The sequence below is a fragment of the Hemicordylus capensis genome, chromosome 3 (assembly GCF_027244095.1).
Source record: "Hemicordylus capensis ecotype Gifberg chromosome 3, rHemCap1.1.pri, whole genome shotgun sequence".
NCBI lineage: Eukaryota > Metazoa > Chordata > Lepidosauria > Squamata > Cordylidae > Hemicordylus > Hemicordylus capensis.
This window is the reverse complement of record NC_069659.1, coordinates 4735301-4878363: the sequence shown is the minus strand read 5'-3', so window position 1 is coordinate 4878363 and position 143063 is coordinate 4735301. Positions and strand designations below refer to the sequence as shown.

The following is a 143063-nucleotide window of genomic DNA, read 5'->3' as shown; positions in this document are numbered from 1 at the left end:
CAGTACCTTCTGAGAGAGTTTAACTCAACGAATAAGTGATTTGCTGTTTGCTGTTGAATATGTCTATCATGAAGTGCACCAATTAGAGCAAGAAGGCGGATTATTGAACCATGGGGAAAATTTAACTGGTGGTGATAAGATAGAAAGGTTGCAGTCTGGAGCTGAGTTTATTTGGAAAATAATTGCAGGCCTCTACTTTCTTGGACAACAAGGAGGCTGAATCTTGCTGTAAGAGCTGTGTTGCTGGAGGAGTTATAAATAATGCAAAAGGCAAAGCAGCAGAGCCAAACACAGACCCAAACACAGACCAGGAGACTTTCTGTTCCAAACCCAGGCCTGGGTGAAGGGAAAATGTCTTCAGAGTTAAATGAGACACTAGTTGCTATGAAACAGTTACTAGAAGCTAATACTGGCACCCTCCAACAAGTAAGTCAGGATATACAAACACTTAATAAGAGAACATCAAATATTGAGGAGACAGTGAAAAAATTGGCACAAGACAACAAAGAATTTAAAACAAGGCGGAAAGCCTGGAGCAAGATGTGGGATTACTAAAAGATGATAGGGAAAAATTATTAGATCAGATGGCTTTGTTGGAACTGAGGCAAAAAGAGCGTTTCCTGAGGTTTAGAGGAATCCCAGAAAAAACTGGTCAAGATATCAAAAAAATGCTTAGGGAAGAACTCGCACTACTTTTGGGAATTTCAAGTGAAGACATGGAACAACAGATAGATGCAGTTTTCCGTGTGAATTCTGAATATGCCACAAGAAACAAATTATTTCGGGATTGCATGGTTCAATTCAACTACAAATCAATTACAGAGCAGATACTGCAAGCACATTTTGCCAAAGCCCTTACCATTGAAGCTCAACAGATACAAGTTCTGAAAGAAATACCATTCAGGATTTTAAGGAAACGTAAGGATTACAAATTTTAACAGATGCTTTAAACACCAATGGAATACGTTTTAGATGGGAAGTACCTGAGGGGGTCTCCTTTTTTTTACAAGGGGAAGAGGAATAGATTCACAGAGCTCCTCAAAGCGCAAGAATTTTGGCGGAAATACAAAAAAACTTTAACTTCTGAGCACCCAGTGCCTTCAACACATAATTCTTACTAGCCAAGATGGTTTATAAAATAGCTTCATGGAACATGAATGGATTAAATAGCAAAACCAAAAGGCTAAAAGTTTTTCATTTTCTTAAAAAACAAAGCTTGGACATTGTATGCTTACAAGAGACACATATTAGAAAACAAGATAGAAAATATTTGGTTAATAAGGCCTTGGGACAAGAATTCGTTTCCTCTGACAAGAAAAAAAAAAGAGGGGTAGTGTTTTATGTGAAACAACAATTTGAACCCAAGTTGATTTTTAAAGATGAAGAAGGTAGGGTGCTAGCTTTGGAAATCTTAGTTTCCGGAATCAAAACAATGATAATTGGAATTTATGCACCCAATGGAAAAAAAGTAGAATTTTATAAATATTTAGAACAGAAGATGGCTGAGGTATCGAATGCTCATTTAGTTTTACTGAGAGATTTTAATGGGGTTGTTTCTACATCCTTGGATAGAAAATCTGATACATCTGAAAGGAATCTGCAAGGCAGGCTACCTAAAGCTTTTTTTGATTTAGTAGAACATATGTATCTCTACGACTTGTGGAGAATCAAAAACTCAAATGCAAAGGAGTATACTTATTTCTCTGAAAGATACAAATCTCATTCAAGGATAGATATGGTCTAGACATCTAAATCTATTACACCATGTATGAAAAGAATGGATATCTTGCCCAGAACCTTTTCAGATCATAATGCAATTTGCTTTACATGGAAGAAGAAGGGAACGGTTTCCTTTCGCTGGAGACTGAATGAATACTTGCTGAAAAAAGCAGAAGTTGTGGAGAAAGCCAAAAGGAAGTTAAAGGATTATTTTGAACTGAATTTAAACCAAGGAATGGACAATAAGATAGTTTGGGATGCTGGAAAAGCAGTTATGAGAGGTTTTTTTAAACAACAAAATGCATACTTTAAAAAACAAAGGGGATTGAAAAAAGAGGGATTATTGATGGAGATTTCTAAAAAAGAAAGAGAACTTCTATGGGCTAAGGACAAAAAGAAGATTACTCGAGTCATTAAAGTGCTTCAGCAGCAGCTCTCTATGTTACTATTAAATGAAGTTGAGCGGAACTTAAAATATGCAAAGCAAAAGTCATTTGAATTTGCAAACAAACCAGGCAAGTTGCTGGCTTGGAAAATTAGAAGTGAGAAAAAGAATAGGTACATATCCAAGATATCAACAAAAAATGGGCTTTCCTATGATGAAAGGGAAATAAAAAGGGAATTTTTTTAGATATTATTCTGAATTATATAAAGGAAATAAAGTAGAAGATATAAAAATCGACAAATTTCTCAAGACACAAAATATTCCAAAACTTTCTAAGGACCATATAGAAATTATGAATGCACTGATATCAATAATGGAAATAACAGAAGTAATAAATCAAAGCAAAGCTAATAAGGCACCAGGGCCCGATGGGTTACCAGCTTCGTACTACAAATCTTTTAAAGATCAAATATTACTGCCTTTGCAATGGATGATGAATGACATTTTGCAAAGAGGAATTATGCCGGAGTCTTGGAAGTATGCCAATATTGCAGTAATTCCAAAACCAGATCAAGATCTAACGCAAGTCAAGAACTACAGGCCAATTTCACTCTTAAATAATGATTATAAACTTTTTGCTGCCATTTTGGCAAGGAGAATGAAGGTTGTATTAAGACTTTTTATTCACGAAGATCAAGCAGGTTTTTTGCCAAAATGGCAATTAAGAGATAATGTGAGAATAGTTCTGAATGTATTGGAGTATTATGAAAAACGCAATGATAAACAGATAGCTGTGATCTTTCTGGATGCAGAGAAAGCATTTGAAAATGTCTCCTGACAGTTTATGTGGAGGCTACTGGATGTAATGGGAGCTGATAATAATTTTATTAGGGCTATCAAGACAATATATTCGGAGCAATACGCTAAAATTATTATAAATGGGGAATTATCAGATAATTGTAAAATACAAAAAGGAACTAGACAAGGCTGTCCACTTTCCCCATTACTTTTTATATTAGTACTGGAAGTGCTTTGCAGAAATATTAGAGAAGATGATCAAATACAAGGCCCGAAAGCTGGGAAACAAGACTATAAACTTAGAGCCTTTGCGGATGATGTGGTGTTTTTTCTAGAAAATCCATTAGAGAAGATCGGAAGACTTTTGCAAAAAATACAACAATTATAAGACTAAAACGAAGGTGTTGACAAAAAATATGGACCAGAAATCTAATGATAGATTTTTTGAAATAAGTGAACTGAAAGTGGAGAAGAAAATTAAATACTTGGGCGTCTGGTTGACAAACAAAAATTCTTTGTTGTTTTCAAATAATTATATTAAAGTATGGAATATAGTAAAAACCGACTTGCAAAGATGGACTAGAATGAACTTATCTTTAATGGGAAGAATTTCAGTTGTGAAGATGAATGTTTTACCTAAAATGTTGTTTCTCTTTCAGACTATTCCTATAATTAACACGTTAACTTGTTTCAAGCAATGGCAAAAGGACATAACCAAATTTGTTTGGCAAGGGAAAAGACCAAGAATTAAATTTAAAAATTTAACAGATGCTAAAGAAAGAGGTGGTCTTACCCTGCCTGATTTAAGGTTGTATTTTGATGCTGTTTGTTTGAAGTGGTTAAAAGAATGGATAACATTAAGAAATCCCAGAATACTTGATCTGGAAGGATTCGATAGAAGGTTTGGATGGCATTCATATCTGTGGTACGATAAAAGTAAAGTGCATAAAGATTTTCTTAATCATTATGTAAGAAGGAGTCTAATGAGAGTGTGGGTAAAATATAAAAAATGGTTGGAATCTAAAACTCCATTATGGCTGTCCCCGATTGAAGCTTTAGCACGTAAAGAGATAAATATGCAATCTGAATGAGGTACCTATAGGGATTTGTTATGTTTCCCAAAAAAGGGCTGTAAATTAAAAAACCTAATCGAAGTACAAAATTTGGTTAGTAACTGGTTTCAGTACCATTAGTTAAATGAAATCTATAAGAAGGATCTTAAAGTTGGATTTGAGGATCAAATGTCGAGATTTGAGAAGGAGTTGTGTGAAAACGATGAAAAATTAGTTTCTAAGATGTATAAGTTTTTGCTTTTGGAGGAGACAAGAGACGAAGTGGTTAAAACGACTATGATAAAATGGGCTCAAGATGTGGGTCATCATATAGATATGGCAGCTTGGGGGAAATTATGGAAAATGGATTTAAAGTTCACTGCATGTTATACTTTAAAAGAAAATTATTATAAGATGATGTATAGGTGGTACTTGACACCCCAAAAATTAGCATTAATGTATAAAAATGTTCCAAACAAATGTTGGAAATGTGGACATTGTGAAGGAACTTTTTTTCATATGTGGTGGTCTTGCGGGAAGGCAAAGGCCTTTTGGGATATGATATATAATGAGTTGAAGAAAATTTTTTAAATGACATTTCCCAAGAGTCCAGAATCCTTCCTGCTGGGAATAACGCAAGGAGAGTTTTCCAGAAGAAACTTAACATTTTTTATGTATGCAACCATGGCGGCCAGAATAGTATATGCGCAGAAATGGAAGGATAATGAAATGCCCTCAAAAGAAGATTGGTTGATAAAAAATTTGGAATATGCTGAGATGGCAAAACTTACAGTACTGATAAGGGATGAAAACTTGGAATCTTTTAAAGAAGATTGGAAACCATTCTTACTATACTTAAAGAACTATTTTTCTAATATGGATCTTTCAGCAGGGTTTGAAATTTAGTAATAATAGCAGGTTGGGTAGAGCAAAATCGAGTTTGCAATGTGTAGGATATATGTTTTGAACTACTCTAGCAATGGTTAACTTGTATAGTTAATGAATCACGCAGATTGATGAGCGGGAAGTCTGTATTTACTTAATTAGATGTAATGGGATTGTTAAGATATTGTAAAAACTAATAAAAATTTTAAAAAGCAAAAACAAACAACAACAACAAAAACACCTCCCTCGTGAGATGCCAGGCCATGGGGACTGAAGAGAGAACCAGGTTGCTGTGTGCAGGCGAGGCAGCAGGAGGGCTACCCCAAGGAATGCTGTCCTTGTCTTGAGGACTGCGAGCAAGCTGCTGTGAAGCCGCCGTGCCTTATACCGAGTCAGACCATCTCGCTCAGTTTTGTTTATACTGACTGGCAGCAACGCTCCAAGGTTTCCGGCAGAAGTCTCTCTCCCAGCCCTTCCCGGAGAAGCCAGGGATTGAACCTGGTAGAGCATCTGCTCTGCATCTCCCACCCCTGGCACCTCCAAGTAGGGCTGGGAAAGTCTCCTGCCTGAAACCTTGGACCTGCTCTCTGAAAACCTTGCTGCCGGTCAGTACAGACAATATTGAGCTAGTCACCGGGCTGCTCAGCTCCGGCCCTTCTGCAGATGTTGGCCTACAGCTTCCATAATCCCTGGCTATTAGCCACTGTGGCTGGGAATGATGGGAGTTGTAGTCCAAAAACAGCTGGGGGGGGGGCCTAAGTTGAGCAGGCCTGAGCTAGAAGAACCAGCGGACTCAGTATAAGGCCGCTTGCTATGCTCTATATTTACACGAGGCAGAAAGCAGAAGAGAAATTTTGTATTTCACATATTTTTATAAGTTCTCTGAAATGCAGATCTAATATTTGCGTTGCAGGGAAGATACAAAGAGAGCTTGTTGGGCTAATGACTGGTTTTTGCTCCTTAGCTGTAAAATAAACCACCTAGATTATAACCAGCTTAGAGGTGCAATGTTCTTATTTTTGCTTAAGTTAGTCTAGCTGCAGTGGTGCTCTTTAAGGAGCAGTAAAGGAGCAGAGATTGGTGTTCTTAGACACAAGGATTTGTTTCTCTCCATTCATAAAGTAACCTGTATATTTCACTTCAGCCAGCCCTTCAGCCCGTTCAGGCCTCCACCCTCCGGTGCGGTGGCCATTTTGAAGGCCACTGCATCTGCGCAATTGGCCTCTGTGTGGCCTGGGTCACGCAGAGCCCAATTGCAGGCACGGCAGCCTCCAAAATGGCCACAGCGCCGGAGGGGGGAGGCCTGAACGGGCTGAAGAGCTGGCTGAACAGGCCAGTTTGGGCTGCAAGGAAGGCCAGTGGGGGGTGGGAGGGGGGAACCTCCTCGGACCCCCCCCCCGCCCCCCAACAACTCCCCTGAAAGAGGTATGGGTTTTTTTTCTTAAAGGTCCACAACCCCCCCAGACCGAATCGAACCGGGGGAGGTTTGAAGGGGTGCCGGATCGAACTGGCCCAGTCTGGTTGGAGTCCGGTTCGGACTCGAACCGAACCAGGCCAACTGGTTCTGTGCGCACCCCTAGACAAGAACTCCCTAATTGCAATTTCTGCAATCCTAAACACATTTACTTGGAAACAAGCCCCACTGAGTCCAATGGCTCGATATCCAAGCCGCTCTGCTCAGCATTGTAGCATGTGCACACTTACAGTGAGTGAGCAGGTCCCATTTTTCAATGCCATGGGACTTATTTGTGAATAAGCCGCTTCAGATCAGGTGCGAGGGACACACCCAACCCTTAGAGCGAGAGCACTGATTAGAGAGCAGGTGGAGGTGGGAAGGCCTCACCTGGGCTAATTCAGCAGGAATAACTGCTAATCGAAGTTCAGCACAGCCACGTGCACCAGAACCCTTTCCGACTGGTCACAGAAGAGGCTTGAGGAGCAGTTGAGTAGTGATACTTATATAGATAGACCATTTGTTAACAAGAGAAGTTCTCAGAGCGGTTTGCATAAAACGGGGGTGGAGGAAGGACTAAGAGATTTACTTTCCCCCTCTCTTTGCTTTTAAGAAGACCCTCAAGATGCACCTGTTTTCTCAGGCTTTTAATTGACATTAAATTCAAACGATTTAATTTGGTTTTTTATCTTATGGGATTGTTTTTATTTATCTCATGATATTTTAATCGTTTTTACTCTGTGTATTAACTCTGTACTGCGCCTAGAGATGCACCTATCAGTGCTTGCCTGAGTCGACGACAGCAGACAGAGCAGGGAGAAGGAAGGGAAACCTGAAAGGGAAGGGAGCCTTGGCTGGCTCCCTCCCCCCCCCATCTTGAGAGCACAGAGACTGAACAGAGCAGCAGGGAGAAGGGAGGGAAACCCAGCATCCCAGCCCCCTCCGTGGGTCTGTCTCAATCGACTGGCTCTTGCAGAGCCCGAGAAAGCAGCAGCTGCAGCCTGCCTGGCTGGCTGCCGAGATTCCCTGGTTGCCCTACAAGAAAGAGGCAGGCGCCGCTGGCCATGGAGGTGGGAGGGGGCTCAGGCTGTGGGGTGCTCACAATGAGCTGGCAGCAGGGCGCACAGGCAAGGGGCGCACCGGGAATTTGCCCTGCTGCCCGGTGGGCCAGTCTGAGCCTGAAGCCGTGCCCCCTGCCAGCCTACCCACCCACGTGTACATGTGCATCCCTGCCAGTGCCCCAGAATGGCCACCCCACTGTCCTGTGGTGGCCAGGGAATGGGGGCTCACCTCTCCCAGGAGCCCCCTCAGTGGGATAGCTGAATATGGCATGAGGGTGGACCAGGACCCAGGGATATTTAATGGGTTTAAAGATCCATCCCTGTGTCAACCCCTCCCTCCTCTCTGTGCATGTGCCCGGGCAAGGATGAAGGGAGCACCTGGATGGCCTTTGGGTGCACGAAATTCTGCACGGGGAAGAGAGTGGGGAGGTTTAAGGAGGATTTGTTCTATTTTTTACAAAGAAAGGATGGGGAAGTGGGGCCCAGCCACTTCCCCTGGGTTGTTGGGGGGTTTACAACCCAGAATTACTCATGAACAGGGGCAGCAGGATCAGGATTGATCCAGTTTCTAGATGGTAGGATGGTTCTTCCTATGTGATAGCCCACACAGACTACGCCCACTCATGAAAGTGTCAGGTCATGGGTGCTCTAATAGATGGGCAGGGGTATCCCAGAGACTGCTTTCCTGATCCCAGAGACAGCGGCCAAGGTGCTGCAGAAACAAGCCCCCTTCCTGGCCAGCCTCACCTGTGCACAGGCGTGCCCTCGTCTGCACCCCCTGCAGTCGACTCCGCTGCCCCAGGCCTGGGGGAGAAGAGGAAAGTACGATTCCCCATGCCCACTTATCTGCATATGGTGCACAGACGGACTGGATCTGGGATTTTTAAATTTATGTAAATATACAGTCCTGTTGGCCCACTCCATGGCCATGTATGCGGCTAGGCACGTGGGAGATTGGGATCTCCTCTGGGGTGCATGCAAGGCTTCAGAGGGATTCAGGGAGTGGAGAATCATTTCTAATTTTCAAGACAATGAGTTGGGTGGCCCTTGGATTCCCTCCATATGCCTGTTGCAGGGGAGTAGCAGTAGGAGCTCTTGCTGAGGGCTTCCCTGAAGCACCTGGTGGGCCACTGTGGGAAACAGGATGCTATGATTCCCTAGTGGTTAAGTGGGCTGACTATACCTGCAGTCCACAGGTGGGGATTTGCCCTTTTAGGGGCAAAACCCAGTCTACATCCCCAGTAGACTGGACCTGTCATGAGACTGCCAGCCCACCCAGCAACAAGCTGCCAGACAGAAGGAACTCGCTTGGGTCTCCCCGAACTTCTTTGCCAGGCTCACCACTTGCGACATCTTTCTGGCTTATGGTGGGACACCCCCGCCCCCATCCCCACCAGCTTCTTTTGCCTCCCCCCATCTGCATATCCCATTCTTGCAAGTGTGGATTTCCACCTCCTGCGATCAAAGCGGAATTCCATCACCACCGCCCCGGCCCCGGCCCCCAAACCACCAAGGAATCCCTGCTTGTGTGGTGCTTTCAGGGTGTGGGACTACTTGGGGTGGGGGGTTGTGGTGGTGCCATGGCTGGCAAAAGAAGCACTGATATCGCAGGGCATTTAAAGGGCTTTCAGTGCCCTTCCCCTGCCAAAGGTGGACGGAATGCTCTGAAAAGGATGATCACAGTTTGCACACCCATTCTTGATCATGGCCCATCACGGTTGAGCCGCTGGCATGGTAACCTTTTGCCCACAGTTGGGCCATGGAGCTGGCAAGGATTGACCTTGGAGGCCAAGCAGCAGGGAGGGGCTCCCCTCTCCCGCAACGGGAGTTTGGCTGGCCGCAGTTTGGTGAACGTCTGTGGCGTGATCTGGAGTGTCTTATTGAAACCACAGCCACCTTTAACTGCAGTTAGCCATTATGTCTGAATCTGGCCTCTGTGTGGGTAATTGAAGTAACCTGTTATTACAGCTCTCTCTCTTTGACATCTCCCTGATTTCCTTCTGCAACTGCCAGTCACTGACAGTGTTTTAATCAGGAGGGCGATCGCATGTCCCTAGTAACACATTTTCTTCAAGGCCTCAGATTGATACCCACAATGTTTCTGTGGAGGACTCCGGTCCTCCTAGGTTTTCTAGCTTGTTGGATTCTATCCCTTCTTTAACATGCAGTATGACTCCACCCCCCAATTAGCCCCTTCTTTTCTACAGAGTTTATATCCAGGAATAACCATGTCCCACTGGTTCTCACCATTCCAACAGGTCCCCATTACACCCACCATATCTATGTTTTCATTAACAGCCAAGCACTCCAGCTCCCCCATCTTTGCTCTGAGGCTTCTGGCATTTCTACATAAGCACCTATATAAAGAATCTCTTGCCTGGTGTGTGCTACCTTTCTTGTGGCCATTTGCTCTCTTTGACCAGTTAGCACAGCCTTCTGTCTGCTCTTTATCTGGTTCTACTCTGTCCCCTTCTGGTTTATCCGAAGTATCTACATCCACACACCTTAAGGGATGGCACAGCTCATTTTGGGTATTCCTCAATCGTCATTTTAAAAGCTGCTCTGCAACCTTTCTCCTTTTAAGTGCCAGAAGTCTGGCTCCAACTTGGTTGAGGTGGAGCCCATCCCTTTTGTACAGGCTTGTCTTGTCCCAAAATGTATCCCAGTGCCTAACAAATCTAAACCCCTCCTCCCAGCACCACTGTCTCATCTATGCATTGAGACCCCTCAGCTTCACCTGTCTTGCTCCCTGCATAAGAACATAAGAACAGCCCTGCTGGATCAGGCCCAAGAATGCCCATCTAGTCCAGCATCCTGTTCCACACAGTGGTCCACCAGATGCCACTGGGAGCCACATGCAGGAGTTGAGGGCATGCCCTAACTCCTACTGTTACTCCCCTGCAACTGGTACTCAGAGGCATCCTGCCTTTGAGGCTGGAGGTGGCCTATAGCCCTCCGGCTAGTAGCCACTGATAGACCTCTCCTCCATGAAGTTATCCAAACCCCTCTTAAGCCATCCAGGTTGTTGGCTGTCACCACATCTAGTGGCAGAGAATTCCACAAGTGGATTGTGTGTTGTGTGAAAAAGTACTTCTGTTTGTTGGTTATAGATTTCCTGGCAGTCAATTTCATGGGATAACTCGTGGTTCTAGTGTTATGTGTGTGAGAGAGTAATTTCTCTCTATCCACTTTCTCTACACCATACATAATTCTATAGATCTCATCTATAAAATAAGATAGACCGTATCATGTCTCCCCTCAGTCGTCTTTTTTCTAAACTAAATAGCTCCAGATGTTGTAGCCTAGCCTCATAAGAAAGGTGCTCTAGGCCCCTGATCATCTTGGTTGCCCTCTTCTGCACCTTCTCCAGTTCAACAATGTCCTTTTTTAGATGTGGTGACCAGAATTGTACTCAGTACTCCAGGTGTGGCCACACCATCGTTTTGTAGGAGGACACTATAATATTAGCAGTTTTATTTTCAATCCCCTTCCTAATGATCCCTAGCATGGAACTGGCCTTTGCCACAGCTGCCGCACACTGAGTCGACACTTTCCACAAGCTGTCCACCACAACCCCAAGATCCCTCTCCTGGTCCGTCCCCAGCAGCTCAGATGATCCCATCAACGTATACTTGAAGGTGGGTTTTTTCATCCCAATGTGCATCACTTGACACTTGCCAACATTGAACTTCAGGGAATGCTACCCTGGGGGTCCTGGACTTCAATATGCTACCTAACAGCCTAAATTTGGCTTCCAGGACCTCCCGACTGTATTTCCGAACATCGTTGGTGCCAATGTGCAACACGACAGCTGACTGCTCCCCAGCACTGCCTAACAGCCTATCTAGATGCTGCGTGACACCCGCAACAGGCAGGCCAGTCACCATGCAGTCTACACGCAGGTCACAGACCCATCTCTCTGTACCCCTAATGATCAAATTGGCCACTACTAGGAGCCCCCGCCCAGAAGAGTATCCCCTGTGCAAGAGGATATGGGTGGAAGGGGTCCCTGCTAAGGGAGTGTTTCCCTCTTCCTCAGACTGATGTCCTCCTTCCCTGAGAGCTTCATTCTCCATGACAGCAGAGGATCTGTCAGCCCTGGAGTGGGATGCCTCTATCACGTCCCTGGAGGTCTCATTCACATCCCTCTCTGACTCTCTGAACGTCTCCAGGTCAGCCACCTTGGCTTTGAGGGAATGAACTTGCCGGACGCTTGAGGGAATCAACTCTTGGTCCATCTAGCTCAGTATTGTCTACACTGACTGGCAGCAATTTGCCAAGATGTCAAGCAGGGTCTTTCCCAGCCCTACCTGGAGATGCTGCCAGGGACTGAACCTGGGACCTTCTGCATGCCAAGCAGATGCTCTGCCACTGGACTACAGGGTATGGCCCCATTAACAGGCCAGGGCTGGCGCTGCCATGAAGCAGGGTGACGCTAGTTGCTTCAGGCAACAGAGTGTGGGGAAGGGTGCTTTCCAGATTAGCTGCTCAACAGCAGCAAAATTTCTCTGTTCAGGCAAGTCGCCCTAGAAACGTAAACAGGAGGGGGAGCAGTCTTGCGGAAACTAACAATCTGAAAAAACAGCAACCTTTTTACGCCGGATACGCGACATCATAGCACGATTAAATCCGAAACAAGGCATCAGAAATGTGAACGGCACCCTGCTGTCTGCGTAGGGGCTGTGGTGTCACAACACAGGAAGTGTGGAAGCACACTTCCGAGATCCGCCACGACCCCGTCGCAGGGTCTAATCTGGAAAGCTCCCTGGGGGCAGAACAGCCCTGCAGGAAGCCCCTTTGAACAGTCTGCAGAGGAAGGAAGGCAAAATGGTTCTGCATTTCCTCTTCCCTTCCCGATAGAAAAGGGAAGGGAAGGAGAGAGGTTTGGAAGAAGGAAGGAATTGGGAGTGTGATATTCAGAGCAAAAAGAGAGAGGGGGGAAGGGAGGGCATGGCGATTATTCCTAGCTGCCATCCACACTGACAAAGGGCTTGTGCAACAAACAAAGCTGCCCTTGGGAAAGAAGATGGCACCCCTGTGTGAAGTCACGAGGATTCTTGGCATTGCACTCATGCGCTCTTGTGCAAAAGTTCCCAGCACAACATTTGAGGCATGCCGCAGTTTGTGTATCTTCCTGCCAACCTGTTTGCAGCAGCACAACACCCGTCTGGAACACAAGCTCCAGACTTTGCAGAACTCACTAGTGCAACACATTTATGCAAGCGATGGCAGCTGCTGTTTATATGTCACCTTTCAACCAAAAAATAAAAAAATAAATTCTCAAAGCAGTTTGCATAGCAGAAGGAATGAGAAAATGATTTCCTGTTCCAAGGGGCTCAGAATCTAAAAAGGAAAACAAGGAAAGCACCAGCAATAGTCACTGGGAGGGATGTTGAGCTGGGATGGAGGGGGGCTGTTGCTCTCCCCCTGTTCACTGGGCCAAGAGGCACCTTTTTAACATGGCGATTCTCTTCATTGAACAGGGGGAGAGCAACTGGCCCTATCCAGCCCCAGCATAGCATCCCTCTAGTGGCTGTTGCTGGTGTCTCTCTTAGGTTTCTTTTTAGATTGTGAGCCCTCTGGAGGACAGGGATCCATCTTATTTATTTGTTATTTCTCTGTGTAAACCACTTTGGAAACTTTTGTTGAAAGGCAGTATATAAATGTTGTTGTTGCTGCTGCTGCTGCTGCTGTTGCTAAAGACAAGGGAGCACCTAAACACAAAAGGTGCCTCTTGGCCCAGTTAGCAGAGGCTGCATGAAGGCAGAGCCTCTTAATGCCATAACAGAACCAAGGTAGTGGCGCAGAGGTGAAATGAAATTTGCACAAAGGAAGGGGGCGGGGAAGGAAAGTTGTGTCCTGGAGACCACATAGCCCTGTGGTTTTCTTGGAAGAAGATGGGAGGGGGTTACCATTGCCATCTCCCCTGCAGTGTGAGATGATGCCTTTCAGCACCTTCCTATATCACTGCTGCCCGATATAGGAGTTTCCCATAGTCTAGGAAACATACCAGCAGGGATTCGAACCCACAGCCTCCTGCTCTCTAGGCAGGTCCGCTGCGCCATTAGGTGAATTTCTGAATGTTGGACCAAAAGCATGGACAGCCCTTCTGTCTAAGTGACCTGGCACACCTTGTTTTTTCCATAGAAGGACAGATTTCCTTTTATCTTCCAGATCTTTGTGTCTACATCACCACCCCCTCCAAATTCTTCCTTCCTACCACTCCCCTGCTCCCCGCCAAATTGCATAGTCCTTGCTGATGTTCCAACTTTTCCACCACCAAGTCTTTACAGCCTGCTGATCGGAGTCTGTGATTTGCTTTCCTCTTTTCCTTTCATTGCCTGTGCTACTTTAAGATGCTGACCCAGAGAGCACCCTGTATATTTTCACTTCAGCAGTAAAACCGTTTCTCTTTGGCAAGTGTTCCACAGGCATGAAGCTGAGGAGGGACACACAGATGCAGGCATATTAATCACGAAACTGTCACCACTCTTATAAAAATGCTGTTGAACTCTATGTGTTTAGCAGGCTGATGTGTGCCAGGGATCCGGCTGCGCTTTGCAGGAAAGATTCAAACAACCATAAATATTTTCTAAAGCTCCTTGCAATATTTTCTAAAGCTCCTCAGAACTGTTGTGTGGAGTTCCTCAGGGCTCCATGTGGTCTCTGATGTTTTTTAACATCTATGTGAAACCACCAGAGAGAGATCATCAGGAGATCTGATGCACAGGGTGATGACAAAACTATTTCTCTAGGATAATTTCATCAGGTGATGCTATAGTGTCCCTAAATGACAGCCTACAGGTGGTACTGGGTTGGATGAGGGATAAATTGAAGCTGAATCCAAACAAATCAGAGGTGCTCACTGTGTGGTAGTCATCCCCTGTGTGGCGATGTGATATATCTGCCTGCTCTGGAGGGGAATACACTCCCCTAGAAGGAATAGGAAGACAGCTTGGGAGTGCTTCTGGACCTGGGTCTGTCCTTTGGTACGTCAGACTGAAGCAGCAACCAGGAGTGGTTTTTATCAGCTTCGGCTAAAACGCCAGCTGCTCCCGTTTCTAGAAAAGAATGATCTTAAAGATTGTGGTGCACATGCTGGTTGTCTCTAGACTTGACTACTGCAATGCACTCTACATAGGGCTGCCTTTGAATGGAAACTTCGGAGGCTTACATACCATGCAGAGCCCTACTAATGGAAGAGTGGGGTGATGCTCACTGGCTCTGTGTTACCCTAAGCTGCGGAAATTGTGCTAACTCAGTTCCATGATGGACGGCCATTGGAAATGATGCATTTGCTCAAGAGGGTTCTTGTGCAGCTCCTTTCACACTATGGCATGAGCATGCAACTGTTCACATGGTGCCCACAATGTCCATGAGAGGCTGTCAGTAGGTAATCTAGTGCTCTGTGCTCTTCAGGCACAAAGAGCTCTTTAGGAACAGCTGGCCCGTTGGGGTAGCCCTATGTCATTCTTACCGGCTGTAAGCTATTTATTTGCATTGGCGCAGGAAAGAAGATTGGGTGGAACAGTAAAACCAGCCAGCCATGATTGCCTCCATCTCCTGCGGGTTTGCCGGAGAGCATGGCTGGGGCTTCATCACGACTCACCACATTCTTCCCCTCCAGATCAATATATATGCTCGAGTGCTTTTATGTTCTTGCTGGGGCAGAGAACCGTCCCTGCAGGGGATATGCAAACGCCACGCCTGCCACGCCTCCTCTTGGATCTTCTGAGGAGGACTCAGCATGAGAACATCTTCTCTTGCATGGAACAGCACAGCTGGCCCTGCTCCAGCGTGGAACTCTACAGCACGGTAACCTAGAAAAGCCAGGAAGAGCCCAGTGGTGATTTATTATTGATCTCGGGCCACTGTTTGATCTTGAGCTCTCCTAGTCTTTGAGATTACAATGACTTTGATTTTACACAATCCCGTTCGGTGCCTCGAATCTGGCTGTGTATGGGCTGGCTCCCTTCTCCCCGCCACCCAAGCCTGCACCATTTTGCACCGTAATGTCGAATGCAGACTTTGGTAGCTATTGCCTTTAAGAGAACCCCCCGGCCACGGTTATGCATGCTATCAGAAGAACATGTTCAACTACTGTGATGCGCCACACACAGAGTGGCTCTAGAAGACTGTTTGGAAACTGTGGTTAGGGGAAGAGACTACTGACTGGGACCAGTCACTGGGAACCCATCTTGCTGGAATCGCTCTCCTGGCTTCTGGTCCATTTCTGAGCACAATTTAAAGCTAAAGTCATACGCAGCTTTAAGTCATATGCAGTCATATGCAAGACACAGCAGCATTGGAAGCTGCCATATACTGAGTCAGGACCTTAGTCCATCTAGCTCAGTATTGTCTTCACTGACTGGCAGCGGCTCTCCAAGGTTTCAGGCAGGAGTCTCTCCTAGCTCTACCTAGGCGCTTTCCAGACTAGCTGCTCATCAGCAGCAAAATGCCTCCATTCAGGCAAGTCACTTTCGGGATTTAAACGGCAGGGGAAGCAGTCCCGCAGCAACTAACAACCCCCCAAAACGGCAACTTTTTCACGCTGGATGTACGATGTCCTTGCTCTATATTGCAGCGATTAAAGTCTCAACAGGGCATTGGAAATGTGAACGGCTCCCTGCTGTCTACGTAGGGACTGCGGTGTCAGGACGCAGGAAGTGTGGAAGCACACTTCCAAGATTCATCCTGACCCCACTGTAGGGTCTAGTCTGGAAAGTGGCTTGAGATGCTGCCAGGGACTGAACCTGGGATCTTCTGCATGCCAGCACATGCTCTTCCACTGAGCTATGGCCGCATCCACCATGGGGAATATCTTACAGCAGACGGTGCTCATGTGTAGTCACCCATCCAAATTCAAACCAAGGTGGACCCTGCTTAGCAAAGGGGACAGTTCCTGGTCACAAGACTACCTCTCCAGCAGACCTTGCCCTGTGCAGATGTGTGCTCCGCAATCTCAGGCCCATGCCGCGGAAGTAGCAGTGGCAGGCAAGCTGCCTCAGATTACGCCACCAAGCCGGACAGTGGCAGCAGGGGCATTCCTTGCTTCTGTCGGGAGCAAGAGGGGAAAGAAGAGGCATGCCTCCGTGGGGTGGGGAAGGGGAAACTAACACCAACTGCGGTGGGGAAGGGTGGTCCCAGACAGAAAGGCATGTGGGGGGTGGCATGTATGGTAAGGGGTGGGGCTGTAGCTGGCTGCCCCTTGCACCCTGCTGGTGCTCTGCTGTTCCTGAGGCAACCGCTTCCCTCTGCCTCATGGAAGGGCCGCCCCTCAATGCAGCTCGGAGCCCCAGTACCTGAAGGAATGCCTGCGCACTCACCAACCTGCCCGTGCTACAGGATAACCTTTGGAGGCCTCTTCTAAGCAGCCTTGGCACCAGGGGTCCCTCTAATTTCCCCGCCCCCCCTCTGTGCGGAAGGAGTTTTGTTCTGGGCGGCAGTCTCGAGGCACTGTGTGTGCACCATGTGCATTCAGAGTGGGGCCTTCCTGATTCAACCGCAAACGAACTGAGCAGACGTCCAAAAACCTGTGAGCGGGCGCACATGCACATGCCTTGGAGGGAACAGTGCTTGGCCAAGGCCAGGGCCTTTTTGGGGGTGGTGCCCCAACGCTGAACTGCTCTCCCAGGGAGGCCTGAGCTTCTGTCTTCCCCATGCCAGCGAGGAGGCTTTTATTTCCAGGGATCATGGAGCCCTGGCTCAGAAATAGTACATCTGCCCTTTGCAGGCAGGAGGTCTCAGGCTCCCTCCCTGGCAGCATCCAGGCCCATGCCTGGCAGCATCTCTGGGTAGGGCTGGGAAAGACCCCTGCCTGAAACCCCCGTGAGAGTCACTGCCAGTCAGCACGGACCATACTGAGTTCGACAGGCCCATGGTTTGATTGGGTATAAGGCAGTTTTCTACATTCTTACTTTGTTTTCCCAGGCTGCGAACAAACGTTTCACTCCTGTAATTTGATGCTGCAAGGTTTTCAGTTGTTTGGACTGTGGTTTTTGTTGATTGCATTGTGTCCATTATATTTTTGTTGCTGATATGATGTTAACCACCCTGAGAATATATGTGTTGGAGGGCAGGATATACATTGTGTTATTAATTGTAAACTCTTTTCAGCCAAGAGTCAATCTTGGCTGAAAACCAGGGTATAAATACAATAATCAAACAAATAATCATTTGACAGTGAGACTTGGGAGGGGAGCTGGCCTTGTGGTAGCAAGCATGGATTGTTCCCTTTGCAAAGCAGAGTCTGCCCTGGTTTGCATTTGAATGGGAGACTATATATGTGAATTCTGAAAGATATTCCCCTTAGTGGGGCCGCTCTGGGAAGAAGAGCGCCTGCCTGCTTGCAAGCAGAAGATTCCAAGTTCCCTCCATGGCAGCATCTCCAAGACAAGGCTGAGAGAGATTCCTGCCTGCAACCTTGGAGAAGCCGCTGCCAGTCTGTGAAGACAATACTGAGGTAGGTGGACCAAGGGTCTGACTCAGCATCTGGCAGCTCCCTATATTCTTATGTTCTTCTGGTGTGAGAATCCACCATGCCAGGCATAACTCACACCCAAGAGATCTCCATATCTTTCATATGACACTCGTGTCTCTGCTGAAGGCATTCAAACCAGCAGATCTTTCCAGCCTCAAGACAACGGATTTGGTTGTGCTTACAGGAGACATATGGGCCTCTCCTCTGGAGTGGCTTCCAGTTCTGAAGTCATAATTTATTCCCTTTGTGATCATTTGCCCATGGTGAGTATCAATCAAAAACATCAGCTGTCATGCTCTCTGTGGATATCTTTGCACCTGCAAAAATATCAAAGGTACCATCTGAAGATTTTGCCAGTACATTTTGGGGTGGGGGTGAGAATTGCACCTTCACAAAGAAGCAGAGAAAGGAGCTCGTCCAGACAAGCACTGGTTCCATCTAGCCCCATAGATTCCGCTCACAAAATTGGGTCTGCTACAAAAATAACCAGAATATGTATCCCTGGAAAACTTTGCACAGTCTGCAAGATCTTCAAATCATGTCTCGACGGGACTTCAGAAGAGATGTCTTCTGTTCAACCACTGTTTATTTCTAGGGTTTTTGGCAATCATCATTATAATCAACATATTTGCAAGATCATTTGCATGTGCTATGCTTTGGATTGACCTAGTTAAGATTATTTCCAGCTCCCATAGGAACATATGTAAATAAGAAGAGCTCTGATGACTCCGACTTAGATCTATCTAGTCCAGCATCCTGTTTCCCATAATGACACAAGAGATGCTTCTGAGAAGCCCCACAAGCGAAAGATGAAGGTATGGCCCTTCTCCTGCTGCTGCTCCCCTGCAACTGGTATTCGGACGCATCCTGACTCTGAGCCTGGAGGTAGGCTATAGGCATCAAGACTTGTAGCCACTGAAAGACTTGTCCTCCATGAGTTTGTCTAAGCCCCCTTTCAAGCCATCCAAGCTATGGCCATCACCACATCCAGTGGCAGGGAATTCCATAGACTAATTACACCCTATGTGGAAAAGAACTTACGTCTGTCGGTCCTAAATTTCCTGGCAATCAGTTTCATGGGATGACCCCTGGAAGTTTTCCAAATGGTGCTTTACATGGGAACATAGGAAGCTGCCATATACTGAGTCAGACCATTGGCCTATCTAGTTAAGTATTGTCTTCACAGACTGGCAGCGGCTTCTACAAGGTTTCAGGCAGGAATCTCTCTCAGCCCTATCTAGGAGATGCCAGGGAGGGAACTTGGAACTTGATTTACTCCTGCTTCACAATACATAGAGGTGAATTCATATGAGGGAGGTACAGCACCTTCAGTTTGGTGGTTTTCATGTAGACAGTGGCATATGGGAGGACAGCTGGTCTTGTGGTAGCAAACATGACTTGTCTCCATAGCCTAGCAGGGTCTGCCCTAGTTGCATTCAAATGGGAGACTTGATGTGTGAGCACTGTAAGATATTCCCCTTAGGGGATGGGGTTACTCTGGGAAGAGCATCTAGGATCCAAGGTCCCTCCCTGGCAGCATCTCCAAGATAGGGCTGAGAGAGATTCCTGCCTGCAACCTTGGAGAAGCCGCTGCCAGTCTGTATAGACAAAACTGAGCTAGATGGACCAAAAGTCTGACTCAGTGTGTGGCAGCTTCCTTTGTTCCTATTGTTCAGCTGTTTTTCCTCATGATGTTTGGCCCTTAATGCATAAAACAAGTGTCTTTTAAAGGTTGCATTTTGCTGGAGTGATGGAACTCCAGCAGGATACTCTGGCATTTTTGCAGAGCAATATGGAAACGGCCCATGGATGAAGTTAATAAAGTGAGACTTGGAGTTGTGGCTCCCTGCCTGAGAATGGTTTGGGGGCGTGCTGGCTCTACCTGACACCCCTAACAAATCCTAACCAGCAGATTTGTTTCCTGTGAAGGGCAGTCAGCTTCTGACCTATGGCACCACATCATGTTTTTTCATTTTTCCCTGGTGCGCCCGCCCACTACAAGCCTTGCACTAGAACAATGGACAGGCACACCACACAGGCAAATCCAAAATCAATAGCAGCTTTCATGCTCTGTAGTGCAGTAAGTCTAAACTAATGACAATGGGTACAGCAACCAGCCTCAGAATTGACAATGAAGACATTGAGGTGGTGGATAGTTTCTGCCTTTTAGGATCGACCATCAACAGTAAAGGATCTAATTTAAAGGATCTTAACAGTAAAGGATCTTAACAGTAAAGGATCCAGCAGTCAAGAAATATGCTGCAGACTAGCACTTGGTAGGGTTGCAATGAAGGCCTTGGAAAGGATATTTAGATGCTGTGACGTGTCTACACCTACAAAGATTAGAATTGTCCAGACAATGGTTTTCCCTGTGACACTCTATGGATGCGAAAGCTGGACTTTGAAGAAGCAAGATAGAAAAAGCATTGGTGCTTTTGAACTTTGGTGCTAAAGAAGACTCCTGAGGATATCACGGACAGCCAGGAAAACAAACAAATGGATCATAGAACAAATCAATCCAGAATTTTCACTCCAGGCACCAATGACCAAGCTCAAACTATCCTCCTTTGGACACATTATGCAAAGTTCCAGCTCCCTTGAGAAGTCCATAATGCTGGGAAAAGTGGAAGGAAAGAGAAGGACCAGCAGCAAAGTGGATGGACTTGATGACGACAGAAATGAATGCACCACTAAGAGACCTTCAAGGCCAAGCTGAAGACAGATCATCCCGGAGAGAATCGGTCTATGTGGGCGCTAAGAGTCAACACTGACTTGACAGCACTTAATCAATCAATCAATCAATCAAGTGCAGTAAAAATATCAATTAAAATATCAGAACATTGGAATGTTTGTTTGTTTGATTTGATTTCTATACCGCCCTTCCAAAAATGGCTCAGGACGGTTTACACAGAGAAATAACAAATAAATAAAATGGAATGGAATAGAAAATGGTGGCAGGAATACATAATGGCAGCTGCTTTCCTCAGTTCTAGCCACCACCATCTCTCAATCGCAGCTGGGATAACTGTCCTCTGAGCTCCCTCCCGCCTTTCCCCCGCTCTGGTTTGGCAAAGTGGTCTTGCACACCTCTGCTATTGCAAAAGGAAGAAAACAAGTCAGAAATCCTTTTGCACTAGCGCAGTTGCTCAGGAGCAGCTTCTCAAACCATCATACAGATACAGAGCTGTCTATGGGGAAAAGAGAAAAAATCCAGAACGTGATAATGTCTGGGCAGAGAGCTCTGAAAACTGGTACACAGGTAGTGGATGATGCCAGGACTCTGTGTATTGTATTTCAAGAAAGCCAGTCAATCTGTTGTTGATTTTTTAAAGATTAGGCCAAAACCAGACTAACGTAAGAAAAATTCTGGCAAAAAATAATTTCACATCTGAAAGGCACTGATTTTTTTTAAAATCAAAAATCAATGGATGAACCAATTTACTTGAGAATCAATCGAGTCCAGCCATCCTCCACTACGTTTATGCCAATTTTCAGAGCTCTCTGCCCGGCTATCACTGCATTCTGAATCTTTCTTTCTTTCTTTCTTTCTTTCTTTCTTTCTTTCTTTCTTTCTTTCTTTCTTTCTTTCTTTCTTTCTTTTTGACAAGGTGCTCTTCTGCACCCTCCACTACTGTGAAACTGAAATTCAAGAAAATCAAAATTTTAATTATTTTTCAGAGATTATGCCCAAATCTCACTAACATCCAAGACTTGCGGCAAAAAAATAACTTCACACCCAAGAATCGCTGAATTTTTTAAAAACCTAGACCTGCCCTCAGGATTTCCTTCCTACTTGCCTGATCTGTATATTCATAGGTTTAGATACAGGCAGGTCGTCCTGAGGATCGGAAGGTACTCCTGAGGGCAGGACGAGAACCAATGGCTTGGAATTCCAAGGAAGCCGTTTCAGGTTAGATATTAGGAGGAATTTCCTAACTGTATGGGTTGTTGGCCCGTGGAACAGTCTGCCTCAAGCAGTGGTGGGCTCTTCTTTGCTGGGGGGTTTCAAACAGAGCCTGAACAGTCATCTGCCAGGGATGCTGGAGCATGTCCTGCACGGAGGAGGAGGTTGGACTAGAAGACCTTGGAGGTCCCTTCCAACACTTTGGCTGATGTGATGCTCAGTGTTACAGAGCTGTAACCTGCACCCTGAAACTGCTGCGGCAGAATCCAGAGGCAGCCCTGACACTGGCAAGCATGCCCAGGAGGGCATGCAACACTCCTGCTGTTCTCCCTGTTTGTGACCAGGTGAGGAGCCTCAGTTGTGCTGCTGTGAGGAGCCTTAGGAACTTCCAGCAGCCCCGGAAGGCTGTGAAAGGGATTGAAAATAAAACTGCTAATAGGATGATGCCCTTATACTAATCTATGGTGCAGCCACATTTGGAGGACTAGTGTGTACAGTTCTAGTCACTGTATCTTAAGAATAATGAAGAATGATTCTGTTATTCTAAGCTAGTAAGCACATGGGTAGAGACTGTGCTACTTCCAAGCAACAGCATCCCTGGAGCTTCAAGGGAGGACATCTCTCTCTTTCTCTCTCTCTCTCCCCCCCCTCCTTCCTTATCTATTTATTTATATATACTTTTAAAATACAACAAATATAAAGCAGGGTTAAACTATTACAACAATTTTACAATATAAAGCAAGCTGTTTAAAATTACCGAATTAACTAAAAGCCTGGGGAAACAGGTGTGTCTTGAGCAGGGCTGCTCAACTTTGGCCCTCCTGCAGATGTTGGCCTACAACTTCCATAATGCCTGGCTATTGGCCACTGTGGCTGGGGATTATGGGAGTTGTAGTCCAAAACTGGGGGGGGGGCTAGGTTGAGCAGGCCTGGTCTTGAGAGTCTTTTTAAAAACAACCAGAGAGGGAGAAGCTCTAAGGGTGTGCTTTCCAGAGCCCTGGGGCAGCCACAGAGAAGGCCTGGTTTTGGACAACTGCAACTGGACCTCTCCATATGATAATACTAGGTATCAGGGTTCATGAGAAGGCAGCTCTCTTAAATATCCTGGGCCCAAGCCATGAAGGGCTTTAGAGGTAATAACCAGCCCTTTGTATTTTGCTCGGAAACTCAATGGTCGACAGTGCAGTTCTTTTAAAACCGGTGTTGTGTCTGGTCTCTTTGGGTTATCCCACGGATCAGTCTCACTAAATTCACGGGGCTCTTTTCCAGCTCTCTTGGCACACACAGTTTGTATTCCGGTTGGGCCTTTGTGGGCCCTCAAGCTGCAGGGCTTGGTTCTGCTTTGAGCCACTCAGCACCTCGGTCAACACCCTTGCCACGCCAAGGCTCAGCTTGCAACCACTTAGCACTCTCTCCACCTCGGAAGCTTGCAGCCTGCCTTTCACCAAGCTCAGAGGGCCCCCAGTTGCAAGAGGCACTGCTATTGATTTATTTAGTACATTGATATACCGCCCCAGACAAAAAGCCCCTGGGTCGTTCACAATACAAAGCCATTATAACATTAACACAATTTAAACAATTTAAATGCAATGAAAACTCTAAAACCGAAGCTTTAAAACTATAAACTAAAAGCTTGACAAAACAGGTATGTTTTCAGGGCCTTCTTAAAAACATTCAGAGAAGGGGAGACTCTCATTTCGTTAGGAAGCACGTTCCAGAGTCTCTCTAGAAAAGGCCCGATCTCGAGTCGTCACCAACCAAGCCGGACCTCCCCGGATGATCTAAGCAGGCAGTGGGGTTGATGAAGAAGAAGGCGCTCTCCCTCAAGCTGTTTAGGGTCCGAAGTACTGAGTAACGGAGCGATAGGTTCCATAAGAAGCTGCCTTGCGCCAAGCCAAACTGTTGGTCCATCCAGTACTGTCTATTCCACAGATTCTCAAGTGTAAGTCTCCAGATATTTCTGGATGGTGAGTCCCATAATCTAAGCCCTCTTGGCTGGGGATGATGGGAGTTGTTGTCCAGCAACATCTGGGGCCCAACCTGGGGTTCCCCTGGCCTCTATGGACTGGCAGTGGCTCTCTAGGGCTTCAGTTGGGCCTCTCCCAGCCTGAGTTGGAGAGGTTGTACCTGGGACCCACTGCATGCATGCTACCAGAGGGGCACCGAGGTAATTTTGGAGACTGGTGCTAAAGGCCTTTGGAGGCCCCCCTCCCCCCTGAAAGTTAAGCATCATCCCCACACACAAACACACACACACTCCCTGTGACACATGCAGTATTTTTAACACATTTGTTTGTGAGGGCACAAGCAGCAACTGAACTCACAAGAATGTAGGAATATAGAACAGGTACATTTATGCAGATATGCATGAGCAGAAACATTTCCACACACAATTTACTTTCTTACTTACTTTATTTATTGATTGTTAAATTTGTATATCACCTTTCATTAAAACCATCCCAAGGTGGTCTACACAAAAATGAAAAACTATAAAAATCACACAATTAAAATATTAAGCTAAAATATAAAACAAATCTGATTAAAAATTTAAAACACAAATATAAAAGCAATACAAAGTACAAAGAAGCAGCAGTAGAGACAATCATATAAAAGCCTGGGTAAAAAGCCAAGATTTAACACGCTTTCTAAAAACTGGGATGGAGACGGAGGAGCGAATAGCATTCCAGAGTCTTCCCATCCCACATATTTCTCCCCCTCGCCTCCCTTTGCCCCCGTCTCCAAAGCAGAGGCCGTGCTTGGCTGCCCAGTGCAGTACAGGGCAGGCTGGTGGCATGGAGACCCCACCACCCTGGACAGACTAAAAAGGATTTGGGGGTGTGTGGAGGCCCTGGAGGACTCCTGCCCGGAAGTCCAGGGGTAAGAGCACCTCTGCAAGCTGCAGCCCATCCCCAGGACAAGTTGTGTTCATTTAGCAAGGCCTCTGCAGTCTGAGTCTGGGTGGGGGGTGATTTTAAAGAGGACTGTGAAGTGGGGTGGGGCCAAGGAGCCTAGGAAGCTGCCTTCTGACAGGTCAGACCATCGATCCATCTAGCTCCCGACTGTCCACCCAGACTGGCAGCGGCTCTCCCAGTCCCCCTGGAGATGCTGCTGGGTTTTGAACCGGGGACCTTCTGCATGCCGAGCAGATGCCCTTCCTCTGAGCTGCAGCCTCTTCCTACAACGAATGACAGGAAATGCCCCCCTGGAATGCACTGGCTCCTCCCCCAGGGCCAGAGGACTGCATGGAATTTCAGAAGGGCCACTGGCCAGGCAAAGGTTCAGGGCATTCTGTGGCCATTCGGCCCATCTGGCTCAATATGGTCTACTCTGACTGGAAGCAGCTCTCCGAGCTTCCAGACAGGGGTCTCTCCCAGCCCTGCTTGGAGACGCTGCCAGGGATGGAACCTGGAGCTTCTGGGAACATCGGAAGCTGCCATATCTATATGGAGTCAGTATAGTCTCCCTGCCTCCAAGAGGGCTATAGCTCAGGGGCAGAGCATCTTCCTTGCATGCAGAAGAGCAGAGCTGGTCTGGTGGTAGCAAGTACGACTTGTCCCCTTTGCTAAGCAGGGTCCACCCTGGTTCCGTATGAAAGGGAGACTAGAAGTGTGAGCCCTGAAAGAGATTCCCCTCAGGGGATGGAGCCGCTCTGGGAAGAGCAGAAGGTTTCAAGTTCCCTCCCTGGCAGCATCTCCAAGATAGGGCTGAGAGGGACTCCTGCTTGCAACCCTGGAGAAGCCGCTGCCAGTCTGTGAAGACAATACTGACCTAGATGGACCTGTGGTCTGACTCAGTATAGGGCAGCTCCCTCTGCTCCCTATGTTCACAATACAGTCCCCCTCCACGGCAGGTACTTCAAAGAAGATGACAGCAGAAGGGAATCTGCGCATGATATTTAGCTTCCCCTGAAATGAAAGACGAGATCAGGGCTTGGGAGGCCTGTGGGGTGATGCCGGGAACGGCTGGGTGGGGGAATCGCTACTTGGACTAAATGGGCTTCCAGGGAGGAGCTGGCTCAGGGCGGGGTGGGGAGGCGCAAGAGCAGGTAGCCAAGCGCCGTTGGATGCCCGCCCAGCAGCTAATTGTTGTGTGGATAACCGCCCCTACTCCCAGCAAGAGATGCCATGCCTTTGGGATGAGCTTTCTCCCTTTTCTTTTCTTCGTGTTAACAAATGTTTAAAAATCTCCATAAGCCGCAGGATATAAATCAAATGAAGACACATCGAAACATCAAAACTCTCAGGAGTAGCAGCTTGCCTAGGGTTGCCTCCTGACATGGTTCTGATGCCTGCCCCCCCACCCACCCCGCTGCCCTGCAGGAATGAGTGTCACAAGGGAATCTCTCTCTCCCCACTTGCACGGGGCCTTTGAGTGTGGTTACAAAACAGGCAGTTTCCCAAACAAGTAACAACCACAGGCCTAGAAACCCCAATAGAATTTATAGAAATCCTATTGCAGAAATATTATAGAAATATATGTTATTGAATACGACGAAGAGGCTTGACTATAATGCAAATGGGGGTGGGGGTGGGATTGCATGTGACTTGGACACGAAGCTGGAAAGGTGTACAGGCTCACTGCTTTATCTCTGCTATGCCTAGGGATATTATCTATCTATCTATCTATCTATCTATCTATCTATCTATCTATCTATCTATCTATCTATCTAATTGGATTTATATACTGCCCTTCCAAAATGGCTCAGGGTGGTTTACAGCACAATAAAAACAATTAAAACAAGTTAACAATTAAAACCAAACTATTAACATAAGAACAGCCCTGCTGGATCAGCCCAAGGAAACCCATCTAGTCCAGCATCCTGTTTCGCACAGTGGCCCACCAGATGCCGCTGAGAGGAGCCCACAGGCAAGAGGTGAAGGGGGCATGCCCTCTCTCCTGCTGTTACTTCCCTGCAACGAGTACTCAGAGGCATCCTGCCTTGGAGGCTGGAGGTGGCAAGGGTCTTCCTCTTCATTTGCCATCTTCATTTACAGGTGAAACTCGGAAAATTAGAATATCGTGCAAAAGTCCATTAATTTCAGTAATGCAAATTAAAAGGTGAAACTGATATATGAGACAGACGCATTACATGCAAAGCGAGATAAGTCAAGCCTTAATTTGTTATAATTGTGATGATCATGGCGTACAGCTCATGAAAACCCCAAATCCACAATCCCAGAAAATTAGAATATTACATGGAACCAAGAAGACAAGGATTGTAGAATAGAACAATATCGGACCTCCGAAAAGTATACAGTGTACTGTGCTTGATTGGCCAGCAAACTCGCCTGACCTGACCCCATAGAGAATCTATGAGGCATTGCCAAGAGAAGGATGAGAGACATGAGACCAAACAATGCAGAAGAGCTGAAGGCTGCTAATGAAGCATCCTGGTCTTCCATAACACCTCATCAGTGCCACAGGCTGATGGCATCCATGCCACGCCGCATTGAGGCAGTAATTACTGCAAAAGGGGCCCAAACCAAGTACTGAATACATATGCATGCTTATACTTTTCAGAGGTCCGATAATGTTCTGTTGTCTCAAGATCACCTTAATGGACATGGTTTTCCCCACAAACACTTGCTCTGCTGTAACTGGGGTCACTGAAATTCCTTCCCTACAACAAAACCCTCCTCCTGGGTGCTTGAACTCCACTTGCGATTCTCTCCCACAAATCTCACAAGATCTTCCAAGACTTTTATTTTATTTTTTGACCCTCTCTCTGGAACACAGAGGAAAGGTTTGTGCTTGCCTGTGGCATCCTCTCTCAAGAATGGCAAGTCCCAGAGTCCCTGCTGGTGTTTCCTAAACTGTAATGAAGGAATTTGGAAACCTACGCAGGGGCAGGGCAACCTTGGCACCCCAGCTGTATTGCGGAGTGACAACTCTGGGCATCCCCAGCCACACTGTGCCTAGGCTGGAGTGCCTAGGCGGCCCACCCTTGACCTAGAGCAGGACTTACACAACTTGGGCCTTCCAGCTGTGGGTGGGCCACATCTAACATTATTCACAGCAGAGTACAGGCCATTACAGTGGCCTCTACTCCGGGGTCATGGGAGTGGTAGTCCAGCATCTGCAGGAGGCCACAGGCAGGAGTTGAGGGTATGCCCTCTCTCCTACTCTTGCTCCCCTGCAACTGGTACTCAGAGGCATCCTGCCTCGGAGGCTGGAGGTGGCCTATCGCCCTCCGACTGGTAGCCCTTGATAGACCTCTCCTCCATGAAGTCATCCAAACCCCTCTTAAAACCATCCAAGTTGTTGGCTGTCACCACATCTTGTGGCAAAGAATTCCATAAGTGGATTATGCATTGTGTGAAAAAGTACCTCCATTTGCTGGTCCTAAATTTCCCGACAATCAATTTCATGGGATGACCCCTGGTTCTAGTGTGATGGGAGAGGGAGAAGAATTTCTCTCTGTCCACTTTCTCCACACCATGCATGATTTTATAGGCCTCTATCATGTCTCCCTGCAGTCGTCTTTTTTCGAAACAAAAAAGCCCCAGGTGTTGTAGCCTTGCCTCATAAGGAAGGTGCTCTTAAAACACAATCAAACCAATTAAACAGCTAAGAACCCCGGAAACCCTGGATAGATGGTTATGTCTGTGTGATAGACCAGGACAGGGAAGGGAAGCAGTGCTGGTTAGTCTGCTGAGCAGAGAAAACCAGTTGGAGAACAGGGGCATGGGTGGCGGGGGGGGAGGGGGCGGGAGACAGACAGACGGGGGTGGGGGAGAAAAGGTGATGCCAGCTCCAGTGGAAGAATTGAGGGCAGAGAAGAGAGGACCCCAAGAAAACCTGGGGAAGAAAGGAGGGAGAAGGCGGTCAAAGAAACCCAACGTAGAGACTGGTAAAAAGAACCAGCAGAAAGACCAAGGGAAAAGTTCGGGGGGTGGGGGAGAGGGAGAGAGGTCCGTCCAGAGGAATGGAGGTGGAGACAGAGGGAGGACAGGAGGACAGGAAAGCCGACTGAAGAAGGGCAAAGGCAGCGGAGAGGGGAACAGCTTCCCTGAGCGTGGAGGAGAGGAGCTGCCAGCTTTCCAGCGGAAGGCAAATGTAGGGGCTAAACTGCTGCCAGTGTTGGGAGGCTGCTGGGAACCAGGATGGGCAAGCGGAGAAGGAAGCACAGCAGCTCCTCCCTGTGCTCTTGGGGGCCATTACAGACAAGGGGTGGTCGGGCTCGGAAGTGGCTAGGAGAAGGGAAGCACAAAGCGGGCTGTGTGGAGGAGTCCCCCGGCTCAGTGGGTGTCCCTGGATGGTGGATTCCGCTAGAGGCTACCTTAGAGCCCTCCAGTCCAGATCGAATCAACCCTCTTGGCCTAGCCTGGCAAGTCACAAGCATGCACACCCACCCACCCACCCACAGGGAAGGGGAAATGCGGTGGAGGGATGGAGAAAACCCCAGCAGTAGAAGAGGAGAGCTGGTCTGTTGGTAGCCAGCATGACTTGTCCCCATAGCAAAGCAGGGTCAGCTCTGGTTGCATATGAATGGGAGCCAAGAAGTGTTAGCACTGGAAGAGATTCCCCTCAGGGGAGCCACTCTGGGAAGAGCAGAAGGTTCCAAGTTCCCTCCCTGGCAGCATCTCCAAGAGAGGGCTGAGAGAGATTCCTGCCTGCAACCTTGGAGAAGCCGCTGCCAGTCTGTGAAGACAATACTGAGCTAGATAGACCAAGGGTCTGACTCGGTATATGGCAGCTTCCGATGTTCCTATGTTCCTAAGGAGGAGGGATTCTCCCTGCACAACCCGACCGACTGGAAGGAAGAGGGATCTGGATCCTCTGCAAAGAAAGAAGGAGGAAGAAGAAGAAGGAGCAAGGGCAGCAACCTCTAGGATGAATCTCAGAGGCTGCCCAGCTTGGAGGGCTTCTGACTGACTGTTTCATAGGTTGGAAGATGCTAAAGCCACTTGCTAAAGCAATGCTCCCTGGGTTAATGGGTACCAGCAGAAACAATGGGTTTGGGGAGTTGGTTGGTTATTATTAATAAATGATGGGATTTCCTGAGGACAGAGGCAAAGTGTTGGCTTGAGGGATATTTGGCTTGTTGGTTCTGGGGATTAGGCGGAGTCTGAGAGACTGACAATGCTAGACCGGTGGCCAGGTCAGGAGTATGACTTGGTGACTAGGTTAAAAGGTGAGCCCAGGATGGACAGAGTCTTTATAGGGGAAGCTGGTTCGGGGTATTACAGTGCCTATACGAGCCTGCCCTAACGTGGGAAGCGAAGTAGGAATATCGGAAGCTTGCCTTATGCCGAGTCAGGCCCTTGGTCCATCTAGTTCAGTATTGTCTACACAAACTGGCAGCGGCTTCGTCAGGGTTGCAGGCAGGAGTCTTTCTCAGGGAGTTACCAGGGAAGGAACTTTGAACCTTCTGCATGCAAGCATGTCAGTGCTCTTCCCAGAGCAGCCTCATTATCCCCTCAGGGGAATCGCATATAGTGCTCACACATGTAGTCTCCCTTTCAAATGCAAACCAGGGTAGACCCTGCTTAGCAAAGGGGACAATTCATGCTTGCTACCACCAGGCCAGCTCCCTTCGACTGCTAGGCACTCTGCACAGGGAGATTTGCCTGACTCCAGATTTGATGTCTTTGCAGCAGCAGGCAAAGTCCTTTTGATTTGCTTGGCCCGTTTAGATTAGAACTCTGGGCTCCTTTTTTAAGCTCTTGACTTGTGGTTTTGCTTTAGTCAGCGGCCGTTTGGAATGCCACTGGCCTTTCCCAACTTTTGATATTCTTTGGTCATTGCTGCAGTTTTCATTGAGGTGCATCAACTTTGAGAGTCCTCCTCAGGCTATAAACCGGGATTGAAATCTTTGCCCTAAGTGTAAAAAAAATGAATATATAAAATGCGGCGCAGGGTGTTCCACGGCTCTGATGCTTCCGAGATGTTCCTAAGTGTAGCAGCACTTGGAGAGGGCAGACAGGAGAGACACAACCTGGCCTTCCTTCCCCCCCCCCCCCCGGAAAGGACAGCCAACATCTCGTCTCGTGACGACCTCGTGTTTTTGATTGCAGGAGCAATGTTGCGTAATGCCCCCCGCCCCGCCAGACTGTGCTGTAGGGTGTCAACATACAAAGTGTTGTTCTTGGATCTGTCTTCATTTCAAGACTTTGAACTCTATGGGGTGGGGTGGGGTGGGGTACAAGCAGAAAAGCAACACACCACGCCCGCCTGTGGTTAGGAAGCCGGCACGCCCCTGAGCGTGTCCAACGCCTGGAGCCAAGGGCGTTTGGGTGAAGGCCTCCATTGATGTTCCAGAAGGGGTTTTTCTTCAACCCACTTTGGGAGTTAACAGATCAATCCCGCCTTGCTGAACCAGTCCACCGTCCGGGTTATGACAGCGGCCAACACCCAGAGATGTCTCTGGGAAGGCCATTAACAGGCTGTGAAGCCCATAGCTTTCCCCTGGTGCTTGTCCCCAGGATGTGGCATTCAGAATCCTTTTGGGGGGATCAGAGGAAAATGGAACTATAGCTGACATACTGTGCAATGTTCCATAGGAACATAGAAAGCTGCTGAATGCTGAATCAGACCCTTGGTCCATGTAGCTCAGTATTGCCTACCCAGACTGGCAGCGGCTTCTCCAAGGTTGCAGGCAGGAGTCTCTCCCAGCCCTCTCTTGAAGATGCTGCCAGGGAGGGAACTTGGAACCTTCTGCTCTTCCCAGAGCGGCTCCATCCCCTGAGGGGAATGTCTTATAGTGCTCACACTTCTAGTCTCCCATTCATATGCAAGCAGGTCGGACCCTGCTTAGCTAAGGGGACAAGTCATGCTTGCTACCACAAGACCAGCTCTCCTCTCTTGTAATGCCTTGTAATGGAACATGCACGCACCTGTGCAAGAGCACTGTTGTGCAAAACACAAGCATGGCACAAACACAGCTGCACAATGGACGGCAGTAATGGCTGTTGTCATGCAACTGTGTTTGCACAATTATTGTGCTTTGCACCACAGTACTCTTGCACAACTGAGTGAAGGTTCTGTTACAAGGCAGATGGAGCATTGTGACAGCCTCCATGTTTAGGGATGATCATGCTTCTGATAACCATACAAATGAACAACAGGAAATGCTTTCATGCCTTCCTTGAAGGCTTGATGATGGCTTGAAGAGGGGTCTGGATCACTTCATGAAGGAGAGGTCTATCAACGGCTACCAGTCGGAGGGCTATAGGCCACCTCCAGCCTCAAAGGCAGGTTGCCTCTGACTACCAGTTGCAGGGGAGTAACAGTAGGAGTTAGGGCATGCCCTCAACTCCTGCCTGTGGGCTTCCAGTGGCATCTGGTGGGCCACTGTGCAAACAGCATGCTGGACTAGATGGGCCTTCTTGGTCCTGATCCAGCAGGGCTATTCTTATGTTCTTATGGTCACTGCTGGAAAGAAGATTCTGGATTGCATGGACCCTTCATCTGATGCAGCAGTCTACACCTTTCTTAGGTGTAGACTGCTTCTGAACCTAGAGGTTCTATTTGATCACAGCTATTCGCCACTGATAGGCCTCTCCTCCATCATTTTGCCTTCTGCACTGCATCAGAACTGGTTATTGCAAGCAGACGATGACTAAGACTCAGGAAATATGTCAAGCGTTTCTACTAGGCCTGTGTGAATAGGCAAGGATTCCATTCAGTTTCTTATTTAGTATTTAGATCATGCACTGTTCAATTCAGTGCTCTGAATGTGCTTCAGGTACCCTTCATTTCGACATGGTGATTTGCACCCAAATATTTGATGCAACTGAATATTTGTCTACAGGATATAATGGGGAGAATAATTAAAATGCCTGTAGCTAGCTTCCTTCCTTCCTTCCTTCAGAAAGAGAGAAAAACAACAAGGATAGCAGCACCTTAAGTGGGCATGAAGTCTGCAAAATATGAAATAAATGGGTGCAGGGGCTTTCTAAAATATAAACTTTACAATTTTGGAGGGAAAAGCCTGGAAATTCAAAGGAACACAGCCAGCTGCCTTATTTATTGTTAAATTTATTGTTAAATATATTGTTAAATGTATATACCGCTTTTCAGACTGTTGATCCATCTAGGCAGGAGTTCTGAAACCCTGGAGATGCTGCCAGAGATTGAACTGGGCATCTTCTGCACGCAAAGCCGTTTGAGTCAGTTCCAAAGGACTCTTTCTCCCCTGCTAATGGAGCCAAGAGGCACCTTTTAAAAGTGGTGATTCTCTTTATTTAGCAGGGGGAGAGCAACTGGCCCTATCCATCCCCAGCCCAGTATCCCTTCAGTGGCTGTTGCTGGTGTCAATCTTATGTTTCTTTTTTAGATTGTGAGCCCTTTGGGGACAGGGAGCCTATCTATCTATCTATCTATCTATCTATCTATCTATCTATCTATCTATCTATCTAAACCATTTTGGGAACTTTTGTTGAAAAGCAATATATCAATATTTGTCGTATTCGTATTTATATTCTCCCCCTTCAGCATTTCCTTATATAAAAGATCACCTTATTCCCTCCCTTTTTTTCAATTTCAACAATGCTTACCACTGAAAAACAACAGGAGAATCGATTTGAGGAGATTCAGAGGTCTAGCTATTCGATTCGGATTCAGCGATTCGATAGCCTCTTTGGCCCAGATACCAGCTGAATCAAATAGCAATCCGAAGCTTCACACAGCCCTGGCTTCTACATATTTTAAAGGATTCCACCTGGAAAGCAACTTAGGGTTGGAATTTATGTTCCGATAAATTGCTCCAGTTTGCGAAATGCGTCCCCCTTTGTTTCCTAGACCTCATTCTTGTCTGACTCCTGTCTGCTTTTTCTGTTTTATCCCTTCATCACTTCATTTGGATTCAGCCATGTACATTATAAAATGATTTAAGAAATGAAAATAATATGGGAAACCTCCTGCCCATGGCTTGTTTGCTGCTGTTGGGAAATAATCTCAATAATTGGTATAATTATGAGTGCTGAGCATATTCTGATGAAGCAGCTGAAGTGTTAATCCATGAATCGTGAGAAGAACAATGGAGGAGGCGTAGCGGGGAGCCAAGACAGCAAGAACTGCGGAACAGTCTCTCTGCTGCTGTGATGAGAGAAGCACCCATAATCACTAGTCATGAGAGCTGGTCTTGTGGTGGCAAGCATGACTTGTCCCCTTAGCTAAGCAGGGTCCGCCCTGGTTGCATATGAATGGGAGACTAGGAGTGTGAGCACTGGAAGAGATTCCCCTCAGGGGATAATGGGGCCGCTCTGGGAAGAGCAGAAGGTTCCAAGTTCCCTCCCTGGCAGCATCTCCAAGAGAGGGCTGAGAGAGAGAGACTCCTGCCTGCAACCTTGGAGAAGCCACTGCCAGTCTGTTCAATGAGCAAGCTGGACCTATGGTCTGACTCAGTATATGGCAGTTTCCTATGTTCCTATGTAAGCCCCGAGAAACACAGCTGGATTTGTTAATTCATTCCAATTGTATGCCTTCTCATCCCAATCAGGGGCAGATCCACCATTGGGCGAACGGGTTCAAAGAACCCGGGCCACCACCAGTCAGGGGCCATGAGTGCGGCCCCAGGCATGCCCCCCACATCTGACGTCAGTCGCGGTGGGCATTATTACAGCCCCATTTGGAACCAAAACTGGACCGTGCTGCGTTGGCTGTAGTGACTAAAGGCAGGGGGAGCCACTCCTGGTCTCGCTGCCAACGCAGCGGGGCCAATCGATCTCTCTCCCAAATGAGGCCACGCAGCCCCATTTAGGAGAGAGATTGGCCTGCGGTGCATGAGCAGCGCGGCTGGAACAGCTCTCCCTGCCTTCAAGGCAGGGCTAGTCGCTCCTGCCCTCACTGCCCAATGCAGCACAGGCCGATCTCCCTTCCAAATGGGGCCGCACAACCCTGTTTGGGAGGGAGACAATGCCCCTGGGTCTGATGTTGGAAGTGGGGGCATGGCTAGCAATAGCAATAGCACTTACATTTATATACCGCTCTATAGCCGGAGCTCTCTAAGCGGTTTACAATGATTTAGCATATTGCCCCCCAACATTCTGGGTACTCATTTTACCGACCTCGGAAGGATGTAAGGCTGAGTCAACCTTGAGCCCCTGGTCAGGATCGATCGAACTTGCAACCTTCTGGTTACAGGGCGGCAGTTTTTCCACTGCGCCACCAGGGGCTAGCCAGGCCCATGCGTCTGACATCAGATGTGGGGGCGGGGCCATGGGGCCATGGTGGCTGCACACGGACCACTGCCCGCCTCCCTACGCTCCTGGTCCCAATTGTCTCTTTAATAACATTTTAAGCGTAAGAGTCTTACTGGAACAACATACCATAAGAAACAACAACATAAGAGATTACATAAGCGTATTTAAGAGAGCACCACCTTTGTCATGAGCCCTCCGTGTATTAAGATCATCTGGGGAGGTTTGGTTATAGTTGCCACTGGCTCATCTGGGGCTGGGCCTTCTCGGGGCTGGGCCTTCTCTGTGGCTGCCCCAGGACTCTGGAATGCACTCCCTGTCAACATAAGAGCTTCTGCATTTTTTTAAAAAGACCCTTAAGACACACCTGCTTTCTTGGGCTTTTGGTTAATGAATTTTAAATTATTCTATTTTGTAAACCAGTTTTAATCATTGCATCCTGTTTTATATTTGTTGTCTTTTAAATTATGGACACCGCCTAGGGCTATACATATCAAGCGGTATATAAATATGATCAACAAACATAAGAGTGCAAAAACCATGGTTTTCGATGAGCTCAAACATCCATCTAGTCCAACATCTGGTTTCCAGCAATGGCAATTCAGATGCCTCCAGGAAGCCCACATGCAGGGCTAAAAGACCAAGCTAAAACCACACTGGAAATCTCATTTTTTTTTTTTTAGAAAGTTCAAATTAGAAGTTATATTAATAAAAAGCTAAACATGAAAAAACTAGAAACACCTACCAGATATAAGGAGCAAATAAAATATTTAAAAGTCTCTTTAAAAAGATGTGTTTTAAACAGTTTTTTTAAAACTCTGAGGGAGGGAGCATGGCAAAGCTTTTTCTGGGAGGGCGTTCCAAAGCCGAGGGGCCACAAGCGAAGAAGGCCCTGCCTCTCGTCCCCTCCAATCAGATCTCTGTTAGTAGTGGGGCCATGAGCAGGGCCTGAGATGCTGAATGGAGGTCCCAAGCAGATCTGTATGGCTTGACAGGAATCCCGGCCCAAGCCGTATAAGGCGTTAAAGGTCAAGACCAGCACCTTAAATCTAGCCCCAAAGCAGACTAGTAACCAGTGAAGCTGCCGCAGGATGGGTGTGACACTCCTGAAGCGTCCTGCGCCCACAAGCATCCTTGCAGCAGCGTCCTGGATCAGTTGAAGCTTCTGAACTATCTTCAAGGGTAGCCCCATGTAGAGTGTGTTGCAGTAGTCCAATCTGGATGCCACCAAAGCATGAGTGATTAAGGCCAGGCCTGATGTCTCCAAATAAGGTTGCAGCTGAAGTACCAGCGCTAGCTGGGGAAAGCACCATTTATTTTTGTGGGCCATAGCTCAGTGGAAGAACACCTGCTTGGCATGCAGAAGGTCCCAGATTCGAATCCTGGGTCTCCAGGTAGAGCTAAGAAAAACCTACATCTGAAATCCTGGAGAGTTGCTGCCAGGCAGAGTAGACAATGATATGGACCAAAGGGAGCATCCGATGTAAACTTCCTGGGTTGCCACTGAGTGCCGTGCAGCTGGATCGTGTGGCATACCTCTGAACTGCATCAGCCTGAAGTAAGTGAGTGAGTTGTGCCGTCAAGTCGGTGTTGGCTCCTGGTGACCACAGAGCCCGTGGTTGTCTTTGGTAGAATACAAGAGGGGTTGACCATTGCCATCTCCCACGCAGCCTGAGATGATGCCTTTCAGCATCTTCCTAGAGGCTGTCAGGACCTGGATGGGCCAAAACAAGCTCAGGCAAAATCCCTCCAAGACCAAGTTGCTCTTGTTCAGCTGGCCATATTGCTGTGTGTGAGTTTACAGTATCTCTTGACGGGGTTGCGCTTCCCTTGAGAGAGACGGTTCGTGATCTGGGGGTCCTTCTGGACGTGCTGCTCCTACTTGAACAGCAGGTGGAGGCTGTGGGCAGGGGTGCCTTTGCCCAGCTTCGGCTGGTTCACCAGCCATGGCCTTTTCTTGACCGGCAGGCCCTGGCAACAGTAACCCATGCCTTTGTTACCTCTCGTTTGGATTATTGTAATGCGCTCTACCTAGGGTTGCCTTTGAAAACGATCCGGAAGCTTCAGCTAGTCCAGAATGCAGCGGCCCGTCTCCTCATGGGTGGCCGTAGATTTGATAGTGTCACACCTCTTTTACGGTCACTGCACTGGTTGCCTGTTCGCTTCCGAGTCCAATTCAAAGTGCTGGTTCTCACCTACAAAACCTTTATGGGCTTAGCACCTGTATATCTCCAGGATCGCCTCTCTCGGCCAGTTGTATCCTGTCCTGTGAGGTCTTCTCAGCTGGCCCTCTTTAGTGTCCCGGGCCCTGGCGTAGTGTGTGGTGCCTGGGCCCGTAGCAGGGCCTTCTCTGTGGCCGCCCCTCTTCTTTGGAACACTCTTTCCCCACCCCAGATTCATTCAGCCCCCTCCCTGGCTGCTTTTAAGACCCTTCTTAACACCCACCTGTTTTGTCAGACGTTTGCCATTTATTTATTTATTTATTATTTTGATTAATTGTTATTGGTATTGTTGTTCATGGCCTAGAGTCTTTGGAGGAGGTGGTATAGAAGAGAATTTTAATAAATAAACAAACAAACATTGCTGCTGCTCGAGATAGGTATTTCCCATAATCTGGGAAACATACCAGCAGGGATTCGAACCAGCAACCTCCTGCTCCCCAGGCAAGTTATTTCCCTGCTGCACCATTAGGTGGCTTGCATCAGCCTTACCAGGACATAAAGCAGGGGTGGGCAGCTTGAGGCTTTCTGGCTGTTGTTAGACTACAACCCCCATAATCCTCAGCTGCAATTAATTATAGCTGGGGATGATGGGAGTTGTAGTCCAACAACATCTGGAGAGCCTTGGGTGGGCTACCCCAATATACCACCAACTGACCCTGCCAGCTGACCATTGGCTTCTTGAAGCACAGGAAGGGTAAAAAAGCAGCAGGTCTTGACTCCTGACTTCAACTATGACTCTTGATCTGATCCAGATCCTGACCAACTTTGACCTCTTGCTTTGGATCTGACTTTAGACTTGCTTCTGGTTTTTGGTTTGTTCCCCCTACCCACGCCCCGCTCCCTTTTTGGTTCTTCTAGTTCTGACTTTAGACTCTGAACTACGCTGCCCGTGACCCATCTTTGACAATCTGGTGTCCAGAGATATCCTGTCACTGAACATAGAGGTTCTGTTCTTAGATATCACTTTCCCCCTCAAATGTATATTTCACCCTTGCTTCAAAGATCTCGTGTTATATGTGATTATTCTGTGCTCAACAACCCTAAGCTTGTCTAAAGTCACCAAGAAGATGGCCACCGAGACCACAAATTGAGTAGTGATGGAAAACGTGGCATCCCCCAACGTGTCCAGGACTCTACACCCTACTTGGTACAACTTGGCACAACTTATTGTGCGGGGTCGGAACTCGGGAGATGATTTTGATCTGCCAGTTCTGGATGGGATCACACTTACTTCCCCAGAAGGCACAGGAACACAGTCTGGGGGTGCTTCTGGACACAAAACTCTCTCTGGTGTCCCAGGTTGAGGCAGTGCCCAGAGGTGCCTTTTATCAGCTTTGGCTGATACTCCAGCTGCGTTCATTTCTTGAGATAAATGACCTCAGAACAGTAGTACTCCTCCAGACTTGACTACTGCAATGCGCTCTATGTGGGGCTGCCTTTGTATGTAGTCCGGAAACTGCAGTTGGCCCAGAATGCGGCAGTCAGGTTGGTCTCTGGGTCATCTCAGAGACACCATATTACTCCTATCTTAAAAAAATCTACACTGGTTGCTGATAAGTTTCCAGGCAAAATTCAAGGTGTTGGTTATAACCTATAAAGCTCTAAACAGCTTGGGCCCTGGGTATTTAAGAGAACGTCTTCTTTGCTATGAACCACACAACGCCCGTTGAGATCACCTGGAGAGGTTCATCTGCAGTTGCCACCGGCTCATCTGGTGCCTACTCAGGGACGGGCTTTCTCCATTGCTGCCCCGAGGCTTTGGAACACACTTCCTGCTGAAATAAGAGCCTCCCCATCTCTGACAACTTTTAAAAGGGCAGTCAAGATGCATTTGTTCACCCAGGCTTTTAATTAGATACTGTTTTAATTGTGTTTTTAATAGTTTTAATGTTTTACATTTTAAATGGTTGTAATGTTTTAATCTTTTTAACTGTTGTTTTTATTGTTTTGTTGTAAACCCCCAAGAGAACTTGTGTTTGGGGCGGTATAAAAATGTGTTTAAGGTTAATAGTCATCAACCGATCGATCCTCTATGACAGACATTCCCAACCCCAGATATTGGACTATGTGTGCACCCCTGCCCCCTGCCGAGGTGCATCGGAATCCAATCTGGCCCACCACCAGATTTGGGTTTGACATTCCTGGCATAGTGCATATACAAGAGAAAGAAAAGCCAACCCAATATTTTTATATATGGGAGCGGGGATCGTTTATGAAAAAATAATTCCTGTGGCACCCCCTGTAATTTCCTGCTGGATCCGCACCTGGTTGGGGTTGATGGGAACTGTAGTCCAACAACATCTAGGGACTCAGTGCTGGGAACCCCTGGTCTAATGCAACATTTAGTTTAAAATGGTGGCTACACAAAAGACTCTGGGAAGCCCACAAGAAGGGCATGAGGGTTTGCCCCCACCCCCAGCATGTGGTATTATGAGGTATACTGTCTCTAAACATGGAGTCTCCATTTAGCCAAATCATGGCCTTAGGAGCACTTTGCCAGACCTACCCTCCATTTCTCAAATTAGGATCCCCGGATGTTATTGGACTACAACTCCCACCATCCCCACCACAATGGACAAAGGAATGATGGGAACTGTAGTCGAACAAAATCTGGGGACCCAGGATTGAGAACCTTTCTTAAAGCCATCAAAGCCCTGGATATTGTGGCCATGAATTCCATGATGAATTGATGATGTATGTTGTGACCTCGAACTTGCTTTCATTGAAAATAAAACTCTGATAGTTGAGAATGCAGATGATCTGCAAGCTCTAGTAATGAAAGTGAAGGAGCACAGTGAAAAAATGGGACTACATCTAAATGTAAAGAAGACTAAACTAATGACAACAGGTACAGCAACCAGCCTCAGAATTGACAATGAAGACAATGATGTGGTGGATAGCTTCTGCCTTTTAGGATCGACCGTCAACAGTAAAGGATTCAGCAGTCAAGAAATACGCCGCAGACTAGCACTTGGTAGGGTTGCAATGAAAGCCTTGGAAAGGATATTTGGATGCTGTGAGTGTCTACACCTATAAAAATTAGAATCGTTTGGACAATGGTTTTCCTCATGACACTCTATGGATGCGAAAGCTGGACTTTGAAGAAGCAAGATAGAAAAGGTATTGATGCTTTTGAACTTTGGTGTTGGAGAAGACTTTTGAGGAGACCATGGAAAGCCAGGAAGACAAAAAAATGGATTATAAAACAAATCAATCCAGAATTTTCACTTCAGGCACAAATGATGACCAGGCTCAAACTATCCTACTTTGGACACATTATGCGACAACCCAGCTCCCTTGAGAAGTCCATAATGCTGGGGAAAGTTGAAGGAAAGAGAAGAAGAGGACGACCAGCAGCAAGGTGGATGGACTCTATTATGACAACAATGATTGAACCACTGAGAGAGCTTAAATGCCCAGTTGAAGACAGATCATCCTGGAGAGAATCTATCTATGTGGTTGCTAAGAGTCAACACCGACTTGACAGCATTTAATCAATCAATCAATATTATAATGCTCTTATACAAAACTATGGTGCGGCCACACCTGGAGTACTGCTTACAATTCTGGTCACCACATCTAAAAAAGGACATTGTAGAACTGGAAAAGCTACAGAAGAGGGCAACCAAGAATAAGGGGCCTGGAGCACCTTCCTTATGAGGCAAGGCTATAACACCTGGTGCTATTTAGTTTAGAAAAAAGACAACTGCAGGGAGACATGATAGAGGTCTATAACATCATGCATGGTGTGGAGAAAGTGGATAGAAAGAAATTCTTCTCCCTCTCCCATCACACTAGAACCAGGGGTCATCCCATAAAATTGATTGCCAGGAAATTTAGGACCAACAAACAGAGGTACTTTTTCATACAACTCATAATCAACGTGGAATTCTCTGTCTCAAGATGCGGTGACAGCCAACAACCTGGATGGCTTTAAGAGGGGGTTGGATAACTTCATGAAGGAGAGGTCTATCAATGGCTACTAGCCGGAGGGCTATAGGCCACCTCCAGCCTCAGAGGCAAGATGCCTCTGAATACCAGTTGCAGGGGAGTCACAGCAGGAGAGAGGGCCTGCCCTCAGCTCTTGCCTGTAGGCTTCCAGGGACATCTGGTGGGCCACTGTGTGAAACAGGATGCTGGACTAGATGGGCTTCCTTGGGCCTGATCCAGCTGGGCTGCTCTTATATTCTTATGCTGTGGACTGACCTTACAGCTAGGGCCCATCAGTTTCCCTGCATGACAATGAGTTGTAATGTGATGGGATAAAATGATCTCTGACTCTGCCCCTTCGGTCAACACCATTCATCTTTTTATAGCATTCTATCCTGCCCCCCTTCAGTCATCTTTCCCTCCCTAAAAAGCCACAAATGCTGCTGGCTTTCCTCAGAGGGAAGGTGTCCCAACCCCCTCATCATTCTGGTTGCCCTTTCCTGCCTCTTTCCCAGCTCTAGAATATCTTTCTCCAGACTGCAAAAGGCCACGGTGCCTCAGGATTTGCAGGAAAGCCTTGCGCTTGTTTTATGCTTGCAAGCGTTTGTCCTTGAGAGTTGTTGCTTTCCCCACAGCTGCTGCCCCACCAAGGCAAGCCCCCCACTCCGAGCTCTCCCCCAGCACTCGAGCTCTTCCCAGAACACCTCTTTAGGAGCCGGTTCCTGTTTTAATTCCAGCGAAATGAGCGAGTCTGTCTGTCCGGCAAGTGGATGTAAAGTGCTTTGCAACTGGAGGAGGTGGGCGGGCAGGCAGCCATCAGAGCTGGAAGCCGAACCGTTTCCCTGCCTTGCTGTGGGCGCTTGGAGCTGTTCAGCAGGGAGTGGGTGGCTGTTCCTGGCGTGCTTTATCCTCTGGGAAATGATTTCCAGTCTGCACCATCATTTCGGAGCATGGTGTGCATCTATTGTCGTTTAGGTGCCAAGGACGTGAAATCCAGGAAGTGAGAAGGCCTCCTTCAGCAATTTTCTCCACAAGGTATTTCAAGGGCCCCGGAAACAGAACCTTGCAAGGACAGGCTGTTCCCCCTACCATGGTGTTTGAGCCTGTCCAAATCAGTTTGGGTCGTGATTCTGTCTTTAGAGTGTTAACTCTCCTTCCTAGCTTTGTATCATCCACCAATCTGACAAGCATCCCTTCTACTCCCTCCTCCAAGTCATTTATCAAAGAGTTGAACAGCAGAGGGTCTCTAGGAGAGAGCCCGCCTATGGCCCTCCACTCAATAACTCCCTCCAGGATGATGTGGGGCCATTAATGAGCACTCCATGAGTATGGTTGTTCCATCCGCTGTAGTCCATCTGACGGTGGTACAGTATTATCCAGCTCAACAGGTCAACAAGGATTTCATGGACGGATTAGTCAAACGCTTTGCTAAAGTCAAGCTACACGGAAATCAAGATATAGCATTCCCATGGCTACTAAACCAGTAATGCCATCAAAAAAGCTTGGTCTGGCATGAGTTACGGGAGGAGAGCTGGTCCGGTGGTGGCAAATATGATGTCCCCTTTGCTAAGCAGGGTCCACCCTGGTTTGCATATGAATGGGAGACTTCATCTGTGAGCACTGCCAGGTATTCCCCTTAGCAGATGGGACTACTCTGGGAAGAAGAGCATCTGCATGCTTGAGGTTCCAAGTTCCCTCCCTGGCAGCATCTCCAAGATAGGGCTGAGAGAGATTCCTGCCTGCAACCTTGGAGAAGCCACTGCCAATCTGGGTAGACAATCCTGAGCTAGATGGACCAAGGGTCTGATGCTGTGTATGGCAGCTTCCGAGGTTCCTGTGTTCTTTCTGCAGAAACTTCGTGTCTGACATCCAGACCAATTCTGCACCAGCAACGGACAGAGATGTCCCCACTAAAGGAGGTCACATAACTGAGTGAATGCTCAAGGCTGCACACACTCTTGAGGTCTCAATCTATTTGCACAGGTGTTGTGCATGAGCAAGAAGGAGAGCGGATATAGTTTAGTTTTGCCTCATATCCTGCAGCATTTTTGGACTGAGGAAGAGGTCTCACAGCAGGAGATGCATTGTAGGTTGCACAAATGCAGCATTAAGAGGTCTTGTGGTAGTAAGCAAGAATTGTCCCCTTTGCTAAGCAGGGTCTGCCCTGGCTTGCATATGAATGGGAGACTTCATGTGTGAACACTATATGATAATCCTCTTAGGGGATGGGGTTGCTTTGGGAAGAGAACCTGCCTGCTTGCACACAAAAGGGTCCAAGTTCCCTCCCTGGCAGCATCTCCAAATAGGGCTGGGACAGACTCCTGCCTGCAACCTTGGAGAAGCCACTTCAGGTCTGTGTAGACAATCCTGAGCTAGATGGACCAATGGTCTGACTCAGTCAGGCAGCCTCCTGCGTCCCTTTGTCCCTAACAGGGTCTTCCATAAGTCAATGATGTGTTGGGTGAAAAGGGGCTTCCTCTGATATGACCTGGATCTCTGTGCTGTTTATTCACTTGGTTCTAGTATTGTGCGAGAAAGATACATGTTCCCTCTTCCCACTCGGCATCCTGCTAATCCTTTTCGAAGCCTCCACCATCACGCTCCTTGAGTCATAGTAAGAGACTGCCGATTGTGAGGAGTACAAGAAACTCCTCATCAGTTAACACAGGAACATAGGAAGCTGCCATATTCTGAGTCAGACCGCTGGTCTATTTAGCTCAGTATCGTCTTCACAGACTGGCAGCGGCTTCTCCCAGGATGCAGGCAGGAATCTCTCTCAGCCAGGCGCGTAACAATGATAGGGCAAGGGGAGACAGTTGTCTGGGGGCCCCACTGCCTGGAGGGGCCCCCCAGAGGCACCTCACGTGACTCCCCATTGCCCTCTGCCCAGCCCCAAGGCCCCTCAGCCACTTGCCCCGTTCGCCGTCTCTCCTGCTTGTTCTCCTGGCCGGCAATGGAGGCAGCAGACAAGCTGCAAAGAGCTCCTTTTCTCCCGCCTCTCAGCTGATCGGCGGGTGGGCGGGGCTTCCACGGAGGCCTCGCTTAGGCCTCTGTGAAGCCTGAACTCCAGTAGGGCCCAAGCAAGCCAGGAAGGAAGGAGGAGGCAGTCAGAGTGGCCACCACTGTTCTCTGCAGCAGACCCCCTGCAGCCCTGCCCAGCCCAGCATTTGCCAGGTAGAGTGTGAACTCCTTTTTGTGGTTACCTCCCCACCCCCCGCCCCGGAAAAATAGGGATCTGCTTGCCATAGGGCTTTGATTGCGGGGGGGGGGGGGGGACTGAGAAATATTTATTTTTAAACAGCTTGGAAAATTTGCTGGCTTAAAAAAACTATCTAAAAAGTCCTATAAGTGGCTTGTTTCATGGCAGAAAATTGCAAAAACTTCTGGAAGAAACAGTATTATATTTATTTTATTCATTCATTCATTCATTTATAAATGCACTTATGTTCAAGTTCTTTTGCAACCCAGAAGGTCTGAGTGAGAACTGTGAAACATGTCTTGTGCTTTTATTTTATTTTATTTTTCTTGTGTGTGAACTGCTCCCCAATAACTCGAAGGGACTTCAGGGTCAATCTGGCCAACATGTGGATGCAGCACCTCCATTCCAGAGGAGATGTGTCTTAAAGGGCTTTAAAAGCCTCTTGTGAAAAACCTCCTGGAATCAAACTTTACTGAATTTGTTCAGAATTCTGAGAAAACAAACATAGGCTCACCCTGCATGGTTGAAGGTCTCGTTTGCTAATCTGCAGCGAGGGGCCCATTTTAATCATTCATCTTTCTAGTGTGTTCTAGGCATTAAAAGTAAAACAAATGTATAGTACTCAATGTATATCACTATATATTGTGACGTGTGTGTGTATTCAGTGAAATGTATTTGCAGGCAGCATACTTATTTTGGAATATCAGACTTAAATCCTTGGGGGCCTGGGGTGTGCGGAGGCCCTGGACTTTGAGTGGGGGGGCCCCATTTTAAAATCTCGTCTCTGGGCCCACTCCAACCTTGCTACGCCCCTGCTCTCAGCCCTATCTTGGAGATGCTGCCAGGGAGGGAACTTAGAACCTAGATGCTTTTCCCAGAGCAGCTCCATTCCCTGAGAGGAATCTCTTCCAGTGCTCACACATCAAGTCTCCCATTCATATGCAACCAGGGTGGACCCTGCTTAGCTCAGGGGACAAGTCATGCTTGCTACCACAAGACCAGCTCTCTTCTGCCTATGAGTTATGAGGCATGTCGAACCAGCAAGATGCCTACTTGACTTTCACAGATGCGCCATTCAAGGTGTGACAGGAAATGCTTGGAGTGACTCATTTTGGGGAGATTGGGATGGGAGCCAATCAGAGTGTGAGAGATCTGGCCAGCGATGCCCTCGTAAATTCAGACGTGCAGGTGCTCTTCATGACAGCCCCATAGCCACACCCACCCTGACAGCCATGTCCCATGACCACGCCCACCCCAGTGGCCACACCCTCACTTAGATAGACACTGTAATTGGGGGGGGGTGTCTGGGGATCTAGGGAATGTACTAGAACGAATGACAGGGAATGCCCACCTGAAATACACTGGATTCTTCCAAATGGCCATAGGAGTGCATGGCATTTACGAATGACTCATGTGGAAATTCCATGCATTCCTACGGCCTTTCAGAAGGAACCAGTGCATTTCAGTGGGCATTTCCTGTCATTTGTTTTAAGCTGTCCTGACACTAGTCCACCATAGGACTTGCATGCTGACATTCTTAGGTTCACCTCCTGCCAGCATCTCCAGGTAGGGCTGGGAAAGACTCCTACCTGGAACCCTGGAGAAACTGCTGCCAGTCAGTGTAGACAATACTGAGCTAGATGGACCAAGGGTCTGACTCAGTGTAAGGCAGCTTCCTATGTTCCCAAGACAGGGGAAGAATATTCAGGGGCGTAACTATAATAGGGCAAGGGGAGACAGTTGTCTAGGGGCCCATTGCCTTGGGGGGGGGGCAGAGGGAAATCACATGACTGACTCCTCCAGCTATGCACCCACCTGGGCTTCCTTCAGTTCTATTCATCCTCCAAAACTGATGTGAGTGTGAAGACCTGGAGCTACCAGAACAGCAGGTCTTTCTCTAGTACCATTAAATGACTTGCATCGTCCACAATTTACAAAACCCTTTAAAAGTGATTTAGGATGATGTCCTATTGTGGCACATAAGGGATGGATATGGGGATAGGTAGATAGATAGATAGATAGATAGATAGATAGATAGATAGATAGATAGATGCTTTTTGTTACCACTCTTCAGCCTCATTTAAGATTTCTTTACTTCATGAGCTGAGCTTCACTGAGTGGGGACCCCCTTTTAAAATCTTGTCTCTGGGCCCACTCCAGCCTTGCTACTCCCTTGGGAATATTCCTAAGACAGCAAGAGCAGTACATTATTTCCATCTAGAAAGCCAAGGACATTGTGTTCCTGCTGAGACCCTGGAGGGGGAAAAGTACTGGGATTGCATCCCTGGAGCCCACCACCACTGGATCCGGTGGCAGCAGCAACAGCAACAGCAACAGCAACACAAGGCAGGCCGTTCCCGCCTGTGTTGGGCCTTCCAGCTGACCAGGGGATCAAGCCCTTCACCTCCAGACCAAGGGGCTTGGCTGATGTTACCCTTGCCCTACAGAGATGCAGACACCTGGCGGATTGAGCAATGCTGGGCAGGGAAGGACTAGATTCTTTCTTTAATGTTGTTGGCACCCTCCGATACCCTTTCTAGTTTCTTGGATCCTCTCAACCAGCAGCACCCAAAGTATGCAATCATGAAGGCTTGGCACCCTGTACCTTTTTAATTCTATTCTATTTTATTGGGTGGGTTTTTAATTTTCCAATAGTTAGAACTTGCCTAGAGGAAACAAGCTCCTTGCTATCAGTGACTGAAGCCTTCGGGGAAATGAAAACCATTACTCAGCTGGCAAAGGAGGTTGGTCTCATGTCTGAGTGACTGGCCTGATTCCGGTGTGGGTGGCAGCGTAGAATGGGCTGCTGCACTGCCCCCTTCTGGCCACACGTGGCTTTAACCCATTTAGGACTGAAAGCGGGAATCACACATGGAGCCTAGCGTGGACTGCACCATGTCCAAACCCAGATGGGGGGGGGTGTCATAAGAACAGCCCTGCTGGATCATCCTGTTTCACCCAGTGGCCCACCAGATGCCTCTGGGAAGCCCACAGGCAGGGGCGGATTAACCTCTTTGCTCCCTGTAGGCAGCCAATGATTTGCTGCCCTAGCAGCAAGGGAGGAAAGAGTGGGGAGTTTAGATCATTTTTTTAATGCTTAAAACTGTCACTGCACGAGTGCCGCAGCGAGAGCTCCCTCGCACCCACCCACCCACCTCCCAAATTATGATGGTGGCAGGTTGGGGCGAGGCAAATTTGTGGGCACACGAAGAGGGCGGCATATACCCCTCCTAAGCCAAGCCTGCCCACCCCCCAAATGACTGCAATCCCCCAGTTGGGGGCCTTTCTGCACACACACACACACGTACAGGCACAGAAAGGCCCGAGTCGAGCGACTGCAGTCATTGGGGAGGTGGGTGGGCTTGGCTGAGGAGGGGTATTGCTGCCCTCTCCGCCGCATTGGCAGGGAAAGAAGGCCCCAAACCGGGTGATTGCCATCATTGGGGAGGTAGGCTCCCAAATGAGTTTGGAGAGGTATTGCTGCTCTCTCCACGCCAGGTGCCCGCACATTTGTCTTGCCCTGACCCACTGCCCTGACCCACTGCCCTGACCCTTTTTTTTTCATTGGACAAAATTTGCTGCTGGGGGATTTTTGCCGCCTTAGGCAGTCACTTCTACTGCCTCTCCCTTAATCTGCCAGTGCCCACAGGCAAGAAGTGAGGGCAAGCTCTCTTTCCTGCTGTGACTCCCCGCAACTGGTACTCAGAGGCATCCTGCCTGGGAGGCTGGAGGTGGCCTAGAGCCCTCCAAGCCCCTCTTAATGCCATCCAGGTTGTTGGCTGTCACCACATCATGTGATCCCTGCAGGTAGAAAACTAGTATATCAAAGACAAGGCTGAGTTAAATTCCTGGCTGACATGATGGGGCCTCATGAAAAACAGTCCCACTGAAATTAAAAGGGAAAATCAGGCAATGCCTAATTTGCCCATTTAATTTCAATGGGACTATTTTGAGTAAATTCCCCTCATCATGTCAGCCCGTCTCCTTTCCATGGGCTAGCTAGCTTTCCCATCTTCGACATGGGAGAGCATTCCTGCATTCAACTTCCCACCTGTATTCTGAAGTAGGGCTGGCTGAAGGTGGCTGCCCCACCATTTGTTTTTCCTGAGCATGTTTTTGTTGAAGGAAAAAGCATGAGCCGAACAGTCCCGTGAGCTGGCCTTTTCTCTGTCAAGCCTCTTGTTTCACATTGTTTGTAGCAAAGTCTAAAGCCCAGAAGGAATGACATCGCCCACGTCCCTCATAGCACAAGGCCTCTGATAATCCCCATCCATTGTGAAATTAACAAGCAGTAGCGGTAAAAAGACGTGAATCAGGGCGGCTTTAGCGCCAGCTGGTTCACTGAGCTGTCATGTGCTTTCCCGGCTGGAAATGTATGTGGACTGCTTCTCTATTTGCCCCGCACCGGATTCCTTTGCTTGGATCACACAGGAAGGATAATTGATCATATTTCTGTGTGTTTGGACAGTGGACAGAGCCGGCTTCAGATTTCTTGTGGGCCTTTGGACAACTTAGACAATGGCACAGTAACAGAGAGCAGGAACCTGCATTCAGGGGGACAGTTTTGCTGTAGAGACAAGAAAGCCTGTTCATTCCTTTTAAAAAAGGTTTTAAAATGTAGGGGTTCTAGAGCCCAACAGGAGCAAATTTGCTGCCCATGTCCTTGCACTATTTCACTCTGTTTTTAAAGGAGAGACTCTTGTGTTTATTTCTGTATGCATCCCTTCATCCTTAGCCTTGATAAACAAACAACAACAACAAAAAACCGCTTTCCAAACCCAAACAAAAACCTGATTCCTTTAAAGACCGTTGCAAAACTGTTGAGATGACAGGGAAAGTGTGAAAGGTCTAGTTGGAGCCCATAGGGAACCATCACAGACAGTTGTGGATTTAGTGCTTGTTCCTCTTCTTGGGAGAAGGAACCAAATGTCGGAACCAGCATAACATACACAGAGAGGAGGAGAGCTGGCCGTGGTAGCAAGCATGACTTGTCCTCTTTGCTAAGCAGGGTCTGCCACCATATGTAAGCACTGTAAAGATATTCCCCTCAGGAGATGGGGCCACTCTGGGAAGAGTACCTGCCTATTTGCCTGCAGAAGATTCCAAGTTCCCTCCCTGGCAGCATCTCCAAGGCAGGGCTGAGAGAGACTCCTGCCTGCAACCTTGGAGAAGCCGCTGCCATAGTTTTGTGTAGACCATACTGAGCTAGATGGTCGTATGTTCATATGCATGTCCATAAAGCCTCCATAACAAGATCAGAGTTCACAATGGAACAGGGGGGAGGGATATCTATGTAGTGCTATTGCTTTAAAATTAATTAATTAGGACTGATGACGTACATTTTTCTGCCCATATCATAAGGAGAGCCTTGCCAGATCAAAAAATGCATAGGTAGCTGCTTGATACCAAGTCAAATCCGTGGTCCATGCCTGTAACCTTGGAGAAGCCGCTGCCAGTTTGTGTAGACAATCCTGAGCTAGATGGACCAAGGGTCCGACTCAGTAGAAGGCAGCTTCCTAGGTTCCAATGACCTCTGGGGAGGAGATCTGTGTGGTGCTGGGTATCCTGCCTGCTAGAGGGTTGGAGGTGCCCCCAGCTAGCAAGTGGATTTGTGCATGCCCATATTTACATGTGGATTACATCCACACTGAGCGCACACGACAAAAGGAGCTGTTCTGAGTCATGCCTCTGACTCAGCAACGGCATACAAACGAAGCTCGTATCTTGCCTGGATTCAATTTTGGTAGGACGGCCAAGGGCCAGATTAAATTGCCCCAGGGTCAGATCTAGTTCATGGGCTTCTGGCAGACCATCCCCAGTGGCCCCCATTCTTGGGAATGAGGCCCTTGCAGACACTCAACGAAAGAAGAGCTCTCTGTGGTTCAGGCTCTAAAATGACCACAGCGGACCTGCCTGTCAAAGATAGCTGTAGATCATGCTGAGAGGCCCTCTACGTGGCAACCGGGAAATGCAATCGAGTGAAAGCATCTTAAGCACTTAGAAGGTTTAAGGGGTTTGGGGCATGATACACCCCCCAACATTTAGAAGAGAGGAGGGTTTAATGAGAGTTGTTTTTCTTTTTGCGGTCTTCGCTGCCGTCCACCTGGGCTGAAAGCTGCATTCCACATCTGCCAGGCCGTCTAACCAGAGCCCAATTAAAAGGCTGAGCAAGAGGCCGTTGTTCAACACAAAGTGGGCCTTGAGAAGCCGGCTGGGAAAGGCAGCCGCGTGCAGAGCGGAAGGCCGCTCAGGAGGGGCAACGGGGGGGGGGGACCAAGCAGAGAGAGAGAGAGAGAGAGAGAGAGAGAAAGAGAGAGAGAGTGAGAGTGAGAGTGTGTGTGTGTGTGTGTGTGTTTGGTGGCTTCTTCATCGCTCGGAGAAGCTTGTAAAGGAGGTGAGCCTGGCCCTTGAGATGGGGCTCTGCTACCAGACAGTTAGCGGGAAATGGCTGCTAAGGACTCAAGAGCAGTGGCGAGACTGGGGGGGGGGGAACGGGAGGAGGGCACAGGAGGGGCAAAGTGCAATGCTGAAACGGGAACGGGTGAGGTCGGGGATGAGCCGCTTTTCTGGGGAGTGTTGGCTCAGCCATGCCCTCCCCTTGAGCTGCCCTTGCCCAGCTAGGCATTGACTGATTGATTGCCTTCAAGTTGGCGTGGACTCTTGTTGGCCACATAGATAGATTATCCCCAGGATGATCTGTCTTCCACTTGGCCTTGAAGGTCTCTCAGTGGTCCATTCATGGCTGTCGTCATCGAGTCCATCCACCTTGCTGCTGGTCGTCCTCTTCTTTCCTTTCCTTCCACTTTCCCCAGCATTATGGACTTCTCAAGGGAGCTGGATCTTCGCATAATGTGTCCAAAGTATGACAGTTTGAGCCTGGTCATTTGTGTCTCGAGTGAAAATTCTGGACTAATTTGTTCTGTGATTCATTTGTTGGTTTTCCTGGCTGTCTGTGATATCCTCAGGAGTCTTCTTTAGCACCGAAGTTCAAAAGTGTCAATACCTTTTCTATCTTGCGTCTTCAAAGTCCAGCTTTCGCATCCATAGAGTGTCACGGGGAAAACCATTGTCAGAACGATTCTAATCTTTGTAGGTGTAGACACGTCACGGCATCCAAGGCCTTCATTGCAACCCTACCAAGAGCTAGTCTGTGGCGTATTTCTTGACTGCTGGATCCTTTACTGTTGATGGTCGATCCTAAAAGGCAGAAGCTATCCACCACTTCAATGTCTTCCCATAGGGAGGGTTATTCAGGGGAGTCCTAGTCACTCCCATTGGAGAGCTGGCATGCACCCAAAGGTCATCTAGCCCTGCGGGGTACTTGCTATCCAAAGTAGACTGAAATCTTGTTTCGCCTATATCTGTCTTCCGACCTTCCTTTCTTTCTAGTTTATCTGACACTGTTTATCAGCCAGGCCCTTCAAACTGGCATGGAGTTGCAATTAAAACAACCTAGTGCCAGAAAGGGGCAGCCCAACAACAAAGCATCAGCGACAGTTCCCAGAAAGCAAGTTGTCTTTCAGGAAGTACCAGATTAAAACAGACTGAAGGCCCACCTAAATCAGTCTTTGCCAGTCTGCCCAACACCAAGGGAAAGGAGGCTAGGCAGCACACCCCCTGAGGGAGCGAGCGTCAAAGCCTAGGCACCACAACTGAGAAGGCTCCGTCCGGCATGCACGTCAGAGGTGGAGAGTGTGAAGGATGCCCTTCCCCCCTGATTTCCAAGTGCTGGCATGGCTAAGCTTCCTGTATTTACCCAAACAGAAGATGACTCTGAATTTAAGATAAACCCCTTACAAGGTAGAGGTTAAATGCAGGTTGTACCTGCATTGACTCAGAAAGAACAGGACCCTGGATTTAAGATGACCCCAATTTCTAATATAAAAAAACTTGTGGGGGGGGGACTAGTCTTGGATTCAGGTGATTACAGTATCATTCACTGAGGACCATCACTCTAAGAGGAGGAGGGGTTTCCTTCCCAAATGGTCCTCAGTGGATGATACTGTAATCATCTTGGGTAATCTTTTAGGAAAGGGAGCAGATAACAGTTTTGACTATCTCTGTAGTAATTGCAATAAAGCAATACATGGGGCATTGTCTCAATACTTCCTGGGTTACATGGGCAGTAACACTCAGCATACGGAACTTTCTTATACCTTCCTTCAAGCACTGGACGACCAGCAGCAAGGTGGATGGACTTGATTACGACAGCAATGAATGCCCCACTGAGAGAGCTTAAAGGCCAAGTTGAAGACAGATCATCCTGGAGAGAATCTATCCATATGGTCGCTAAGAGTCAAAACCGACTTGATGGCACTCACTCAATCAATCAATCAATCAATCACTCTTTTCCAGCACATCCTTTCAACCATATGATCCTTCTCCCTCCTTTTTGTTAGAAGTGGTCACCAACACGGGCATAGTATATCTGGTTTGAAAACACAGAAGGCAGCAGGAGGAGGAGAGCTGGTTTTGTGGTAGCAAGCATATATGGTCCCTTTGCTAAGCGGGTCTACCCTGGTTTGCACTGGAATGGGAGACTACATGTGTGAGCACTGTCAGATATTCCCCTCAGGGGATGGGGCCGCTCTGGGAAGAGCTCCTGCATCCTTGCATGCAGAAGGTTCCAAGTTCCCTCCCTGGCAGCATCTCCAGATAGGACTGAGAGAGATTCCTGCCTGCAACCTTGGAGAAGCCGCCACCAGTCTGTGTAGACCAGACTGAGCTGTATGGACCAATGGTCTGACTCGGCAGCTTCCTATGTACTGTAAGGCAATCATTCTGCCCTGGAGATCAGCTAGGCTCCTGTACTTTAAAGGCCCACCCACCTGAGTTTCAGGGCCTGCCTGAACTTCAGGAATCCAAGGTGTGGTGTATATTTGAGAGCGGACAGAGTATAGTCCTCTGGAAACCATATATAGAATTTCCCACCAGAAGAGGCAACCCAGGATGGAGACCTTGCTGGCTTAACAATCCCCACATGGCACAATTATTCAAAACTCTGGAATCTATGTGAGCTCCAGCTGGGGAACGCGATACGGTCCGGCTCTCAGAAGGCTTGCTCTCCTCGATGTGATTTCACAGCCTGGCTGTCGCTCGCTGAAATTAGATCATTTACTCTTGATCAAGTGTGGGGCAGACAGATGCTGAGAGGAAAGGTTAAAACGTAGGCCAAGCATGCACCCTGCACTGGGAATAAGTCAAGCGTCTTATTTGGCAGGCCTGACTGCGTTGTAAAAAGCTGCAATAGAAAGACCCAAGTTGTTCTTGGCTAATCCCCATTTCGTCGGACAGCATACCTGTGGATGCTGGATGTGTGAATGACTGTATTGGTGTTCCTTTTTAAAACGAACCTGGGTACAGGCCCCTCGAACATACATTGGAAATGGAAGGCTGGGAGGACAGAGTGGAATCTGAACCAGCCCACAGTGTGACTAACTGAATCTGAACGTGTGTATACTGTCCACAGGTTGTTGTCATACCGTGTGAATAGGACACTGCTTGCAGGCTGCATCCTTAAGAACTGGGGAGGGGGGGGGCATTCAAGGAAGCTGTTTGGGTTGTTCCTCTCCCATGCTGCTGCCTGCAGGTTGGCCATTCATCAGGTAGAGCTGCATGGTCAACTAATGTGTGATATCACCTCACTATGCTGTGCATCCCCTATTCATGTGATATGTTCATATCTGTATATAGTGTATGTGTGTACAGATCTGCACACGTGTTACATTCAGATGTTAAGTTCAGTGTACAAAAAATCCCTACATCTGAGGGAGACTGCTCCCAGGTCGACTTCCTAAATGAGCACATGCACACTCATTCACACAAAACACACACAACATAACAAGGCCGTCCATACAACCAAAAACTGGGTAGGACAATGTCCTACCCCAGTTTGAGAGCTGTGTGTGCTTCCAATTTTCACTTGGAGCAAACAACTAGGTAGGAGGAAGAAGTGATTGTGTGGGAAACAGGCACTGGGTAGGACAGCTTTTCCTCCTTCTGTGGTCACATGCTGGGTAGGATGGCATTGCCCTACCCAGTTCCTCTCTCCCACACAATCACTAGTTCTTTGCAGCCACAGTTGTGTGGTCAGTTGTGTGAACAGCCTCAATATCTGAATCAAGCTAGGAGCCGAGTGGCCACTGCTCTGGGCTTCTCTCAATCGCTTGTTCAACGCTGGGGTCTCACAGCAGATACTTGTTCCACGGTGCTCCACCTCAAAGACCCTACACCCTCCTCTGGGGACCTCATTGGACTCCACCCTAGCAAGCCTTCAGCCTCTTACATTTCCCAGAAGCAAGTCTTAACGTTTGCTAAAGGAGACAAGATTTATTTGCGTTTCCCCCCTTGGCCATTGGCTTTCCCGAGGTCAGAGGCGGCCTGCGGTGTTTAACGAGGCCCTGCTGTTTCCCTCTGTGAGCAAAGGCAGGAGTCAGCGAAGGCCAAGTCACTTGAGCTTTACCTCATGGAGACGTCCCTCTTCTTCGGCTGCCAGCGATCCTGCTGTGGGGACGTGAGAGGCTGCCGCGTTGCGTGTGCCTTCTTGAAAGAAAGTTGCATAACCGTTTCCAGTACAGTAGAGAGCATCTCCTAACCGAAGCTCAGCTAGAGAACGTGAAGGGAAGCTGCTCCAAATTTCCTCTCTGGATGGATGGATTTCAAAAAGATGCTGACGTCAGAAATCCAGAGCCCTTCAGCGCAATGCCATCATACGCAACAAAAAGGCAGCTCAGCTAGATGAATCCATCCTCCAGCTTGTGACGACTGACGCTCTCTAGTCTCTGAAACTAGTCCAAACCTCACCTCAGCCAAAAGGGCAATTTGCACGGTCAACATTAGGGTAGAAGCCTTCTACCCTCCCTCATCCAGGAGCTCAGCACACTGCCAAATGTGTCAGTTAAAAGACGAACGCCAGAAGCCGGGAGCTTGAGCATGAGTTAAGCCCCAGCTGGGTAGGACGAGGATGCTCTATGCAGATTCCGTCCCCAGCTTTGGATAAGGTAGGAGGGCAAATGGTCCTCCTGCCCAGCGCATGTTCAGGCTCCCAGCCTCCAACCTTGTTTTCATCTAACACACAATCTTAAAATGGGAGCATATCTATCTAGTACTCATTGTGAGAACCTCCCTATTAACTTACAGAAGGGTCTTAGGCAAGCTAGTGTGGTCCAAGATTTCCCCAACCTTGGGTCCCCAAATGTTGTGGAAGTGCATCTCCCATGGTTCCAGACCATTGTGGCTAGGGATAATGGGAGCTGTAGTCCAACAGCTGGGGACCCTGTGTTAGGAACCTCTCAGTTAGGGGGAGGCACACCTACATGTCCAGAGGGGGAAGGACATGTGCATTCATGGAACATGCACATTGTGTATGGTGGGCCAAGCAAGTGAAGTCTCATCCAAAGTGGCCCACTGTCTTTTCCAAAAAGCCACCAGGGTGATGGGATTTGATTTGAGGCTGCAGCACAGGGGGAAAGAGTTTAACCCATTGCCCAGAGCTCATTCCCATATCTCTCTCTCTCTCTCTCTCTCTGTGTGTGTGTGTCTGTGTATCTATATCTATAGCCTCGCTGCTGAGATAAAAGCAGAGTAGAATAGCTTGTGTCATAAGGTTACCATATTCTGGCTCTCCAAATCTAGGCACTCTGATTTGCATATTATGTAAATTAGCAGCTTTCCAGTTGACTCTGGATATCTACCATCAATAGTTGGGGAAGATATCTTTGCCTATTTTCCTTGACATATTAACAGCAGCAATGTAACAAAAAAAGTGCATAGTTTTTCAGTTAAGGCTGCAATTCTGTACACACTTACTTGAGAGAAGATTTTCTAAGTAGGCATGCAGAGAATGTCAAGGCAAAGTCCTTAAACGTTACCATACACAGCCTGGTAGGCAGGCAGTGGTTTACATCAAAAGCAAGCTCAACTGCCCGATAGAGATAAAACAAAATGCTGCTGACAAAAAACAAAGGCAACATTCCTCAGGGGATTACTGTACTTGTGAAACCCTCCCAGCTAGCCACCTGCCTTAATCGAAGTCCAGTGGTTGAGCAGAATAGTGACCACACGTTTTGCTCCATAACTCCAACTCTACAAGGGCTAGAGCTTAGCAAATTTTTTAAATGAAAACTGAAATCCAGGGGAATCCAGTTGGGCTGCCCGGAACATTTGGGGAGATGGCAACATTATTGTTTCAGGGTCTGGGGTTTCAGGGCTCTACATTGCCCATTCCCTTCCCCTAACTTATGGCAACAAAATATAAGATTCAAATTTGCTTCATTTGCACATTTCATGCAACACAGTACTCAGCTGCTCCTCTCTGACAGACAGCTCTGTGTGCTCACAGGAGCTCTGGGTAGAAGCAGGGAGGGTTTTGCTACAATGTGGTAGGCTTGTCAAGAAGAAAGGAAGAAACGGTGCAGAATGTTGCAGAGAGTGTGGAATCCAATTTTTCCGAGAATCTCAGTTTCATGGGGTGTGTGTGTGTGTGTGTGTGTGTGTGTGTGTGTGTGTGTGAGAGAGAGAATGATTTTTTTAGGATGGGACTTTAGAAATCCAGCCTCTCTCAAGACCAGCAATACCAAAATAAATCACTCAATATTGTAGGAAGGTTGTGCCGTCAAGTCGGTGTCCTGGAAACCACAGAGCCATGTGGTTTTCTTGGTAGAGTACAGGAAGGGTTGACCATCGCCATCTCCCGCAGAATCTGAGATGATGTCTTTCAGCACCTTTCTATATCGCTGCTGCGCGATAGAGGAGTTTCCCATAGTCTAGGAAACATACCAGCGGGGATTCGAACCAGCAACCTCCTGCTCTCTCGGCAGGTTACTTCCCCACTGCGCCATTAGGTGGCTAAACAAAATAAGAGAACTACACAATTTGCATAATTGATACACGTTGTATGTTAATAGTGCAGGATTTCTCACATAGGCATTGAATTCTAATACTTTAAGCACCACCTAAAGCCAGCCCTGAGTATGGGGGTATCTTCTCATGGGGCAAAACAACCCCCAGGTATTAAAAGAAATTTTCACACTAGAAATTTTCACACTAGTGCAAAACCAGGCTTTGGATGCAAGAGAATTGATATTGTTCCCTTAGAGGGGAAAAATAATAATTTGCCCCAGCTGTAAATTGCCCAATAAGCAATAAACTAAATCTCTGAATAGTATTTGGCTGCCATTTTAACCAGGCTCCCCAAAGGCTGACATATCTCAATGGGGCCCCTCTGTTTTATCTCTCTCTATAATTTTACAGTCCTGAGAGGTCAAGCTAATATTTGCTGAGCAAATAAAGGTTTCTGTCTTCAGTTTAATAGACTGATACTCCAGGCAGAAACCAGGAGGGTCTGTTCTGCTGAAGACATTTTGCAGTGTTTCATACTGAGGATAGCAAAAAACCTACCAGCCGAACGAAAGCCCTGTGAAAATAACGCGCCTCGAGCCAAGGAAAACACAACGGCCTCTTAAAGTCTGAGTAACTGAGTGGCACAACAGCCACGTGAAGACATAACTTTCCACAGAAAGGCCTAATAAGGCACCAGGAGGAGGACGCAGGCCGGCATTCTGCGGGAGGTGATGGCCGGGTGCTTTTGTCCGGATTTGATTCATCCATTTCTGACGGGCCAGTTGGGTTACCTCAGACAGTTTTATACAAAGGCAAACATACAAAAAGAAAACTGGGTGGAGGCAGCAGAGAAGTATGACTTGTAGTTACTCCGTATCATTTAAAGCATGCATACATATTATTGAGGGGAACTGCGTAAGTTTTGGGCAGTATATACATATGTTTGACAGACAGACAGACAGACAGATAGATAGAACTGATCTTTCCTTAGACCATAGGAACAGCCCATCTAATCCAGCATCCTGCTTCACACAGTGGCCCACCAGATGCCTCTGGGAAGCCCACAGGCAAGAGGTCTGTGCATGCCCTCTCTCCTGCTCCCTGGCAACTGGGATTGAGAGGCATCTTGCCTCTGAGGCTAGAGGTGGCCTGCAGTCATCAGACTGGTAGCCCTCCATTAATTCAATCCTTCAATGATTAATAATAACACATGCCTTTTCTGTGCGAGGACCTGACTCTCCATTCATTTCTGCTAACAGACGTCACTCCTGACCTCCCATCAGCCTCTTTGATACCCCAGAGCTGGATTTAACTCAGTTGGGTCTGGGCACCCGATGTTGGGTCTGGGACCTCCAGCCTGATGACGAAGCTGCTGAGCCCTGACCCACGGCTCGCCCCCACTGCTGTCGTGGCAGGCCCTATACAGCCAAGGTCAACGTACGTCAATCCCCCACCGCCAGGCAGGAACCACCTGCTGTTCCCAGTCCAGCTTCAGGAGCTGCCAGCCTCCAATTATTCTGTCCTTGCTGGGCTGGTGGCTTTCCCCCTTGCCTCTTGATACGGCACTCGGAGGTTAATTTGGAGCACTTCCCAGACCTCTAAGCAGCAAAACAGATTGACCTTTTGGCTAATGAGAAAGCCAACTTCCTTTCAAGTGGACACGAGCCAAGCCTTGATGCCCGCTGCAGGGAACCAGGGCCAGGAATCTCATTTTGCTTTGGGATCCAGGCTAAAATTTTAGTTTTGCTACAAGGTTATTCTCACACTATGTTGTGTGTGTGCATACAGATACATACAGATACAGATATATATACATACATACATACATACATACACACACACTTGTGTGTGAACAACTAGTACATGCATTCATTTTAAAAGGCAACAAGGCAACTGAACCCCTCAACAATATGTATTACTGCATATGTGATTACATGTTGAGCATAATGTGTGAATGCCTATATATCCTGTCATGGTTGGCAGCAGCACCCGAGCTGTCTATCATATTTTGAAGCCCAAGGAACCACCCTCCAGCTAGGATTCCTGAAGGAGGGGCTTTAGAAGGGAGCAGAGGACATCTCGCATCACACTAGAACCAGGGGTCATCCCATGAAATTGATTGCCGGTAAATCTAGGACCAACCAACGGAAGTACTTTTTCACACAACGCATAATCAACTTGTGGAATTCTCTGCCATGAGATGTGGTGGCAGCCAACAACCTGGATGGCTTTAAGAGGGGTTTGGATAACTTCATGGAGGAGAGGTCTATCAAGGGCTACTAGTCAGAGGGCTACAGGCCACTTCCAGCCTCAAAGGCAGGATACCTCTGAGTACCAGTTGCAGGGGAGCAACAGCAGGAGAGAGGGCACGCCCTCAACTCCTGCCTGTAGGGTCCCAGCAGCATTTGGTGGGCCACTGTGTGAAACAGGATGCTGGACTAGATGGGCTTGATCCAGCAGGGCTGTTCTTTATGTTCTTACAGGGCTAGAGAGAGGATCTCTAAGGAGATAAGAGTCTGTTCTGGACTGCTGGGGTTCCATGGAGGGACTAGGGAGGGCAGGATTGGTGTCTATAGTGGATAGACAACCCAACTGGGGCTAGCCCAGTCAAACTGCTTAACTATCTATCCATAGACCCTTGTGTAGAGCAGCTGCCAGTGGGTGGAGCCTGTGTCATCATAAACCTGGCATCCTGCCTTATATACCCTGTAACTAAGTCTTGTTCTTGTAGTTCTAGAAACCATCGAGGGTGCAAAGCCCTGCCTGCCTTAGCAGAGAGAGAAACCTTTAAGCTGCTTGTACATAAACAAACTCAACTTTTTTAAATTCTAAAGTTAACTCAATGTCCAGTGTGTTATACCTTCTCCCCGCACAGCCCTCAGCTATACGAAGTGGTTGTCAGGACACAAACCTAAGCCAGAAGAGCTTAGTGGTGGCAGAGAGAGCTTGATACAAGGAAGAAGAGATAAGAACATCCTTCACTGTAAAATTGGTCCCCAAAGTTATAAGGTTCTTGACCTCTCTTGTTTTGGGAACAAAACCCCTCACTAGCAGTGTCCCCGAGTGGCATAGGAACATGGGAAGCTGCCATGTACTGAGTCAGACCGTTGGTCTATCGAGTTCAGTATTGCCTTCACAGACTGGCAGCGGCTTCTCCAAGGTTGCAGGCAGGAATCTCTCTCAGCCCTATCTTGGAGAAGCCAGGGAGGGAACTTGGAACCTTCTGCTCTTCCCAGAGTGGCTCCATCCCCTAAGGGGAATATCTTGCAGTGCTCACACATCAAGTCTCCCATTCAGATGCAACCAGGGCAGACCCTGCTTAGCTATGGGGACAAGTCATGCTTGCTACCACAAGACCAGCTCTCCTGACCAGGGTGCCGCTCATCACATGTACATATGGATCAACCCTTATGTGTACACTGTTCATGTACATATGGATCAACCAGTATGTGTTCACTGTACGGAGTACAGATGTTGAGCACAATGGGGCTGGTAACCTTTATTTATTTGTTGCATTTATATACTGCCCTACATAAAATCTCAGGATCAAGGTAGGATGGAAAGTTGGGTAGGATAGTTTCCCCTCCTGCCTTGGTCAAATGCTGGGTATAAAAGCAGGGTAGGAGAGTGCTGTCCCACCCAGCTTTTCCTTCTTCCTGTCTCCCATGCAATCAGTTCTCCCTCCTCCTACCTAGTCGTTTGCTCCCACACAACCAAATATTTGGAGCACACGCAGCTCCCAAACCTGGGTGGGATACTTGTTCTACCTAATTCTACCTATTTGTTCCACTTGTTCTGCCCAGTTTTTAGTTGTGCAAATGACCTCTTTGTGCAAAATAAAGTCACACGATGACCTACAAATACCAAATTTTGCATGAACAATCCTGCCACTGAAAGCAGCTGAATGCAATGCTTCTTACATCAGAATAGGATCACTAAATTGCTTACTTTGGGGGGGCGGGGGTTATTTTTAAGAATAAATCCTGATTATAATTACATTTTAACGATTCTTGTTCTGAACAGATTAGCACTCAATCAGTTCAGTAATTCAAAAATTAGATCATGCCCAAGAAAAAAAGTCTTTTTCAGATTCAGGTTTACCACTGAGCAAAATGAACGTTTGAAGCTGAAATCCTACAAATTTCAAACTCTCCTTTTACTTCCCCTTTGCAAGCACATTAAAAAAAAAACCTATTACATATATTTAATTTCTTGAACTGCGCAATATGTGAAATCTACACAAAATGACTTTGCCTGCTCAGTGATGGGACTCATCTGCTGGCGTTCTATGCTCCTGTCTTAACCCATCTAGGAGTGCAGACGAGCATTTTACCAGGCACTACATTCCACTCCATGTGAATGTGGCCACTCTCCTGACTAGTGAGCAGTAGGAGTTATCCTGGAGGGTGTGTCGGAAGCGCTTGCCCAAGGGCCAGCACAGTTGGGGCTGGGGTGATGGGAGTTGGAGTTCAAATACAGCTGGAGGGCCCCTGCCCTAGGGCAAGGATTCCCCGTCTTGGGCCCCCCAGATGTTGTTGGACTACAACTATGAGGTGGCAGGGGGTGATGGGAGCTGTAGTCCAACATCACCTGTGGGCTCAAGGGGGGGGGAACCCCTGCCCTCAGGCAGTTTGGTCTTCTGTACAGACTCATGGCAACACCACTGTGAGGGTTTCGTTGCTGTTGTTTTTTAAGATCACCTTCAGGCAATTTCATCTGAACACATGGAGGCGGGTCTCACAATCCATGAGACCCGCTTTTCAAAAAACTGCAGGGAGAGTGGGCTAAGCCCGCTCTCCCTGCAGACGAGCAGGCAGGAGCCCTGGGCGGCCAGATTGGCCGCCCACACGATGTCCGGCTCCGTGACAGAGCCGGCGGGGGGTGGGGGCTGCACGGTCCCCACAAGCCCCAGTATGCCCTGCGTGAGCACGCAGGGCATATTGGGGAGACCCCCCGAGCCTGGAGGCGGCTTTTCACCTACCGGCCGGGGATCTACTCATGAGTAGGCACGCCGCAAAGCTGTGCCTACTCATGAGCCTAAATAGCAGGTTTGCTGGAGCGCTCGCTCTGCAAACCTGCTTTTTAGCAGGGGTTCTCGAGTGGGTTACCCACTCAAGAAGCGAGCCCGGTGGTTCTTACGACCAACATAAATCGGGCTAGGCTCTCCTAGCCCGATTTTTGTTGATCGTGAGAATTGCCCCATGGACTAGCAGACTACTGAGCTCAAAGCTTTCGCCAGGGTGTTAACATCACTTCTCACGAGCTGCCCCTGCCCTCATCCCTCTGTCTGCTGGCTTCAAGTGCTTCCCCTCCGATATCAAATGCCAAGCAGAGACACTTTCTTGGAAACTGACTGTCCTTCCAGGGTGCAGTTTCCTGCTCCTGAAACAGGGCTGTGAAAAGCCTGCACTTGATAAATTGATGCTTCACTGCAGCCAAAACGTAATAGTCCCAATAAGGAAAATTGCAGACTGTATTAGCTTCATTCACATAATCCATTCTGCCTAGTTAAGCAGTTGGGCAAAGAGCTGAGTGGGGCACTCGGACTCTGCTCCCTGGCAATCCTCCACACTCTCATTTGCGGAAGCTGCCCTGGCATTGGCCACATGCTTTCAAGTCTACCACTACAGCACTGAGGACTAGAAGCTTGCTCTTCATTTAAAACGAAAGCAGAGGTTCTTAAGAATGCGGAATTCTGCACCCTGGTAGAATGGGACACCCTTTAAAGTGGTGGGTGTCACCTCTTTAAGCGGTGGGGAGCAACTATGCCTATTCAACCCCTTCAGGGGCTGTGCCAAGGACATTCGTAAACACACAAGGCTGCCTTCTGCTGAACCTGGCCACTGGCCCATCGAGCTTAGTACTGCCAGGCAGCGGCAGCAGCATCTTCATGGCTCCAGACAGGAATTCTTCCCAGCCCTCCCTGGAGATGCTGCCCAGGAGAGAGCTGGGAGCTTTCCTCATGCAAAGCAGGGACTCTGCTGCTGGGCTGTGGCTGCTCCCCTCGCAAAGGACAGTGGGGAGAGTAGCCCCTGCCCTTCCTTCCACTACCCCTCGAAGGGAGTGCAGTCTAAAAACCTGCCGAGACCCACTGGCCAGATCCAGGGGGCCCGGCCAGCTTCCCTCTTCTGGGCCTCTGTGCATCTGTCCTTCGCTCATGTCCTTCCACAAGGATTCAAGGGGGCTGAGGCTTCCCCATCTCCCTTCCCTGCTTCCCTCCACTCAGGGGCCTTTAAAGTCTTTCCGTTTCTGGTAGCTCAGAGGGAGCCGTTGCCCTCTTCCCCCCTGGCTGGCCACTGCCGGACGACCTGGTCCTTTGGCCTGCTCCAGCGGGGCTCTCCTTACGCTCCGGCATTAAGTGCATGTTAATTGGTCCAGCTACATGCAGGGCGCCCTCTAGAGGCACTGTGCAGCGTTACAAGGTGAAAAAAAGAGTGGAGGTTTCTCCCTTGGGGGAGAAGGATGAGCAACGCTGCTGTACCCAGAGCTCACGAGAGAGCAGTTTGGCTGCAAAAGGAAGGACGCTTACTTGGAATGATGCACAGTGTCCCATCTCCCCTATCCATCTGCAGCTCTCCTGAAAGGGTTTCTGTCCATGTGAACTCTACACCCCACCTCTGAACCACTTCTCTTCCTTCCTGCGGTTAGGCCATACCTGATGGTCAAGGACTCCTCTGCCCATTGGCCTTTCTATCCCCCTGCCTGCAACAGCCAAAGCTAGATGAAAACATGTTAGCCAGCAGGGGAGGGAGGGAGGGGGGGGTCTGTGTCTAAAAAGATAGCTCTCAAGGAAGATGAGGAAAACAAATGGCACTAGAAGACCAGGCTTTTATTTCACATATATATCCAGCATAAACCTGTCAGCATAGAAGGGGACTGGACTTGGGGGTGGGTGGGAAGTACATACAAATCAGGAAGTAATTTGGTTTTGGGGAAAGATGTAAAGAAATACTTGGCAAGAACCAAACCAAGGTTTCTCTTTTGGCAGAGGCCCTTCACTGCCTTAAAAAAAAAATAAAAAAAAAAATCCAACACACACACACCCCCTAACCAACACTGCCCCCAAAGACACACATTCTTACTCAGCTGTTGCACTGGACTCTGTATGGCGAGTGATGCCAAAGACGCCTTTCCATGGGTGGCAGAAACCTGGAGATGGGACACCAAGCAGGTTTCTGCTTTGAAAGCCAACTTGCAGTCCCGGGCTACCAATGGGCTGCACTTCTGAGAAGATCAGCCGTTATAAACCCATGAAACCCTACATCCATGTCCTCCTTTTGAGCAGGCTGAAGCCAATGGCTGCCCAAGGGGGTCGGCTGTTTCTGGTGCCTGGGACAGTGGAGGAGGGCGTGTGATTGTTCAGCAATCAATCCCAACTGTTTTTCGAAGCAAGGCTGCTAACTCTAAGAATAAAAATCTATTTTTGCACGACCGGGGCTGAAAATTCCAACTCATCTTTAGCGCTTCGCTTGGCCCCGTAGCCAACTCAAAGTTTGTTAGACGAGGGCTCCTGAAGTGGTCCCTGGGTTGTCACTGAGGCACCGCTACAGAATACAACTCCAAAGCCAGAACTAAACAGACTGGGGATGGCAGAGTTGGAATTGAGTGCTCTCTCTCTTGGACTTTCATTGAATGGATCTGCCCCAACAGCCGCACTGTGGGAACAACCTAACTCGAGGCCTACTGTACACGTCAGCTTATCTGCTTCTGAGGAAAGAAGAAAAAGAAAGCCTAAGGAGCAGTGTTCCACTTCTGAGCAACCTTAGCCACTCTACTCCTTCCTCCCAGAGAAAAGACACAGTAAGCGAGGCGTGGGGGGAAAGAGGGCAGGGAGATGGTCCAGTAGGGTCTGCTTAATATTCATGCATCACAGCCTTCTGAGAACACGAGGCAGAAGGCCAGGGCAGCCAGGGGTGAACTCCCGCTACGGTGCAGATGGGCTTCTTAGGGAGTTGGATCCTCCCAAACAGAGGCACTTGTCATAGGTTGAGTAACAAATAGTTACTTCATGGGGGTGGGGGAGAAGAGGAGGAGAACTAGGCCAGCCAGTTTGGGGTCCACCAGCCCTCGCTCGTGGCAGAATTCCCATGCAAGCAAGGCGCCATGTGCTTCCCTTGGATGGCCTTTCAGAAGAGAAGCTACTCTTTAAAGGGGCAGATGCCCAAAGTAGTTTTCGGCTAAAGCTCCATCCAAGCCCCAGGGGAGTCTGGCCACAGTTGTGGGGGAGTGAAGTGGGTTTCCCGCGCCAGCCCAGCCTGGTACCAAAGGAATTATCCTCATTAAAGAAATTTGCTGCTAGCAGTTCAAGCACATGGTGTAGTAAAAGCAACCTCTTGTGACACGAGGTCCTGATTCTCTGACGGTTGTGAAGCTTACACTGTTAGCACTCTGTTGAGCAAGGCACACCCAAATGTTCATGTTACAGCTAATGGTGACCTTCCTAATGACTGCTGAAGCACACAACAGTGTGCAGGTCCCATCACTTTGCAATCAAACCGGAAGTGAGCAAAACAGTTAGGGGTGGTCAGCTTCTCCCTCCTCAACTCCAGCCACACTTGTCTTTTTATAAAAGGTGGGCCATATTCTGCTGTGAACTGGGAATCCCCAGCTGCCCTGGCAGTGTCCCCTTACACTCAGAATTCACAAAGGAAGTCAGCTGTGACAGTGACTCTCACAGCATGCTATGAGTAAGTCTGTCTGGATCTTTCTAGATCTTGGAGAGACCAGAGAGACTCTCTTTCTAGCAGGAAGAAGTGTTTGTAGCCTGATCTCAGGTGGGCCTTCAGGGAAGCATTTTGTTGCAGCAGCCAGGATCTCTTTCGGAACACCCGGCCCCAGCACACAGACCCCCCTTTGGGTTCACGAAGTCCTACTTTGCAGATCGATCAGTCTCCCGCACCCAACCACAGCTTGGCCACAGAGTGTTCTCCAACCCTCCATCAGGCTCTCCAAATCCACCACTGTGAGGACAGCAATTCCAAGGGGGGAGGGGGAAGAGAGAGCTGGTGGCCAGGTTTAATTGCATTTGATTCGTCTGAAACAGGAGGAGCAGACAATCTATGTAGGCAGCTTGTCTTCGCCAGGGGCAGCTCAAAGACTAGCCTTTTAAAAAGTGTGTGTTTAAAAAGGCCACCAGGCAGCAAGATAGCAGGCCATCCAGTTGCAACTTGGCAGCTGCCTCCTGCTGCAGCCTGGCACTGAAACTTCCCACATGTCGATAAAGGTCCAGTCTTCTGGCTCCGGAGAGCTCACTTACACAGTAAGTATCGGGCCTCAAAAAGGTGGTGGGTTTGCTCTGAAGCAACATCTGCAAACGATGAGGTGGCCGAAGCTCACTTCTTTTGAAAAAAGCCCATGATGGAGGCTTGCTTGGGGGCTTTGCTGGCCGCCCCTTTCTTGGTGCCTTTCCTCTCCTCTTTGGGGTCCTTCTTCCCAGGCCCAGCAGGGGGTCTGCGAGCTGCAGGGGGCTTGGACCGGAATTCTTCTTCGCTGTCTGTACAAGACTCGCTCTCGTAAACCTTTTCAGTCACTGGAAATCAAGTGGGGGGAAGAAGCAGTTACAACAGGGGTGGTCAAACTGGGACCCCCAGGGCTTGCTCGACTTGGACTCCCAGAACCCCCAGCCACAATGGCTCTCTGGGGACCCATGACTGACAACCCCTTGAGTTGCAGCATTTACAAGGCCCCAATTCACTCAGCCTGAAAACCCTCTTGGGTTGCCTGAAAACCCTCTTTACGCCCAGGTGAAATCAGCCTCCGTTCTTGCATAGGGCCTTCCTTATTCACTGCCTCTTCTCCAAACTTCCCTCAGTAGGGAGCCAACAGTGTCACCCCTTTGGCACCACCCCCAGCCCACTTTTCTTGCTCCAGATACTCAAGTATCTGGATCAAGTTCAGTGATAAGAGCACAGCCTGTGCAAGCCGAATAACCCCCATCACCTGTTGAGAGAGAGAGATCACCTGGCAGGGATCTCTGACATCACCTGCTAAGACTCTGAAGAGCTGCTGCCAGTCTGTGGAGATAATCTCGAGCTAGATGGACCAATGGCCTGACCTACTACAAGGCATATATTCAAGGCTGGGGTGTTAAAAGTGGAAGGAGTGGGACACCTTCTTGCGTGGGGCTTCTAGCTGTTATAGGATGGACAGGCCCTAGAGCAGTGATTCTCAAACTTGGGTCCTCAGGTGTTATTGGACTTCAACTCCCATAATCCCCAACCAAAGGCCACTGAGGCTGGGGATTATGGGAGTTGAAGTCCAATAACACCTGAGGACCCAAGTTTGAGAATCACTGCCCTAGAGCATCCCAAGTCTCCGTCTCTCTTCCTGCACATATGCACTAACCAGTGTTCCCCGTAGCAAGGCTTTAGAGATGTGGACTACAACTCCCATAACCCCCAGCTGCAATGGCAAAAGGACACTGCAGCTGGGGATTATGGGAGTTGTAGTCAACAACACCTCAGAATCCTTGTTACAGGGAACACTGTTACTAACTAAATATTCTGAGCCCCACCCCTTGATTTATGTCGCTATCTCCCCATACATGGTTTCACATTCTGCAAAGGCAACTTTTGGCTCTCTGACTTGGAAGCACATGGATAATCACTCTTTTTCCCAAAAGCTCCTCACCACAATTCCAATTCCATCGCGCACTCTCCTTGCTGCATCCAACCATCTGCCGCATATACCGCAGGGGGTGCACAGCCCCCTAATGAACGGTACTGGATCTGGATTGCAAACCCAGAAGGTCAGCATTCTGCAGGAGAGCACCGAGTCCAAACGCTACGTGGGAAAGGAAAACTTCCCACTCTTGACATGTTTAGAGAAGACAGAGCTTAAAGAATAAAGCTTTAAAAAAAAAAAGTTTGTTGGAAGGAAAAGGGTGCCTTATCTTTGTTATTGCAAGTTCTGGAGTCAGGCCTTGGGAAGGAAGGAAAAGAAAAGGTTGGCTGTGGAGAGAGTGAGAAAAGGCCTTTTCTGTGGAGAAGCCTGAACTCTAACTCGAGGCCAGAGCGCACATCTCTCCAGTAAGGCACTGAGCCAAACTTGAAGAGCCAGATCTTTCACAGATCCATTTTTAGCTTGACAAAACCCAGGGCTAGAGGCTTGCATGACTAATGTGGTCAGCTGCACTCAGGGTTTCTCAGGGCCAGATCCTCTCTTCCTGCCCCTGCCCCTCTGGTTGCAAGAGGCCTGTAGAAACGGGTCATACATGAAACAGGGTGCCTGGGGCCCTGCCTGGTAATGAGAGCTACAAAACTCACATCACACTCATTTACACATGATCAAGGGTGAAAGAGAGAGCCTAGAGGGGCCTCAGGGATACTTGTGCCCTCCCTCATCCAATAACAACTCCCTCAAAAGAATCAGTCTCCTTTTATCAAGGAGAGACTCCTCATCTCCTGAAGGTAACTTCATCCACAGCCAAATCTTCCTGACAAGGTCTTTCCTTTCTGGGGCAGTCGTGTGCCCCCTCCTTCCAGCTGTATTGGAAGAGTCCTGATCAGGGTGTTGTATTCCCAGTCATTTAAGGTCACCGGGTGGTCTTTTGAGGATGGATGACTGGAGCACAAGGAAAATGTCCGGCCCACTGGTCCTCCTAGCCCATGGCTGCTTAACTCAGGAGGCAGCTGTTCCAGGGCCTTCCCTAAACCTTTCTCAATTAAGCTGCCAGAGATCCGACTGAACCTGGGACATTCTGCTCTCGTCTCACTGAGGTATGGCCCCATCCCATCCAAATGGTAGAGATGCCTATGGCACGTCTCTCCACATTTCATAAGTGTTTTAAGTTGAAGAACAATGACCCACCTAAGCAAGGTTACAAGAAAATGGGTCTCTGTCCCCAAAGGGCTTACAATCCAAAAATAAAAAACACGGAATACCCCAACAATAGCTGTTGGAGGGATGCTATGGTGGGCTGAATAAGAGAGCTGCTCTCCCCTGCTAAACAGAAGAGAACCAACGTTTTTAAAAGGTTATCAATAAAATGATAACCTTTATTATATTATTATTAATTTATTATTTATTATTATTGTTTGTTAATTCTTATTATTTAAAATATTCCTATACTGCCCAAAACATGCATCTCTGGGCGGTTTACAATTAAAAGGTTAGCAAGGAGGTGGCCGATTAATTGGTCTAATAGATTAAAAACCTCCAATATGATTACGGAGGTGTTCTTGGCTGACCTGGCAACAGACGAAGTACCAGCTAAACCATGGGTGGTAGCGCAGCACCTAAGAAGAGGCATTCCTGCTTCTCTCACACACAGCAGGAATGCCTCTGCTCAGAGTGCCTGCTGTGACATGCACCTGCCCCATCGAAAAACAAAGGAAGTGGGGTCTCTTCTTCAGAACGACTGCTTTTACTCCAAGGCAAATGCGCGCAGACTTAAGGAAAGCCCCACAACTGACAGCCTGAGATTCCGTCATCAAGCGACAGCCTTGCTTGCTTACCCATACAGCCTTCTTCATCCACGAATGTTTTGGACTTAAGCACTCGCTTCCGTTTCCGTCTCTTCTCTCCCACGGAAGCCTGAGAGGGGAGATGAGAAGCAGGCCCGGTGAGAAGAGCCACAGCCAGGATCTGCTCCTGCCCCTTGGAAGCTCAGACAGGGAGCGGGCAGAAGGTGCCACCAGGCAGCCTCCTCCTCTTGCAAACGTCATGGGAGAAGACCTGGCCAGGCGGGGCGCCTGGATATGCTTGGCAGAAGCAACGGCAGGTCAGGAATGAGGTTTGCTTTTCAAGCAACAGTTAAAGTGTTGGCATATGAGTAGTAAAAGAGGGAGGCTTTTTATCCCATGGGACTCAGGCTGCTCCCTGGCAGCACCCTTTGCCACGTCCCTCCTAGGGACCCGCCACCAGCCGACAGCCATCCCAGTGTGCCCAACATCCCTTACTGTTGCCCCCATCAAAGGTCCCTTCCTACAGTCCTGGGAAGACTCCCTTCTCCACACCAATTTCCGACACCGTGGCCGCAGCCCAATTCTACGACAGTATCTGCAAAATCTCCTCTTACTCAACCTACCATTCATGCCAAAAACACAGCAAGCAATTCAAGCTGGACACAGAATCACTCCTCTTCTACCACTGTGACCCTCTGGTGGCTGAGCAGCTGCCATCGGGGAATAAACAGATTTGGAGTTGTTTGGGAGCAGAGGGGAGAATGCTGAAAACACACACACACACACACACACACACACACACACACACACACACACACACACACACTCCTACTACTAAGTCCTTTGAAAGCAGAAGAGGCCAGAGGATGGTTTCAGTCCTTTCCTGGCAATCTATTCTCAACTCCACAATGCTTTCCAAAGCACCATCCTTCCCTCCTTCCTTCCCTCCTTCCTTCCTACCACGACCAAGAGATCAGAGCAGGGACCCAATTCGGCAACTCTGCTCCTTCTCCCATCCATCCTCGCAACAGGTTATGCAACCCGAATGAGCCACGGTAGCCTGCACAACATTACCCCAAGTCAGCACTGAGGGTTTCTGACTGCAAGCTTCATCATCACCCAATTTGCTCCACTCACTAAGGTCTGCGAATGCATAGAAGTAAGGCAAAGAAAGGCAGCCTTTACCTCCATGGGAACAGGCTCTGGCATTGGTGGCTTCGGCACTGGAGCAGGAGAAAGATCTTTTTCCTCAGGAGCTAGGGGCGACTCCGGGACATCTGCAGGAAGGAGGAAGAGCAGGAGTCTGGTGTGAGTTTGCAGCCTTATCATGTCATTCTGTATTTATTACCATGTGCCCAGTTCAAGCCAGGGCAAACATACTTTGCACTGGAGTTTCGAAGGTTAACCACCTACATGCATCCCGGAGGCCTGATTTTGAGAAGGTGACACCACAGCTTTGATGACCAGCCTGGGGAGTGAAGGAATACAGCACCTCCAGAAGCAAAGGCCAAATATTTATGTGTCCCTTCCTAGTCAGCCAAGGAGAAATATTTGGAAAGATTGGATTCTTCCCGCAGCAGGAGACAGCAGGCTACACTGTCAAGAGGGGCTACAAATCAACTCTTTGGAGGTTCCTCAGTAGTCTCCATTAGCAGCTGCTTTGCAAACTACCAAATTCATACAATGCGCTTGTTTTGCTAGACAAGACCAGAGAGCCATCTAGCCAAGCCTCCCGGTTTCCACAGGGGCCAACCAGCTGTCCTGGGAAGCTTTCAAGCAGGGCATGCAGGCAAACAGAACTTTGCAGCTGGGGCTTCCCAACAACTGGTATTCAGAGGCATCCTGAGGTGGGCAAGCTTGGCATAGGAAGCTGCCATTTACTGAGTCAGACCATTGGTCTACCTAGCTCAGTACTGCCTACACAGATTGGCAGCGGCTTCTCCAAGGCTGCAGGCAGGAGTCTCTCTCGGCCCTATCTTGAAGATGCGGCCAGGGAGGGAACTTGGGACCTTTGCATGATGCTCTTCCCAGAGAGGCCCCATCCCCTAAGGGGAAGTTCTTAGAGCACTCACACATGAAGTCTCCCATTCAAATGCAAACCCAGGCAGACCCTACTTAGCAAAGGGGGACGATTCATGCTTCCTACCACAAGACCAGCTCTCCTTCCCTGAACTGTGGGTAGGGATGATGGGAGCTTTAGTTCAACAACAGCTGGAGGGCCAAGGCTGCCCACCCCTGCTTTCAACCTTCCATATAGCCATCATGACCAGCAGCCATTGAAAGCCTTGCTCTCCATTTGTTAGCCTAATCCCCCTTTAAAGCCATCTAGGCTAGTGGCCATCACCACATCTTGAAGCAGTGAGTTCCACAGGTTAATTCTGTGCTGTTTGAAGAAGTTCTTCCTCTTGTCCATCCTAAATCTCCTGCCAATTGTTTTCTTTGGAGGACCCCTGGCTCTAGTGCTGTGGTGGGGTGAGGTGGGGAAGAAGCCCCCTTAAATTTTTGTCTGGCTTTTGTATCTTGAGTTACTACAGTCAAAGAGGGCAGTTTGAGCAGCTAGAGGAGAGCTGGAATCACCAAGCGGTGTGTGCTCTGGTTGAGCTGGAATCACTGAGAAGCTGAGCGCTGCTGAAAGGAACGCTGAGAGCCAAAGGCAGAGCCGAAATTGCACCAAGAGCAGCTGAAGGAAGCATCTGCGCCAGAAGCTGCCAGGGCTGGGCAGAAGGAGCAAGGCCTGTGGCAGGAGCAGAAAGAGGCCTGCTACAAGTGCAGAGCAGAGCGAGAGCTGGCCAAGGAAAGCCACCGGGGAGGCTTAGGGCCTAATCTAGAGGACAGGCTAGCTAGATGTGTTTATTCCAGCTTTCACTTCTTCCGTTTGCTCTTATGGTTAGGGTTAAAATGTCTCCCTGTCCCCAAAGGGCTCACAGTCTAAAAAGAAACATAAGATAGGGCACCAACAACAGCCACTGGAGGGATGCTGTGCTGGGGCTAGAGAGGGCCAGTTGCTCTCCCCCTGCTAAATAAAGAGAATCACCACTTCAAAAAGGTAGCAGCGCTGTTTCCCCAACTTCTGGCTTAGTGCTCAGCGGCAGAGTTAGCAGGGCAGGAAACTGCTGTCTCTGCAGCCTAAGGCTTTAACAGAGAAACTACACACATTTAAGAGTCTCTCGGAGCCAGAAGAGCTAGAAACTTGACCTTTGTTCTTTATCTTAAAGCCGTGATTAGAGATTCAACAGAGTATCCATGAGGTCACAACAATGCAGATTTTTTTTTAAAAAAAAAACCCAGGAATACTCTCCTATCCCATCTCAAGAAGACAGCCATCATGTCCTAGGCCTGCGGGACAATTCCTGGAGCCCTTGGTGGCTTCAGCACACCTCCTGCACAGAAACACCCAACCCCACTCAGCGTTACTGGCACACAAAAGCTGAGAACAGGCTTGAATCAGTGGCATGAACGCAGCTCCACGGAAGAAATGAGTGGCACACACACTAGCTTTAGAGAACTGCATTTTAAAAATGCACAGAGGCAGCTTTAAAAACCGATAAGGTGATGCAGCCCTAAAATCCACTCTGCAAAGACCTACAAAAAGGTATTTTTTGTTTATTTAATCCCTCCTCAAAACTGGGTTTTCTGTGAAACCTTTGGCTTAACCCTTTAATCACACATGACTGTTTAACGGAAACACTAGAAATCCTGGAGAGAGGCAGAACAAGCTTCCTTTCCTGCCCACTTCTGGCTTTCTGCTCGTACTGTAGCCGAAACACAAATTCTGGATGCAAAAGCAGCCTAGCCTATTAGTTCAGTGATGGGAATGAGGTTTGAGCCAGACGTGAGACCAAGCAACTTTCTGCATGTTAAGCAGGACTCAGACCAAGATCATGGCTGGCTTCCAACCTCTCAACTATGTGCTGTGTTCTTCCAAAAGGGGACTCCAAGCGAATCGCAGAAACATAAGCTGCCAGAGAGACAGTTGGGCATGGGACACGATCCACAAAGACATCTCAAGATGCCAACTGCTAAAGTAAGCTGGGGGTTTTGAAGTGCAAAGACAACACGTCTTCAAGGCTCAAACCACAATGCTCATAATCCGCATGAGAAGAAAAAGCAGTCTTGAAAATTGTTTGGAAGGTCTGAATTGGCTAGAATGGAGCTATGAAATTTTAAACCCGCAGGAGAGTTAAGAGACATTTGGGGAATCTTACAGTCAGAGAGAAGGCCCAGATGAACAATCAGGTTTGAAACTCCTGCATCAAAGCCCTCTGGAATTCCCAGCATGCCTTCAAATAAGTGCAACCTACCTGGCAACTGCTCAAATTCATGGAGAACCGTTCTATCAGTGGCTACTAGTCTGATGGCTATAGGCCACCTCCAGCCTCAGAGGCAAGATGCCTCTGAATACCAGCTGCAGGGGAGCAACCGCAGGAGAGAGGGCAGGGCCTCAACTCCTGCCTGTGGGCTCCCCAGAGGCATCTGGTGGGCCACTGTGTGAAACAGGATGCTGGACTAGATGGGCCATGATCCTGATCGAGCAGGGCTGTTCTTATCATCTTAGCACATGGCAAAGTACCACTTGTGTCCTGATGGTACTATATAAACAGTAAACAGCAGCAGGAAGGGTACAACTGCAACAGGCAGATTCTCTGGATCCCTCTCCTTCATGCTTTTTCACACAACACATAATCAACTTGTGGAATTCTCTGCCATGAGATGTGGTGACAGCCAATAACCTGGATGGCTTTAAGAGGGGTTTGGATCACTTCATGGAGGAGAGGTCTATCGACGGCTAATAGTAGGAGGGCTACAGGCCACCTCCAGCCTCAAAGGCAGGATACCTCTGAGTACCAGTTGCAGGGGAGTAACAGCAGGAGGGAAGGCATGCCCTCAACCCTGCCTGTAGGCTCCCAGGGTCATCTGGTGGGCCATTGTGTAAAACAGGATGCTGGACTAGATGGATTTCCTTGGGCCTGATCCAGCAGGGCTGTTCTTATGATACACCTCTGTTGTGGCCCTCAAGGCTAAGCAGCAGCTCTCATTGCATACGCCCACCCTTCCTGCAGACCAGCACTGTATCTGGTTTTGTTTTCCTCTGCTCTCTTGTGATGAGCCGACAGTGTGGCCTCTAAATTCCTCTGGCCTCTAAATTCCTCTCAATTGGCTTCTTGCATGCTCGTTTTGTTCAGGGTGTACACAGACAGAGACATCCCTTGCTTGGTTCCAAATTTATTTTATAGTGATCTACTATGAACATCAGGATCACTGCTATCCAAATCTTTTGGAGTCTGAACATAAGAATCCCTTCCACAGTGGCTGAAACTAAGCACCTGGCAGGATCAGGCTCCACTGTTTTCAGTACCTTCTGCTCTCCGCTGTCTTGGCAGCTTTGCTTTCAGTGCCATCATTTAGACAATTTTATAAACATTATGAATCCTGCAATCCTAAACACAAATCCTGGGATGTTAAGCTAAATGAAGCAGTCACGGTGAGTTACAAAAAGCTGGCTGCATGATGCTGTTCCCACAGGATCTCACAAAACCTTCAAGGAGAACTTATAAGTTCCTGCCAAGAATCTGAACTCAGCTCCAAGTGGGACCCAACTACACAAGGCAAGTTGTTGCATCTTCTTGAGTTTGTGCATGGAGAATTCTGCAAGGCATCTGGTAGTACAGGATTTGGACTACTGAGCAAGCTTGCCTTTCTTTTAGAATTGTGTGCCATGCTTCTTGCTTGCAGTTGACAGAACACAATAAACTTCCATAAAACACACACACCAAAATGCACCAGCCATAAAAACAAAAGCAGCTCCTTTATGGCTATTAGGACACGTTGGGAAAAGATGCTGGCAATACTTTAAGAAAGCTCCAGTGTTTGCAGGGTGGTGGTGGTAGTAGTAGTAGCTTCTGTGTCTTGCTTGGCTACCAGGCCCCCCACCCCGGGGCTGACCATCATGTTCTCCCTGGTTTTGTTTTGGTTTTTTTGGTTTTTTTAAATTACAGCCTGCTTTTCACTTTGGAGACTATCCTCCACCCAGGTCCTACTGCCCTTTACCTTAGCTGAACTCATGAATGTGCACACTGCTGGGCTAGTAGGATTCATCCAGTTTGGTGCAAAGCAAATATGCATTCTGCAGCATAAGCATTTTATGGCGGGGTTCTTAAAATTTGGGTCTCCAGATGTTGGACTACCATCTTCCCTAGCACAATGGCCATTTTGCCTGGAGATGATGGGAGTTCTGTCCAGCAGCATCTGAGGACCCAAGTTTGAGAACCTCTGATTTATGGGCATTTAGCCATTTGTGATATTTTACAGGCCACTGCCCCTTTGACGCAGGTGCAGGGAACAGCCAAGGTATGAAGAGGGAGGCTGAATGCGACGCTCAAGGCTACCACTTGCATGGGGTGAAGCATGAAGAATGCTGAGGCCCATCCTGCATACCAGTTGCAGGGGACCAACAGCAGGAGAGAGGGCATGCACATACCTCTTGCCTGTGGGCTTCCCAGCGGCGTCTGGTGGGCCACTGTGCGAAATAGGATTCTGGACTAGATGGGTCTTCTTGGGCCTGATCCAGCAGGGCACTTCTTATGTTCTTACCCTAGGATCTCCCCCGCCAACTGCCACTGCATCATTGTGTGTATGTGCTGATAAAGTACACACCAGGTCCAAATAGCTAAAGCAGGAGCCTCCAATCCACTATAGTAATTGGGACCAGGCCTTGCTGGATATTAAACTTAGCAGTGAAAGGAGGGGGAGGGGCTTTTTTTTTTAAAGCAATGGATCCCTAGAGAGCTCCCTCCTCCTCAGGGAGGTTTAGTAGGCCTAGTTCCTGAACATAAGAACAGCCCTGCTGGACCAGGCCCAAGGAAGCCCATTTAGTCCAGCATCCAGTTTCACACAGTGGCCCACCAGATGCCGCTGGAAGCCACAGGCAGGAGTTGAGGGCATGCCCTCTCTCCTGCTGTTACTTCCCTATATACTGCAGATATACTGCCTCTGAACATGGGGGTTCCATTTGGCTACCATGCCTCAGAGTTGTTGATAGACCTGACCCTCAGAAATTTGTCTCATCCCCTTAAGCAGGGGGTTCTCAACCCTGGGTCCCCAGATGTTGCTGGACAACAGACCCCATCATAAGAACAGCCCAGCCGGATCAGGCCCAAGAAGGCCCATCTCGTCCAGCATCCTCTTTCACACTGTGGCCCAGCAGATGCCTCCAAAAAGCCCACAGGGAAGAGCTGAAGGCATGCCCTCTCTCCTGCTCTTACTCCCCTGCAACTGGTACTCAGAGGCATCCTGCCTTGGAGGCTGGAGGTGGCCCACAGCCCTCCGACTGGTAGCTGTTGATAGACCTCTCCTCCATGGATTTATCCAAACCCTCCTGCTTTGAGGACGTCAATGAAGACCAGTAGAAGCTCATCCTAATGAGCCAAGGGGGATCCAGAGGAGGCGCAGTTGCCTCTGCTTCCTGGCTACAGCCCAGGTGGCTCCTCTTCTTCCGCTTGCTGCCTTCAGGCTGGCCATTTGCCAGGTAGAGTGGCACACTTCCACACAGCTCCACCTTATGAATGGCCAGCCTGCAGGCAGTGTGGGTGGGAGGGGAGGGAGGGAGGGAGAGGAGCACCCTGAGCAGCTGTGCCTCCTTAGGCTCTCCCCCGGCTCATTAGGACAAGCTGCTACTCACAAGAACAATCCTGTTCATTTGCAGAGTCTACTTCATTCTCCTGAATAGTGCTGATGTTTTTATTGACATCACACAGCTGGGTTTAATGGCCAAACAGAAAGGTAAAGGTAAAGTGGGCTGTCAAGTTGATTTCAACTCCTGGCGCCCACAGAGCCCTGGGGCTGTCTTTGGTAGGATACAGGAGGAGTTGACCACTGCCTCCTCCCACGCAGTTTGAGATGATGCCTTTCAGCATCTTCCTATATCACTGCTGCCCGATATATTCATGTCTTAATTGCTGCCAGTGTTTTTCTTTTCTTGAGCTGGATTTTATTGGATATTCAAGACCTTCCTGTTCTTGCAAACTTTTAATCAGAATTTTAATAATTTGTTTTATATTGTTTTTATTGTGTTTTATGTATTTTAAGCTGTGATTTTAATGATAGATAGATAGATAGATAGATAGATAGATAGATAGATAGATAGATAGATATTTTGCAACTGTCAGCTTCCCTGGTGGCTCTTTTGAAGCCACGTGGTGGGATACAAGTTTTCAGAGTGGAAAAACAAAAACTGTATACAAGCAACTCCTTTCCAACACATACATACGTGTTACCCTGGTGCTGATCAGATGGGAGTGTGTGTGTGTCTGCACAATTTCTGTTCAGAGCATGGAAGACAAGGCAAAGCCAGTTCAGTGAGTTTTTGCACACATCCAGGTCAGACTCTTAGCATTATCACCACCATTTATTCCAGGGGGTTCTCAAACTTGGGTCCCCAGCTGATGTTGGACTACAACTCTCATCATCCCCCAGCCATAACAGTCAACGGCTGAGAGATGATGGGAGTCATACAGTGTTCCCTGTAAGGCATGCACATGCTCACAAGACTTTTGACGGCCGTTCAGTTAATTTTAGACCCCCGCTCAGGTTGAATCAGGAAGGCCCCATTCTGAATGCATGTGTGTGCACACACTGCCTCGAGACTGCCACCCAGAACAAAACTCATTCTGCACACAGATGAAGAAAAGTATCGTGAATACTGGAGTCATAGTCCAACAACATCTGGGGACCCAAATTTGAGAACCCCTGAGATATTTCTAACCCACCCACTCCCACCATATCTACAAGGCTTCATAGTAGCCACACAGTCACTGGGCACCCACCAGTCACTCCCTCTTACCCTCCTCATTGCTGCTATCCGATTGAGGCGGTTTGATTCGACGCCTCTTTTTCTTCAGTCTTTCAGCCTCTTCTTCCTCTTCATCAGATATCTCCACCCTCTTTAATCTGCAAACATGATATGTCATCTCAAATGTATTTTGGGGTGAATGGTGAGAAGAAAAGGGAAACTTCCTGCAAATAGAAACTTCTTGCTGGAAGTAGCCAAGATGAGCAAGGGTGCTCACAAGCTCCGGGAGCAAGACTGGGACAAGAGTCAGTGGGCTATGCTGGGCTTGTGTGACCTGGCATGGGAAGAGCTTGGACAGTGGGAGCAAAAGGGGAAGTTAGAGCAGGTGACCGACTAGGCACAGGCAGAGGATCTCCTAGCAATTGGGAAGGGACTTTGATTGCTTACCACCAACCCCCTCTGAGCTGAGGCCACAGAAACCGTCACCCAAAATTTGAGATAGAATTCTATACTTCTGCTGGCCACACCATAGTCGTGAAAGACAGACATCCCTGCACCTCGGATCTTATCCTAAGAGTCTAAACGCCATGCAACCAAGCTGGTCTCTAAAGTGCAGTTCTATAATAATTTGTGTCCCTAACAGTTGCTCAGTATTCTCTTTTGAATGAGTTGTCCCTGCTATGAGGTAGTGTCTCGGATTTCTGGAGCTGCTTTTAAATATATTTTTTTACATGACCATATTTTAACTAGTGGGGCGGGGAGGGGGGGATGTAAATAGCTTCTTTCAGAATTGATGGGGAGATGCCAGCTAGCCAGCCTTGGAGGCAGAGACAACTCTAGGGAGGGCAGCCCTCTGCTCTGCTCTTCTGCCAAGGGCATCCTTTTCTCCAGAGCTCTGGGGCTGGAAACAAGAGAGCCAGTCAGCACTGCAACTGCAATGAGGAGGCAGGTGGGGGTGGGGGTGGGGAGCTCTCTGCAACAGGAAGCTGGCCAGACCAGCCATGACGGGCACGAGGTGGCAAACAAAATGTCTGCTATCTGGCAGGTTGGCTTAGAACAGGGGGTCCCAACTTTGGGTCCCCAGAACATTGCTGGCCTACAACTCCCATCATCCTCAGCTACAATTTTATGTGGCTGGGGATGATGGGCACTGTAGTCCAACACCACCTGGGGACCCAAGGCAGGGACTAGAATAGATGAGTAAACATTGTCAGGCAGCTGTAAGTTGTACTTACACTAGTCCAAAAACAGAAGGATGTTATGCAGAGGAGGCAGCCACATCACCCTGTGAAAGCTTGCTATGGGCACCAAGCTAGTCTATAATGCAGGCAAGCACGACATCATGTATAGTGCAGGCTAATGGGTTTTGCAGTCCATATGCACACATTGCTTTTCCTTCTGCAAAAAACCCTTACCTGCCAACGGTGGGCAACGGTTCTCCCTCATTTCACCCCCAAATCCACACATATATTTTAAGAACTGCCTGAGAAAACAGTTTTATTATTTAAACACTCCCACTTGGCCCAAGGGCTCTCATCAAGCTTTGAGTCCCTCACCCTAACTCAGTGGTGCCGGCTATTGAAACAGGAAGTCTCATTTATACAGCCACACCAGGGTTCTAGCCCCCATTGGTATACACCCAAAGGAACACCATATGCAGTCAGGGCTTTCTGACATTCCAAAACCCAGGGACTTCTAGAATTTGATTGTGTGTGGTGGTGGTGGGGCTTCTTTTTCTTACATAGCTCTCTGCACTTTAATACACCCTCATTATTTCCTTTTTGCCCCTCAAAATCCCATGCCTCCCCCTCCTGTACTCTTCTCAGAACTTAACCTCACCTGGCCCACATACACATAGCAGTGAGGATAGTAAAGGCATTCAGGAAGTTTACAGACAAAAGCTTAGTTGATATAATTTATTCTGGGCACAGAAGTTAAGTTTCCCCAGCATGTAAAATTATGGATAGTGTATAAAGTTTTGCATTGGATGATGTCAAAGCTAGAGAATCAAGACAGAGAAGGCCTTGAAGCTGGTTTAAATCAAATCCCAACACTGAACAACACACACACACAAATCTGTTGCACCCCAAAGCCTCTGATTACCACTCACATTTTTCTGTACCTTTTTTTGTCTTTCTGCTGCACTTTCACAGGCTCGGCCTTCTTGCCAGGTTTCTCAAGTCCTGCTGTGCCAGAGGGAGACCTGGATTCCACTGGAGACTTGGCTCCCGATTTTTCTTCCTTTTGCTGTTCAGCCTCACTGCTGATTTTGCCTGAAGATACCATAAAATGTAAATTTTACAAAGCATGTGCTGAGGATGACAAAAGCATACGAGCCTCACTGAACACTGTGAGCAGACGATGGCTCCAAAGACTGCCAAGAGCTCCTCTGAGCAGACCCAGATGCTACCAGTTTGTCCAATGGGAGGAGAGCTGGTCTTGTGGCAACAAGCATGAATCGTCCCCATTAGCTTAGCAGGACAGGAACATAGGAAGCTGCCATATACTGAGCCAGACCATTGGTCTATCTAGCTCAGTATTGTACACAGACTGGCAGCAGCTTCTCCAAGGTTGCAGGCAGGAATCTCTCTCAGCCCGATCTTGGAGATGCTGCCAGGGAGGGAACTTGGAACCTAGAGGCTCTTCCTAGAGTGGCTCCATCCCCTGAGTGGAATCTCTTACAGTGCTCACACTTCTAGTCTCCCATTCAAATGCAACCAGGGTGGACCCTGCTTAGCTAAAGGGACAAGTCATGCTTGCTACCACAAGACCAGCTCTTCTCTCCTTCGAGGTTGCATCTAAATGGGAGACTACACGTGTGAGCACTGTAAAGATATTCCCCTCAGGGGATGGGGCCACTCTGGGAAGAGCTTGCATGCAGAAGATTCAAAGTTCCTTCCCTGGCAGCATCTCCAAGCTAGGGTTGAGAGAGACTCCTGCCTGCAACCTTGGAGAAGCCGCTCCCAGTCTGTGTAGACAATTCTGAGAGATGGACCTGACTCGGTAGAAGGCAGCTTCCTCTGTTCCTAAATCTAGACACACTCTACTTCACCCACCCACCCCCATTTGTCTCTTCCCTACTTCAGCACTGTAGGGAAACTCTTATGAACATAGGAAGCTGCCTTATGTATTATCCCCCTCTCAGAGCTGAGGAGGAGAGGAATTCGCTTACTGCGGCCACCAAGTGCGTTTATGACAGAGGCAAGATTCAGTCTGGGGAAGTCCTGATCCACAGCTCAGTCTTGTAGCCACTACACTGCATCGGCACTTACAGCCCCATTCAAAAGCGTGACCCCCACCCACCCCACCAGCCGAAGGAGGATGGTTCATCCTACCACTCCAGAACTCTTCTCTCTCGTGCTGGCCCATGTGTAGTACACTCTTGACTAGGAGAGAACTCTGAATAGGCATGCCTAGCACCAAGCTGCTGGTGTCACCTAACCAACCACCAGCCCTTTAGAGTCATTAAATACCACCACCAGAACTTGCCTCAAGCCCTCACAATGGGGGAGACAACACAAAAAGGAACTTACAATCCTTACTCAAAGCAGCTTTTCCAAAGAAGTTGTTTAGTAGGTTTCCTTTAGCAGGTGCCTTGTTGCTTGCTGTGGAGGCCTGAAAATAATCAACAGGAATGGTCAGGAATAAAAGAACATTCCTGCTGGATCAGGCTGAAGGCCCATCTAGTCCAGCATCCTGTTCCACACAGCAGCCCACTAGATGCCGCTGGAAGCCTACAGGCAGGAGCTAAGGGCATGCCCTCTCTCCTGCTGTTGTTCCTCTGCAACTGGTACTGGGAGGCATCCTGCCTTTGAGGCTGGAGGTGGCCTATAGCCATCAGACTAGTAGCTGTTGATAGACCTCCCCTCCATAAAGTTATCCAAACCCCTCTTAAAGCCATCCAGGTTGTTGGCTGTCAGCACATCTTGTGGCAGAGAATTCCACAAGTTGATGATGCGTTGTGTGAAAAAGTACTTCCGTAGTCTGTTACACAAATGCCCTGAAAAGCCAAGAGCACAGGCCACCACAAATGCCATCTTGCAAGCCCCTTGGAAATGAAGAGGGCGGGCTCTACAGCAAATACATTGGCTTGCACCACTCCCATTCCTTTGGGTGAGACTTGCTCAAGAGAGGCTCCTGGCAGAACGCATCTGAAGTCAAACTCCCATGTTTGTTGATTTACAACTACTACTACTTATATACTGCTTTTCATTGAAAAAGTCCTCAAAGCAGTTTACATGGAAAAAGAAGAAGGAAGTTCCCTGTCCCCGAAAGGGCTCACAGTCTAGAAAGGAGCACAAGGTAGACACCAGCAACAGCCACTGGACAGATGCTGCAGTGGGGTTGGACAGGGCCCGTTGCTCTCCCCCAATGAATATGAGAAGTGCCACTGTGAAAAGTGCCTCTTTGCCTAGTTAGCAGTCACATTTCTGCTCATCTTCAACCACCTCTTGGCAAGCATTACAGCTAGACAGAAAAAAAGAAATCTTTGATTCTCCAGGCCCTAATGCTGGATTCTGCGTGAGCAAATGACAGACATCTTGGTCGTTTGCTCTGCTGCAAGAGTCAGCAAGAAACAAGGGGCCATACACTTGGTGACCAAAAGCTCACGATTGCCTCTGCAGGTCTGCTGGGGGCAGGTTCTCAACCCTGACACCACCCTCAGTGGTGGGAGGCACTCAAAAAAACTAATGAGAAGCACTGTTGCTTTCCAGGTTCCCCCGTCCCGTCCCCCCCGGGAGGGTGGCAAGCCCAGTCAACAGCAGGGGAAACCTCGCGCCCTTGCCCCATGCTTGGCTACTTACACTTGGGGTCTCTTTAGCCTCCACTTTGGCTTCTTTGTGTGTGTCTTGGGATCTGGCAGCAGATTTTGCAGCAAACATTCCCATGATGCCCTTGGCCTGCTGGGAGGTCTGCTTCGCAGAAGTGCTTGGGGCATGGCCATTGATCACAGGCACGGCAGCTGCATTCGTGCCCCCTGGTGGCTGGGATTCGGCCTGCGCAGGGGGGTCGATCCGAGACATTTCAGCTGCTGTCCTGGCAACTGCAGCAGCACAATGAATAGCACTAAACCTGGGGGGCGGGGAGGGAGAAAGGGAGGGAGGGGTGTGTGAAATTTGAGTTAGCAATGTAAGGTTTCAACATCCACCTTCATTTGTTGCCTTTAAGCATCTAACAGGACTGTGCATGTCAGGAAAACAGGAATTCCGACATTAGGATTCCCAGCCCTCATCACCAGGAGGCATCAGAGCACGGGGGGCAAGTGCCCCAAGTAGTGCACGGGTGGTGGGGCCCCTCAGAACTCAGCTTCTGAGCAGGACTGCAATACCCAGAGGCCCTTGTGTTATCCCAGCAGCCGTGCAGGCTTCCCAGGCCCACCCCTGCAAACTCCAAAACATCACTGCGCCACCCAACCGCCACTGCACCAGTACTGGGCGGCTAGTTAAAGGGCCCCCACCATCAGCGTGCTACCCAAGGGACTTGCCCCGTGCTCTGATGCCTCCTGGGGGGTGGGGGCGCTGGGGCTGGAAATTCAGACATCAGAATTCCTGTTTTTCTAACCTGCACAGTCCTGGCATCTAACACTCCAGCCTGTCTCTTATAGCCATGGGGTTAGGACATCTCCTAGCAATGTAATTCCTTTGTTTCACTCCTCATAAACTCCTTTTAAAAGGTGCTAAATAAAACACCATCTTGTTTTGAAGGCAAGCCGGGGAAGGGTTGCCTTATTTTAGGCTCCTAAACTGGTACTAATGATTGCTGTCCAAGCACTGCCTTGGAGACAAGAGAAAAGAAGAGCTCTTTCAGCTAAAAAGGATCAGTCAGGTGTCCCTTTGACCACACAATATTCCTTTAAAGGGAAACTGACAAAGCACTAAAGGGGAACACAGCAATTCAGCTCATACAGGAAGGGAGAAGGTTTGTATCATTAGTATGCTGAAGTTTCTACACTGACGTGATCAGTAGAAAGCTAACACTGCAGTGGGAAGCGGTGGGGGGAGGGGGGAGGGGGGAGTTCAGGTCACAATTGGATCCCATAGGGATGGGGTGCCAAGGATCACACACAGCTTGAATGTGACCCACAGCAACAGCAAGAGACAGACGAGCTCAGCCAGGCACACAGCAGACCAGACAGAACTCACTTGCTGCAGTTCTGGAGATTTGCTTTGATGATATCATAGTCGGTGTTGTAGAGAGGGCCGCTGTCTTTGAGGACGGCTTTCTGGATGCTGTAAACATGCACGCTGGCAATCGTAGACAGCTTTAGCTTCATGGCTGAAATGAAGAGGGGTGATCTTTGAAGGAAAAACAGTTTCTGAGAGATGCCACCTTCACTTTGCGGGGGTTCCCACTCGATGGCAATCTCTGAGCAAACGACTCGGGAGTGCCCTAGGCTGCTGGCGGCCCATATTGGAGTGGAGGTGCAGTTTGCACTAGCTGGTGCCTCCATGCGGCCAAAGCACATCTCTCTGAGCCAATCAAGTTTAGAAAACAAAACAAACCACAATATACTATGACAGCCTGGTGACAGGAAAACGCCCTTTACAACCTGGGCTCAAGTTACCTTAAAGACCACCTGCTTGGCCACTGAAATCTGCCAGCAAGGCCCTCTTTGGTCCACTATTGCCAGAAATGTGTCTGGAGAGTACGGTACCAGGACAGGCCTTTTTAGCGGTGACTCCTCAGTTAACGGACACCCTTTCTAGAGAGATCCTAATGGCCCCTCACTTGCTGTTTTTAAGCAGACACTGAACACTTGTCTGTTTTCCTCCTTAAGTATGTTCTAAGGTCTTAGCTGCTGGATAGTGATGTTTAGTTTGCTGTATTTTCATGGTCACGTTTTATGATCTCATTCTATTGTAATTTTGTGTATTTAAAATTTTATTTGTAAGTCACTTTAGGTGCTTAGGGGAAAAATGTGAGAATTATTAAAGTAAAGCTCAAACATGAAATAAACACTTTGTGAAGCATTTTGAATGTGAAATACAACTGTGAATATAAATCCATAATGCATTTCCAAATTAAAATACTAAATACATTCATAGGAACATAGGAAACTGCCATATACTGAGTCAGACCATTGGTCTTTCTAGCTCAGTATTGTCTCCACAGACCGGCAGTGGCTTTTCCAAAGTTCCAAGCAGGAGTCTCTCTCAGCCCTATCTTGGAGATGCCATCAGGGATGGAACTTGTAATAGCTTTAATAAATGCTGAGATGGCTTGTTTATGACATTTAAATGGTATTTGGTTTTTCTTATAGTCTTACAATGACATAAAATAAGGTATGTTTATAAAACAGGTGCAAGGACAGTGACAATTTTATTTATTTATTTATTTGTGCACTGCCCCAAACTTCTGTCTCTGGGTAGGTTACAGCGACATCCTGTAAAACCCATCCTGAGAGCTTCCCTAAGGATTTGAGCTTCATTTACATGTTGTGACAGCCAACAACCTGGATGGCTTTAAGAGGGGTTTGGATGACTTCATGGAGGTGAGGTCTATCAATGGCAACTAGTCAGAGGGCTGTGGGCCACCTCCAGCCTCAAGGGCAGGGTGCCTCTGAGTACCAGCTGCAGGGGAGTAATAGCAGGAGAGAGGGCACGCCCTCAACTCCTGTCTGTGGCTTCCAGCGGCATCTGGTGGGCCACTGTGTGGAACAGGATGCTGGACTAGATGGGCCGTGGGCCTGATCCAGCAGGGCTGTTCTTATGTTCTTATTTAGCCTTCACTGTGATGTCCCAGAGACAATCAGCAAGACCTTTTTGACCGGCTAATCCTAATGCATAGCAAACAAGTCTTTTCAGAGGTACGGAGAGGAAAAAGCTTGTTATACCAGCAACAGCTGGCAGGAAGGAGTCAGTATTGTGCCAGATGCAGCAGCAAATCTCTTTGAGGGCCTGGTAGTAAAGATCAGTGCAAGGAGCTCAGCAGAAACAGGGACTTACCACAGGATGCACTAAACCCCTGCCTCTCCCTCCTGCGCATCCTCTGCACTCTGCTTCCAACAGCTGGGAGGATCCAGCACAGTCTCTTCCCTGCTGCAATATTCTTTGGAAGATTCTCTTCCCATGGCTTGAACTTATGCATCTTCCAGAATGGGTGTATAAATTTGTGAATCTTTTTTTAAGATCCATACTTCTTTTGGGTGGCCAGAGAGAGGATAAGACAGGACAGGGGTTCCCAAAATCCCAACCAGTGGTACTCCAGATGTTGCTGAACTACAACTCCTCCCATCATTCCTAGCTACAATTTATTGTGGCTGGGGATGATGGGAGTTTTAGTTCAACAACATCTGGAGAGCCACAGGTTTGGAACCCCTGGGAGAGAACAATTACAGAGTGTTGCCTTCCTGAGCCACTGGGATGAGCCAGCTCTCGATCCAATAAAACAAGCACGCCCAGGACATCAGCAAGGCCTCCATATGAGAAACCTGCCTCATTCCTTCCAAGCTTACTTTGTTACCTGAAACTACAGGTGAAACTCGGAAAATTAGAATATCGTGCAAAAGTCCATTAATTTCAGTAATGCAAATTAAAAGGTGAAACTGATATATGAGACAGACGCATTACATGCAAAGCGAGATAAGTCAAGCCTTAATTTGTTATCATTGTGATGATCATGGCGTACAGCTCATGAAAACCCCAAATCCACAATCCCAGAAAATTAGAATATTACATGGAAACAAGAAGACAAGGATTGAAGAATAGAACAATATCGGACCTCTGAAAAGTATAAGCATGCATATGTATTCAGTACTTGGTTTGGGCCCCTTTTGCAGCAATTACTGCCTCAATGCGGCGTGGCATGGATGCTATCAGCCTGTGGCACTGATGAGGTGTTATGGAAGACCAGGATGCTTCATTAGCGGCCTTCAGCTCTTCTGCATTGTTTGGTCTCATGTCTCTCATCCTTCTCTTGGCAATGCCCCATAGATTCTCTATGGGGTCAGGTCAGGCGAGTTTGCTGGCCAATCAAGCACAGTACACTGTATACTTTTCGGAGGTCCGATATTGTTCTATTCTACAATCCTTGTCTTCTTGGTTCCATGTAATATTCTAATTTTCTGGGATTGTGGATTTGGGGTTTTCATGAGCTGTATGCCATGATCATCACAATTATAACAAATTAAGGCTTGACTTACCTCGCTTTGCATGTAATGCGTCTGTCTCATATATCCGTTTCACCTTTTAATTTGCATTACTGAAATTAATGGACTTTTGCACGATATTCTAATTTTCCGAGTTTCACCTGTATATCATCCTTAAGCTTTCTTACCCAGGGCAGGTAAACTTTTGGCAGTGAAGGAACTCAGTGAAGCAAGACACAGTATGAGTCCAACTGTTGTAGCAGGGTTATGGCTACAAACCCCTCTGCAGTCAAAATGTCTAGCCACACACCTATCCCCTGGGACCAAGAAACATTAGCCCTCTGATAATAATCACAGGGCTTGCAGCCCAAGAGCTTCTGCCAAGGCTGTATCGGATTACACAAAAGAGAGGCTGGTCAAAACAGAAGTTTGATGGAATGTCTGCATAGCCTCTGCAGTAGCTGGCCCTCCTAATCTCAAAGATGCTTTCCGTTCTGCGTCCTTCTTGGAGCCATTTTTGTCCCACACCATGGTGAGTGATGGGCAAGAGGGGCACACCTTTTGTAGAAGACGCCTGTAACCAGGAATCCACAGACTTTGGTTGGCCTTGGTAAATAGACAAGCCTTGCAGGCACCAGGACTGGCTCTTGCTTCTGATGTCAAGTGCTGAGCTTCCAAGGTACAGTGTAAGGTCAGAGATCCCCCTCCCCAACACAACAAACTTCCAGCTCCAAATCCAGGAGGAGGGCTGGGGCTAGTACAGGTTGGTCTGAACGTCCGAGGCACTAAAAGCCTGACCTTGGAGCTGGGGCAGGATCATCCCTGGAGCCACACAGAAGCGCTCTGTACCTCCAAATCACAGTGCAATGTGAACAAGCCCAGGCCTTCACCACAAGCTTGGAGTGGGCACTCGTCACAATTGTCAGAGCAGGGCAGGGCAGGATGCCCAGCAGGGCTAGTACATTTGTGGGCCCTACTTGTATCTGAAGAATGGCATATGCTAAGACCAGGTAGAACAGAGAAAGAGAAAGAGAGAGAGAGCGTGCGCACTAGCTTCAAGGCAACCCACCCAGGCAAAATCCATTCTCATATGGTTCTTTCCTGATTCACCCCTGGGACTGGAGCAACTATGAAGCCCTAAGTCCAACAGTACAAATCATTTGGAGGAACACTAGCAGGATACTTGGAAATTGGGGACACATTATACTGCTTGTGCTGCCTGGGGTGTGTGCACAAAGGGATATTGAGGTAGGAGTGTTTTTAATGACAATGAAATGTCAAGGGGTGGCTTAAAGTAGAGCCACCATTTTGTTAGGGCAAAGCAGTGAGCAGTGGGGTACCCTCAAGGGAGGGCTGGTCTTCTTGAATGGGAAGAGTGGGTGAGGCCATGATGGCTCCCAGTGAGGATGGAGAGGCACAATGGGGAGTTGCCTGGGAGGGGGTGGAGTTGGAGGGACAGCATAAGGTGCAGAGGGCAGACCAGGATAATGGGACGATGAAATGTCAGCATGAGCAAGGGGAGGAGAGCTGACCTTGTGGTAGCAAACATGATTGGTCCCCTTTGCTAAGCAGGGTCTGCCCTGGTTTGCATCTTATCGTGCTTACTATGTCCTCCCAGTGGAAGGATTTCCAAGCCAACATCACATGCTGTCTTTTACACTTCCATGTCTCACCCAGGGAACATCCTCTCTCTGAAGCCATTCTATAGAATAAATGCAGTATCTAAAGTCAGTTGGTAACAAACTTGTGAACTTCTCTAAAAGTGGATGTGGATTTTAAATGTTCCATGGGAACTGCCAATACTGCTCAAACTCATAAATAAGATAAAAGCAGAGGTATCTGGATGCCATTTGCAAACTAAGATTTGTTGTTAAGAGTCAACTAAAGATGACTTGTTTTAAAAAATAAAAGTACTTACCTGCTAGCTTGTCTTCTTTCACTACAGCAACCTTGTGGCACTGTGAAGAAATTGCATGTTATCATCACAGTGAACAAGGTTTTTTAAAAGATTGCCTTAGCCAGTACATACCTACATTCCTGTCCTTAAGATATTCAATCTAGAATCCAGTCTTGTGGATTTCCATGGAACATGTGAACAAGATAGGACTGTGACCTGTCACAGACGATACTGAGACAATAGGTAGACAGTACGGAGCTAGATGGACCAATGGTCTGACTCAGCATATGGCAGCTGCCTGAGTTCCTATGACCTCAGTTCCTTCCCCCACTCCTCTCCCCCAATGTAGGCATTTTCCTGGAATGGCAAAGATTCCCATAACAAGAGATGTGATGCTGACTCCCATAAACACTTTCTCTTAGGACAGCTCAGTGAACAGCTTTCTGTTCCAAGCTTTCCCCCACCCTCATCCCATCAGACTGACTAGTGATGCAATTGATTTTGTTTTTGCCCTCCCCTGGAACATGCAGCTTGGCTCCTTTCTTTCCCCCATACCCAACAGATTCATAATGACTCTTCAGTGTGAGTCTTTTCAGGGCAGCTAACAACTGGAATTTGACAAAGTCAGAAATATAAACAGCCAGCTCAAAAACACTGCAGCAGAATTAAATGCATCAATGAAAATCAGAAGCTCAGAAAAAAAGCATTTGCCTGGCACTGAAAGGAAGTGAAAGTAGGCCCCAAGTGAGCCTCTTGAGTCCAGCATTCCATGCAGCACCACAACCAAGGTGGCCCTCTTCCCAGTCACCATGGCGGCAGCACTGAAGGTGGGCCTCTGGAGCCCATCTCCGTACACAGGCAGACTGATGTGCGCAGAGGCCTGATGAACTAACAGCAACATCACCACCTCCCCAGAAGAGAGTTTAACTTCACAGCATCCAGGAGGCCAAACACTGCATCCAGTAAATACCATACAACTATGAAAGAATTTCATTTCATCTGTTGTACAGGTTCCCCCACAGAATACAGGGATGTCGCAACCCCACGATTACTACTGTGATCTGGATTACAAAGCAATCCTACGGGGCACAAACAGAGTCCCTCCCATTGCCCAAGAACTGCACCTTCTAGCAGCACCTACCAAAAAATGGTAAGTCTGCAACAGACACAGAGGATGCAGCCAAAAGATTTCACAAGAAGAGAAAATTCTTGGGTCACAATCCAACACAGAATTAGGCATGTTTAAACTCAATGACATAAATTGATTTAAGCACAGCAAATACTTTTGGTCTACAGCCAGACACAACAGGGCTCCCTTTCTAGCTATGAACAAAAGAGGAATGATTAAGTCAAGAATGTGTACGGCAACCTTTATACTGCAAGAGTTTAAGTTCTATATTAGTATTTTGAAGATTTATGCCATACCTTATTTGGTTTGTGGTGTTGAGAGGGGAAATTATTGCTGTTTGCTACGGTATTATTGAAGAACTGAAGTCCAAATAAGAATGTTTTGAAAGCCAACAGTGGTCAGTTTGATGAACTGGCCACTAAAATCTTTTGCTAATTGAATTCAAGGGAATGAGCAGGGGCAAATGGACTAATTCAGGACGAGGATGATCACAACTCATCAGAGGAGCCTCAAGATGTTCCAAAACAGTGGTACATCTGTTGGTGACCTCCAGACTTGACTTTTGTAATGTGCTTTATGTAGGGCTGCCTTTGTACATAGTCCGGAAACTACAGTTGGTCCAGGATGCAGCAGCCAGGTTGGTCTCTGGGTCATCTCGGAGAGACCATATTACTCCTTTACTAATAGAGCTACACTGGCTGCCAATAGGTTTCTGGGCAAAATGCAAAGTGCTAGTTATAACTTATAAAGCCCGAAATGACTTAGGCCCTGGGTATTTAAGAGAGCGTCTTCACTATGAGCCCCACCACCCACTGAGGTCATCTGAGGAGGTCCGTCTCCAGTTACCGCCAACTCGTCTGATGGTAACCCAGAGACGGGCCTTCTCAGTTGCTCCCCCGAGATTGTGGAATGCACTCCCCACTAAGATACGATCCTCCCCATCTCTGGCAATTTTTTAAAAACATCTAAAAACTCATCTTTTTAACCAAGCTTTCTCAGCCTTTTAAAATTTGTTGGTTTTAATTTTGTGATTGATTTTAAATTGTTGAATTGTTTTAACTTTTTATGTGTGTTTTAATTGTTTTATGTTAACCGCCCAGAGACTAAAGTTTGGGTGGTATATAAATGTGATGAATGAATGAATAAATAAAACAGTGATGGGAGAATGTCAACATCTTTCCCACATAAAAGAAATAACACCTAAACAAAACCAAAAGAGAGAGAGGAAGAGTAAAGCACATCCAGTCTTCCGAAGAAGTGGAGACTGTCCAGGGTACCCTTTCCCCTCACCTTAGACCCAGCAAGCTTTCAGCAAACTTCTTCAGGATAAAAGTCCAATGAGCATGGAAGAGTAGGTTTCCTTTCCCCAGCCTCTATGGGCAAAAGCAACTTACACAACCCATCAGGGCACAATTCATGGAAACCATCCGTCCCGACCCCTACTTAGCTCAGCGCACCCTGTATTTACAACCCACCTTTCTTCTAAGATGGAACTCAAAGCAGTCAGTGTATGTAGGATTCCCAGGCAGCCTCCCATCTAGGCAATGACCGGAACCCCAATGTGATTAGTTTCAGCAAGGTGGCTGCATAATGTGCCTGCAAACCAGGCTGAGGGACTCTGGTCGGTCAAAGGGAGCACCATCTGCTGACAGGAGCAAGCAAGCACTACTGAGGTTAAAAGACTGATCATGACGGACTCTTGCAACATACATCTTGCAGCACAGCGCCCCCTCTGCTGGACAAAGTTCATTATTGCAAGAGATTTCAGTAATTCCTAGTGATGCCCATGAAACAGATTTTGCGTCTTGTTTCAAGCTCGAAACGCAATGCAAAATGGCCAAAACGTTTTGTTGAAACAGTGGCCAAGCCGGCCATTTGGCCAAAACAACTCAAAACGTTTCAAGTGTTTTGACCATAGGGAACAATGGGGAAACTCGAAACACCCCACTGTTCCCCTTGGGTAGCTCCTAGGGGCACCAAAGTGGGTCGTGTGGTAGGGCATGATGGGTACTAACTACTACCCAACCCACAAAAGAAATAGGCAAGTAGGCAATTTTTAACTTTCCCCCAAAACCCCCATAGGAGAAAACTGATAATAATCAACTTTGTTGGTACAGAATTCTTCTCCAGCATATGGAAAGTAGCACATTCTTGGCCGCACACAGAGCAAGGAGGATTACAAATGAACGTTGTTAACGACTTGGATAGAAAAAGGTTTAACCACAGTACTGTTAGCTCTTCAAACATGTTACACTGGGTTGTATCATTAAAATGCTAGTCCAGACAAAGCACCATTAAAATCAATGAGATAAGTTTGATTAATTTCAACAAGATTTAGGAATCCTAACAATTTAAGGGTTCAACCCACTAATAATCAGGGAGTGTTACTGATTGGAGGGGCCCACTTCCTCACTCCCTTGTCCTAACCATTGATTTATCTTGCCAAGTTATTTATGAGACATGGCAACAGTTTCCAGTTCTTGCAGAGCAAACCCTAATCTGAGGGTTCTCAAATTTGGGTCCCTGGATATTGTTGGACTAACTTCAGGCCATTCTGGCTGGGGACCATGTACAGGTGAAACTCGGAAAATTAGAATATCGTGCAAAAGTCCATTAATTTCAGTAATGCAAATTAAAAGGTGAAACTGATATATGAGACAGACGCATTACATGCAAAGCGAGATAAGCCAAACCTTAATTTGTTATCATTGTGATGATCATGGCGTACAGCTCATGAAAACCCCAAATCCACAATCCCAGAAAATTAGAATATTACATGGAACCAATAAAACAAGGATTGTAAATAGAACAATATCGGACCTCTGAAAAGTATAAGCATGCATATGTATTCAGTACTTGGTTTGGGCCCCTTTTGCAGCAATTACTGCCTCAATGCGGCGTGGCATGGATGCTATCAGCCTGTGGCACTGATGAGGTGTTATGGAAGACCAGGATGCTTCATTAGCGGCCTTCAGCTCTTCTGCATTGTTTGGTCTCATATCTCTTATCCTTCTCTTGGCAATGCCCCACAGATTCTCTATGGGGTCAGGTCAGGCGAGTTTGCTGGCCAATCAAGCACAGTACACTGTATACTTTTCGGAGGTCCGATATTGTTCTATTCTACAATCCTTGTCTTCTTGGTTCCATGTAATATTCTAATTTTCTGGGATTGTGGATTTGGGGTTTTCATGAGCTGTATGCCATGATCATCACAATTATAACAAATTAAGGCTTGACTTATCTCGCTTTGCATGTAATGCGTCTGTCTCATATATCAGTTTCACCTTTTAATTTGCATTACTGAAATTAATGGACTTTTGCACGATATTCTAATTTTCCGAGTTTCACCTGTAGTCCAACAACATCTGGGGCCCCAAGTTTGAGAAAGAGCCCTAATCCATGCTTCACCACCACAGCTGAGATCTCCTCTTGTTATCCTTACCATCCATGCGCCTCAACCAAGCCTGCTCTCTTGGATGAAGCTTGCACAGCAGCAACTCTTAGTGCAGAGCAGACCCAGTCTTCCCCGACCATCTTTCTGTTCACATTAGTATCCTTTTCTTGGCTTGCTTTATTCAGCTAATCTGTATAAAGGCTATACAGAATGAGCACCAAGATATCACACATTTATGCTTGTGGTAAAGGAAGTGGAGCACTCACTGTGTGTCCATTCTGCACGAGGTTTCCTGCCACTAAATAGGTGACGTGCAACTGGGCTCCTGAATTCTCCTTCCGCCTTTTTTCCACATAGTCATACAACATCCTGTGCAAACAACCAACCAAAAGGAAACACTTTTTAAAAGGGGTATAAACTTTTTCTATATATATATTCAAGAACTAGGGCTCATTCACTTAACAACTGATTATACCACACTATTGTGTTTGACATATGTAGGTTAGGATAGAGATTAAGACTTCACTTTGTTTTAGGCTTGATAAGCAGCAGATTAGTGGTAAACCTGTTCCTGGATTGTACCAGTTGAAACCACAAGTGGGGGCTCACATAACAAAATGTACTTCTACATATATACATTCTTAAAACCCCTCCGCACGGAAAGCTAGATGTCAGGGAGATGGGCTCTAGCTTAGCCTTCTCCATGGTCTCTAGCTTTTATGTTCAGGAACTTTACTGCCTGGCGGATAATTCCATCATACCAGTCCCCCTGTCATCCTGCAGCCTCAAGTGGAACACAAAATGAAGCATATCCCACTACAATGGAGCAATGAGATATCCAGAGCGAAGACTCGTCAGCAACTCCTTTTTCCTTTGTTGTACCACCAAACACACACCATAAGCCAAATGTTGTCTCACAAAGAGAGACTGGAGTATGTGCACACACAAACAATTTATAAGCTGGTAGCAAATTAAAAAACAACCCCTTCTGATTATTACTTGTCAGCAATATCAAATTAGGAGCCTTTATTTCTCTGTCACAAATCTGAAATTGGCCCATTTCCCTTCTAATATAAGGAGAGAGGCAACCAAGGTAGCCAAAGAGTGCAGTTTTATGACACAAAAGTACCATAACAAAAAGTAAAAGCCAAAGCGAGAAATCAATCAACTGACCCCCAGCAATCTCCCCAATCTATTTTTGACACACTGTTATTCATGAAAAGTACCCATGTATTTACTTTCCCTTGTGTTTAGAACTGCAAACATGTATAGCCTTTTTGGAATATAGACTTCACCTGCACAAAGACTTATCAAACATGCAACACATCAGTCAAACTAAGTGTAGTACCTATCTTAGAAAAGGGTATCAATAAAGTATGTGCCAACTTTTTGGGCAATCTCAGTGCTTAACAAACTGGTTCTGCAGGCTTAGAGACAATTCAGGTTAACAGCATGTTAGGAAAACTAAATATAGTAACAAGGAAGAATGGACACCTGCACTCAGCACTGGACTTTTGAAAAGTATTAACTGCAAGCACAAAGAGTACCACAGATATTCAGGGCCTCAAGTCTTTGAGCTAATCTCTGAAAAGTAATCTTACTTTTGCTTACTTGGTATTCAAGAGATGATTAGCGGGAGGCTGGAATACACCATGGCATTTATGTGGCTTTGTGATGTTCAGGTAGCCAAATGTGAACATGGATTTTTCCAAATCTCATGGAAAAGCCCATGAGATACAAAACTCATGGACTTTTGTGCTATATCTGTATCTGATGGTTAGAAAATTACAAAAGCGCACGAGTACAGCAGGATTTATCTTCCTTTTGGATGTATTTTGATGACCTAAGAAGGATTCCCCTTTAAGTAAGGATGGTCCACTTGTTGCAGTAAGAGTGGGAGTGTGATTTCTTAAATTTTTTTATTAATGAAGAGACTCTACACTTTCCCTGAAGGTTTGAAGAGAGGTGTGGGGTGTGTGTGTGTGTGTGTGTGTGTGTGTGTGTGTGTGTGTGTGTGTGTGTGATGATTTCAGGGAACTGACTAATCTATATAATCACCCTTTTAATCCCATAGACAATTATTAGTTCCTAGAAGACTCCAGGGCTGCTCAATTTTAGCCCGCCTGCAGATGCTGGCCTACAACTTCCATAATCCCTGGCTAGTGGCCACTGTGGCTGGGGATTATGGGAGCTGTAGTCCAAAAAGAGCTGGGGGGGGGCAATGTTGAGCACGCCTTCCTGAAGCTAAGGTTAAGAAGACTGGCTCATTCCCCACAGTGTCCAAAGACAGACCTTGGTCAAATGTTATCCATTGGTGAGAGCAGGATGCAGGATATGTCAATACTTACTGCTTTGCTTGGTTGACATGAACACCTAGAGTATAGCTCAGCCATTTATATGTCACCTGCAATGGAAAATATTTCAGTCTTAATATACCAGAACTACCAATACCTTCCACTAAATGCCAATTCCATCTCCTCACTACTAAAACAGTGTCAACCCCATTATCTTCAATCACATGTAGTTCTCTTCACAGGTCTCTTTAATCATACAGCCAGTGCTTCATCTCCCCAGTTTTCTATTTACATTTTTACATGTATATCCCACTCATCCTCCAAGGAGCCCAGAGCAGTGTATATGGTTATGTTTCTCCTCACAACAACCCTCTGAGGTAGGTTAGGCTGAGAGATACGTGACTGGCCCAGAGTCACCCAGCTAGTAACATGGCTGAGAGGGGATTTGAACTCAGGTCTCCCTGGTCCTAGTCCAGCACACTAACCACTTTCTGCAAAAGTGGAAACAAAATTGGCACTATCTGTGCGCCCCCTTTTATTACAGGCATCTCCCACACTCCAATCAAGCATACATGCCCATTCCCTTAAGGCAGGAATCAGTACAATGCAGGCCATATAGTCCAACAGACCAGTTTGGGATGGACTACACAAGCACCTCCAGATCGTTCAGATACCTCCTCAAGGAAGAGTGCACATTCAGGATCACTTAACAGATCAGATATGCCTTAAGTGTTTCCTTGCTGTGTTAATCTAATATTCCCTGTGGTCCACCAGTGTTTCTAGTAGTTGTTGTTTTTTAAAGGTTTTGCAAGACTGAAGTCAGCTCACTCCAGCTTTAAGGAATTCCTCACACCCACAACGATCTCCTTTACCGTTATGCAGCTACCACCATCCAGTTCTCTTGCATCCAAACCCTAAACCACTACCCTCTTGTTGGAAACCTGCAATATGCAGGGCTGCAAAACTTTGGCCCTACTGCAGTTCCTCGACTACAACTCCCAGCACACCTATTGGCCACTGTGACTGGGGATGATGGGGTCCAAAACTAGCTGGAGGACCAAAGTTGTGCAGTCCTGGCTCAGTAGCTGGTCTTGTGGTAGCAAGCATGACTTGTCCACTTAGCTAAGCAGGGTTTGCCCTGGTTGCATCTGAATGGGAGACTATGTGTGTGAGCACTGTATGATATTCCCCTGGAGCCACGCTGGCAGCATTTCCAAGAGAGGGCTGAGAGTAAGATTCCTGCCTGCAACCTTGGAGAAGCCGCTGCCAGTCTGTGAAGACAATACTGAGCTAGACAGACCAATGCTCCTCTGACTCTGTATATGGCAGCTTCCTCTGTTCTCAATGCACCCAACAGCATTCCTTACAAAGGATTTTTTTGTTGTTTATATCTGACCCACCCACACAGCCTCTCCTCAAGCTAGGCTCCAATCCATCATCCAATCCTACTCACTATCTGCCTTTACCGCACTTCACCCATCCATAATATCAACACCCCCCTTTCCCCTAAGCATTCCTTACTATCAGTCACACCCCAAGTCTCCATTCTTAATATTAGGCAGGTGAGATGAAACATGCCAGAGGTGAAGCCAGCCTACGAACCCCAGCTTCCAGCCTAGAGACCACCTTGGGGTTATTCTGAGGATGAAAGGCGGGTGCTCTGCACTTGCTCAGAAGAACCCTGATGTTTAGCACCACTTCTCAGATAACAGTTCTGAGCCTTGGCACTGAAAATGTCTAAGCTGAGAGTTCTCAAACCTGGGTTCCCAGGTGTGGCTGGACTACAACTCCCATCAGCCCCAGGCACAACAGCTGCCCATCGTGGCTGTGGATGATGGAGGTTGTGGTCCAACATCTGGGGACCCAAGTTTGAGAACCCCTGGCCTAAGAACTGCCATACGCCTCCTGCGCAATCACCCACCCCCTCGCATACTGCGGCCTGGAAATGCGGATATTGTAGCTCTGCTCTCATCTTTCCTACTGACTGCTTGATTTCGTGGCTCATTCTTTTCTAGGGCGTCGTGATGGTTTTAGACCTTGCTCTCTAACCCACCCTGGAAACGTCTATGGAAGCAAACAGGGCTTAGTGGCTGCATTAAGGCAAGCTCAGTGGCCAAGCTGAGGTTGTTGAACTCGGGACAGTCTTTTAAAAAGACTCTTAAGACGCATCTACTCCCCCCAAGCTTTTGAACCAGAAGGGCAGTTTTAAGCTGTTTCACATATATGGTAAGCCACACGGAGACGTGAGTTTGGAGCAGTGTACAAATATACTAAACAAATAAAAGAGAACTCCCATCATCCCCAGGCACAACGACCTTTGGCCACTGTGGTTGCGGGGGGGTGATGGGAGTTGTAGTCCAACAACGTCCGGGGATCCGTGCTTGGGAAGATTATTGAACAAACAAAGCGCGCTCACAGTTGCTCTCTCTGGGGCTGTCCCCCAGCCCCCATGGACCTACCCTCCCCAGCCCCCGGACCACCCTTCCAAGTCCTCCGGGGCAGGGGCCTCCCTCGAGGGGCAGGGGGGTGGCGGTCAAGCAAATGCATCAAGTGGCAGGGAGTCCCCCCCCGCTTACCACACGGTTCTGGTCCGTGACGAACTCGTCGATGTTCTCCAGGTAAAGTTCGTCCTCCATGACTGGTTGGCAGGTAGGCGAATTACTCCGGACAGGCCCGACTCGCTTCTCTCGCCTCGGCCGAACTCAAGCAGAAAACCCGCCGCGCCGCTCTCCCGCCTCCATGGCAACCCCAGGCCTCTTTCGCGCGCGCTACGGAAGCCGCGCGGGGAACTTCCAGGCCGGCGTCTCCACAGCAACCCCAGGCCCCCCTCTCAATCTCTTGCACCCGCGCTACGGAAGCCGGGCGGGGACGCTCCAGGCTGCCGTCTCCACGGCAACCCCAGGTCTCGCTCTAGCGCGGGGGGCGCCTTAGCCACGGCAGCCGCCGAGGGACCTTTCTCATTCCAACAGCAAGGGAACCAAAGAGCGAGGCCCCGCCCCCTGCTGCGAGCTCATTGGCTGCGAGGTGTGCCGGGTAGCACTACGGACCTGTGCCGCGGGGGCCTCTGGGAGGGCGCCCTGAGCCCAGCGCTCTCTGCACGCCCGCAGGGGCACCCCCGTCGCCCCCCCTCGCCAGCGAAGGCGGCGGGATGCGGCCTGCAGCGGCGGTGGGGCTGCTGCGGCTGGGCCGGGCGAGCTACGGGGCGTCCCTGGCGGCGCAGGAGCGGTGCGTGCGGCGGCAGCTGGAGAAGGAGGGCCGCGGCGGCGGAGGCAGCGAGGACCGGCTGCTGCTGTGGGAGCCGGCCGGGCCCGTCTACACGGTGGGGCTGCGCGGCAGCGGCAGCGGCGGGGCCGAGGAGGCGGCGGAGGAGGAGCGGCGGCTGCGGGCGCTGGGCGCGGGCTTCGAGCGAGCGGGGCGCGGCGGGCTGTGCACCTTCCACGGGCCGGGCCAGCTGGTGGCCTACCCGGTGCTGGACCTGCGGCGCTTCGGGCTGCCCCTGCGGGGCTACGTGGCCGCCCTGGAGCGCCTGGCCGTGGCCGCCTGCCGCCGCCTGGGCCTCCGCCACGCCCGCGCCCTCCCGCCGCCCCACACCGGCGTCTGGCTGGCGGGCCGGAAGGTCTGCGCCATCGGTGAGCCGGGGCAGGGAGAAGGCGGGGGGGGCTGCTGCTGGGCCCGGATCCCCCCAGCCGGGGGTGGGGGCTCCTCCTCCTTTCCCCCGCTGATGATGCTTGCCTTTCCTCCCTGCAGCCCCCCCGGCTGGGGGGAGGAGGACGAGGGACTCCCAGTCCGACGGGGACCTATGTGCAGCCCTCAGGGACATGTTTTTAATGAGCTACCGAGAGCTTTTTTGGGGAAGGGGAGGCTGTCCACATGGCCGCTTCCCTGGTGCAGTTAGTCGGTCAGTTCTGTTAGGTTGCTCTCCTGCCGCTTCCGCGCATCCTTGCTTGCTCTGGGTACTGGCCGGTGAGTCTTCTTCCCAGGAAATCGGCAGAGGGTTTGGCATCACCATCCTGGCCTCCTCATGCAGCAGCAGCAGAAGGAGGGGAGGGAGTGCTGAGCTAGTAGAAGCGACTGCTCCACTTCAGGGTGCAAGAGGAGGATCACCCGCACCCCTGGTCCATGTTCCCCAATGTTTTAAAATTTCCCCCTCAATCTGAGATCTTACACAGGATAGGCAAAATGCTGGGCAAAATCTTTCTCCTTGGTGTACTAGTCTTCTGTCTCTCCCTTGGGTAGGGTTTTTCTCTTCCTGTTGCCTTGTCTTATCCAAGCTTGTAAACTGTCCAGAATTGCCTGGAAGCTTTTTGCAAGAACTGTGGCATCTTCACAAGTGTTCATTCTAGCTTGGGCAGTGACACTAACGTGGTGGCCTGGCCTGATTCTGAAATTTGTGTCATGTTTACGTGAACAAAGGCGCGGGGTAGCATTAAATGCTTCTGTAGGGGTTATCCAAGAACAAAGACCCAGTCTTTCTCTCTTGCTGACATTCTCTTTCCATCCAGAAGTAACCCCATGGCATTTTATCACATTGTTCTTTGTAGTTGCAAGCTGTATTTGCACATGGTATTTGTAGTTGGTTTTCAGTAGTGATCTGATAAGCGAATGTTAGCATAATTCACATGTGGAACTCACTGCTACAAGATGTGATGGCCACTGGAACAGGTTGATTTAAAAGGGCTTTAGAAAACCCATGGAGCAAGAGAGCTCTAGTAAGGGCTGTTTGGCAGGACAGCTAATGGAACTCCATTTTCAGAGGCAATGTACCCCTGAATTCCAGTTTTTGGGGGGCCACAAATAGCAGAGAAGAGGAGCACTTGCCTACAAGCCCTTTTTGTGCACTTTTTGCAGCAGGCATCTGGTTGGTTACTGTGGGAGGCAGAATACTGGACAGGATGGGCCTTGGCCCTGATCCAGCAGGGCTTTTCCGATGTCGTTACTGTTGAGAGCATCACCTGCTGATTTCTGCAGATCAGACTCTTGCAAAAATCACAAAAGCAGGCCAGATCAGTGGCGGTGCTGTTTTTTCTGGTCAGTTGGCAACTCTTCCCTGGAAACTCCCTGAAAATATCCCAGAAGTGTGGCTTGTTCTGCTTCCCAGATAAAATGTCAGGCTTCCAGAAGCTGGGAAATGGTTAAAGAGAGACATGGCTGGAACTTCTAGTACTAAACTGACAGCGAGTGTTGGCCCTGATGCTTCATGGATGTGGGGCACTGCTCTGTCCTCGTGTCCCAAGCCTGGTACTGGTAGCTAGAGTGGCGGCCAGTACGATGTCAAACGGGAAGTGGTGGCCCCCGTGGCTGTGGGCAGTTTCCCCGCAAACTTGCCCTCATTGCTTATACCCATAATTACCCGAATAGAAGTCGACCCTGAATTTAAGAGAATCCCCTCTGTCTACTCTGACTGGCAGCTGCTCCTATCTGGAGAGGCTAGGAATTAAATCTGGGGCCTTCTGCATGCAAAGGGGATGTTCTCCCACTGCACTCTGGCCACTCTCATGTCACCTTAAAACGGAACCTTAAAGCTTGTGTCCCCAGATGTTGTTAGACTACAACTAACAACAGCCTTTCAGAATAAGAGCCCTCCACATCCACTCACTCAGGCTTTTAATTAGACTTCTAGAACCTATCATTGTTTTAAATTGTTTTAATGTTTTAACTTTGTTTTAATCTGTGTTGATCTATTGTAAACTGCCCAGAGACCTGAGCTTTGGGTGGTGCACAAATACACTAAATAAGTAAAATAAATAAAAACAGCTCCTATCATCTCTTGCCACAATGGCCAAAGGAAACTGTTGTCCCACAAAATCTGGGGTCTCAAAGGTAAGAACCCCTGCCTTGCCATCAAACACTTATTTTGGCATAAGCTTTTGTGGACTAGCTTTTGTGAGTGATTGATTGAGTGCCATCAAGTCAGTGTCCACTCTTAGCGGCCACATGAAGCTTTTGTGCTTCATCTGAAATGCTCATATACAGAAGGAAGATAAACTAGAAAACAGTTGTTTTGGATTGCCTCTGGTGGGATTATTTGTCACGCCCAGTATTTAGATTAGCTGTAAACTATCAGGAAACAATCGTGTGCAAGAATCCAGTCCAAAGAATAGACTGCACCTGGGTCCATGCTTCTCCCAAGTGTATTGTGCTGACAGTCATGAAAGCTAAATCCTTGGAGGAAAACCTTCTATAAACCTATGTAGCTTCTAGTGCAGACTGCAGTGTATATAGGGATAGAGACAGCATCAACACAGCATTGATTACAAGGGGCATTCTATGTAATCATTTCAAGACGGACAGTTCAAAGAGCATTGTACTTACTACAAATAATTTGTTTGTTTGTTTGTTTTTAAGTCAGTGAAGAAACCAGAAGGCAACCTCAATCTGCATCAGAATTTCCTCCTTTTCCATCTTAAAACAGCAAGGAGAACCAGACAGAAGTCCCTTTCCGATGGCCGGCTTAATACAGCTTCTGTGTCTCGCCCTCTATAGGCATCCGTTGCGGAAGGCATATTACCTCACATGGCTTGGCTCTGAACTGCTGCACGGACTTGACTTGGTTTGACCACATCGTTCCTTGCGGGCTGGAAGGGAAGAAGATGACCTCTCTGAGCCAAGAGCTGCAAAGACCTGTCTCTGTGGAAGAAGCCACGGAGCCCTTCCTGGCTGCCTTTCAAGAGGTGTTTCAGTGCACCCTAACCCTTGCCGAAGAACCTATCTAGGCCAACGAATTGTGCTGGTTTCTAGGTGTTGCTGGGAACACCGATTCCTCTTCTCAGCATGAGAGGCTGCAAAAATGTGAAACCAGCTATATGCCTTTTGTACCAGGGCGTGTCAGTATAAACTTGAAAGTGTGGAGCTGCCCTTCCCAAGGAATCCTAAGAATTCTACTTCTTTGTGGGGAGGAAATCTAAAGACCCTTAACAGAGAATTGACAGTATCTCCAATACAACTACAGTTCCCAGGGGGACAGTTAAAATGGATTAAAGCACTTTAGAGTTTGTGATGTAAATAGGGGATCAGGACGTCTGATTGTTTCAGTAAATGGAATCATGTGCCTTTAAATATATTCTATATTTGAACACCTCTGTATATATTTTTTTAAATCACACTTTAAAAGTAAGGAGGCATAGAAGAGATGGCAAAGAACAGAGAAGACTTTTGCAGTGAGAAAATTCCATGGCCGTTCATCGTTTGGAATGGTGTGTCTTGTGCGGAATGGGGTAGCTCAGGCAGAATTTTTAGAATCCTCAATATTGTAAAGAACAAAGCAAATGTATAGTTTTCATTATTGTAGGGAAAACAAGCAAAGCTGGATTGCATGCAGATGTCTTTTGCTAAATGTTTGGAGCCCCTACCCAGAGTAGCTTAACATGCATTAGGTCCCCCTTCATACTTTTGTTTCTTTTTATACACACACATACACACAAACAGAGAGAACAAATACAGTGCTATCAGTAACTATCCTTGTTTAGGTGGTTTATCAGTAGTTTAAAATTGATTACATTGAACAGATATTTTCCTGCGAATAGCTGCACTCAGTTATTCCATTGTTTGTTTACCTAGGCAAATGCATATTCTGACTTTAGCGTATGTGGTGTTTCCTGAGAAAAGTTCATATCCAATATTTATATTTGCTGTTAACTGATAGCGAGGCCGGAGACCGCACCAGGCGCTTGTGTTGCTTTCAGGAAGTAGAACAGGCCATCCACCAGTCTTTTCTACTTGAATCACTCTGGTTAAAGAGTGCTAAACGAGTCCATTTGTTCCCCACTTTCCAAGGGTGCTGGTGGGTGACATGGTAGCTCTGATCTTGATTAGCAATTTTGACCCAAGGGCTGATAAGTTACTTTCAAATTCCACAATAGGCCAGAATAAACAAAAAGTCTATGATGTGCAGGCCCTTGGGAACTAGAGATGAGATCTGTCTGTGTTTCCCCCTTTCTAGTTGTGTTTCATAGGAAGCAGCCTTCTACTGAGTCATACCATCGGTCCATCTAGCTCAGCATTGTCTACACACAGACTGGTCGTGGCTTCTCCAAAGTTTAAGGCAGGAATCTCTCTCAGCCCTATTGTGGAGATGCTGACAGGGAGGGAACTTGGAAGCTTCTGCATGCAAGTGCACTTCCTGGAATGGTCCCATCCCCTAAGGAGAATATCTCCCAGTGCTCACATGTAGTCTCCCATTCAAATGTAAACCAGGGCAGACCCTGCTTAGTAAAAGGGACAATTCATGCTTGTGATCACAGGACCAGCTCTTTTCCCCAGAGGTGAGGAAAATTATGCACAGCATGTATAAAGTGGACTGAAGTTTTTCTCTCTGTCTCATAATATCAGAATCCAGGGTCACCCATGGAAGCTAAATGCTGGGTGATTTGGGACAGCCAATAAGAAGTACCTCTTCATACAACATGTAGTTAAACTATGGCAGGGGTTCCTCATCTTGCGTTGGACTACAACTCCCATCATCCCCAACCACAATGGCCTTTGTGGCTAGGGATTATGAGAGTTGTATCCAGTTATGTCTGGGTACCCAAGGTTGGGAACTACCAAGCTATGGAATTTGTTTCTGTCGGATTTGGTGGTGGCCACCAATCCAGACCAGTTTAAAAGAGGATCAGACAAATTCATGGAGGACAGGAGGACTCTCGGTGTCTCCTAGCCTTGGGCGCAATATAATTCCATTAGGATGGGTGGTGGCATGTCTGAGATGATGTCCCTGAACACCAGATGCTCAGGAATACCGAGGGGGGGGGGCAGCTTCCCTCTTCCCCTCACTGGGGGCTTCCTAAGTGCACCTGATTGCCATAGCACGAAGCAGGACACTGGACTGGATGGGCCTGGATGAACAGCAGGGCTTTTCTTACGTTCTTCATGCGGAGCGAGGGACCCAACCATTGATTCTAGGCGACAGGGGTTCTCAAACTTGGGTCTGCAGATGTTGTTGCTAGACTACAATTCCCATCATCCCCAGGGACAGTGGCGAAAAACTCTCTTACTTCCCCTCTTGATCTGAAAAGATACCTGAAACAATATTTTGGCCCCAAAGACTAACTAGCGTACATACAAGGCCATTGTGGTTGGAGAAGGAGAAAAGAAATTTATTATATACATTAAATAAAAGGGCTGTGGGAGAGCCACATTCTGAGAGTACTTTGGAGAGTTCTTTTAAGTGCTCATCTCATCTGCTTTCCTAAGAGGTGTGGGTGGGGCAGGGGGGGATCTCAGGCATGCTCACAAACCAAACCTAACCCCAACACTCAGACAGCTGTGAGTTGGACATGGTTCTTCACCTGTGAGTGGAGAATCTCAGAGAAACCCATTGCTTCTCACATCCTGTGTGACAGTTGCAAGGCTACTCTACATATGAGGTGAAGGCCCGAGAGCATAGCGAACAGGGATAGCAAACAGGACGTAGGAGTTTAGCTGGAAGTGAGCGGGGGAGCCTGGAACAAGCCCCCGCGATCACAAGGATCACAAGGAGCCTGGTGGAGAAGAGAACGTAAGTACATATCCCTCCCTCGTATCCCTCCTATTCTTGGGAAAGGCTGTTTGGACAGTTAAATAGCTGACCATTACAGCTGAGACCTATCCTAATAAACTATCTAATAAACAGACAATAAGCTCCCTAAATACTGTAAACAGCCAACCAAAACAGTATGAAGATAGGTCAGCAGGGGAAGGGGCACTTCCCAGTGTATTGCACAGAGTGCCACATGTACGACTGTTTGCCCCATGGGCAGAAGTCATGGGTGTGTGCTCGGTGCAAGGAGCTCCTGGCTCTCAGGGAACAAATCTGTTCCCTCGAGACCGAGGTGGCGGATCTGGAGAAGCTCAGGGAGACAGAGAGGCATGTGGACGAGACCTTCAGGGATGTGATAGAGGCATCCCACTCCAGGGCTGGTAGCTCCTCTGCTGTCAGGAAGAATGGGCAAGGAGGACATCGGTCTGAGGAAGAGGGAAATGCTCCTTTAGAAGGGATCCCTTCCGTGGATGATGAGCCCATATCCTCTCGCACAGGGGATACTCCTCTGGGGGCTGGAGGCCTCCTTGTAGTGGGTGATTCAATCAGAGGGATAGAGAGATGGGTTTGTGACCTGCGTGTTGACCGCACGGTGACTTGCCTGCCTGGTGCGAAGGTTGCGGACATTATGCAGCGTCTAGACAGGCTCCTAGGCAGTGCTGGGGAGGAGACAGCTGTCGTGGTGCACGTTGGCACCAAAGATGTGGGGAAATGCAGTCAGGAGGTCCTGGAAGCCAAATTTAGGCTGATAGGTAGCATTTTGAAATCCAGGACCCCCAAGGTAGCATTCTCAGAAATGCTACCTGTTCCACACACAGGTTCAGCAAGACAGGCAGAGCTGAGGGGTTTCAATGAGTGGATGAGACGTTGGTGCTGGGAGGAGGGGTTTAGATTTGTTAGGCACTGGCACACATTTTGGGGCAAGCAAGGCCTGTACAAAAGGGACGGGCTGCACTTGAACCAAGATGGAACCAGACTGCTGGCGCTTAAAATCAAAAAGGTTGCAGAGCAGCTTTTAAAATGACGCCTGGGGAACAGCCAATGGGAGCTGGGCAGTATCCCGTTTGGCAAAAGCCATCCTTTAAAGTGTGAGGCTGCAAAGAATTCAGATAAAACAGAAGGGGACAGGGCAGAACTGCATAAAGAGCAGACGGGAGCCTGTGCCAGCAGGTCAAAGAGTCAAAAGAATAGCATACATCAGGGGAGAGATTCAGCATATAGGTACTTATATGCCAATGCCAGAAGCCTCCGAGCCAAGATGGGTGAGCTGGAGTGCTAGGTTGCTAACGCAGAAATAGATATAGTGGGCATAACAGAAACATGGTGGAACAGTGAGAACCAGTGGGACACTCTTATCCCTGGGTATAAACTCTACAGAAAGGACAGGGAGGGGCGCCTTGGAGGAGGGGTAGCACTGTATGTTAGAGAAGGGATAGAATCTAACAAGCTAGATAAACCTAGGAGGATTGGAGTCCTCCACAGAAACCCTGTGGGTGACTATACAAGGCCGCAAATGGAACGTGCTACTGGGGACATGCTATCGCCCTCCGGATCATAATGCCGACAGGGACTGGGAGATGCAGGAGGAAATCAGGGAGGCGTCAAGGAGAGGCAGGGCTGCAATTATGGGTGATTTCAACTACCCACACATAGACTGGGTAAATTCACATTCAAGTCAGGACAAAGAGGTCAAATTTCTAGATACGCTAAATGACTGTGCCTTAGAGCAGTTGGTCATGGAACCGACCAGAGAGAAGGCGACCTTGGATCTAATTCTGAGTGACACCCAGGACCTGGTGCATGATGTCAGTGTCATCGACCCTTTAGGGAACAGGGACCACAGTGCCATCAAATTCAGCATACATGCGGGGAGAGAATCACCAAGGATGTCTAACACAGACATTTTGAATTTCAGAAGAGGAAACTTCTCCAAAATGAGGAGTATGGTGAAAAGAGAGCTGAGGGGGGAAATCAGGAGAGTCACTTCACTCCAGAGTGCATGGAGTTAACTCAAAACCACAATACTAGAAGCCCAGTTAGACTGTATACCCAAAAGGAGGAAAGGTACCACTAAGTCCAGGAGGATGCCAGCATGGCTAACGGGTACCGTCAAGGAAGCCATAAAAGGGAAGAAGACTTCCTTCCGAAACTGGAAGGCCTGTCCAAATGAAGAGAACAGAAAGGAACACAAACTCTGGCAAAAGAAATGCAATAAGGGAGGCAAAAAGAGAGTTTGAGGAACATTTAGCCAAAAGTATCAAGGGGAATAACAAAAACTTATTTAAATACATCAGAAGCAGGAAACCTGCCAGGGAGGCAGTTGGACCATTAGACAATGAGGGAGTGAAAGGGATTATTAAGGAGGATATGGAGGTTTCAGGGAAACTGAATGAGTTCTTTGCGTCTGTCTTCACGACAGAGGATACTGAGCATATACCTGTTACTGAACCTGGCTTTTTAGGGATGGAGGCTAGAGAGCTGAGTCAGATAGAAGTAAAAAGGGATGATGTTCTAAACTGTCTGGAAAAACTGAAAACTAACAACTCACCAGGGCCGGATGGCATCCATCCAAGAGTCCTCAAAGAACACAAATGTGAAATTGCCAACCTCCTTGCTAAAATATTTAACTTATCCCTGAAATCGGGCTCTGTACCAGAGGACTGGAGAGTAGCAAATGTAACACCAATTTTCAAGAAGGGATCCAGGGGCGATCCTGGAAATTACAGGCCGGTTAGCCTAACGTCCATTCCAGGCAAATTGATGGAAAGCATCCTCAAGGATAAAATTGTAAAGCACCTAGAAGAACAGGCTCTGCTGGGAGTAAGCCAGCATGGCTTCTGCAAAGGTAAATCTTGCCTCACCAACCTTTTGGACTTCTTTGAGAGTGTCAACGAGTGTGTGGATCAAGGTGATCCAGTTGACATAGTCTACCTGGACTTCCAAAAAGCTTTTGACAAAGTTCCTCATCAAAGACTCCTGAGGAAACTTAGCGGTCATGCGATAAGGGGACAAGTACATGTGTGGATTGCTAACTGGTTGAAAGACAGGAAACAGAGGGTAGGTATAAATGGAGAGTTTTCACAATGGAGAGAAGTAAGAAGTGGGGTCCCCCAGGGATCTGTACTAGGACCGGTGCTTTTTAATTTATTCATAAATGATCTAGAAGCAGGAGTAAGCAGCGATGTGGCCAAATTTGCAGATGATACCAAACTCTTCCGGGTAGTGAAATCCAAAACAGATTGTGAGCAGCTCCAAAAAGATCTCTCCAAACTGGGGGAGTGGGCGACAAAATGGCAAATGCGGTTCAATGTTAGCAAGTGTCAAGTGATGCACATTGGGACGAAAAACCCCAACTTCAAGTATATGCTGATGGGATCCGAGCTGTCAGTGACGGACCAGGAAAGGGATCTTGGGGTCGTGGTGGACAACTCGTTGAAAGTCTCGACTCAATGTGCGGCAGCTGTGAAAAAGGCCAATTCTATGCTAGGGATCATTAGGAAGGGGATTGAAAATAGAACGGCTAACATTATAATGCCCTCATACAAAACTACGGTGCAGCCACACTTGGAGTACTGCATACAATTCTGGTCACCACATCTCAAAAAGGACATTGCAGAACTTGAAAAGGTGCAGAAGAGGGCAACCAAGATGATCAGGGGCCTAGAGCACCTTTCTTATGAGGCAAGACTACAACACCTGGGGCTTTTTAGTTTAGAAAAAAGACAACTGTGGGGAGACATGGCAGAGGTCTATAAAATCATGCATGGTTTGGAGAAAGTGGAGAGAGAGAAATTCTTCTCCCTCTCAACACTAGAACCAGGGGTCGCTCCATGAAATTGATTGCCAGGAGGTCTAGGACCAACAAACGGAAGTACTTTTTCACACAATGTGTGATCCACTTGTGGAACTCTCTGCCACAGGATGTGGTGACAGCCAGCAAGCTGGATGGCTTTAAGAGGGGTTTGGATGACTTCATGGAGGAGAGGTCTATCAATGGCTACTAGTCGGAGGGCTGTAGGCCACCTCCAGCCTCAAAGGCAGGATGCCTCCAAGTACCAGTTGCAGGGGAGAAATGGCAGGTGAGAGGGCACGCCCTCAACTCCTGTCTGTGGCTTCCAGCAGCATCTGGTAGGCCACTGTGCGAAACAGGATGCTGGAATAGATGGGCCTTGGGCCTGATCCAGCATTGCTGTTCTTATGTTCTTCACAAGCTGCAATTCTGCCACAACCTGGCACATCTTAGTGTAAGGACATTGCCCTCAGAGATATATACATTTGAGCAATAAATCAATTTGTATGAATGTGGTTCCAGCTGATAAGTTCCAAGGTCAACATTTGTTTTAAAATCCCATTATAAAGGGTTTCCCACTTATCAGCTTTCCTTTTCCCGCAGTTGTGGGTCTGCTGAAGAATGCAGCCTTTCTCCTCTCTGCTACCTGGCAGTTTGATCTATTTTATGTTACTTAATAAATTTGATGTTTTTATTAGCTTAGGAAGAAAATCAGTAAGGGCACACACAAGGAAGCTTCTTTCGAGGAGTAAAAGGTAGCTTAGGAAATAAAGTACCTTTGATGAATCCATTGACCAACGACCTTGTTGGTCGAAAAAATCAGGATTTCTTTTGTAAATTATAATTTCCCAGTTTACAATTCTCATGAGCATACTGTATCTGTTTTTGCATATTCCAGCACCAGTGTGCATATTATGGTAGTATTTTTATGTCTGCATTTCTTACTTCCACTGAGATGATATTTCCTTTTTATTATTTGAGTTTAAATCCTGTCTTTCTTCTCTGAACTAGAAGCTAAAACAAACTGGATTACTACAGTTGTGGAGATTCTACTTTCTTTTGTTCTGACAGAGTTTTATTGGCCACTGTTTAATAATAAAAGCAATAGTTAGTTATTAAAAGTAAAACTGATTAACTAATTAATAGTTACTAAGTTAATAATTAACTAATAGTTATGAACTAATTAATTAATAGTTGCTAAGTTACTAATTAATAGTTATTAAAAGCAAAAGTTATTGAAGATAAAAGCAAAAGGTTCACTTGCCATTGAACAGAACTTAGCAGCATTTAGATATATCAAATCGTTTGAATCAGATAACAGAAATTTTACATGAAAAGTATCCAAACATCTTGGGTAATCTTTTAGGAAAGGGAGCAGATAATAATTTTGAATATCTCTGTAGTAATTGCAATAAAGCAATACATGGGCCGTTGTCTCAATACTTCCTGGGTTACATGGGCAGTAATGCTCAGCAATGGGACTTTCTTATACTTTCCTTCAAGCACTGCCATGTGTGATGCATCAAAGTGAGCTAACGAGAGCACTTGACGATATTTTGTCACAGTTATCCCTATCAATTCCATGCCTAGGCAAGACAAAACAAAATATTGGATTGGGAACCTCGTGTTTGCTTTGTAACCTCATTCTGCCCTCGCTACTGTGCAGAGCCTGAAATCCATCCCCAACACACACCCCATCTGCGGTGCAGGTGGGTGTGGGTCAGGCTTGCCTCACAATGGGGATCATGGACCACAGCTAACCCCAATGAACCATGGACCGCTTGAGTTAAAACTAGTCCTGGCACGTCCTAACGGGATGGTTGCTGCCTTGTTGGTCTGCTGTTTCTTCTAAAAGATGACAGGGATAAATTATCTCTTGGGACAGCCAGGATTTATGAGGGAGGAACCATGCATTCAGAGTCCCTTCTGGGTACATACATGTCCTTTTAAATATATAATTATAATTCTAGGGCATGGCTCCTGCTGCAAGGGAAGTTCTTGACCTTAACTTCCCTCCAAACAGGAGAGGTCACGCACTGTGTGTTGCTTCCACCCTCTCCTGTTCCTTGAAACCATCAATATGGCACAACTAGTAAGTGAGGCCCATCGGTGACCGGGGAAAATCATTCTGCGTAGATTGCACTTCTAGGAAGGTTCGAGAAAATTAATATATGTAATAGAATTTCTTATTAATGTGCTTGCAAAAAGGAAGTAAAAGAACAGTTTGCTATTTGTAGGAATTCAACTTCAAATATTATTCATATTCACATCCAGGGGTATCAGCACGTCTGCCCTGCAGTGGAGATCCTGTCAAGAGTGTGTGTGTGTGTGTGTGTGTGTGTGGCAGGCAGGGGGATTACGGAGAAAAAGGGAGGAAAACGAAAAAGCGAAAATGGAGTTGTCTCTGAATAAACCCTCAGCTAAATCTACAAACAATTACTTTGTGTCTATGAAGGAAGAAGCTGTAAAGTGCAATACATATAATAAATAAATAAAAGAACCTTAAGAACATAGAAACAGCCCTGCTGGATCAGGCCCAAGGCCTATCTAGCCCAGCATCGTGTTTCTGAGAACCTTCTACATGCTGAACTATTCTGTGTAACCTGAAAGCCTACATACATACGGTAGAAAGTCATTGCAACACGATCCACAGGCCTGATTTCTTTCTGCATGTTGGTTGGTCCTTCTGGAGCCAAGAGTCCAAAGATGGGTGGACTCCAGAGTTAACAATGCTTTTGACAAGCTGCAAGAAACTTGCAGGTGAACAACATCAGACTATGGCTTAATCTGAGCCCTAGAAGAATGTGCGTCCAACACCAGAGCTCAGCCTTGAAAAAGAGGGAGGCATAAAGTGCCTTCTGAGCATGTACAGAGTGGCCTTGCCTCAGTGTTCATTATCAGCTCACAGACATGTTGGATTGGGGGGGGGGGGATTCTCCTGGCCTGAAAATGTGATATTGGTATTGAGTTGTAAGATGCTTTCGTGCGTGTATCAAGGCGTATGATTTATTTTGTTTAGATGCTAATACTAATAGATCAAAACCACCAGTTTGCAAGACTTTGAAATAAATTCTGGTCCTATTATTGCTAGTAAATTGTATTGTCATGTGATCCCGACTCATACATGCTGCCCCTGCGTACAGGTGTCTGTACACATGCACATGTTTTTGTGTAAATAATTGTGCATGTGTGAATCTGGGTACTGGCCCCCTCAAAGGCAGGGTACAGATAGGAAGTGTGTTACTGTGCATGCATTGAACAAAACTGAGTGATAATGGTACAGGGGTACCCTGTACACAGATTGTACACGTGATGCACATAACACGTGAACAGGGCCATGGGGTTGTATGAAACCCGAGGGAAAGAGGAAGCTGCCATATCAGACCCTTGGGCCCATCTAGCGCAGCATTCTCTACAGCAGGGCTTCCCAACCTGAGTTCCTCCAGATGTTGAGGAACTACAACCCCCATCATTCCCAGCTACAATTTATTGTGGCTGGGAGTGATGGGAGTTGTAGTCCAGCAGCATCTGGAGGAATCTAGGTTGGGAACCACTACTCTGCACAGGCTAGCAGCGGCTTCTCCAAGGTTGCCGGCAGGAGTCTCTCCCAGCCCTGTCTTGGAGATGCTGCCAGGGAGGGGGACTCGGAACCTTCTGCATACAAGCCTGCAGGTGCTCTGTGACCCCAAGCCCTGAGGCAGGAGTCCTATTCCCACGTTATGTGCAAGACACATACAACCTGTGTGCAGCGCACATGTACGGATCTGAACACGTGTGCGGTTACCAATGGCCTTTGTTCACTGTGGCTGCGGATTTATTTTTTTAAAAAACATTTTTATACCTCCCAAAACTCACATCTCTGGGCGGTTTACAACAGGATGATGGGAGTTGTAGTCCAACAACAACACCTGCGAACCACCAAACCCCTGCCCTAGAGGAGAAGATTGTCTCTGGGTCTTCTTGTGCTTTGAAAAAGAAACTGAGGCCGCCACCCGACGGCGCTCTCCTCCTCCTCTCTCTGAAGGAAGCCCCCCAGCCGCGCAGCCCTCCGTTGGTGGCGTCGGAAGAAGAAGCCAGCCTGTCCCTGCTCTGTCGCCTCCTCCCTGGGAAGCCTGTTCCGGGCTGCAACCGGCATCACCGGCTCCGGGAAGCCCAATCGCTGCTGCTGCTGCTGCCGCGCCCGTGCGCGGGGCGGTTGCGGCTGCTGCTGCCGTCCGGGTCGTCGGCGCGCTGGGTCTGCGTGTGCCGGGCGGGGCTTGCTTGCCCGCCCCACGTCGGAATGGGCCGCCCCCACCTGGCGGCGGCACAGACACAGGCACAGCTGCTGCAGAGCCAAGACGAGACGGAGGCGCTCCGGGCGAGGTGAGTAAGTGCCGCTGCAGGCAGGCAGGCAGGCAGGCAGGCGAGGGGGCGGCAGTCGGGACGGGCTGGGCTGCCCGCGATGTGGGGGGTGGGAGGAGGAGGAATCCGGGCTTGCTCCAGCCCCGAACTCCGCCGCCGTCGCGCCCCGCCGCCAGAGCTGTGCGAGCCCCGGCAGGCACCTTTTCTTCGCAGCAGGGTCTTGGAGAAGCTGCGGCCGGGAAGAGGCGGCCCCCGACTGCCCAGTGTCTGTGACGTGGTGGAGGAGCCGTCACTTTCCTGCCCCGCCGGTCATAGGAACATAGGAAGCTGCCATATACTGAGTCAGACCCTTGGTCTCTCTAGCTCAGTTTTGTCTTCACAGACTGGCAGCGGCTTCTCCAAGGTTGCAGGCAGGAGTCTCTCTCAGCCCTATCTTAGAGATGCTGCCAGGGAGGGAACTTGGGACCTTCTGCTCTTCCCAGAGGGGCTCCACCATCCCCTGCGGGGAATATCTTGCAGTGCTCACACATCAAGTCTCCCATTCAGATGCAACCAGGGCAGACCCTGCTTAGCTAAGGGGACCAGTCATGCTTGCTACCACCAGACCAGCTCTCCTCTCTCCATTCCCCCCGGAGACAGAGATAGACCCCGTCCCCGGCCAAGACAAAAGTCTTCTCTGGAGGCGTCAGAGAGAAGTTGTTCCAGTCCCGAGGCACGTGTAGAGTGCGTTGCCCTTCTGACCCAGGAGGACCATTAAGTCCGCCGCGGCCCCACTCCCGCTCTTTGATTCATTATCATCTAGTCCTGCCTCCAAGGAGATCAGGACAGAGTAGGTGGTTCTTCTCCCCCTTTTTATCTTCACAACAACCCTGTGAGGTAAGGTCAGCTGAGACATGGTGGTGACCGGCCAGAGGTCTTTCTGGTTGAGCAGGGGTTTGAAGAACTCAACTCACCTCTTCCTGGTCTTAATTGAATCATCTCTATATCTTGAGTAAGAGCAGGCAGGCGTTCCCAACCTGTGGTACCCCAGCAGCTGCTGAACTACAGCTCCCATCGTCCCCAGCTACAAGTGATGGTGGGAATTGTAGTCCAGCAATTGCTGGAGTACCACAGGTTGGGAACACCAGGGCTAGAGAGATAGGCTGCGTGTGTGACCAAGTAGATGTTAGCACAGAGATCCTCAGCTTTGGGTCCACAGATGCAGTTGGACTACAATTCCCATCATCCACTCTCACAATGGCAAGATGCTATTGTGGCAAGGGATGATGGGAGTTGTAGTCTGACAACATCTGGGGAATCAAGACGGAGAATTCCTGTGTTAGAAGAAACCTGGTTCCATTTCTGACAGGCTCCTGTCTTTTTTTCTTCAGGGGCAGACAGTGGGAGAGGAAGACCAAATGCTTGCTCTTTCAGATTCTCTGATCCTTGGGTAGATCCCCTCCACTGTTTTCTTACCCACTCATAAGAACAGCTCTGCTGGAACATAGGAAGCTGCCATATTCTGAGTCAGACCATTGGTTTATCTAGCTCAGTATTATCTTCACAGACTGGCAGCGGCTTCTCCCAGGTTGCAGGCAGGAGTCTCTCTCAGCCCTATCTTGCAGATGTTGCCAGGGAGGGAACTTGGAGCCTAGAGCAGCTCTATCCCCTGAGGGATCTTACAGTGCTCACACTTCTAGTCTCCCTTCCCTTTCATATGCAACCAGGGTGGATTCTGCATAGTTAAGGGGACCAGTCATGCTTGCTATCACAAGAGCAGCTCTCCTCTCCTAAAGGCTGGATCAGGCCCAAGGAAGTCCATCTAGTCCAGCCTCCTGTTTCCCACAGTGGCCCACCAGATGCTTCTGGGGAGCCCACAGACAAGAGGTTTTTGCATGCCCTCTCTCCTGCTGCTGCTCCCCTGCAACTGGTATTGAGAGGCATCGTGCCTCTGAGGCTGGAGGTGGCCCACAGCCATCAGACTAGTAGCCACTGATAGACCGATCCTCCATGCATTTGCCATCCAAGCTGGTGGTCAAAAGTCACCAAAGAGTCACACCCTCTGGTGACTTTTGTGGACAGTTTCCAGTTTATGCTGAAACACCAAAGACAGAGAGAAATGCCTTCGCAGGAAGTGTGGAGGGGTCTGGAGACAGCGGCCAGACACCTCAGACTTCTGTGACTTCTGAGGGTGGACTGACAGTATGTTTAATTGCTCAAACTTGGGGTGCCAGAGTTGAAGACTGTCACATATTCAGGTCAGGGGAATTTCCACCAACCACAACCCAGCATGTGTGTGAGCTGATAATGAACACTGAGGCGAGGCCACTCAGTACATGCTCAGAAGGCATTTTATGCCTCCCTCTTTTCCAAGGCTGAGCTCTGGCACTGGAAGCACATTCTTCCAGGGCTCAGATTAAGCCATAGTCTGATGTTGTTCACCTGCAAGTTTCTTGCAGCTTGTCAAAAGCATTGTTAACGCTGGAGTCCACCCATCTTTGGACTCTTGGCTCCAGAAGGACCAACCAACATGCAGAAAGAAATCAGGCCTGTGGATCGTGTTGCAATGACTTTCTACCATATGTATGTAGGCTTTCAGGTTACACAGAATAGTTCAGCATGTAGAAGTTTCTCAGAAACACGATGCTGGGCTAGATAGGCCTTGGGCTTGATCCAGCAGGGCTATTCTTAAGGTTCTTTTATGTATTAATTAAAGGTATTAGACTCTTTCTGTACTTGAAAATGATGTGCAGCAGGTAAAAGACCACCCCATCCAGCCTTCTCTTTGCTGAGAACTAGCTATGGTTCCATTATTCTGGCGAGCTCCATTTAGTGCTGAAAGCCTGCATCCAGTTAGATTAATACTGCTGTTATATACTATTTCTGGTCAGTGACTGTAATAAAGGATGATGATGATGATGATGATGATGATGATGATGAGATTAAGAGTATCTGGTTGAATTAGATCCCTGGATGTTGTACTACAACTCCCTTCATCCCCCAATATAATAGCCAAGGGGTGATGGGAGTTTTAAACCTACAGCATAATGTGGGGACCCATGGTTGGGAACAGGAACAGCTCCTCTGGCTGAGAGAAAAATGGCCCTGGTTTAAAAATATATTTCAAGGAATAGCTTCCAGAGGGAGCTAAAGATTCATTTATGCGCATTTTAGTTCTTTCTTGCTCTTGATTGATTGATTAAATACCTTCAAGTTGGTGTTGACTTTTAGTGACCATGCATAGATAGATTCTCTCCAGGATGATCTGTCTTCAACTTGGCCTTCAAGGTCTCTCAGTGATGCATCCATTGCTGTCATAATTGAGTCCATCTACCTTGCTGCTGGTCGTCCTCTTCGTCTCTTTCCTTCAACTTTCCCCAGCATTATGGACTTCTCAAGGGAGCTGGGTCTTCGCATAATGTGTCCAAAATATGATAGTTTGAGCCTGGTCATTTGTGCCTCGAGTGGAAATTCTGGGTTGATTTGTTCTAGGATCCATTGGTTTGTTTTCCTGGCTGTCCATGGTCTCCTCAAAAGTCTTCTCCAGCACCCAAGTTCAAAAGCGTCAATGCTTTTTCTATCTTGCTTCTTCAAAGTCCAGCTTTCGCATCCATAGAGTGTCACAGGGAAAACCATTGTCCAAACAATTCTAATCTTTGTAGGTGTAGATGCGTCACGACATCTAAATATCCTTTCCAAGGCTTTCATTGCAACCCTACCAAGTGCTAGTCTGCAGCGTATTTCTTGACTGCTGGATCCTTTACTGTTGATGGTTGATCCTAAAAGGCAGAAGCTATCCACCACTTCAGTGTCAGTTCTGAGGCTGGTTGCTGTACCCGTTGTCATTTGTTTAGTCTTCTTTACATTTAGTCGTAGTCCCATTTTTTTCACTGCGCTCCTTGACTTTCATTACTAGAGCTTGCAGATCATCTGCATTCTCAGCTATCAGAGTGGTGTCATCAGCGTAGCGCAGGTTATTGATGTTTCTTCCTCTAGCTTTAAAACCACGCTCATCTTCTTCCAATCCAGCTTCTCTCAGTATATGTTCAGCATATACATTGAATAAAGAAGGAGAAAGTAGACAGCCTTGTCTTACTCCTTTGCCGATCTGGAAACAGTCTGTTTCGCCATGTTCCGTCTGGACTGTGGCCTCCTGTCCTGTGTAGAGGTTTCTCATGAGAACCATGAGATGTTCTGGGACACCCATTTTCCTAAGGATATTCCACAACTTGACATGGTCAACGCAATCGAAGGCTTTTCTGTAGTCAATAAAGCACCTATTGACTTCTTTCTGGTATTCTTTGGCTTTCTCAGTTATCCAGAGTGCATCAACAATGGTGTTTCTTGTTCCTCGGCCTTTTCTGAAACCAGCCTGAACATCCAGCATTTCCCTTTCCACGTAGGGCTCTAATTTGCGTTGGATGATCCTGAGCATTATTTTGCTAGCATGTGAAATTAAGGATATTGTGCGATGGTTTGCACAATCTGTTATATCTCCTTTCTGGGGAATGGGGCCCTGAGGGCTTTCTTGCTCTTAAGGCTCTATATTTCTGGGTTTCTTTGAATCTTCTTTCCTTACACATTTTTATCTGTTTTATACCTGTATAAGTGGTCATGGCTTCCTAAAAGATTCCTGGGGATTGTAGTTTTGTGACAGACTGAGAATTCCATGAGTGATGCCTAGCCTGCTGCCCTCAGCCCAGATGCAGTTTCCAGAGAAAAGGGATGCCTCAAACTGCGGTGGAGAAATGCTGGCATTTCTTCGACCACAGATTGGTGGAAGAAAAGTTTGCATCTGCCGAGTCACACATTACACAAGCTGGTAAGGCAAAGTGTGCAGTCAATTTCGACTCCTGGCACCCACAGAGCTCTGTGTTTTCTTTTGGTAGAATACAGGAGGGGTTGACCATTGCCTCTTCCCACGCAGTATGAGATGATGCCTTTCAGCATCTCCCTACAGTGCTGCTGCCCGATAGAGTACCAGTGGGGATTTGAACCGCCAACCTTCTGCATGTTAGTCAAGCATTTCCCCGCTGCGCCACTTAAGGTGATTACACAAGATGGTAGGAGGCCTGAATTCTTGTCCCCTTTGCTAAGCAGAGTTCACCTTGGTTTGCATTTGGGTATGTGACTATATGTGAGCGCTTGTCTGCTGTAAGACATTCCCCTGAAGGGATGTGGACATCGCTCAGTGGTGGAGTATCTGTTTGCAGGCAGAAAGTCCCAGGTTCAATCCCTGGCATGGGAAAGACTCCTGCTGCCTGAACCCAGAAAAGCTGCTGCCGGTCAGAGCTGGCAAGACTGAGCTCCATGGAACAATGGTCTGACTCTGTATAAGGCAGTGGCCACTTTTCCTATGTTGGGTTTGCCACTCAGTGCCCATCAGGGAGCTGTAACCCTAGGGGCTCCCATCTGATGTTGCTGGACTACAACTCCCAAAGCCATTGTGGCTGGGCGTGATGGGAGTTGTAGTCCAAGAACATCTGGGAATCCTAGCCTGGGGATCCCTGCTGCAGACAAGATTCTGATATGTATAACCATGGATACATTTTTTAAAAAACACCTGTTTGCCACATCAACTGTTTGTAATTTTCAGAGTGTTGTGTTTTTTTTAAACATTGCATAATCATAGATGTTATCAGCTGCAGTGGGGAAGCAGCTTGCCTAGGGAGCAAGAGGCTGTCAGTTCGAATCCTGCCAGTGTGCTTCCCAGACTGTGCCTAGTAAAGTCTGAGAGGAAAGCTGGTCTGGTGGTAGCCAGCATGACTTGTCCCCCTCGCTAAGCAGGGTCTGCCCTGGTTGCATGGGGGACTTGATTTGTGAGCACTGCAAGATATTCCCCTCAGGGGATGAAGCCGCTCTGGGAAGAGCAGAAGATTCCAAGTTCCCTCCCTGGTATCTCCAAGACGGGGCTGAGAGAGATTCCTGCCTGCAACCTTGGAGAAGCCGCTGCCAGTCTGTGAAGACAATACTGAGCTAGGTAGACCAATGGTCTGACTCAGTATATGGCAGCTGCCTATGTTCCTAAATATATATTTGTAGTTACATGTATCGGGCAGCAGCAATACAGGAAGGTGCTGGATGCGGATGCTCAGTGACAACGGCAAAGGCATCATTTCATACTGTGCGGGAGAAGGCAATGGTAAACCCCTCCTGTATTCTACCAAGAAAACCACATGGCTCTGTGGTCACCAGGAGTCGACACTGATTCGATGGCACAATCTTTCCTAAATCATAGGATGAATTCAGGCAAACCTATAATGAACTAATTACCACTGGGCACTTTTTGCTGCATTTCCTCACTATCCTCCCTCCCCTCTCCCATTTCCCCCCTCCCAGCTCCATGCATTGTGAAACTATAAACTGTAGTGGCCTTGGGGCAAAGACCTACCCTTCCTTTTTTGCCTGGCCTAGCCCGCGAAGCACCCCTCACGCTGATGGGACTTACAGATGCCTGGCTGACAGAATGCGGGACATTTGAAGGGCTTTGATTTTGGGCGTCTCACTCAAGCTCCAGGTGCCAGTGAAACTGGAGAAGTCTGTTAGCACAGACTGGTGAAAGTACACAGTGTCCGTATCCTTGAAATGTGCAATTAATTCCATTGTGTAAATAAGTGAGATAAGGAGGCACAGAATGAAAGAGGCCCCGGAGGACCGTGTGGTTCCTGGATTCTGAAAGTGTGGATGGCATCCGTGGGGCATTTGGCTTCCCTAAGAGGTTCTGTGCCCCGAGTTCTTGCGCCCGGCCAGGATCCTTTGCAGTGTCTCAGAAGATGCTTGGGGGTACAGATCAGGCGGAGTGTTGTGCCCGAACATCTTCTGTGACATGGACAGGGATTCTGGCAGCACAGCGCCCAAGTGGCATGGGGTTTCACAGGCATTCCTAAGAACCCGGCCCAACCTCTGGCTTCTTGGATTGTTTGTTCAGTTGTACAGATAATCTGCAGAGCTGCTCAAGTGTGTGTGTGTGTGTGTGTGTGTGTGTGTGTGAGAGAGAGAGAGAGAGAGAGAGAGAGAGAGAGAGAGAGAGAGAGAGAGAGAGAGAGAGAGTGTCAGTCCTGCCTGCAACCTTGGAGAAGCTGCTGCCAGTCTGTGAAGACAATACTGAGCTAGATAGACCAATGGTCTGACTCAGTATATGGCAGCTTCCTGTGTCCCATGTCCCACAGCCCTTGCCTATGACTCCTACATAGGAGGGTCATCAATAACGGGGGTAGGCAGCCTGGACTCTCCGGCTGCTGTTGAACTACAAGTCCCATCACCCCCAGCCGCAGCCTTGCTTGCTCCCACAAGATCAGTTCTCCTCCCCGAGGGCCAGAACTGCCTCTTCACAAGGTCATGGGCCCCTCATGCCTGTGTGGCACCGCCTGGTCATGCTGGCCCCTGGGCTCTCAGGCTTGGGTCCCCAGAGGGTGTTGGACTACAACTCCAGTGACAGGGGACGATGGGAGTTGTAGTCCAGCACCCTCTGGGGACGCCAGCCTGGGAAGTTCCTGGTGGATCGATCGGCTTCTGAACACGCTCCTTGAAAGTCGTCATGCTGTTAGCTGGGGAGGCGAGGCACAACTTGGGATCCTGCTTCTGCCATCCACCCCTTAGCTGAGGAAGTTCTTTCTTGTTTTTCCTCCCTCCGGGTGGGAGGGGAGAGGGTGGGGTTGCAGGCCGGCTGGCCAGGGGCAGGGATCCTTCTCAGCGCTCCCCTCTCTGGCTTGGAACAGGAGCTCCTTTCACAAAGCACAGAAGGGGTGGGGGGTGTCCAGTCTTGCAGCCTCCAAGCAGGACCAGGAAATAAAGTTTGAGGAAAGATGTGAACGTGGAATCTGAGCTGGCAAGAAATGAAAGCACTGCACGCAGCGGCGGCGTTCTGTGTGAAACTGTGCTTGCATTGTTTCAGGATAGGAGGCGGGGGGGGCTGACTAGGCTCCACCCCTTATCTTCGGGCCATCATGACCCTCTGGGCACAATTATTTTAGTTTAATAGCTGCCCTCATTATCTTCCCAGCATGCTCTGGTGTGCACAGGTACATTATTATTATTATTATTTAATGTACCTGTGCACACCAGAGCATGCTGGGAAGATAATGAGGGCAGCTATTAAACTAAAATAATTGTGCCCAGAGGGTCATGATGGCCCGAAGCTAAGGGGTGGAGACTAGTCAGCCCCCCCCCCACCTCCTATCCTGAAACAATGCAAGCACAGTTTTCACACAGAACGCCGCCGCTGTGTGCAGTGCTTTCATTTCTTGCCAGCTCGGATTCCACGTTCACATCTTTCAAAAGTATTTATACCTTGCCCCTCCAGCGCACTGTTCCTCGAGGCAGATAAATGGTCGCTCGATGACCCGTCGCACCAGGCTGCATGTGTGAATGGGCCATCCCATGCCTCTCCTCCAGGTCATCGGAAGCCCAGCCTATCCTCCTAGGGAGCTGGTTCTCTTGCCAGCCATTCGATTTTCTAGATCCTTGTCAGTCGGGCTTCAGGCCACGGCATAGCACGGAAACGGCATTGGTCGCGCTGGCTGATGACTTGTATCATGACCTTGATGAGGGTAGCACCTTTCTCTTGGTCCTTTTAGATCCCTCAGCGGCTTTCGATACCATCGGCCGTGGTCTCCTTGCTCCTGGAGTGCCTGTGCGGGTTGGGTATTGGGGGCCCTGTTTTGCAGGGGTCCCGTTCCTCCCTCAGTGGGCACTTTCAGTGGGTGTGCATTGGTGGCGAGTGCTCTGCCCTGTGGCCACTCCTTTGTGGGGTGCCTCAGGGCTCGGTTCTCGCACCCATTTCCGGTTCTCGCACCCATTTCCCCATTTCTCATTTTCCCATTTCTCACACCCATTTTCCCATTTTTGGTTCTCGCACCCATGTTTAACTTCTACATGAAACCGCTGGGGCAGGTCTTCCGTCAGTGTGGGGTGAGATTCCATCAGTATGCCAAGGATACTCAGTTGTATACTGCCACCCGAGGCCACTCCGGAGATGCTGTTTCTGTGCTTGCCCAGTGTCTGGAGGCTGTCAGGGTCTGGATGGGCCAAAACAAGCTCAGACTTAATCCCTCCAAGACTGAGTTGCTTTTGCTTATGCCTCAATTGCCGAGTCTGGGTCTCTCCCTGGACAGGGTTGCGCTGCCCCGGAAGGAAGTGGTCCGCGACTTGGGGGTCCTCTTGGACTCACGGCTCCTGCTCGAGCAGTAGGTGGAGGCTGTGGCCAGAGGTGCCTTTGCCCAGCTTCGGCTGGTTCGCCAGTTGTGGCCCTATCTCAACTGGCAGGCTCTGGCAATGGTCACGCATGCCCTCGTCATCTCTCGTCTGGATTACTGCATTGCACTCTACCTGGGGTTGCCTTTGAAGATGACCCAGAAGCTTCAGTTGGTCCAGAATGCGGCAGCCTGCCTACTTATGGGTGCTAGGAGATATGACAGCGTGACACCCTCTCTTGCGGTCGCTGCACTGGTTACCTCTTTGCTTCCGGGTCCAATTCCAAGTGCTGGTTCTCACCATTAAAACCCTTCAGGGCTTAGCACCTGCTTACCTGCAGGACTGCCTCTCCCGGCCAGTCCTGTCCCATCCTGTGAGATCTTCTCAAGTTGCCCTTCTTTCAGTCCCTGGTCTCAGAGAGGTCCGTAGTACTAGGGCCCGTGGAAGGGCTTTCTCTGTTGCTACCCCTTCACTTTGGGATTCTCTTCCCACCGCCAATTCAGTCTACCTCCTCCCTTTCAGCCTTTAAAACCTTATTGAAGACATTCCGTTTCTGCCAGGTATTTGCCCTTTAAATCTTTCTCTCTCTTTTAAAAATTTTAAATCTCGGATGCTGTTCTTGTCTGTACACTGCCCTGAGTCTATGGATTGGGCGGTATATTAAATCTCTTAATAAACAAACAAGAATTTATTTATTTATTTATTTATTTATTTATTTATTTATTTGTTTATTTATATACCACCCTTCCAAAAATGGCTCAGGGCAGTTTACATCAAAACAAAAACAATAAAAACTAATTAACAATTAAAATCAAAACTAAATTAAACAATTAAAATCATTAAGATTAAAATAAATTTAAAACGAACAATAAAAATTTAAAACCATACATCTAAGTAAAAGCCTGGGTGAATAAACGTGTCTTCGGTGTCTTTTAAAAGTTGCCAGAGATGGGGAGACTCTTATTTCAACAGGGAGATTGCAGCTCACGTTCATTTACCGCTGCTACCACCACTACCACCACGAATATTTGTATACTGTGCAGCAGGGAAATGCTTGACTAACAAGCAGAAGGTTGCTGGTTTGAATCCCTGCTGGTACTATATTTGGGCAGCAGCGATGAAGGAAGATGCTGAAAGGCAACATCTCACTTTGTACATGCTCACATCATAGGAACACAGGAAACTGCCTTATACCAAGTGAGACCACCCTTGGTCCACCTAGCTCAGTATTGTCTACCCAGGCTGACAGCAGTATCCTCAAGGTTGTAGGCAGGAGTCTCTCTCAGCCCTATCTTGGAGATGCTGCCAGGGAGGGAACCTGGGACTTTCTGCATGCAAGCAAGCAAGCAGCTGCTCTTCCCAGAGCATCCCCATCCCCTGAGAGAAATATTTTACAGTGCTCACACATCTGGTCTCCCATTCAAATGCAAACCAGGGCAGACCTTAGCTAAGGGGGCAAGTCATGCTTGCTACCACAGGACTGGCTCTCCTCTTCATCATAGGAAGATGCTGAAAGGAATCCTCTCATACTGTGAGGGAGGAGGCAATGGTCAACCCCTCCTGTATTCTGCCAAAGACAACCACAGAGCTCTGCGGTCGCCAGGAGTTGACACCGACTCGATGGCACACTCTACTTTACCACAAGACCCTCCACATCTATCCTCTGCAAACCACAACTCTGTCCTTCCTTCTTCCTTCTCCTCCCTTGGGTATCTCACCCACTGTCAACACTTATGGAACCATGAGAGAATGAAGCCAGTCCCAATTTTTGTGGATTTGACTTTGTAAAGGTGCAACATACAAGAGTGGCCCAAAAGAAACTTAATAATCATCCTAATGAAGAGCAGGATCTAGGTGGGGTTTTCCAGGCGTTTGCCAGTTGATTAGCAGGCTTGCGCAAATATTTTAATGTGCAATAGTAATCAGATTTTAAGATTATTGTTACCCACCCAATGAGGGCTAGAAACATCCCTTTTTAAAAGGGGAACATTGGACCGGTATTGCATGCAGAATGGCCACAGAGAAAGAGCCCTGCTTGGTGGTGGAAGTAATTCCCGAGCGGTTCCGTATCTCTGCTTGCTCACAGATCTTTGAGGGTTCTGCAAACAGGAATGAATTGCGCTTCACCGCCCTCCTGATAAGGCAGGCAAACATTACGACCTGAACTTGTCGGAGCGGAAAACCCCAACAGGAAAACCGACCCGCCTGAGACGCTGCTCACCTCTTCGCAGGTTACTACCTTCCTAAATAGAAATAACCACACACGGCCACGATGCACGTGTTCTCAAAGTCAGGCCCCCAGATGTGGTTGGAGGACAACTCCCCTCGTCCCTTTGGCCACTGTGGCTTAGGATAACCGCAGTTGTAGCCCAGCAACATCTGGGAAGCCAGCTTGGAGCATCCTTGCCAAGATGGGGAAAGTGCACACAGGTTTAGAGCCTTGCTGGGATTCAAGCAAGCCTTCATGGTTGCTCCAGAGAAGCATTTGGGCAGAGTTTGCAAGGTACAGTCAGCTCGCTGGAGGGGAGATGCAAGCCCTCCTCGTCCTCCTCCCACACAGATACCTAGTGGGCTTCTTCTCAGACTGGCAGCTGGATCTGAGGAGTGTCCCTCCAAGTCCCATGCACATGCCCAAGGTCACGTGACGGCAAAAACTGAGGTTGGAAGAAGAGTGGGAAGCCCTCGCCTGCCTCGATGTGGGCTGCCAGCTTGGATCATGTACCCAGCACACTGTCAAGGGAGGAGGAAAGGCACGTCCTGCCCCCTACTCCATCCTACCCAGAGAGGCACCACATTCACACAACCATACAGACCCTGGTCAGGCTGTACCCAAGAGGCTGCATGGTCATGTGAATGGGGTGAGATGCTAGTGCACTATCGCCTCCCCCTCCTCCTACCTCAATCTTTGCGGACACATGGCCATTTCTGGAGCGCACACAGCAGTTCTCCAGAGAGCAACTGGCCCTATCCAGCCCCAGCACAGCATCCCTCCAGTCAGTGGCTGTTGCTGGTATCTGCCTTGTGTTTCTTTTTAGACTGTGGGCCTTTGGGGGATGGGGGACCATCTTATTTATGTATAATTTGTTTTTCTATATAAACTGCTCTGAGAACTGTGGCTGAAGTAAAGGTAAAGTGTGCCATCAAGTTGATTTCGACTCTTGACATCCACAGAGCCTTGTGGTTGTCTTTGGTAGAATACAGGAGGGGTTTATCATTGCCTCCTCCTGCGCAGTATGAGTTGATGCCTTTCAGCATCTTCCTAGATCACTGCTGCCTGATATAGCACCAGCGGGGATTCGAACTGGCAACCTTCTGCATGTTAGTCAAGCATTTCCCTGCTGTGCCACTTAAGGTGGAACGTGCTCAGTTAACAGGGGTAGAAATAGGACAGAATGGGAAATAAGGGCTGAGAAGTAGGGTAGGTCATTGTTTAAAACGGGGGGGGGGGGGCTCAACTTTGGGCTCCCAGAACTCATTGGACTACAATTCCCATCATCCAGAGCCCCAATGGTTGTGGATGATGGGAGTTGGCAGATGAACAAAATCCGGGGACCCAACTCTGAGAACGCCTGCTTTAAAGGTAAGGCTGTTGATACTTAACATTAACAAGTCCTCAAAATCTTTAATGTCCCGCGATGTCAAGTTTTTAAAAAGAACAACGGGTCATGCTCAGAATGCCCCGTTCTGAGGTGCTGCTGAAAGTGCGTGACATTTTCATTCAGGTCTCCCCGAGGACCATCTTGAATCAAAGCTGCATGGAGGGTTGTTGTGTATCGCAGCCCTTTGGGATGCCTGCTGCCCTGCTGCCCTGCTGCCCCACAGTGGATCTGTCAGGCCTCCATTCTAAGATCCGGTCAAGGTATTTGGCCCCTGGTAACATCCTTCATGTGACGGGAGCCTGCACACAGGAAGCTGCCAAGTCAGACTCTTGGTCCATTTAGCTCAGTCTGGTCTGCAGTGACCGGCAGGGACTCTCTGAGGTCTCTCCTGGGATTTTGCAGAGAGAATGCTCAGTGGTGGGACAGACAGAAGGCAGTGTGTGACTCCATATGCCAGATCAGAAGAGAGCAGTTGCTGTTCCCTGGCTGGCGTTTCACGGCTCCTGCCAGGCACGTTTGCTGTGCTCTGTGCGATCTTGGTAATTGGGAGGCTTTATGGGAGATCATTCGGAGCTCACTTGGCAGGAGGTCACGGAGGAGCGTTTTCTAGAGTCCTCCCTTATTCTGTGGGTGCAGCAGGACTTCTGTCCTGGCTCGGTAGACTCCAGATTCCCGGATCTGAGCTGAGGTTGCATCAGGACAATGCAAGGAGGAGAGTCCAGCCCCTTCAGACAGCAGAACCTGGAATCGTGTGGGGCGAGAGGCTTCAGGGTTGGGTCAGGGACAGGAAGGAGCAAAGGAAGGAGGAGCGAAGAGGCTTTGTGGCAGCAACACTTGGGACGAGGCGTGGGCAGACCTCTGGCTTGTGAGATGATCGGCTTTGTTTTTTGTCTAGGAAAGCTGCTCATAGAGGCCAGGTTCAAAAGAGTGATTCAGGGTGAGGGGAGCCAGTTCCCACGAGCCAGGCATTGGGATGATCTGCATCCTCGAGTACAAATCTCCCCGTGAAAAACAGTCAGGGTTCACTTGGAGAGGGGAGACTGGTTTGGAGGAAGGCGGAGGAAGTCCTCCCTGGCCTGGGTCTGCCTCCCTGACAGCAACCCCCTGAACCATCAGAACTGGAGCCAGCTGCCCCCCCCCCCGGGAGTCCGGGAGAACCCAGGGACCTGGTGCCCCCTGGGGGAATTCCGGCCCCTTCCCCACAGCCTCACAGGCAGAGACCACACCAGAGTCGGAGTACACAGCAGCTTGTTGCCTGGCTGCTTCTCTCCCAGAGGGTCTTCTTGGGAGGAGGGGTGACCTGCCTGGGTGCCCCCTTGGGAGGAGGGCTGCCTGAGGACTGCAGGAAGGGGCAGGCCCCCTGCCAGCCAAAAAGGCCTTCAGGCATCACCAGCTCTTGGCTGGTTGACCAGGGGCGGAGCTAGGGGAGAGGGGGCCTGGGTCTGCCCCTCTCCCCAGCGGCCGCTCGGAGTGAGGGAGATAATGAAGGAAATAGAGAGGGGTGGAGGAGCTGGGGCCCCCAGGTTCTTTGAACCCGCCATCTGCTCAATTCTAGCTATGCGCCTGCTGGCTGGTTCAGCATTTCCCATCGGAGCTCATGCTTCTAGCTTGCTGTGCCTGACCTGTCCGAACCAGGTTTGGACAGGAACTTCCAGGTCAGGGATTCGAGCAGCCTCATTTGGAACAGGGCCAAGGGTGCAGCTTTGCTGCTGTTGCCGTCCTATATTTGGAGGAGTTTGCTGGTGCGACAGGAAGTCAGACTTCCCAATGACCTGCAGGTACCAAATTTTGCATACACAACTCTGCCACTGAAGTGAGATGACGAATTAGCTGACTACACTTGGAGGAAGAGCGGGATATAAATGTGAAAATAAAATAAAAATAAAAATGCAGCTCTGTCTTTAAGAGGTTTCGGCCAGCACTGGGCTCCCAGCCTGGCCAGGAACGCCTCTCCCTGCTTTTGCAAGCATGCAGAAGCCATCTTGGCCACGCTGTGAAGGTAGCGCTGGCTGTAATTTTCTTCCAAATGGGGCCTGTGGCCCTGTTTGCTAGTGTTGCCACTCCCCCTGCGTCTGATGTCAGATGCGGGGGCATGGTAGGGATGCCAGGTGCGGCCCCTGAGCACGGTGACCCGGGTTCTTTTAAACCCCCGTGCAATGGTGGCTCCACCCCTTTTACACTGGAATAGGCTGAGGGCAGTGGTGGGTTTTCATCTCTTTGCAGAATGAGTTTTGTTCTGGGTGGCACTATCAAGGCAATGTGTGTGCACCTGCATTCAGGCGGGGCCTTCCTGATTCAATCTAAGTGCGATCTGAAATTAGTGGGCATCAAAAAATGTCTGCGCGCATGCACATGCACACACCTTAAACGGAACACTGGCTGGGGGAAATTTTTAATTTTTAATAATTTTTTTGTAGCAGAAATTCATCATATAATCCTCAGATTTTAATTGTTATAGTTCTGAACAGATTTCTCACACTCAGTGACCAGATCAATAATTCAAAAACAACATCATGCCTCCCCCAAACAAAAGATCTTTCTCAGATTCAAATTTACCATATATGGCAATTAGTCAATAAAATGAATGTTTGAAGTTGAAATCCTACAAATTTGAAACTGTTCTTTTCCTTCCCCTTTCCTAGAACATTAATAAAACATTTGATTGCATATATTTAAATTCTTGAGCTTACCTGTAAGTGTAAACTACGCAAAATGACTTTGCCTGGGCGTTTTCCAGGCTAGCTGCTCAACAGCAGCAAGTCACATTGTTCAGGCAAGTCGCACTGAAAATGTAAACAGCAGTGGGAGCAGTCTCACAGAAACTAACAAAAAAACAGCAACTTCCTTACGCCGGATATACGGCATCCTAGCTCTGTATCGCAGCGATTAAATTCGAGACAAGGCATTGGCAATGTGAACGGCACCCTGCTGACCGCGTAGGGACTGTGGTGTCACAATGCAGGAAGTGTGGAAGCGCACTTCTGAGATCTGATGTGATCCCGTTGCAGGGTCTAATCTGGAAAGCACCCGGGTTAACAACGGGCCTCACCTACCAGTGATAATTGGGACTCAGGAACCTTTGCTCACTTATCGGTAGTTTGCTGGATGATCCGCTGTGGATCCTAATATGGTCTCTGCCCACTCCTGCCTTAGGATGCTTCCAGACCTGACTCTAAGGGTGCTTTCCTGTATGTGACCCTCACTTGATGACTGTGCAGTGAGCAGCAAATGCCCTGTGTGCCTGAGAGAATCACCGAGACCAAATGCACTTCTGTTCATCCCACATTCCCTCAAGCACAAACTTTTTCAAAGGAGCCATTTCTGTTCAAGAATGTGCCAACCAGCCCTACGAATGTGCACTTAAAAAGAAGGATTGGACAACTTCACGGAGGAGGAGGAGGAGGTGTGTGGCAATGGTTCTGAACCGTGACAGCTAAATACTAGCGTTTAGCGTCACTTGGGGGTTCTCAGGCTTGGGTCTCCAGATGTTGTTGGACTGCAACTTTGAGCCAAGCGCTGTTAATCGGTGATTGATAAGCCTGAGGAAAGAAAGATGGGAGGTGGCGTTGACAGAGGAAATTGCCCTTGCTTAGAATTGAGGACACCGCTAGAGAAGATAACAGGAGACCTGTTTTCAGAACTCCCTTTTTTCCACAGGGGATGGGGCCATCGCTCAGGGGCAGAGCATCTGCTTTGCATGCAGAAGGGCCCAGTTTTGCACCCTGGCAGAACCTCCAGGTAGGGCTGGGCCTGACTCCTGCCTGCAATCTTGGAGAGCTGCTGCCTGTCAGTGCAGACCATAATGAGCTCGATGGACCTAGAATCCGGCTCGGTAGAAGGCACCTTCCTGGCTGTGTTCCTAATATATTTGTTGGGGGAGTCTGTAGCTCAGTTATGGAACATGCATGCAGAAGGCCCCAGGTTCAATCCCTGGCAGAGAAATGCTTCTATCTGCAACCTTGGAGAGCTGCTGACAGTCAGTGTAGTAGACAACCCTGAGCTAGATGGGCCAAGGGTCTGACTCAGTATATGGCAGCTTCCTAGGTTCCTATGATGCATGATGTTTTGTGTGCTTGTGGGGGGATATTTGGATCAGGACTGTGGAGTTTGGGGAGGGATGCCCCCTCCCAAGCTGCTCCTTTCCTTGCAGGGCAAAACACACAAGCACTCCTGTGTGTTTCCCCAGGGGAAGTCACACACACACACACACACACACACACACACACACACACACATTGAGCAAAGAGACTGCTTGACGATGGGTTCTCAGGAGCTTCTCGGGGAGGGGGGGGGAATGACCACAGGGTAGAAATCCAACTGATACAGGCCGCCTTCATTGCCGGGGCGCTTTCTGATTTATCCTGGGCTGCAGGCAGGCTGCATCCTCAGCTGGACTGATGCCATCATGCCCCTCCATCACGAAGGCCATGTCATGTGCTTTTCAGCCTAGGCCTTTCCCAAGCTATCATTGGTGCATACAGAAGAACACAGAGAACCGGGCCACGAATCTCTCCTACCGTTGCAAAATCTGCCACATTTGTATAAGAAGGCATGAGGAATATGGGTGTCTTTTTACTTTGGTGAATTTGGGAAATGAGTGGAAACTGTTCTGTCCAACTGAAGGCCAGTTTGCCAATGCCCTAAGCAAGTCACTGCACATAACGGGAACGGGTGGCTTTGGAGAGTGGCTTTCCACTGGGGAAAGAAAAAGCTTGTGGGCAGCATGCAGACTAGTCTAGTGGTAATGCAAAAGCTGTAACACTGGCCTGTGGATATAGTGCATCATCATAGGAACATAGGAAGCTGCCTTCTACCAAGTCAGACCCTTGGTCCATCCAGATCAGCATTGTGTCTACACAGACTGGCAGTGGCTTCTCCAAGGTCTGTCTGTCTGTCTGTCTATCTATCTATCTATCTATCTATCTATCTATCTATCTATCTATCTATCTATCTATCTATCATATTTTTACACCGCCCAAAACTTACGTCTTTGGGTGGTTTACAACAAGATTAAAAGTAAAACATTAATTAAAAACAAAAACAAAAAATTTAAAAGCAAGAAATTTAAAACACAATCTAAAATTTTAAAACAATATTCTAAAAACAATATTAAAACAATCAAAACAATATCAGTTAAAAGTCTGGGTGAAGAAATGCATCTTTAGAGACTTTTTAAAAGCTGTCAGAGATGGGGAGGCTCTTATTTCACTAGGGAGCACATTCCAAAGCCTCGGGGCAGCAACGGAGAAGGCCTGTCCCTGAGTGGCCACCAGACGAGCCGGTGGCAAATGCAGACGGACCTCTCCTGATGATCTCAGTGCGCGGTGGGGTTCATGACGAAGAAGACATTCTCTTAAATACCCAGGGCCCAAGCTGTTTAGGGCTTTATAGGTTATAACTAACACCTTGTATTTTGCCCGGAAACATAATGGCAGCCAATGTAACTCCTTCAATACAAGAGTAATAGGGTCTCTCCTGGATGACCCAGAGACCAGCCTGGCTGCCGGATTCTGAACCAACTGTAGTTTCCGGACTACATACAAGGGCAGCCCCACATAGAGCGCATTGCAGTAATCCAGTCTGGAGGTTACCAGCAGATGTACCACTGTTTTGAGATCGTTCATCTCAAGAAATGGACGCAGCCGGCGTATCAGCCGAAGCTGACAGAAGGCACCTCTGGCCACTGCCTCAACCTTGGTCACCAGGGAGAGACTTGGATCCAGAAGCACCCCCAGACTGCGTACCTGTTTCTTCCGGGGAAGTGTGACCCCATCCAGAACAGGAAGATCAAAATTGTCTCTCGAGTTCTGACCCCACACAATGAGTACCTCCGTCTTAGCCGGATTCAGTCTCAGTTTGTTATCCCTCATCCCGCCCAGGATGCAGGCCGGAGTCTCTCTTAGCCCTATCTGGACATGCCAGGGAGAAAACCCGGGACCTTCCGGATGCAAGCCTGCAGATGCTCTTCCCAGAGCGGCCCCATCCTCTGAGGGGAATATCTTACAGTGCTCCCACATGTAGTCTCCCATTAAGATGTAAACCAGAGTGGCCCCTGCTTAGCAAAGGGGATGATTCATGCCTGCTCCCTTAAGGCCGGCATAATTGCATGAGAATATTCATCTCTGTGCTAATGCAACCTCTTGCCCAGTCCCTCGTGTATCCTGTCGCCCTGCCCCTCGCCCCTGCCAGCAGGTGTGCAAATGAAGATATCCTTGCACAACATGCATTTGGACCATTCCATGAGTGGTAGTGCAACTCTGTGGGGCACTGATCCTGCAAAAAGCCCTTCATAGGGACATGAGCAGCTGCCTTCTACCGAGTCAGACGTTGGTCCATCTAGCTCAGTATTGTCTACACAGGCTGGCAGCGGCTTCTCCAAGGTTTCAGGCAGGAGTCTCTCCCAGCCCTACCTCCTGCCAGGGAGTGAATCTGGGACCTTTAAGCTGCCTTATGCAATTCAGACGGTTGGTCCATCTAGTTCAGTATTGGCTACACTGACTGGCAATGGCCAACTCTGCAAGATTTCAGACAGGAGTCTCTCTCAGCCCTAACTGGAGATGCTGCCAGGGAGTGAAAGTGGGAACATTTGCATGCAAGTATATAGCTGATCATTTGTATGCAACCATGCTAGGGATCATTAGGAAGGGGACTGGAAATAAAACTGCTAATATTATAATGCCCTTATGCAAAACTATGGTGCGGCCACACTGGTTACCACATCTAAAAAAGGACATTGTAGAACTGGGAAAGGTGCAGAACATAAGAACATAAGAACAGCCCTGCTGGATTGGGCCCAAGGAGGCCCATCTAATCCAGCAGCCTGTTTCACACAGTGGCCCAGCAGATGCCGCTGGAAGCCACAGGCAGGAGTTGAGAGCATGCCCACCATGTGATGAAACTGACCGACCACACAGCAGAACCCTTCTTCTTAATTCTTCCCCCTCCCACAAAATGACACTCCAGTGAATTTTCACAAGGTACAGTCCACAGTGGCGTCCACTGAAGGAGAGCTGGTCTTGTGGGAGTGAGCATGAATTATCCCTGTTGCTAAGCAGGGTATGCCTTGGCTTGCATTTGGATGGGAGACTCTATGTGAGGGCTGTGAGATATTCCCCTTAGGGAATGTGGCCATAACTCAGTGGGAAAGCACTGAAGAACATAAGAACAGCACTGCTGGATCAGGCCCAAGGAGGCCCATCTAGTCCAGCATCCTGTTTCGCACAGTGGCCCACAGATGCTGCTGGAAACTACAGGCAGGAGTTGAGGGCATGCCCTCTCCTGCTGTTACTTCCCTGCAACTGGTACTCAGAGGTATCCTGCCTTTGAGGCTGGAGGTGGCCCTCCAACTTGATAGACCTCTCCTCCATGGTGATCCAAACCCCTCTTAATGCTATCCAGGTTGTTGGCTGTCACTACATCTTGTGGCAGAGAATTCCACAAGTTGATTATGCAATCAGAAGAGGGCAGCCAAGATGATCAGGGGCCTGGAGCACCTTTCTTATGAGGCAAGACTACAACACCTGGGGCTATTTAGTTTAGAAAAAAGACGACTGCGGGGAGACATGATAGAGGTCTATAAAATCATGCCTGGTGTGGAGAAAGTGGATAGAGAGAAATTCTTCTCCCTCTCACATAGCACTAGAACCAGGGGTCATCCCATGAAATTGATTGCCAGGAAATCTAGGACCAACAAACTGAAGTATTTTTTCACACAACGCATAATCAACTTGTGGAATTCTCTGCCATGAGATGTGGTGACAGCCACTAACCTGGATGGCTTTAAGAGGGGTTTGGATCACTTCATGGAGGAGAGGTCTATCATCGGCTACTAGTCAGAGGGCTATAGGCCACCTCCAGCCTCCAAGGCAGGATGCCTCTGAGTACCAGTTGCAGGGAAGTAACAGCAGTAGAGGGCATGCCCTCAACTCCTGCCTGTGGTTTCCAGCGGCATCTGGTGGGCCACCGTGTGAAACAGGATGCTGGACTAGAAGGGCCTCCTTGGGCCTGATCCAGCAGTGTTCAGTGTTCATAACTGTTCTTATGTTCTTCGGTGCTTTCCCACTGAGTTATGGCCCCATCCCCTAAGGGGAATATCTCACAGCCCTCACATGGAGTCTCCCATCCAAATGCAAGCCAAGGCAAACCCTGCTTAGCAACAGGGATAATTCATGTTCACTGCCTCAAGACCAGCTCTCCTTCAGTGGATGCCACTGTGGACTGTACCTTGTGACAATTCAGTGGAGTGTCATTTTGTGTGTGGGGTGGGGGGGGGAGAATTAAGAAGAAGGGTCCTGCTGTGTTGTTGGTCAGTTTCATCCCATGGTGGGAATCACAAAGAAGACAAAAATGCAGCCGTTGAGCAGGGAAAGGGGACACATGGTCTGCTCCAACTATCCCTGCTTTCTGGTACTTTTTCCATGGTCAGCCACTCTCCCGTGTTTGCCTTGGAGGAGACTGAGAGACTCCCTTTAGAAAAATTACTGTGCACACTCAAGATGCTATTTCTGAGGTGTATGAATTCCTCTCACCTAATTATTTCCAGTTAAATTTGGGAGGAGGGTGCATATGACTCTGCTTCAGGGCACATGAATGGGGATGTATGTGCATTAGTACCAGCAGGAGTGGCTCATCCTAACTATCTGGGGGGTCACCAAAGGAGGCTGCTCAGGTGAGTCCACCCTGCCTGAGAGCTGTGTTGCCTGCAGGCTGGCCATTCATCAGGTTAACCACACAGCTCTAACTGACGAATGACCAACCTGCAGGCAGTGTGGCTCTCAGGCTTGGTTGGAGAGAGACGAGCAACCCAAGCCGCTGCCAGGAAACAGAGGTAGCTGTGTCTCCTTTGGGTCACCCCCCTGACTCGTTAGGATGAGCCACTGCGGGTGAACCCGGAGGTACTATCACCTCTGTAGCCAGCCTGCTATCGCTTCATAGAAATACAATACAGCTGGTGAGTTTGTTTTGTGTGGCTCAGTTTTGATAACCTGCTCTGCAGCAATTGTGTCTTTTGGCAACACCCCTTTCCCCTTTAAATCATGTGAGCACATCCAGGATGTGGCTTATCAAAAATGCCAGGGCCCAGTTTCTCATGTATCCACTGCCAAAGCGCCTATCAAGTTACCAATGTATTTGAGTTACAGCCGTTCTCCATATCCATGGTGAGAGAGTCCATTCAACCTTCTTAAGTTGAAAAAGAAGGAGGCTGTTAAGATCAGCTTCCTAGCACACCTGGGCCAGAGGCCAGCACAGAACAAGCTGCGAGGGTGTGGCATGTTTAGAAGAGTGTCCTGATTTCAGTCCGCGAGATGAATTAAGAGGAAACTGTGCCCTTCCAGATGGCAAGTATTTGCACTATTCTAACCATAAGTTTACACACCCTGCAGGCTTCTGTAACACTTCACAGCACAAATTCACACTGTGTTCAGACTGAAAGCAAGGTCCTTGCACAATTTTTGCAGCGCCACCTGCTGGCCTGCCCTTCCTTTCTGAGAAGAACCACAGTTCGCCAGAAAATTAGTAATCGGTTTTACTCTCGGAGACCAAGAGCAGGCCAGCAGGTGGAGCCGCAAAAATTGTGCAAGGACCCCGCTCTCTGTCTGAAGATGGAGTGAATTTGCCCTGCGGAGAGTGACCAAAGCTTGTGGGAGGGAGTGGTGGGTGAGACACTTCATGCTTGGAACAGTGCAGAAAATTGCTATCTGGAAGGATGCTCCATGTCAAACCTGGAGTGCAGGCTGGACAAGCAAGCAGGATTTTCCCCCCAGGCAGGTTTTTTTTTTTTAAAGCCTCCAAAATGTGTGATATTTTATTATTAATTTTATGACAGCCAGGGGTGCAGTGGAGTGGAGTGGGGATGTACAGGGATAGAGCACTGATGCTTCTTTGACTATCAGTCAATCAATCAATCTTTATTATGGTCACAGACCAGCATAGCTTCTCTGGCTGTCAGGTGGGGCATGGCCATGGGGGCAGTCATGGGAGAGCGCCTGCGCATCTGAATTTGCAACGATACCACTGGTTGACAAGCCCTTAGGAATGCCAGCCAAGGTTTACGGCTCCCTGATGCTTGGCTGACTTAGATTGGAAGTTAGATTGTTAACTTCCACCCCACTTACCACTGCCCTGCCTGAAACCAGCCCCCTCCCCTGCACGCGCGCGCACACACACACACACACACACACACACACACACACACACCCATAGAGTGCACCTTAGTGTTGTAAAATGAAACAATAAAACTAGCCATAAACATTTCAGAAAAATCTAGACATTCTGAAACATTTTTAAAAGTCACCAAAACAGACTAGAATTCATAAAACTGGGCCCAGTGGACCGTCCCCACCTTGGCAGGCCTGCTGGAGTCATGGCTGACAGATTTTCCGTTTTGGTTCATGGCCGTCCTAAAGTCTTCTTCCCTTGAGACGTGATTGGTTCTCAGGTGCTCACTGCAAACCGTGCCGCCCAGGTGGAACCACCTCATGCTGGGTTACGTGCAGTGAGGGTCTGTGTAAAGGTGTCCTTCTGTTCATCCCTGCCTTGCATGTTTCGGGAGGATAAAGCAGTGACTCTCTGTGTGGTGGACTGATGCATCCTGGAAACAAAAGCTATTTATGTATTTTAGAAAACTATGTGCACCCTGCGCCTTTCACCTCATAAGGCTCCTCAGCTTACAACCAATACTTTTGCATTTATCCCTGGGAATAGCAAATGTGACCGGTTCAGTATGGAGTGAATTTGGTGCCAGGGCACTTTCCAGACCAGCTGCTGGAACAGCAGCAAAATGCCTCCGTTCAGGGAAGTTGCATTCAAAACGTGAACAGCTGGGAGAGCAGTCTTGCAGCAACAAACAACCCGGAAAAAACACCGACTTTTTTTACGCTGGATGTATGACGTCCTAGCTCGATATCCCAGTGATTAAATTTGTAGCAAGGCATAGGAAATGTGGACGGCACCCTGCTGTCCCTGTAGGGACTGCGGTGTCAGGACGCAGGAAGTGTGGAAGCACACTTCCGAGATATGTCCTGACCCCATTGAAGGGTCTAGTCTGGAAAGCACCCAGCTGCCCGATTAAAAGTGTTTTAGGATTCTGCCTGGCCTTTTTTAGAAGGGGCCGGAGGGGGGCAATCAGCCTGGGCCCCACACATGGAGGGGGCCCCATCCAAAGTATGGCTCATTATTTGAAATAATCAGACCTTGGGTCTCCCCCAAGATGCCGGTAGCTGAAAGCCACTGTAGCTGGGGATTATGGGAGTTGTAGTCTAACAACATCTGGGGACTCAACTTGAGAATCCTTTAGACAAACTGAGGACATAAGTCCCTATCTGTTTGGGGACCCTCTTAACCTCTGGATTCTCCTCTTCAATTTCAGCCATCCTCTCCTCTTTTCAACTGCCCTGTTTGCAGCTATCACTTCACCAGCACTTTCCATTCTCCCGTAGTCTCCCCTCAGGGAGTCCAGCAAGCTATTTACATATCACTTTAAAGGTAAAGTGTCGACTCCTGGCGCCCACCGAGCCCTGGGGTTTTCTTTGGTAGAATACAGGAGGGGTTGACCATTGCCTCTTCCCGCGCAGTATGAGATGATGCCTTTCAGCCTCTTCCTAGATCGCTGCTGCCCGACAGGTGTTTGGGAAACAGACCAGCGGGGATTCGAACCAGCAACCTCTTGCTCACTAGGCAAGTCATTTCCCTGCCACGCCATTAGGTGGCTACATATCATTTTACGCTAGTATAAATCAAAGTTAAAACATGAACCAAACAAGCCATCCAGCAGCAAAAGTGATGGGGTGAGATGACTGAAGTCCACATTGCCTATGTGAAATAGATCCCTTCTAGGTGGGTATTTCTCACTCATCTCAAGCTGGATGACATTTAAGCTCTCTTATAATTTCTAAGAGCATCTCCTGAGTAGGGAGAAAGCAGGAAGCCCCACCCCGCCACTGTCATTCACACTCCGTGCCTGATGGCCATCATGTGTACGCCACCGCTCTGTTCAGACAAACAGCGCCATAAGCGTGGTAGGCATGAGTGACAACGGGGTGGGGTGGGATTCCTCCCTGCTTTCTCCCTCAGGAGCAGTGCTCACACTTATGATTTATAATGTGTGAAGAGGGCCTTAAAAGGTAAAGGTAAAGTTGTGCCGTCAAGCCAATTTCGACTCCTGGCGCCCACAGAGCCCTGGGGTTTTCTTTGGTAGAATACAGGAGGGGTTCACCATTGCCTCCTCCCACGCAGTATGAGATGATGCCTTTCAGCATCTTCCGATATCGCTGTTGCCTAATATATAGTGCTGAAAAGTAGGACAATAGCTCCCAGGTTCCCTTACAAAGAAACACAGTAGCCTCCCTTCCCCTCCTATCATGAGTGTTGTAAAGGTGAAACAAGGTGGCAATTTTTTTTTTAAAAAAAAATCATATCTATCATATTTGTATACTGCCTGATTTATGTACATAATCCAAAATGCATCAAAAAGAAAACAGAATAAAAACAATTAAAACCATTTCACGGAATAAGTAGTTGTTCTGGTAAGAACGAATATGCCTATGTTTCTTTCCCCATAAGCTTAATTGGTAATTACCATCTTCATAAGTTAGCCCACTTCAGCCTTAAATGATCACACGTCTGCCCTCTTGACTTGAGGTGGATGGCATGATCACAAACTGTCCTGGTCACCACTGCAGCTATGGTGAGGATCTGAGGACGCTTAAGTAGCCATATTTGTGGGAATCCCAACGCTTGCCTCATTCTGAAATGGTCTCCGTTTTTTGTCAGCAGCAGCAGCAAGGGCGTGTCTCCTGGGATCTGACAGTGGCAGCAGGGATGGCCAACGTGACAGAGAGCTGGCTCCTGTTGAGAGCTAGGTTTGATGCAATGCTGAAGACCCTTAACCAGACGCTCTGCCGTATGGACCTGTGCCCCCAAGGGGCTCAGCAGGAGGACCTGGAGGAGGGAGAGAGCTACGCCTACTTGTACATCCTCTTCGTGATGATCCTCTTTGCCGTGACAGTTGGGAGTTTGATCTTTGGCTACACCAGATCCCGCAAGGAGGAGGACCAACTTAGCGACCCCTACCATATGTACATCAAGAGCCGTGTCTCCATGATATGAGGAGGGGAGGGACGGAGAGAGAGCAAGAGAGCAAGGGAGATGGCCTTGATGGCATCCTTCAAGAGAAACTTCTTTGCTGGCTCCTAATAAACTTTTCCTTCTGGAATTGGGACACAGCTGTGTTCCCTTGGGTGGAGAGACCCAAGACGTGGGGAAACAAGACTGTATGTACAAAGAAATACAGGCGTGGTCTTGAGCCACTCATTCCCAAGAGCTGTTTATAGTGTTTTTATAATAGCACATTTGATTTCCACGGCCAAACATACAATAAAGAGATCATTTGCAAGGGTGGCTCAAGGTATTTTGATGTCAGAGGTAGACTGCCATGGGAAGGAATGAAGCACCAGTCAGTTGCTTTTGTTCATTTTGGTGGGACTTGAGTGTGAGTGAGAGTGTGTGTGTGTGTGTGTATGTGTGTGTGTGAGTGAGTGAGAGAAAGAGAAAATGAATGAATGAATGAATGGAGTGTGTGTGTGTGTGTGTGTGTGTGCACCCCTCATCCCAAGTCTAGCCACCTGCATCAAGACTTCTCTGTTCTATGAGACTTGAAAAGTTGCCACGTTTGTTTGGAGGACCAAGGCTTGTTGGAGGGACATACGTAGGGAGCTGCCTTCTTCCGAGTCAGACCATCTAGCTCAGTATTATCTACCCAGACTGGTAGTAGGAGTCTTTAGGTAGGAGTCTCTCTCAGCTCTATCTGGAGAGGCCAGGGAGGGAACTTGGGACCTTCTGCATGCAAGCAGACAGGCGCTCTTCCCTTGAGGGGCATATCTGACAGTGCTGACACACATGTAGTCTCCCATTGAAATGCAAACCAGGCTGGACCCTGCTTAGCAAAGGGGGGCATTCATGCTTGCTGCCACAAGACCAGCTCTCCTCCGTGCTGTGAGTCATGCCGCTCTGTACAATTCCCTCAAGTCAGGGGTTCTCAAAGTTAGGTCTCCAGACGTAGTTGGACTGCCGCACTCGTCATCCCCAGACACAATGGCCAATTCCACACTTTGTTCTTCACTTCCACTTTCTGAACTCCCCATAACAACTTAGTCAAACTCCATGCTTCGCCCAAGTGGCCATTTTGGAGGATGGCCGTGTGATAGTTGGCAGCAGCACCAGCACCAGAGCTGTCAATCATCTTCTGAAGCCCAAGGAACTGCCCTCCAGACAGGATTCCCGAGGACTGCATTAGAACGGCTTTAGAATGGAGGGGAGAGTGGCAGTTAAATTGACTAACTGCAAACTCAGGCTGTCAGAAAGGGCTGGAAAGAGCCAGCCAGGAGATAGGACTTTCTCACATAGGAACACAGGAAGCTGCCATATACTGAGTCAGACCTGGGTCCATCGAGCTCAGTATTGTCTGCACAGACTGGCAGCGGCTTCTCCAAGGTTGCAGGCAGGTGTTTCTCTCAGCCCTATCTTGGAGATGCTGCCAGGGAGGGAACTTGGAGCCTTCCGCAGGCATCCCCTGAGAGGAATATCTTCCGGTGCTCACATGTAATATCTCATTCAAATGCAAACCAGGGTGGACCCTGCTTAGCACAGGGGGCACTTCAGGATGGATAGGGCTAGAGAGAGGATCTCTAGGGAGACAGAGAGATCATTCACACAATCAAAACCTGTGTTCTACCTGGGTTTGGGAGCTGTGTGTGCTCCCAGTTTTCAGTTGCGTGGCAGCAAGGCAGAAGAAAAACCTGGGGAGCAGTGATTGTGTGGAAGCAAGGTAGGGAGAAAGGCTCCCAAGTGAGGAAGAACAGACACCCCCTCCTCACTAGCAGTGCCCCAAGCTGATGAGCAGGGTACAACTTGCCACAGCTAACACTGCCACACAGGGGTGTAACAAGGTTGGAGTGGGCCCAGAGACAAAATTTTAAAATGCCCCCCATCACTGCCTTCCTCTAAATTTTTTTTTTTTAATATTCAAGGAAGCTCAGGTGGGTGTTGGGTGGGGGAGACATGTCTCTGCCCCCCCCAGGCAGGGCCCCCCGAGACAACGGTCTCCCCTTGCCCTATTATAGTTACGCCCCTGCTGCCACAGGAGACTAAATTCATGTTGACCCTAACCTGTCTTGATCCGCTCAAAAAAACCTTGTGGCAAAGGAGCCGGATTTCATGCTTCTACTACATGAGCAATGGTCAAACCTGCCTCCTCACAGCTGCATGGCTGAATGCCACGTTACGCCCATTCATGAGTGGGACTGCCTTGCTGGAATCTCAAAGATTTATTAGGCAGATTTATTAGCCAGCATGAGACCAAGCAGCAGGACAGCCCATTTATCCTTCCTGGGAATAAATTTGTCCCAAGGGTGGTCGACACGGGGCTGTGACTCTCTCCTTTGTTCTCCCCGGAAGTGAGCCCAGTCAATAGAGCTGCTGAAACCTGGTGTCCCAGCAGGAAATCTGGTCTCCTCCTTCTTGGATCACCTCATGCTGCCCTGCCTTGGCAGCATTCAGTAGAATTCTCTCTTCTTCAAACACTTCCTTCTAGTGCTTTATCGGGCAATGTAATCTCACAATGGCAGAATGGCTCGTTCTTGCTAGCCAGCATGCCCAGGGGCACACCAAGGTTGGAGTGGGCCCGGAGATGAGATTTTTAAATGGGCCCCTCACGGCCTTCCTCTCCTTCTCCTGGCCCCATGTCTCTGCTGCAGAAGAACATTAAGGGCATGTGGAATATAGTGTAGCAGATTAACAGAGGACAGGAGACTACAGTTATAAGGTGTAAACAACAGCAGAACCAAATAATACAACAATATCAGCTTTGTGAAATACAAGAGAGCAATTCATGCTTGCTACCACAAGACCAGCTCTCCTTCCCTTCTGTGGTTTCCAAAGGAAGCTTCATTTCCAAGCTTAACCATTTTTGTCAGGTCTATAGTATGGTGGGATTTTTTTTTAGTTTATTTGGAAAAGGCAGGTGAAGAGATATCAAGGCAAACCAGTTTGAAATTAGCAAACAATCCAGGATGCTAGGCTAGCTCCACTCTTCCCCAACCCTCAAGTATTGTGAGCCATTCTGGGAGCAAATAACAATTTTTTGAGAACTTGTTTCATTGAAAAACAATTGAATATATTTTCAACCATCACCACCACCAAAGAACCAACCAATAAATTCCCTGTCACCACCCCCTCTTTCCTTTCCACAGAGAGGAAATTCCGAGGGGAAGATCACATGGGTCAGGATGTAGAAGGAAGAACACAATAATTTAAAATCATTTTTTAAAAGTTAAAAATAGTTTGGGCACAAACAAGGGTTTGAGGGTGGGGAACACAGACACATATTGCAAGGCTTTCAATCGGGGACAGAATTTCTCTCTCTCTCTCTCTCTCTCTCTCACACAAACATACAACACATACACACCATAAATGTGGGCTCCTTGGAGGAAGAGCGGGATATAAATGTAAAATAAATAAATAAATAATAAATGTGGAAAGCAGGAGGGGAAAAAACAAATCACACAAAAGAAACACACAGATAAGGGT

General features: G+C 48.3%; 3 protein-coding genes across 7 annotated transcripts; 2 read left to right on the top strand and 1 right to left on the bottom strand.

The window, feature by feature from the left end:
• Window positions 1-63878: 63878 nt before the first annotated feature.
• Window positions 63879-99023, bottom strand: POLD3 (DNA polymerase delta 3, accessory subunit). 4 transcript variants are annotated; one of them, XM_053309072.1, is made up of 12 exons: window positions 98641-99023; window positions 96119-96174; window positions 94037-94139; window positions 89269-89308; window positions 84406-84538; window positions 83068-83335; window positions 81796-81877; window positions 80373-80535; window positions 78314-78420; window positions 70660-70751; window positions 69526-69604; window positions 63879-66599 (listed from the first exon to the last, which is right to left on the bottom strand). In XM_053309072.1, the coding sequence occupies exons 1-12, from the start codon at window positions 98698-98700 to the stop codon at window positions 66403-66405; spliced, it is 1380 nt and encodes a 459-aa protein (XP_053165047.1). In that variant the 5' UTR covers window positions 98701-99023; the 3' UTR covers window positions 63879-66402. The 4 variants fall into 4 exon arrangements, with proteins under 4 accessions (XP_053165047.1, XP_053165049.1, XP_053165048.1 ...); XM_053309074.1 differs by having other exon boundaries at window positions 80385-80535; XM_053309073.1 differs by having other exon boundaries at window positions 81805-81877.
• Window positions 99024-99071: 48 nt separating this feature from the next.
• LIPT2 (lipoyl(octanoyl) transferase 2) lies at window positions 99072-103137 on the top strand. 2 transcript variants are annotated; one of them, XM_053309077.1, is made up of 2 exons: window positions 99072-99693; window positions 102548-103137. In XM_053309077.1, exons 1-2 carry the CDS (start codon window positions 99213-99215, stop codon window positions 102775-102777), a joined length of 711 nt encoding a protein of 236 aa, XP_053165052.1. In that variant the 5' UTR covers window positions 99072-99212; the 3' UTR covers window positions 102778-103137. The 2 variants fall into 2 exon arrangements, with proteins under 2 accessions (XP_053165052.1, XP_053165053.1); XM_053309078.1 differs by having other exon boundaries at window positions 102414-102689.
• An 8960-nt stretch (window positions 103138-112097) lies between these two features.
• On the top strand, window positions 112098-139872 carry KCNE3 (potassium voltage-gated channel subfamily E regulatory subunit 3). The gene is made up of 3 exons (XM_053306094.1): window positions 112098-112128; window positions 113345-113730; window positions 139251-139872. Exons 1-3 carry the CDS (start codon window positions 112098-112100, stop codon window positions 139584-139586), a joined length of 753 nt encoding a protein of 250 aa, XP_053162069.1. The 3' UTR covers window positions 139587-139872.
• The last annotated feature ends 3191 nt before the right edge of the window (window positions 139873-143063 follow it).

Coding starts and splice junctions, on each gene's coding strand:
- KCNE3 (XM_053306094.1), top strand. CDS start 112,098: ATGCTTTTGACAAGCTGCAAGAAACTTGCAG. Junction 112,129..113,344: donor AAGCTGCAAGAAACTTGCAG/GTGAACAACATC, acceptor GCTTTGAAAAAG/AAACTGAGGCCGCCACCCGA. Junction 113,731..139,250: donor ACGGAGGCGCTCCGGGCGAG/GTGAGTAAGTGC, acceptor GTTTTTTGTCAG/CAGCAGCAGCAAGGGCGTGT.
- LIPT2 (XM_053309077.1), top strand. CDS start 99,213: ATGCGGCCTGCAGCGGCGGTGGGGCTGCTGCGGCTGGGCCGGGCGAGC. Junction 99,694..102,547: donor CCGGAAGGTCTGCGCCATCG/GTGAGCCGGGGC, acceptor CGCCCTCTATAG/GCATCCGTTGCGGAAGGCAT.
- POLD3 (XM_053309072.1), bottom strand. CDS start 98,700: ATGGAGGACGAACTTTACCTGGAGAACATCGACGAGTTCGTCACGGAC. Junction 80,536..81,795: donor AGCTGCTTTGAGTAAGGATT/GTAAGTTCCTTT, acceptor TGGTATCTTCAG/GCAAAATCAGCAGTGAGGCT. Junction 66,600..69,525: donor GGATGAAGAAGGCTGTATGG/GTAAGCAAGCAA, acceptor CTTGATTTCCAG/TGACTGAAAAGGTTTACGAG.